Raw genomic sequence first — 144179 nt, 5'->3', positions numbered from 1 at the left:
ATGAGACCCAGGAAGGCTGAGACTTGACAAGGAGAGGTTGAGAAAGCAGGAGTTACAGGGGACTGTGGTGTCAAATGAGCTTGAAGGCATGAGGGGGATTCTCAGAAAACGAAAAATTTCTGAATGTGACTTCTGATGGCAGGAGTTTTGACCATGCCCCGAAGAAGGCATGATGATTAAAATAGGTACAAGACTCTACTACTCTGAGGGTTGCCAGCTCAGTTTGGGGACCTTAGGATAAGAGCTACATGATCTATTGTACCTCTGAGCATTGTGTGTAGTTGTCCAGTCCCAGAAATAAGACCAGATGATGTGGTAAAAACCTTGGAAGTTGAATTTGGGTTCTGTTTTGATCCCAAAAGAGAATGGCAATGAAAGGGCTCCAGCCCTTACTCCAGTTCAAAAATAGAAAGAAAATGCTGATATTCTTGCCAGATCTGTACAAGGTTATGATCTCGGTCTTGCCTTCCTGTCTCAGGCAAGGTTGAGGAATACCAGCTGCTTTGACAACCTCTGCTCCTTCTTTCAGGACAACTTCCTTGCCATGGGGACCCCACCTGAAGAAGAGCTTTCAGCACAGTGCACAAATGCACCTTTTTTGTGCAATTTGTACTGTTTCTCACATCTTCTGGCTGATACAACCTCACTGGCCCTTATCCTGCTCCACAGAAAGCCAAAGAGAAAAGCAGTACTGGCAGGCAGGGAGGATGCTGCACACCCAAGCTGTGAGATCCTCATGAGAAAAGCTTATATGCACAAATAAAGTATGTTAGAGAAAGTGTAAGTGGATAAGGCAGGTGTGTGTGGGCTGAAATGGAAAGCCAGGGTCTGGTGTGATAGATTTATGACAAGACTGGAGGAGAGGCTGAGGAGATCTACTTATTATAGTTTAAAAAATGGTCCCATCAGAAGACTGTCAAGAGTGCTCCACTCTGCAAATTTATGACATGCAGTGGGAGTGATCATGTCTTCTGTACAAGCTGACTAGAAAAAAAAACCCATCTTTTTGTCATGAATATTATTCACAAAGGTACAATAGAATTTTTTTTCCTGGAGGATGTTTTTTGCATATGGAGAGGGGGGAGCTCATAAGTTATTGATAACTGAAAAATTACTTGGATTTTTTTTGCAGCTGCATGTTGGAATTCCAATGTTTGTTTGAAAATTTTTTCAATTCCAGTTTTTAATTTTAAAGCAAGCATTTTTTTCAGAAATGCATATAAACCTTGAAACCTGTTTTTTTCTTCTTGAAAATATTTTGCAGTGAGGTATGTCAGCTTTTCTTCATAACCATTATTGCCACCTGCCTACAAAAGTAGTTCCCATACAATGCCAGATAAGGTGAATAATATATGATTTAGTCATAAGAAATAAATATTTCAGAGTTCTGCATGTAAACAATTCTTCATTTTAGGCAAATTGAGGATGTGAAGCTTTCTGGTAGATACTTTAAGAGTATGACCATGGAGTATTCTGCAGGTAAGTATCCTCAGTGCCATCAGTGAGGGACCATGGCCAGAGAACTTGCTGTATGAGAGACTAATGAGCATGGAGTCTTTTTGTCTGGAAAAGAGATTTTTTTGGGGAAACCTCATGGCAACCTGCTGGTGTTTACCAGAGGAGGCAGAGCTAGGCTCTTTTCGGAGGTGTACAGCAGCAAGAGAAACAGTGGCCATAAAATATTCCTAAGAGGTTCAAATATGATATGGAGAAGAGTTTTCCACCATAAGGACAGTGGAGCACTGGAGCAGGTTGTCCAGAGAGGTTGTGCAGTCTGCTGGGCTGGCCTGTGTGCAAGTGAGAAACTTTCCAGCTAAGGATTATTTACTGAGAAGAAGCTGAGTTGCATGTTCTGCAATAATGAGTTTTTAGAAGAGAAATATCAAAAGGCAGTAGTAAGAGTCCCACACAAATGCCAGTGGTTTTGCAGTTGGGCATTTCTCTGTAGCATTACATCCCACCAGGAAGGAAAAGGATTTGTACATCTGACAACAAGATAAATGTCTCTACAACTGAAAAAAAAAGGATAAGTTCAAGGACACCACTGTTATCTCATGTATCTTAGAATGAATGCATTGAAATGACTGAAACTTCATGTTAGGGGACAAATTTACTGTTTCACAAAATTTCTCATGTCTCTGTCTTCCCCTTTTCATCAGGTGACAAGATCAGATGGTGATTTTTCCTTTATTTGATTAGGAATAACCATTCTTCTCATAAAGGTTAATAGTGAATTCTAAATCTGTGGGCATAGAGTGATACAATATTAAGATAGAGAAGAGTTTATTCCTAAGAAGCCTTATTGATGGTGGGGGTTCACAAATAGAAAGCCAGCTCTTAGCCTCTGAGTGGACTTGCTCCTCTAAATGTAGCACTTTTTTTCCTGTAAGCCAAAGAAACATTATATATACAATAGTGGGATCATATTATCTTTTGCACTAGTGGCAATTATATGCTGTTTTTTCAAGGTTGGATTTTATATATGAGAGGTACAGAATATTCATAACATTTTACAAAAACTGTCCTCCCTTAACCCTCCACAGGAGTAGAAATTTTGAAATTTTCATTTGTACATGTTTTTCTTTGTGAGTCTTTGATTATCATTTTGTGAGTGTCCATCACCTTAAATGTTTCTTCAAATCCTCAAGCACAAAGCTGGAGAACAATGACCAGATCTTTGCAGCTATTTTCACATTCTTTTATTGTCTACTGTAAGGAATAACTTCCCCTACATGTTGAGATGCCAAACTGAAAAATCTCTACAAGATTTCAAAGAACCCCCCGATACCAAGAAATGGGCAGTAATAAATTGTCTTATGTTTTTCTTCTGCAGCCCGTGAGGACAGAAGAAGTTCAAGGACCCTTTGCATAACTAACTTTGAGATTAGAAGCATTCCTGCACTTTAGAGGCACCTGGCATTTGAGGTTGCTGTGGGGTAACAGGGTCAAATAGCAAATAGTTTAATAAATTCCCTGAAATTTATAAACCTGCAAGTTAGGCTGGAGAATTTGCTGTCATGCTTCAGAGCATCTGCTGCTTCTAAGGAAGGCAGGCAAGAATTTTTCCCTTCTTTTTTTTTTCATTTCAGTTGCAGGGACTAGGTTAGGCTTTAAGGAGCTGCACTATTTCTTGGTGTCTGGTTTGGATTTAACTGACTAATGACCATACTGGAGATACTGACTCTTCTGATTTTCAGTATCTAATGTTGATCATGCTGTGGCTGAGAGAGAACTGGCCCTTGGGAGTGGCCCCAGCTTGCGTGACTGCGAGTGGATTCAATTTATGCTGCACAAAGAATAAACAGAAGTATTTCCCTTGCCAAGGCTGTCAGTATTCAAAGGGGTGAATTTTGATGAGTCAAGGAAACCAATAAAGTCATCTGTCCTGAGGAGCTCAGAGCCCAGAGACTGGAAAATATGGATTTTTTTCAGGCACAGCTACTAAAACTATCCAGAAATGGTATTCCAAAGAAGAAAATGTGAAGGAAAGGGCAAAGCTAAGGTAAGCAGACAACTAACGAGGCTTAATAAAAAAAAAGAAAATAAAAGATGACAAATAGATATAGCTGTGTCAGAGCTAGGAAAAGGGAAATGTAAAATGAGAACTGCTGAGTTGAGAGATGAGTTAGACGTGACAGATATGAAGTAGCAAAATGTTCTTTGCCCGTATGAATAGAACAAGAAGAAGGGAAAAAGTGAGGACCAAATACAGACTAAGGATGCTCTGGAATAAAGATCCACACTTGATCACCTAATGCAGGACTTAAGCATAATTTAAATCCCCAAATCAGCTGCCTCCTCTCCTGTAATGGCCTGGTTGTAGTTCAGGAGTGCTATTCTGTTTGCCTGTGCCCATGCTGCCTTCCCTGCATGCTCTTACTTGCAAGCAGCTGTGCAAATCACCATTTAGAACGGATTTGTGAGGTGCACATTATATGTGGTAGGCAGGTTTGCTCAAGATGGCACTGGACAGCATAGTAACAAGAAAAAGTAATGCACCTCTGTCCTTACAGTGGAAAAACAAGGGGTGAGTGTGCAGACAAGGCAATGAAAGTACAGGGGGATGAATCAGATAATACCAGCATAACCACACAGGCTGCACATGAGGTCAAGACCACAGAAATGAGGGTGGGGAGAGGAGAGCTGCTATTTAGACTAAGAGGAGCTGAGTTTTTAGCAAATGTAGTACAGCCAGGAGTTAAAGGTCTTCTCAAAGGCTGGTTTGGGAAAACCCCATTACTGTGATTGGCTAAATCTGCCCCACTCACTCGCTTCCAGATGTTACAGTATAAACCTCACTCTTACCATTTTAGGGCATTTACTAAATAGCTTTCCCATTGTGATGTGCAGACAAAACGTCCTGCTTCCATTACCCTTACCAGTTCTGTCCCCTTTTATTCTGGTAGACAACGGTCTGGAGGTGAATCAGAGTTTGGAGAGATCCGATTTCCAGTGTTTAACTTCATAATAAGATAGAGACAGTGAGGTATATTGATCCAGAGCTACCTGTCACGGTGTCACATCTGCTCTGCTGTTCCTAAGGGCTTGGTCATAAGTAGAGCTCACACTTTTATTGGGGTTGATGTGTTAGGGAAAAGAGTGGTTACACAAATAAGACTGAATTTGGATTGAGATGATCTGAAATCCGTTCTCAATTCAACTAAGATTTTACTTGTCTAAATGAAAAGAAAAAGCCAAAACCCTCCAAGACATTCATTTACTGTATAGCATCCAGAGAGAGGAAATGTATAAAATATTTTGTGAACTAGCAAGACCTGCTAGGAAACTGTATTATGTTCCTGTCTGCTCAACAGGCTGGAAAGCCTTAATGTTTCCTGTCATCTTAAACTTCCTCTTCACTTTATAAATAATTCCTGGATGCAAAACATTTTCTAGTGCCTTGGCCTTGCACTCAGGAATGCGTGCTGAGACAATCTCCCTGAGACATAAAACACTCAAACAATTGTCCTTTTGGTCCATTGCCAAGAGATGTAGATTTTCAAATAGGTCCTGCATTTTGAAATGCAGCTATGCAGATCACCATCACCTGGAAAAAGGGAAAATTACTTTACAGGAGGGAGGGTTTGCAAAAGTGGTGAAAATAATTTTCTGTGTCTCATGCTGGTTTGAACTGAGATCCTGAGCCAAATTGCTGTTTGACTCTGCTCAGGGCAGAAAATCTGGAAAAGCACAGAATAGTGCAGAATATCTTCTCTCATAGTCCCAGTGTTAGGGAAAGTTCACTCCTGGATCTTCCCAGAGAGCATCCAGGACCCAGTGCTGGGGACAAAGAAGGAAAGATATTTCAATTCCTTCCTCATTCCATGCTCTGCTCCTTGAGCAAACCCCACCAAGAGGTGGATGAAGCTGCTGGCACCTGATGTGAGGTGCCCAGATCAGCAGAACTTTCAGGAGCTTTCTCCTGGTATTTGCTCCAGGGTATTGCACCTCTGCTCATTCAGTGTGGGCAAGGCTGGGACACCACAGCTGAATCAATCAAAACCAAGCTAAATGTGCTCACTGCAGCAATCCTGCTGCTATTTCATCAGGTCGATATGCAATTGTTTCTGTTGCTGGAAGGCTCCATCACCTCCTTCATTAAAATGCAGATTTCACATTAATTAAAAATGCTGGGAGCATTTGCACAATTTATGACCAAATCTTAGAGTCCAGAAACCCCCACGCTGGGGAGGGGCAGCAAGACAGTTTTGAAACTGCTGAAATAAATCCTTCTCTCAGAACACTTGAGATGTTTTAGCTGATAAAGGAGGGAGGTTCTTCTTGGACTTTTAAAATTAATTTGCTCTCCTTAGATCAGGAAACAGACAAAGCAGAAGGAGTTTGAGCAGAATTATATTCCTACAGATAAATGTACCATCTAAAACTATTCAGACACAAGAGAAAGGAAGAAGTAAGATCCCAGATTATGCTCTGATGCAGCAGTAAGTGATATTATTTCTGCTCAACCTTCTTTTCCTAACTGGAATTTTTACATATCCCCCTGTATAGCTGATCTACTCTTACAGCACTGGGAACTTGCCTGCTGGGATCCCTCAGTTTAATTGGTGTAAATTGCATCTGCTCCTGACTTGTTACTAATGGTAAAATTTTTCCTGTTATGTGCTGGGGTGAACAGGGAGTTGCTCCTCAGTGACACGTAACAGGCCAGCAAGAAGAGACCCTCAAGCTGTGGCTGCCTGATTTTCATGTGTTGAGCTGGGACCTTTCTACCTACTCTCTCCTCTGAGGTGAGGAGCTGGAGAGGTGCTGGGAGAGTCTGGGCTCACTGGTGCTCTGCACTTTACTCTCTTACGGGTGCAGTGGGGTCCATGTTTGGCAGCAGGGAAGATGGGAATGGTTGGGGTGTGAAACCCTCCATGTGATCTCGTGACACGTTCCCAGCATGTGAAACCACCCTTGGCCTCTTGGCAGTGACTGGAGCCCTTTCACTCTGTTCAAGGGGGGGAAGGTGTGTGATCTTTCTGCTGGGAAGTGCCTGGGGTAAAGGATCAAGCTGTAGGAAGTCTATGGCTGGAGGCTCCACCTCCTACCTGGATTCAGCTAGCCCAGTTTTAATTTCCAGTGCTTTCACCTTTCCTGAATGCCAGGCAGCCACAGCCTGAGGGTCTCATCTTGCTGGCCTGGTACGTGCCTCTGAGATGTAGTCTTTCCTCTTATTTTCCTTAAGCATCTAGCAATTCCCAGCTGGTTTACATCCTTCTGCCTCGGGGGAAAACCTGTGGCAAACCTGGTCCTTACTTCTTCTGGGCACAAGCGAATCACAGTGTGTCACTGGGGAAAAAACCAACCCCACAGCTGCAAAAATAAACCTGATATGAAAACACCTTCTGCCTCGGAAGTGAAATAAATGGCAGTGGAGTGTGGCAGGTCTGTGCACGCCCCGGCTGCCTTGCAGGAGCAGAAGAAGCAGCAGTGTGACCAGTGTCCAATGCCTGTGCCTGCTCAGCACGCCCAGGCTGTGCGGGGAGAGCCAGGTGGGCTGGCACAGGAATCTCTCCCAACCCGCCATTGGAAGTGTCTGCTTCTGCTGCCTCTCACGCCTGTGTTCAAGGTTCCTGTTTCTGTTCTTCATCTCCTGGAAAGGGTAAACACATGCACCCAGCCCCAGTAATGCTTGTCCAGAGCCTGTTTCTGGCACATGTATAAATCATCAGCAATTTCTACCAAGGTAAATTTTGTTACTCATTGTGAAATTGGTGTAAGTTAGGTCAGAACCCAGCCTCCCAAGGGCCTGTTAATGGGCCCTGGAGAGTCTGGATATGTGTGTGTACGTGCATGCTTACGTGAGCAAGAGGAAGGCAGGCAGGAACTCAAACTACTGCTGTCATTCTTATTGCAATGCCCTGTCTGGGATGAGATGGGCTCCTCTACTGCCAAGCTCTCTACAAGCCAGGAATAAAGCAAAGGTTCCTTCTGCAGAGAGCCCACTCTCTGGTTCACTGACAGATGTTAACAGGTGAATGACATGAAAATGAGGGAGTGTGGAAGGACAGGGTAATTAACAGACACTTGCCTTTGCCCGGCTTCACTGTGGCCACAACAACACTGCCAGTCCTAGACCACACGTGCCTTTCTGTGGATTAGATTAGTGATTGCAGATTGGCGAATTCCTGCCAATTTAGGACACTGACAGGTCTAGTCTGTTATTTATGCAGACCAAACACAGGCATTAATTTCTGTAAGGCAAGATGCTTTAGGGCTCCCTATGGATCATATAGTGGATACTGAATTGCTGTCCTTCTGGTCCTAGATAAATTTTCTATGAGAATTCAGTAACATCTGAGACTACATTATTGGGATCGTTTACACATTCTCAGCCCTGGTAGTTAAACACAGTAAATAAAGAAATGAAAGATGATTGGGTTTTCATCCAGTTGAACTATTCCAAGATTTCAGGGATAAAAATAAAAAATCATCCTGATAGGTCCAGAGTTATAAATAGCAACACTGCATGTACTGGGGAAAATGCTGCATTCCCCCAGATACTCGTAAGAAAAAGTATCAAGAGAATGTGAAGCCCGTAAAATTTATGGTGGTCCTTGGCCAGATGTGATGTGTCAGTGGATGCAAGGCACATACCAAACATGAAGTCAAGCAGTCACTGAAGATTTATATCTCCCGGCATCTCTGTCCCAATAGCACCATATGTTTATATGTACTGTACATTTATTATTGGAAATTGAAGGTCTGCCTCATCACTTCTTACTGGAATCTCATAGATGTTTTTTTTCTGAAGGACACTTAGAGTAATTCATGCTCCCACTTATATCCTGGGTTTATTTTGGTTTAAAGTAAAATCTAAAATATGCATTCCTTTTTCCTAGCAAGAAACAGGATTCCTGAAATTAGAAAAGGGGAGCAGGCAGCAGCCAGACACCTCATTTCCATGTTTCTTTTTGTAAAACCTTGTCTTCATATGTAAGGATTTTACAAAAATTTACATTTTCCTGGTACTGTGCACATATCCCATCATTCGATCCGGGTGTAAAACAACTCCCCCGACTGAAGAGCTGCCAGAAATATAGGATCATCCCTGGTCTGCAGCAGGAATGGTCCTGGAAATCTGTCAAAGCAGAGGAAGTGAGAGATGGGTCTGGGCCTCTCGTGCTTCCCCAGCAGCCTGGGAGCCCAGGCCAGGCTGAAGCCCAGTGCCCCAGTGCCCTGGTTTGCCCCATCGGTAGCAGGGACACGAGGATGGGGCAGAGCTGCTGCTGGCAGGGCCTGATGTGGTGGCACCAGGCTGCTGAGAAGGACACACATGAGAAGAGCAATGGACAAGAGAAGGTTTGAATGTGCTGTGGGACAGGAGGGGCGGGAGTGGCTCTGTGAGGGCTGCCCCCGACAGAGGCACAACGCAGCTCAAAGCCCTCCCCTGAGCACCCACACGCTGCTGTTTTGGCTACCTGTCCTGGGCAGCTGGAGGGATGAGAGCCATAATATCCTTGAGGAAACCAAGCTGTTTTCCCAGGCACTCATTCCCAGGACTGGTGGCAGGTGGGGATGCCCCCAGGACAGCAGCACCCCCACCAGGGATGGGAGGGTCCCTTGCATCCTCTGCTGAGACTAAGAACTTGCCAGTAGCAGGAAATGATACTTGATACAAGCACACCCTTGGGTAATTGTGGTAACTAAAATAATATTCTGTGCTCCATGGAGATGGGATTGTTGTGGTTAACTGATGTGTAACTCACATTGTGAGGCAGTTCCTGCTCACAGTGAGAGCTACATTATATTTAATGTCATTTTATGTTCCTATATCTAAGGTGTTGCTTTTTTTTCTAGTCTAACCCAGGCCCATATGAATTTTTCCGTTCTTCTGCCCTGCTGGGCTGCTCTCAGGTCACAGCTATCCCAAGGACAGACACACAAATTTACAGGGTATATCCTCACTGGGGAATTTAAGCAGCCAAGACCTGTTCCCCTGCCTTAGACAGGTGTTCTACCCATTAGTGCCACCTCCACATCTCCAGTCAGGCTGTCCACATCCAAACAGACAGCTGGGAACAGCCTTTGTTCCCTATAAAATCCTGAACTGTCCCCTGAGGCTGCAAGGGCATTGCTGGTGGCCCAGACCTAAACTGAGCTATGTCAGTGCTGCCAACTTAACAGTATGTGTGGTAAAGTTTTGGAACTTAAACCTGAAAACCTTGACCTTCAGGACGAGTTTACTAGTATGGATGCAACCCTTGTTTTCATGATGGGGAAGGAGAAGAAACAGGAAAAACTTCTCTCTTATTTACATAAACTATTATGCTGCTTACCAAAAATGCTGCCTACTAACACATTAACTTGGCTGGAATCTGTTTAGGTTTTGATTTCACAAGAGATAAGAGACTCTGTACATCACCACTGCTGTGAAAGGACATGCAAAAGGCAGTAGAAGGCCACAGGTATCACCCTGGTTATACAGACCTGGGCTGTAGGTGCAGACATGGTACTTTTAAGGAGGGCAGCACTGCCTGCAGCATGGTCTGGGCCAAAAACAACATCCCACCAATTTGATGACATTCATTGCTTAGCTTTCTAGCTGAGATGGAACCAGTGACACCTGATTTTGAGCTAAGTGGTGTGACATGCTTAAAAGTTACCTGTCTGACCCCAGGCACAGCAGTGTCAGTAGGGCTGAGGGGGTCTTGCCCCTTTGTGGATCTGGCCATCAGAAATACACCTGAGATAATGAATGATCATGATATGAAATATCAGGAAGAAGCAGGGGTGGAAGCAGGGCCCACCCCAGCCTTGTTCAAATAAATCCAATCTCTCATTCACTTTCCTAATTTTGTTTTTGTGCTGCAAAGACCCAAACCTCATCCTGATAGAAAATGAAGAGGCAGAGAGAGTCACTCCTTAAAGTGATGTTTATTCTCCAGCTTGGCAGCATTTCAGCCCTTGGACCAGTCTTCTAAGACAAGAATTGCCCAACTAGCTGAAGACTGGCTTCTGTTTCTGGATTAATGTGTTTGGTTTCTGTTGATTTATGGAAGCTGTGACTTCATGACCCCAACACGTGCTCTGAAGAAAGTGAGTTTGTGTCAGAAACCAAGAGTTACCCACTGAAAAACAAAACAAAGGGTGATGGATTCAGACTGTAACTGTGCACCGTGCCTGGGGCTCAGGTGCCCTGTGCGATCACCATTACAGAGAATCTGTGGCTGCTCAGCTGGGAGGAGAGAGAGAGAGAGAGGGATGACACTTACCATTCCCTTCCTGAAGTGCTCAGTGCTTTCATCCCCCCATAACCCCACTGGCTACATGTCCTTAGCTGTTCCCAGCATCCTCAGGGAGTTCTTGGGGTGGCTGATCCCCTCTGGGCACTGGCTCCCTGGCCAGCCCAGCACAAAGGATACTGTGCCTCCCAGTTCAGCCTGAATAAAGTGAGGGACCATGAGAATACGACTTGATTAGAGTTATATCATGGTCCGATCACAGACACTCTGTCTGATGTATTTTCCTTATCTGAGAGGAAAAAGCACCAGCTGCAACTCTGCCCCAGTGTAAAGGTAACCCGATTAATCCAGTGTGTCTGCAGTAGGCAAGTCCTCACAGGCTTTCAGCAGTGGTAGAAGGAAGAAAGACAGACCAGCCATAACAGAGGGACAGCTTTCCACACACACCGAGCTGGCAAGGACACAAAGGACACAGACAGAGGATTCAATTTTTTTTCCTAATTTCATCTGACATTTAGCAATCGTAACTTTTCATTCCAGTAATAAATGGGTTTGTCCTTTCCAGCAAAACTGCTGTGGACATATTATTCCCTTTATGGTGTGTTTTGCTGAATTCCAGATGTTGCTGTTTATTCAAGTCAAAGTTCAACCAAAGAAGGGTCAAGGAAAAAAAAAAGCAGCTTTGCTGAAAGCAAAAAAAGAAAATGAAAGATTTTGAAAGCTGTTAGTTTGTACAAGTATTACTGTTATATGGAGCTTTACACTGAGCTGAGTTACAGCAGTGCCGTGAATCATTCCAGGGGAGTGAAAATGACTGTCAGTGCTTGCTTCTCCCATTAACCTTTTTTAATGTGAACTTGTAAAATAATATGTGGTCTGGGAGATGAGGAACAAATGACTACTCATTGAGCTGGCCTCCACAGGAGAAATTATCATCTTTCTTGATATAACAATGAAAGAAATAACCCTTTGCTTATCCAGACTACTCTTATATTAAGTGCCTCTCTCTACAGGTAGAGATGGAGCAACCAGAGGAAACACACAATTAAAGGTGGTGCTTATTGGGGTTATGCCCAGTTTTTTTGGTCTCAGATGAGATCCCATGTGCTAGGTGCTGTACAAAAACAAAACCTGATCCTCACTAAAGCACTGATAGGCTAAAACAAGACACCAATAGTCCTTTCTCAGAGATAAGAAGATGAAACATTCTTCAGTTGCTTTCTCAATAATTGAGAAATCATCACTTACATTTTAACTAGTTTTTAATCTTTGGAACCAATCCTTCTGGGATGAGCCCAGGTGACGGTAGAGCAGCCTTGAGGTGGTTCTGAATAACTAACCTCTGACTATACTCTTGATTCTGCAGTAAGAAGATGACATAAAGCTGAATTTATTCTCTCTACATAACTAAATTGACTCTATGAATTAGCCTCCGATTTTGGTAGATTTCATCCACGTTGCAAAGGAAAATAAGAAGAGCAAGAGGTTTGTTTTAGTTGCATGCAAGAGTGGCTTGCTACCTGCTGTTGCTAGCTGAAGGCTGCTGAAATATTTAGCAGCCTATTTAAACTGACTGCATTCCATGGAACTGCATTTTAAGATCCCAATTCAGCCTTTCATCCCTGTCAAGTGGGATGAAACCACCCCTGATGGGTAACCAACCCCCGCATGAGGAGGTTTCGATGTGTAAGTTCGTCCTGCCTGCTCATCCGCCACTGGGTTGCTTCGCTGAGGAACAGGGATGGAGAGAGAGTGTTCTCTGTGACCAATGGGCATGAGGGAGAGGTTTTCTGGAGCCTTTGAGAGCTGGGAACTGCCTCCTCAGGAGGCCAAGAGGCTGATATCTCCCCAGTCCTAGGGGTGGAAATAGAGGTGTGTGGCATCAGGTCTGAAGAGACCTTATGGTGAGATGGAAATGAGCAGCAGTTCAAAATCAACACAAAAGCACAAAAGTAGCTTTTCCCCATCCAGCTTTAATGTTTGGCAATTTGCTGAGCAACCTTTCCCTTCAGTAACCCTTAGAACACTCCAGGAGCTTTTCAGGTTCTTAGAGTGGAGCTTGCCCTGTGCAGACACGAGGGTTCAGTCACAGAAACATGTGCTGAGGGCCTGCCTGTGCCACCTGTCAACTCACACCTCTGTCTCCACCCTGCAGCAATCCTAGAATCATAGAATCATTTAGGCTGGAAAAGACCTCTAAGATCACCGAGTACAACCATTAATCCAGCACTGCCAGGTCCCCCACTAAACCATGTCCCTAACTGCCACATCTACACATCTTTTAAATACCTCCAGGGATGGTAACTCAACTACTTCCCTGGGCAGCCTGTTCCAGTGCTTCACTACCCTTTCTGCGAAGAAACTTTTCCTAACAGCCAACCTAAACCTCCCCTGCTGCAACTTGAGGCTTCTGCAATCTGTCTTGTGATGGATTTGGAGTGGCCTTGGTGTGGGTTTCTGGGTGCTGGCAAGAGACTGACACACAGCCAGAAATGCTGGTGATGCCAAGTGAAGGACTCCTTCCAGGCTGAATCTGGGCCTGTGTCTTCATCTTCATGTGAGACATCATAGGGAGAGGGGAAGGACATGTCAGTGCTGGCAGCAGTTGCCTAGAAGCAGCAGACCTGAAGGCAAAACCCAGAGACTAAAATGTGAAATGCTTGTGCTCAGACAGATTTTTTTTTTGAGTACCTTTGCCCCTGGTCATGAAGAGGTTTGATCTTATTTCCCTCAGGAGCACTTTTTCCCTGCTCAGAAGGAGCAGAGATACTAATGGGTGGTTGTCCTTATGAACCTTTGTGTCTCCCTGCCACAAAACTACCAAGTCACTTGAGAGCTCCCCAGGGCTTCTATTTCCCTCAGGCTTGGTACCTCCTTAATTAAAAACTTACATGTTATCAAAGAGGTTTTTTTTTTATTTGATTTGGCTGCCTTTGGGGAGGGGAATGGGAAATAACCTCTCCTCTACTTCCTAGCAGGAATATTTGCCTATGGACACAGCCTAATCTAACTTTTAAGCAAACAGATCAATATTTGCTTTTCACTACATCAAACTTGCTGTTAGCATTCCTGGAACAGAAATTAATACATGTTGATGTTAGTTAGGGACCAGTGATTTGGCTGGTGTATGTAGGTATGGTCTGCTTCAATTTAGCAGAGTCAATACATTCCAGCAGAGAAGTTGTCCTCATACATTTCACAGTTGTATCAAGTTTTGTTTCCAAAATGAAGTTGCAATCAAGACAGAAAAGAAATGATGAATGGAAAATTACCTGCATGAGATCAAACAGGAATCAGCATGGGCACTTGGTGGGGTGGAGGAGAGACTAATTTTAAGGAGGGGAGTGCTGTTGCAGGTTGGGTTACTGCTATCTCCTGCCTGACTGCCTAGACCTATGTATCTCATTTCCCAGGTCACAAGATATTAATTTTTGCTTACATTCTAACCTCTGCTAGGGGCATTAGTCAGCCTGCAGTCTATACAGACAAGGTAAGTAGAAAGTGGGAGATAAGACTATTGTTATGCTTATTTATGAGCTGGGAAGATTTAGGGAAGGAGATTAAGGGACATGCCTGTGGCAGTCTGTGGCAGATGGAACAGTTACAGACTGGTCTCCCAAGATCCCTATTAGTGTCCTCCTTGTATGACTCTTTTCCCTGAGAACAGCCGTGTTTCATTGGGACAAAAGAAATTTGAGCTATGTCAACTAGCCGTCTAACAGGACCTTTCCAAAGCAGGAACGTATTTTGCAAATAGATGTATTTTTAATTTGCAATTTAGTAATAAGCACCCAACAGATCTACCACAGGTATCAGTGCTGCCTTTGGCTTACTGGGCATATGGGAGCCAGCAGAGCTGGACCAGGCTCCATCCCCGGTGGTGCCTGAGGAGGTGAAATAGGGTGAAGTGCCCTTTCTGTATCATCAAGCCAGGAGAGTGAAAATTAACCATGTCCACATGTTTTGGTTTGTGTTCACTCTCCTGAACACAAACCATCTCCCCCTGCATAGCAGTCTGCAATAGAGGAAAAGCACAGTCTGCTGACACATCCCAGACATGATGTTGGCAGGTCAATCTCAATATCAGTTCGTGGATATACATGTTTCTAATGACTTTCCCTCTCTTTCATACAGCTCTAAACTCCAGTAATAACTAATGTCTACCTCTGATAATATTAGTACCAGTATCCTCCATGGTGCTTTGAAAGCAGCTGCTAGTGAATGTTGTCTTGGGCAAGGACAGGTGCTGGACTATCTTCCCTCGGCCTGTAAACAGCTCAGAGTGTAATATGATGTCCTTGCATCATCAGATGTTATCTGTGACACATAAACAGTGTGTTGTCCCCTGCCTTATTGTTTCCTGGTGTATCTCTGTGCATTAATGTCAACATGTCTCATGCTGCTATACATCAATGGCTGTGTGGGAATGTGACTTGAACAGACTGTGGGTTGGCCATAGATGCTCCTAGAAATAGGAGCACAGAGCTATGTACATGCCTAGTGCAAACCAGGAGGCCAGGGTTCCCACAGCAGGTCACCTTTGAAATCCATTTTGCTGCTGTCCCTGAACGACCATCCCACATGGTGACTTTTGATTTAGCCCATCATTAGGAGGCATTTTAATACCATGGTATCACCAGCTTAACCAGTCAGAGAGGGATGTCCTTCCCTTATTCCCAAAATTGCACTTCAGTTCCCAAAATTATCCTGTCATGCCAGTGAAAGGCAGAGGGTCCAAGCTGTGCGTTTCCCATGGCTGAAGCAGAGGGTGAAGCAGAGGGAAGCTCCTTCACACCCTGCCTGGAGTCACAGACCTGGTGAGGAGTGGTGGTATGGAGGGACATGGGTTTAATCACCAAACAGAGCACTCAGGAGCTAGAACACGTGCCCTGCACAGTGGTATGATCTGAGAAGCCATTTAAAGTCTCAGCTGGAAAACAAACACAGAAGAGATAACCACGGATTACAGGGCTATTTGAGATCTACATACATACACTGTTTTGACAGCATAAATTATAAACAGCTCATTTTTGTTGACCTGTGCCCTACAATCTGTTTGAAAGCAATTCCTGCTTTTTATCTGAGAAACCGATGGTGGAAAACATTGCTTGCATGGAAAATATTGTCTCGGTCATCTCTTGCCCAATGGTTTGTTTCCTAACTCTGATTAACCAAGCTTTGGCAGTACCTGAGTGTGAGTCCCCAAGGAGCTGTCATCGACTGTTTGGATGGGTCTGCGCTGATGAGTCAGAGTCGACCTGTCTGTGATGGACTGATAAAAGGAGGACGACACTTGAGGCAGCAGAAGCCATGAGAGAGTCCCACATATCAGCTTTTTTCACAATACTTTCACCGGTGATGGAGGAGAAAAGTGGAAAAGGAAGATACAGGAAGAAGAAAGGCAATAGGAGGAAAAACAGGGCATGAATCAGACAGGACACAGAAAAAAATATTTCCAAAGCAGAGAAAAGTGGCACCCACACAGAAATCTGCTCTGCTTTGTCCTGCTTACTTAACAGAAGTGCTGCAGGCTTCCCACACCTCTCTTTTTATTACTGATGACTGTGTGAGAGATCCAGGTTGTTTCAGCATGTTGTTCCTCCTCACTATTGGACTCAACCTGCTGCTTGATATTCCCTTCCTGGGAGAGTGACAAGGTGGAGGCAGGGGACTGGGGGTCCAGGACATCTTTCCTGCAAGGTGAGGGAAGGCCAGCAAGATTGTGTGCATATAGGAAGGGACAGGCTTGACCAAACTGTTGTTGCTCTGTTACTGCCAGAGTCTGATGCTATGAGCAAGGCAGGATCTGTAAGGGGAGGAAGGAAAGTCTCTCAGACTGCTAGAAGCAGATCCTGCTGTTTAAGCTGGTTTCACTCTCTGAAGTGTGTAGGCAGAAGTCAGTGGTACCTGTGTGGGAGGAAGAGCATTGCTGCACTTGTGATGGGTAGAGGATTTTGCTCAATTAGTCTAAGAGATTAGATCTCTCTTTACAAACCTGTCTGGAAAAGGACAATAGCAACTCATTTCACACACTTAAGTGCGTTTCTCTGGGGCTGAGGTCCAGCAGGCTCCAAGAAACCCCTCATTAGAGAGAAAGCTTTTGCTAGTCTGTGTCTCCCCAGCTGTTGCTCAGCCCAGTTAGCCCCAAAAACTCATGGAACTATCATTGCAGACCATTTGCTGGTCTGGATCAATGCCTGCTTCTTGCATATATATTTGTCCTTTGATCCATCCCTAGCACCATTGCTGCCCGGACCATAACTGGACTTTCTCCGTTGTTGCAGTTACAGAAGTGATTAAAGCTGCAGAGGATGCAGAGCTAGAGCCAGGCCAGGCTGTTTCTCCCCTGAGACTGGTTTTTATCTGCATGTTATTATTTAGAAATCTGCATTCAGGAATATATTCTTGGTTGGCTCTGCTCTGCCTACCTGCTGCTGGCCAGACATATTGCTCCCAGGACATGACAGCTAAATGGGTGCCAATTCCATTCTGCTTCTTTCATTTCTAAAGCACTGATGTTGGCCAGCTCTGACACAATCAGTTGTCATCCTCACCTCCCCAGCTTCGTGCCATTGCTGCTGCCCTACGCAGGTTCACAAGCTCTGATCCACTCTCCAGACAGGTGTGCTCTCAACTTCATTATGCACAGCAGGACATCATGAGGCCACCTGCCCTAGAATGGCTCACCCATCACAGCTGCACTCTTGTCCTAAAAACAGGGTAGAAACACAGAAAGTGCTTGGTGGGGACAGTCCTTAGTTCATGCCCTATTCAGCAATTGTTTGTGAGAGTGTTATATGGTTTTAAGACAAAAACCATGCTGGCAATGGAACAAATATTCTATTGATATGGCCTGTGCCCTGGTCCTATTTATTTGCTAAATCAGACATGAACATGACCCAAATTATCTAACTTCATTAAGCTATGTAGGGAAAATATCAGGCCAAGTCATTGTAGAAGAGAGACCCTCACTCTGGGAGTGTTGTAGATCCTACCCAAGGCTCACTAAAAAGCCTTGGGTCTCTTGATAGTGGAGGGAAGACAACAGGCTGCATTCCCTGCCCAGCTCTGTGCCCACACCAAGTGTTTGCATCCACTGGGCAGCATTTGTGCTGCTACCTCTATGGTCTCTTGCTCCCAGATATTTCACAGACACATCAGTTTACAATTAAGCAGTCACATTTTTACCAGGGCATCTTCTGTCTCACTGGTTCTTACAGAGCAGGATCTGGGCAGGAAACATCTGCTTCAGTGACTGAGGCAAAACAGGGAGTAAACACAGCCGTGCATAACAAAGTGGTGTCCAGCAACAACTTTTTCTATCAGAAAGAATTGAATCTACTCTCGTTTCCCTGAATCCTGTCTGTTTCTCAGTTAAACCCCAACAATTTCAAGCATTCCTGGCATGCAAGGAAACACTGATGACGTCAGGCAGCCAGAGGCCGGGAAGGGGGGATGGAGCTCAGGAAGTCTGGGCCCCTGACAATGAAATGTATACTATGTGGAGAGTATATTCTGCATCATAAAAGGGTTTCCCTGGTGCTCAAGCTGTGTGAGACAATTTTCTATTTTAAGTCCCCAGCTGCAGCCTGAGGAAGGGGCAGCAGAGCACCAAGTGACTCATCCATCCTGTCCAAGAGAATCCCGAGGTGGGCGATTTCCTGACTTTGGAAAAAAAACAAGACACACAGTCTCTACTGTTGCCAGGGGGGAATCCAACACCATCTGACAGGGACCTCAGTGAGGTCATTCAGTAACCCAGACGTAATGTTCATCTGCCATTGGTGCCTCGTGCTCAGAAAAACATGGGCTGCGGGCTCTCTCACTGATGGGTCCATTGTGCTGGAATAGGTCCACAAAACGGGTGCAGGTTGCCCCACCACAAAGACCAGTTGCAGTCAGGTTGTGCCAGTGGAGGAAGTGGTTCACAGTCACTGGCACCACGCTTTTCCTGGCTGCTGGAAGCAAAGGGAGCCTCCCATCCCAGCTCTGCCACTCCTGAAGGCAGACTCTGGTCAAGGCGATCAAGTCCATCCCTGCACTGGTTCACAAGCTGCATAGTATGTCAGTATCTGCTCGCCTCACAGAGAGAGTTCTACAGCAAATTATTCAGCAGAGGAAAGTTCAAAGTTACAAAACACCATCATTCACTGAATCAACGTTGAATCATGTCCATACTCAGCACAAAGGCAGACTTTAGCCACAGGAACGCTTAAACTGCTGACTGTGATGAGCAAAGGTGTGAAGGTGATAAAATATAGGAAAGCATTAGCTTAGCTACCTCTATTTAAACCCAGTTATCAACAGCATTCAAGTTTTACATTTGTACTTCAGCCTAAACTTAATGTCATTTTGTATATTTAAAATGGGATTAAGGAAGGCATTTTCCAAATTTTTTGGGTCTCATTTCCCCTTCATTGAACCATTCAGTGTTTCAATGGGAGCATCCCAGAGAGCACAGAAAAACAGTAAGTCCATATCTTACCAAAATCACTGCAGTCAGACACACAAAATGCTGACCTGGTAAAAATTCAGTGCTCTGATTCAATCACACTCACATCATATTAATAACTTAACTTTTTACAGGAAGGTTTCATATTGGATCAGACAGTTTTTATTGTGTCACTTCAGTTTCATGTCAGATGGAAAAGATGCAGTAGGTCACCTCATCTGTCAAAAAGAGACAATACAGTTTTTGAGAACTTGATCTACTTCCTAGTGAGTAACATTTGCAACCATTTTCTGTAGCAGATTATGCTAACCTAAAAACCATTTCCATTTATTTGACTAGCTTTGCATTAACTCTGAATTAAGCATTGTATTTAACTATTCATTCCACAACAAGTCCTCTTTTTTATTTTATTCATTAGAGAAGTAAATTTCTACTTGAAATATTTGGTAAACAAATAAGGTAAAGTACCTTTGTCTGCAAGTGTGCAGGAGATGCATTCCTTACTAATGGTGTCTTTATGGAAGAAGTTTGTAAATGTTTGACAGAAGAGGTGGGATTTGTCCACCCGACTCCAGATGTTCACACTGTAAATTTCTGCCTATGAACAAGGAGTCTAGACTTTTTATAGTCAATGGAGATATACAGGCATTTCAGGATGCATTTTCCCTTAACCTAATGTCTGCAATGGCTCTGATATTGAACCCTGAAAGTGCCTGTTTCTTTCCCCTGGCTGTATAGGGAACCTGAAGTGACTGATGCAGGTGTTCAGCCTATGTCTGCACTAGAAAGTTAAAATGCCAGGGATCATTCTTTGACATTGAAGATGAGAGGCAAGGAATGGCACTAAATGCTCTTGCCCTCAGAAGTAGTGAGGTAGCTCCAAAGTGACTGCTACTGGCCTGACCTGAACCTATCAGGCCTTTGGGAGAGCATTAGGTGGCCCACACTGAAATAGTGCTGGGGACTGTTCAAGCAGCTGGGATGACGCAGCACTGTGGATACTCACAGGAGAAAACCACGGTAGCTGGCCCAGGAATAGACATTTATATTGTACACATGCCAAGTAATAGAATTGAATCCTACCAAATGTCTTGGAGGTGTTCAGATCCTCCTCTGCTGCCTTTACAGCCTGTAATTGTGAATAATTTGGTTGCTGCTTGGATGCTATTGGTGTTTCTTCCTCACAGACTATGGTTACTAGTTAATATTGTCTGCTATTGGTGTTTCTTCCTCACAGACTATGGTTACTAGTTAATATTTGTCTGCTTTGACCTTTCCTCTTATTATTCCTGAAGCATAAAGGTATTTTTTGTCAGTGCCTCCACCTCTTTTCACAAACCATGCAGGAAGAGGATTGCTCATTTACGTCCATAGAGATTTCCCTAAATGGATTTCCCACTAGCGTATTTGTGCTGCTGGAAGGATTAAGCTTTTCACTTACTACGTGATGATTACTAAAATAATTGGGGATAGGATTGCAAGATCAAGCAATCCTTTTGCTAAACCCAAAGGACTTCCTGAGTGAACTTTTGCTGCTCCTTTGATGTCAGCACATGGCTCTTCTCACCCACACCAGAGTCAATAGCCAACTGCACCCACCAAAGCACCAGCATCCTTTTGTAAACCCTCAATCTGGTTGGAACATTAGTTACCAATATAGTGGAAAAATCTAATCCTTTTTTTCTTCTAGATTTTATAGTGGAAGCACACTGTTTTATGTTTACTTTTCACACAGTAAAAATGGCTTATTTGTAAACTGTTTCATTATTTTGATGTAAAATTTCTCATTTTTCATCTTTCAGTAGCCCTCTCTTGTGTCTGCAAGACAGAAATGTCACTGTCACAAAGAGCTATTGCTATGGGTTTGTACCATGTATGCTAAATCTATCAAAGACAGATTCAGACCACAGTTTTAGCAGTGCAAGAATAATATGACCATGACCAGAGTCTGTCTGCTGGGGAAATAACACCTGAATTAATTTCATACAGCTGGGGCACCTGACTCTTCACATTTTTTGGCTTTATCTCAGCGGTTTCAGTGAGACTTCTCCACACAGCAGCATAAATGAGAGGTAAGTCTGACCCCAGACACTGAGGACAGACAGAAATGAAAAATAGAACTCAAAACCAAGGAATTGATGTTTCAGTTCAACTGCAACATAAAAAGTAATAGAAATGAGATGTGAGAATCTGAGGGGAATCTAGAAATCCTGACATGGCATTGCAACTGCTTCTTTTTAGCCTGAAGTCTCGTTCTTTGATGATGCATTACTGAGTAATTTTATCTATATGCCTTCTCTCCCATGTAAAAATATCTGTATTCAATTAAGGAAGCTTATTTTTATGGTGAGTGGTTAGATTTTATTCCTGAAGCTTTAAAACAGAAGAAAAAATATTGATAGGAAGAGTGCTCATATATATCACAGACAAAATTCCTAAAGACAAGGATTTCTTGAAAATTGGTCTGCAGACCAATTTTTTCACAAATGAGAAGTGCCATGAAAAATGATAATCCATATTAATTAAATCTTTTGGTGTTAGAGAACAAATGGAGACACATGTGAAAGCTGAAGGTATTTGTAATGTGACTCAGACTTTTTGCCTGTAGGTCACAGCTTCAGAGTTCGTGTAGGCTAGTAGCAACTGAAAGTCATTATTCTCTGACAGCTGTTTGGAGACCTCTGGGAAATGAGTTTGTGTTATCCTGCTAGCAGTGGTACTGACTGATGCAGCATCAAGTAATCTATCCTCCCTGTAGGGGGTAATTGATATTTTCCTCCATGGTAGCAAACAGAGAGTCTTTAGCTAATACAGGCATAAAGCAAAATTACCATCCTCTCATTGTACCACCAGCATCAGCCACATTATTGTTTTCAGTCCCCAAAGTGCTAATGCTGTGTGCACCCTGTCACCATGGGATCTGGACACCGAACACAGGCACCACCAGCAGGATGCTCCTGTGCCCCAAGGGGTCTGGTATCGCTTTCCTTATTGGTAGTGCTCCCACAGAAGGAAGAGCCGTGGAGGGGAAGGGATATGAATCTCTCCAACCCTCCCTAGGTTCTCTCATTACTCCATCCCACACTTGAAGCCTGTGATGGCACAGCTTCTGTTCATTTCTGTATATGGAACATGGGCACAAAACACTGTAAATGACCTGCTGGTCAGCTTCCTCCTGCTCACCGCCTGACTCCCCTGCCAGTCACTCCTGCTGTCCTGATATTTTGGCTTGGTTTCTTGACTGGCAGCATCAGCTTGTGGGCAGCTGGCTCTGGTGCACATCTGAGCACACAATCATGTTAACCAGAGTGCCCAAGGTAGCTTTAGATGGATTGCTGAAGTTAAATATCAACAAACTTTGGATGAGGAAAAGCTGGCAGAAAGCATTTGGGCCTTGTTGGCATTTTACATTTTTGTAACTATTTTGCAATTTTTTTATTTGCAAAAATTTGCTAAGAACACATTTCCATCACATGTTTTGGTCCAGTACAAACACTCCCCAAATCCAGGTTTCCTGTCCCATTGAGCTTCAATTTTAGAGACACTGACTCACATTACAGTTGAAGCTACCTCAGTTTACTGTGAACATGTACAAAAAGTTGCGGTCCAACCTCCACTGAGGTCTTCTGGTGGAGGCTGACTGATGAGGGGATGTGCACCCAGAGAAACTTTCCTGGCAGACTTTTCTTCCAATGTTTTTTCCATCTGCCTCTCTGTGCTCTCACACTCACTCTGTTCTGTGACTGACATAGTCTTCTGCAGACAGTGGTTCACTTAATTCAAAAACAAAGGTTCAAGCCAGATGCATTGCCCTCTGGAGAGGCCTGTCTCACCCCACTGACTGCAAGCTGCTTGGAATGATGTGGATCTTTGAGGTGCCTAATAGAAGGAGACCGGCATCTTAGCATGTGCATTTCTAGAGAGAGTTGACAAAATGGAGCTAATATTCAGAAGAAGGAAAAAAAAATACTTTGAGGACCTGGAAAAATATATTAAAAGAGTTAAAGTGATCAGTTTGATTTATAAAGGGAAAGAAGATTTAGTGGCAACTCAAGTTGCAGTCAATAAAAAGGTTACAATGTTAAAGAGCTTTTTAAATCTAATGGAGAAGGACATGACAAGAAGCAGCGGCTGCAAACTGAAGCCAGACAAATTCAAGTGCAGTCTCATAAACTGTAACTCCTATAAAGCACTATGCAACCAAGGGGAAATTAAGTTTAATGATGATCCTGACTCAGAGTAGATCATTACTGGGAGGTGACAGCTGTGCCACCATCTGCAACAAACGTTTAAGCATTGGGACTATCTGGATGTTATGATCAGACTCAAAGGGTGGTCAATTGGCCAATGCACGGTCTGAGCAGCCACAGTCCAAACCTGGGATCCAGTTGCATATTGATAGGTACCTCATGTCATTTGAGGAATTCTGGGCAGTCAGATATACACACGGGACTGACCAGACATGACACATGGCCTACAGAAGATCGTTTAGGAGTAGAAACTAGAACATTGGAAGGATACATTATTAAATCTGCAAGGATTCTGGACTATGAAAAGGACGTGGCTGAATCTAGTCCCAGTTGAATAGAATCCTCTTACAGACAGAGGTGAGCTCTAAGTAGGATGTCCAAAAATGGGGGTCTGAAATAAATCTGATGAACCATAACAAGAAAACACCTATTTATCTCCATACATTGCAAAATGAGAGCACGGAATTTGGGTCAGATGTTGATATCTTGCTGTAAGCATCTAATGCAGTATGAGGTTAGTCTAGCATTCACAACAATGTCTTCAGATATCTTGGATTCTAAATTGCAAGATTTTAGCCTTTTCATTTGAATTTTGGACGGTAATAAACAACCAAAGGCCAGAAATTAAATGTTTTACTTTAGGTCAAACTAAACAAATAAGCTAGATAACAAAAGCTATTCCAGTATTCTCAATAAAAAAAAAAAAACAACAAAACACCATACACCCATTGAAATCAGAAGTGCTCATTTTTCTCCCAGAAACACCCTAAAACTTGTGGAGTTTGATGAATAACTACTGATGTGATATGTATTGCTACTCCTCAGAAATCTCTTTGCTTGAATATAGATTCCCAGCAGTTCGATGACAATCCCATGCCAACGTGTATGCAGTTGTGCAATGTCCAAGCACAAGACTCTGAAAGTTACTCAGCAATACTCAGCAATGCAATCAGGAAAGAAAAGGGGAGGAAGAAATAAACCAACGCACAGTAAGGGAAAGATCAGAAGATCATTTGCTCCAGTGGCCTTTGCCATTGTGTTACCACTGTAGCTAAGGCAACAATAACCTTAGCTACACCTTAGCCCTCTGCTTGGACTCTCCAGCTGTAATAGACAATCATCTCCTTCGAATAACAGCACTTTCAAACACTCCTGCACAAGATTAGTGCCTAGCCTGAAACTGAATCACGAAGAAAAGCACAGAGAAGTGGAAGCAAAAACAAACATCATCACCAAGGCTGGCAGAGGTGCAGGACAGTGAAGCCAGCTGGGTCTGGGAAAGCAGTACTTTGCCCCGTACACACCCAGCGCTGTCGAAGAGCTGTGTGGTACCACACCCTGCAAACACAGTGCTGCAGGAGTTAGAGCTGGGAGTTTGCAGAGGTACACAGAGGTCAAGATTATTTTTAGAGGCCTAAAATTAGTGGCCTTCTTTCCTGAGTCACTGTTTGTTTAGGGGTGGTTTCTGCTAAGAAGTGCCCAACACCTTTAAAGGTGTGTTTACTTGCTGTACGTGCTGGTTGGGCTTCAGAAGGCAGACAAAGAAAAGGCAATATCTGAATCAGTCACATTGTCTTTTAGGACAAGCAGATTATCACATTAAATTGGCCAAGTGCTGGAGTCCAAGATGTCCCTATTGTCTACAAAGGAAAGTGGGCCATGGTCTGGTCCATGCCATGGCATCTCCTCTTGAAGTGGTGGTGAGGAAGGGTTTGGGTAAGATTCCAAAGTTCATACTAGAGACAAGGGGAAGATGCAGTGTAGACTCTGACTGTAAACAGCAGTATCAGGCCTTTGACCTGGGCACTGTAACTGCACAAGCTGCACTTTCAAATTTCTAAAAAGTGCTGGTTTAGGTTTATTTGAGGGTAACCTGTCCTTTTCAAACAACTCTCAGCACCTCAGATTCACCAGGAGCCTAGGACCATACCCTTCTTTTTTGAAGGACGGTGGGACTAGGTGGTCTGGACATAACCAGACTGTGACAGCTGTCCTCAGGAACAGAAAATGTGCTCTAGATTGGTGTGTTTGCCCTTTAGATGAAACTGTGATGTCTGAACAGCACGAATGAGACTCACAAAAGTTTGTCAGTCAAAGCTCTGAGGAATTATGTGTGGTTTTAAGGTGTCAGCAAAGCCTGTCATTGTGTTAGCAGGTGTTGCCTACAACTCCCCTCTCCCTCACAGGCTTCCCATAAACTGATTAACTATTTTAAACCAATGTTACCTATCCTAGGATTTTAATATTTCATCATAACAGCTGGAGTGTCCCTGGAAATTGAAATATCTCCCAGTCAGAAAGAGATGCTCTCCTGACCCTAACCTCAGAGGGGATGGAGGGACAGGTGGCAGTGTGAGGTGGTTCAAGACACTCCACTGGAGCGCTGCAGAGTGGACTTAAATCCTTGGAACACAGCATCTGGGTCAAGTGCTCCTCATGTGCTTTCACCTGAGCTGGTCCCAAGCTGAGCTTTTTATGGAGAGAGTGCAATTGTACTTGGGTTTGGTTACTGAATACTCAGGGTTCTTGTGAAATCCCATGGCATCCAGAGTCTTGACAGAGTCAAGAAGATGGATGTGTAACTCGTGCCTTAGCCCCAGGACCTGGAGCCTCCATGAGTGCTCCCAGACTCTGGAAATAAGGTAGGAGTTACAAATCCATCCACTTGACTCTGTCAATATCAGAGCATTGAGTCAGCTCCCATTTAGATACTGCAGAAACTCAGAAGCTAAAACACAAGTGGAGTTTAAACAACCTAGGTTGAGGCAGGATAAGAGGCTGAAGTTCTGGATCTAAAAATTCCCCACTTTTGGTGAACTTTGGGTTGCATCTGCCCTTGTCAAAGTCGGTGCACTGCAGAGTATCCTTTAGCTAATGCCACAGCACCTCATCATGCCAAAGTCCACACCTGAGCCCTGTGACTGAGTATTCATCCTTTGCCTCGTGATAATTGGAGGGAGGGCTGCTGTCTGGATCCTGCCCAGCTAAGGATAGAGATCCTGGCTGGGGCACATGCCCAAGCACTGGGAGGAGAAGCATCTCGCACAGGCTCTCATCCAACTTTTCAAAACAATAGGGCCAAGGGACTCATGTGAAACCTAAGCACTGAGTCATCATTTAAAGGGCTTCAGTACTTAAATCATTGGCAGTCATTGTTTAAAGTAAAAAATTAATTGACCCTGCTAATAGCTACCTGATGCACTCCACCAAAAATGTGCTGCTTGCCTTTTTTTTTTTTTGGTTATCTTCTTAGGTAAAAATTTAGGAAGAAAATGTCCACAAACAGCCTAATCCAGCAGAATGAAATGACAATTACAGTATAGTCAGACAGCATGGGGCCTGTGCTTTTAATACAATTAATTTTCTCATTGCTTAATAAATTCATTACACTGGTGTAGTGGAGACTGAAGAAGCACAATAATGAGGTTTCTTTTGTTTTTAGATATATAAGCATTCAGATCCTTAAAGGGAAATTTTACCTCCTCTGAGGTCTTGGCTGCTGCATTATTGAAGTAAAGCACCTACAAAAATATGTTTCTTTTCTGACATGATATTTTTGGTTTTTTCGCTTCACATATGCCTCACAAAATTAGACTGATTTGTAAAAAATGTAAATGAAATTACCTGGACCTTTAGATACCGAAGTCCTCTGAAAAAAAAGGGAAATCTGCTTTGCTGTGCCTCTGTGTGTCAGAAGAGCAGGGCTTTTGTAGGTCTTCACCACACCTTAAAGAAGCGAAGGAGACACTTGTATCCCTTGTACAAATGTGCTCCCCATTTTTCAATACAGGATGATGTGTCAAAGGGTTCAGAGAAGAGAGCAGGCAGTTTGGGCGAGAAACACTCAAATCACAAAAAATTTAGTCAGCATTAAGATACAGTCATTATGAAAGAGTGGCAGGCAATTCTCACTTTCCCTCCTCTGGCTCTGGCTACTCATTCCCATTAGGTTACCTGTGACACTTCAGGCCCCATGCAGTTGTACCATCAGGGAAAAGAAAAAAAAGTTCCCTGCTGGTGGATTCAGTTCCATGAACTGACTTAGTGCACACTTTTTCTCTTTTAAATTCCTCTAACATGAATCATTTTTTGGTGGCATGGATTTCTCTTCATTAGTCAATACTACATGGGCTTCTCTTCAGTAGTCAGTGCTAGCATGTCCAGCAAATAACTCTTCCTTTTGTTTTGGAGCAGAATGGGAGTACCAAGGCAGAGAGGCAGAGTGACATTCCAGGGTCCCCGAGAACCAGTCTGTGCTTCTCAGCCTTGTACTGGGTATGAGAGCTTGGCTCATTCTTAAGGGACTTGTAAAGACTTTGCAGAGTGAGCTGTTTAGAATATTCCTTGCCCGCACAGTCTCAGTCCAATGTAACATCTGCAAAATTGATAAAAGCCTCTTGAAACCCAGCTTCTTGTGGCTGAGGCACAATCTCAGATGCTTCAGTGCTCATTTTAATTTGTTAACTCTGAACAGCTAATGAGCAAGGTGAGGGATGTGCCAGCAGCGGCAGCCAATGGATCCACACAACAACTGTATTTGTGACTCTCATGCTGAGGGTATTTATTCACACCTGCAGTGCTGGTGAGCGTGCAGGCAGCATGTTCCTTCTTTATGATGGTGACAACTTTGAACTGTGTGATCCCTCAGCCACCTTGTTTTTCAAGGACTGATCTCAATGACAGCTGGAGCACTGGTATTTATCAGGATTTGGCTGGGACCTCATACGCAGTTTGGCCACTGCACTTGCAGAAGGAGAAGCTGGAGGTGCTTGAGAAGGGAGCAGCATGAATGATTTAAGGTCTAGAAGACAAGGTTTGTGGATTCAAAGGACTTGGAGAACATCAGTCTGGGGGACAGGTGACTGCCAGGGAAAGACAAATGTTTGAAACAAGGCAAAGATGCCCTCAGAAAGGAAGGGAATAATCTGCCTTTGTGCCTGGAAAAGGGTTAGAGATTGTGAACATGAACTGCAACAAAAGAATTTCTGTTAGAAATTATGAAAAACTTTCTCAACCTAAAATAACGAAGCACAGAGTTGGATGCCCAAGGCAAGCTGTGAAGTCTTCACACCACAGTCTTGTTTTTTCAACGACAGATTAGAGAAGCACCTATCAGGATTAGTTTCAGTGCTGTCAAACCTGTCTTGGGGCAAGGGATCTGCACAGTGACCTCTCGAATTCCCTTTCAGTCTGATTTTCTCTGATGCTATTAACCCGTGGAACTTTGTCACAGAAAGCCATTTCTCCATGTCAAGTGAGATGCAGCCACAGGGTATTTCTGGTTGTGATGTGGCACCTTCACAGTGGACAGCCGTGCTGGGAAGCTGCTCAAAGCAGGAATGCAGAGCCCACGGACACAGAAAAAAACGCAAAGCTGGAATGTGAACGAGAGCCTTTAATTAATGGCGCAGCTCTTGAGAGAGGTGTCCTGCAATTCCTAAGGACACTTAATGGTCAAGACCTCAGTTTAAGTGCCTGATCTGAAAGGGGGAGGGGGTATGTGTATTGATTTCTGCAGGGAAACAAGTTACGTGTGAGTCGTGCATTTCCCCTAAAGCTCAAAGCCATTACAGACTCCCAAAGGACCATAAACTGTGTGCCTTGATAATTCATTTCTGTACAAAGAAGACTTGCTCCCTAACAAGACAGTGGAAACTTGTCCACCTCAAATGTGTACCCGAGCAGTCACCAGCAAATGTAGTTTTGCTCAGTGAACCTTGATCCATGATGTCTGTAACAGTTTTGGAACTCTAAAACCAAATGCATTATCTGGCAAATGGCTTTTCTTATTTGGATTCCATGGAAATGCATACCCTTTATTGGGGTCCTGCACTTCATTTGCCATCTCTAGAGTGATAGATCCTGTCTAGGTAATTTGAAAAGAGCATGCCAGGAGTTTTCTCATTGTAAACGCATTAGGAGCTGAGATAAATCTTGGACAAGCTGAGCTCACAGCAAATGAAACATAGTAGGAACAATGCAAAGTTTTCTAGTCCCACAGAGGCAGTGGAGCTGACTCTTCTTTTCAAATACATATGGAAAGATTTCCATCTGTACAGGTATACACAGAAAATTAGACCATTTTAGTTTGGTATCAGAAGACTCCCCAGTGCAAAAGTGATCTGGGTTTATATGTACATTTTTCAAGGGGCGCTAACCTGGCAGACAAAAAAGGGACATATCAGAACCCTGAACTCTCAAAATCACACCAACTGCTTTCCCTCTGTGCTCAGTGATGCACTGCCAATCTTCCTTCATTCTCACCTTGAGAGCCACAGCTGGTCCTGCACATACAGCTACTGCTACAGGCTCCATGTTTCAATGAGCCCCTGCTTCACAGAGCAGCTTTAGAGAGGCCCTGGGTAAGCCCGGGTGTTTTGGGGTACCTCTGAGAATCAAAAGTAATAAAACTTCCCTTTATATCATCTGTCACACCACTTAAATGTTAGCAATTGGTATGTGCCTCTGCCACAAACAATTCCTGTAGAGTAGGAGAACTAACCAAACCCCAGCGGCATTTTCACCAAATAATTTTCACTAATATTTCTCTGGTTTTGGGGCAGTAAACAAAGCCGTTTATATGGCAAAAAGCTGAGGGAAGAAAGGCCGTATTTCCAACCAGCCAAGACTGACATCATCATTTCCAAGAACTTCTTCTATGGAGGGAGCACAGAGAAGCCTCTCTTTGGAAAGTCAACAGGGTTACTTAAACTTGGGTAGTTTTACACAGCTGGGCAAATGAATCTGGCAAAACTGAGGTGGCAGAAATCTCTGTCATTGAGACTAGAAGGGATGAGAGGTCAGAATAACTGTCTGGAGCTACAAAATACTGCTAACAGAGTGTTCCCAGTTGAAATAGCTGGTCTGATGGTGTCTTTTCCAACGAAGATGTCTGCAGCCTCTGTCATCCATTACTCACTTTGGGTGGGAGTATATACCTGACCAAAAGGCTACCCAAACCCGGTCCCTCCTATTTGTACCATACACTGGGGAATAAGACCAGGAAAGCCTTAGGAGTCATTCCTGAACTGCAGCATGCCATGGGAGCTCTTCCAGTTAGCAAAGGTGGTATCAGAGTGCTCATCCTGAAAGGAAATCGCTGGATGCTGGGCAGGGAGAGGGTGCCGTGGGAGGATTGTGCCCGCTGCAGGAGCAGGGTCTGGTTGCACATTCCTGAGCCCTGAGTCACGAGGGGCTGCCTGCTGACCCCTAACCCCACTCCAGCTCCAGGCACAATTTTCCTGCCCTGCTTCTGTGGGAGAGTGCCTTCTCAAAGAGGAGTGATGAAAAGCAACCACTGAAGTCTATAAAACACTGCTTCTCTGAGGCGACACTGTGCTGGGAGGATTCAGTTGGAGGGGGCTCACAAAGAGGCTTTTCTCCTTTCCCCCCTGGTGTGGGGGGGTGGATAGTGGCCCAAAAAGCTTGTTAATTTTGCAGGACATGTGAATGGCATGATGCAGCGATGGCAGACATCTGCAGAGTATGCAATGAGAGGTTTCAATCCTCATAGTTCATCAGGGGCTAGTGAATGATCAATAGATGATCATTAGCCAGATGCTTCTCTAGCTACTGGTCCTAGACTAGCAGCTTGGTATTTTGGAGGCTGCTACAAGCCCAAGAACGCCTCACTGAAATGTTTCTAGCAAAAGTTTCTGTGGGTAGAAAATGAGGTGCAATGTTGACAGTAGCTTCATGCCAGTTCAATCCATATGTCTGATGAGACTGCTAGTTGCAGAGAGAGAGAGCACATATGAAAGGAGTTTCCAGCCTCAACAAGGTGATGAAGGAAAGGCCAAGACCCAACTCCTGGTTGCAAATCCTGGAGCTATTTTTGGTATCTTCCACCTAAGTTAAATGTTGTGACCTCCCCTGCAAAGTGAATTCCGTCAGGAGGGGCTGGTCTAAAAAGTTGTGTACACTGAGCTGTGTGGGGTTTCCTTGACAGTCAGCGGACAGACCCAGACTTCCCAGGGATGATACAGTGTTTAGAGCACCCAGAGCCTTGTCCCACCATGCCACTAATCACAGCAGATGCTACAGCACAGCAACACATAAGGCCAGGAGGGGAGGGATGCCTTTCACCTAATTCTTGATGCCTACTCCATCTGAACTAGGAACCATAAATTCCCCTTCTGGTTCTTACACAGAATAAGACACTTTTAAGATTTGGTTCATTTTCCAATAGAAGTGTAAAATGAGAGAAAAAAATTGCTCTCCCAGAGCCCTGCAGCTGACCCCCGGGAGCAGAACAGGTCCATAAAACCATTCTCTATTTTCCTATCTCTCATCTGAAAAACTTCTTGTTTTGGATATTTTTATTAAAATTAAAAAAACAAACAAACAAACTCAAACCAAAACAAACAGAAAAAAGGAAAAATACTCTTTTGCATTCTTGTTTAAACAAGTAGTAACGGAAGTAAAGAGAGCCAAAAATTACCAGATTGGCTGTCCTGCTTCAGGTATATGAGTAGTTAGTCTTGTATAAAAGGAGCAGATGTTGCTTATTTCCAAATGACTCTGCCTGGGCTCAGGTGCAAATATAACATTGTGCAGTGATGGTGACAGGGAGGTGATAGCAGCAGGGTTGTATATGTGCAGGACATATAGATACCTGCTTAAAATGCTCCAGCAGCCTGCAATCCCAACTGACAGGTGAATGAATTGGAGTAAAAAAGAAGAAAATTTAGACCGTGTTTTTCCAGAGAAGGGGAGTTTTATTCTTCATCCTTCTCTTACTGGCCTAAAAGGATATAATTGTCTCAAAAGACGAGCAAACCATATTCCAGATGTCCAAAGTATTTTAAAAAGGATGTTTATGAACGACCTGGGAACTGAAGATAAACAGGCTGCACAAAAATAAGCCCCAAGACACAATGGTGGAATTAACCTCTGCATGCCAGAGGCCTGGGTATCCTGGAGAGCAGGCAAACAGGGGTGCACAGGCTTTGGAGTCAGCTTTAGGTGTCTATAAGTAGAGCTTCTACTTACAGGTGGTAACAAATTGCAGTTCTGCAGAGGATGAATGCAGATATGCTGGAGAAGTGTCTTCTGTTATTGTCTGCTTACATGATCAATTATAACGAGAGAAAATTCTGGCCTCATCGCTCATGTCAAAAGGGGCAGCCAATCCATCTTTGTGTAGCAAACACTGCCACTAGAACAAAGAAAGGTTTTACTAGTCCTTCCTTTTGGACACACACAATTTATAAACCCGCAGCAATATTTTTGCTGGAACAACACCCATGTGAAAGCAGCAATCACAATAAAAGAAATCCTCTTTACTCAGCTTCATATCCCCTCATCTAACACATAAAACCTCTCTGCTCAAGATCAATAATACATGTTCTGAGCAGGCTGAGATCCAGCTTCCCCCTTCCGCAGACTCATATTCCCGTAGGGAAAGGCCAAAAGACTCGAATTCCACTTCTGAACTACATTGCACACCCTGAAACTCAGTGAGTCTGGGCTCCGTGATAACCACAGAGGAGAGATACTCGTGTCAAGGACACTCTGCTAAATGTCCTTCCTGCCAGCCCAGATTAAGCAGTGTCAGTCCCAGCTGACTACACATATCACAGGTCTGTGCAGGAAAAGCCCAGCAACATCCACCTGCCCTTTTGGGGTGGATTTACTCCATCTGTTCGATGGCTCAGTTGGTGCCCAATGTCCAGGGACAGAGCAGTAAATTGCCTCTACTTAAAAAATTGTCTCTAACTCAAGAAGGTTTATGTAAATAAATAAATAAACTTATATAATACAATCTATTAAAAATATATAATATTAGAAATATGTAATTAAAAAATACAAACATTTATGTAACATAAATAAAGCCTAAATAAACTCACAACCACAAGGCAGTGTGTTTAAAACACACTGATAGCCAGGTGTTGTCCTTCACTGGAACACTACAGCTGAGTGATTGCTAAGACTTGGGGCGATTAGCTAGGCGTGGAATAGGCTCCCATTTGGCTCCCCCTGCTTTGATGTGCCTGGCTTTAGTCAAAGTCTGCACTGCTATGGGTTATGTGCAAGGCACTCTGATGTGTGAGGGCTCAGGACTGGAAACAAACCCCTACTATCACCTCTGAGGACCTCCCATCCTAGCCAAGCTCCCTGTATCAACCTGGTCCCAGCCTATATCTCCTGCCAACCTCAGTCCCAACAGCTAATCTCCTCATTTGTTCTATTCTCCTACACTGGCCTTTGACATCTCCCTTTCTTATCCATTACTCACACTCAGCAACTGATATTTTGGATATGTGGATCAGGGCCGGAGAGACTTCTTGCTTGACCTTGCCTAAGCCACTGAATTTCTTTGTATCAGTTTGTAAGATGCAAAATTGAGTCATAATCCCTGTGCCAAACTGTGCATCATCTATTTAGGCTTCAGGGAAGGTCCTTAAATCTCTCTAGTATACAACTCGAGAACACAGTTTCCAAGTAACATGGAAGACCTGGGCCAAAGCTCTTTTCTTACTACATATGGATGTACAAATCTCTGGGGTATGTACAAAACTTTGTGAACCTTGGTCTTAGCTGAGACCTATGCCAAGCGCTAATAACGGTTGTACAAACCAGGAATCCAATGGAGATGTGTCAAAACATTCATCCTGCCCACCCATAAGCAACTTCTCTGGCTTATTCCCATGTTCTCCTGTTAGAAAAGGGTTAATATGACCTTTGTGTTCCAGACATGCTGATAGTAAGATCTAGGACTTTTCAATATATATTAGAAAAATAAAGGTCAGGTAAAAATAAACCGATGGAAATGCTTTGCACATGGCAAAGTACAATGGAATGACCCACTGGGGAAAACTGCATATTTGACCTCTTCAAAAACATATGAAAAATACTTCCCTGACTCATCAACTCTTTGTCTCATTTACCTGCTGTGTGCAGTTCTTCCCAGGCTAACAGGAGTCAGCTGGAATTTGGCTGCATTTGCAAAGCTGCTGCTGACAACTAACCTAATAACTCATCATTTCTGCCAGTGCCTTTATCTCATCCAGGAGAAACAATTTCACATTTAGCTGGAGTAAGGGCCTGTTGATTCAGAAAAGCCCAGTTTACCCAGTCTGTTTGTGCATTGCCAGTGGAAGGTCCCCTCAGCAAACATGCCACAGTGTCTGCAGTCTGCTCAGTGTTTACGCAGCCCATTTCTAGGGCTCTCCCCAGAGGAAGCACCAGGCATTATCATCAGTTGACGCTAGTTAACTCTTCTGCTCAGTGCATCCCCACAAGAGATATTGCAAACACACACATATCAGCTGGCTTTAAGCTGCAAAATAACTCAGGCCCCCATTACAAGCCATGTCCAGCTACATTCATGCTTTACTGTGGTTGCTACCTTGAGGTCAAAAGTTGAAATAAAAAAGTCTTCTTAGTACTGTATTTATAATGTTCTTATTGGCAATGAGCTAAGCTGGCTGGATCATTGAACTAATCCTTGTATTCACTGAGTGGAAACTCCAAAATGTTGACAAAGTGCTGCTATTTAATCTCCAGGAATGCTTTTTGTTCTAAACCAGAGGCGCCTAAGACATTACAAATGATACCAAGGGGCTTTGAGCTTATCACAGCATCCTGATGTTTGGAAGAGAGAGGATCTAAAGTGGAGCTATTTGAAAATGTTTCACCTCCTGGTTTTTAACCATTGCATATCACCTTTTTGAAATAGAAGCTTTAATAGAAGTATTAGTTTTGGTTAAATACGGATTTGTAGCTCCACAGTAGGCTCAGTAGTCAGTCAGTCCGGAATGAATACACTGTTCAGTCAGAAAACTAGCTGTTGGGTTAAGATCTCTATTTCTCTTATTCAGAGCAAAGATTAACCTGGTTCAAGCAAGTGTTTCACTAACTACTAGCACAGGCTGTTTTGATCTGCCTTTCTCTTTTAAAATCTCAAAAGATATCACCAAACAGCAAATGATCTTCTTCTCCGTACACTGGATATCAGGCAAGCCAAAGGATTTCCCTTTCCATCCAGGATGTCACTCAAGACCAAGTTCCCAGTACCCAGGAAGGTGGCTTGGCAGGCTCCTTTCACAGGGCTGTCTTCTCCTTCTATCTGGTTAGTGCTGAAGAGGATGGATGAAGAGGAAGGCCTAAGTCCTAAAGCAACAGAGGAGCAGCCTGGAGTGAGTCCATCCTGTCTGCAGGGAAATAATTTGCTTGGTTCATCAGTGGCTACCAACATCATCCCCCACTTCAGGCCGCCAAGCAATCTGCCAAGTGTTAGTTACCATTTCCTTGTGGTCAGAACCCAGGTGAGGTACCACTGCATAGTGCAGCGACCACCATCCTTTCCAGGTTCACGACCAACGTGCTTCTGATGGGATACACCATCCTAATAACCATAGAATCATAGAATCAGCCAGGTTGGAAAGGACCTCCGAGATCATCAAGTCCAACCCTTGATTCACTACGCTATGGCAAACAGTGTTTTTGGGGATTCTGATCAAGAGCTGAGGTATCAAGAGGGAGCAGTGCTCAGACAGACTCACTGTGCTATCACCCAAGGAAGCACTCAAGCACCTGGCCAAGAGCACGAACTCACTTATACGAAGGAAGCCCCAGATGCATGTCTACTCTGTCCCTGGCTTTGCTGAAACCAGCCAGAACAATTCAAATTTGGGGATTTTACGTTCCTTGTGGGCTTCCATTTTCCTTCTCGTAATCAGTGTTGTGTGAAAACGAGTATCATTGTTTTGAGGAGCCTGTAAAACTGCCACTGGGGACCTGGTTGTCCTTGGAAACAGATTGTGATCTCTACGTATTTCCAAATGAACAAGAAATGTCTGGAGACTGAACTGAATTTGTGGGACAGAAAGAAAAGCCACTAGCCCTGTACTTTAAAGCTGCCGAGGAAGATTCAGTTTCATGAGAAAGCTAAGGAAAAAGCCTTTCTGATGAAACAAAGAAACCCAGCCAAGAACATTTGCAACCTCCCCAAAAGGATATGAGCTGCTTTGTAATTAAGTCCTTTCTGGATGCTTAAAGATGTGCAAAGTAAGAGGGTCCCTGGCATGACAGTAGCAATGCATTTTGTTTGGCAAAATGCCACCTTCAGTGTATTTCAGCTCATAAGTGATTATTTTCCCTGCAGGCGTCTTTGAGCCTTGATACAGCAACCTTCAGCACACAGAAAAGGGGGCACCTTTCCTCTGAGCAGATTAGCAGTTAGGAAGGAAACACAATGAGTTCGTTGAACAAATATTTTCAGCTCATGGCTGGTTTCTGGAACCTAAACAGTCCTCTGGAAGGGGAGCACAGCAAGGCTGGCTGTGTTTACAATCCAGATTTAAATATACTGACATACTGCCAGGTTTGGAGCTGTGTATCAGGAAAAGGTCAGTGAAAGCTCAAACTCCTTCTGACAGGTTATTTTGAGCTTAAATAAATTCAGATAAATCATACAATGAGTTTATCTGTAGCTTTCAAAAGACTGACGTTCACCATAACAAGGCTGCAGGCTGTCAGCCAGCTGGTATAGATGGTGGTCAGCACAGCTCACGACAGAGCTCTCTTATCAGAGTACAAGTACCTGTAATGAGTATCTTTCCCAAAGAGAGGAAGGCTCATGATAAGGAAAAGTGCTGGAATATTGATGATATTATTTACACTTGTAACATAAGGCCTGCGAGTGCTTCCAAGTTCTGTCCAAAGGAGCCCAAATATGGCCATATTTTCTCAAATTATTTTCTGTCAATGGCTGGCAGAGCCTGCAGAGGAAATGGTGCTCTGCTCAGCCTCTGCATTTGGTGATCAGGCTCATTCAGCCCCACGACCCCATGTCTGCTCCTGCAGAGCACCAAGGTACTCTGCCTCTTTGAAGCCCATGCACAGAGCATGGCTGCACAGCTCAGCCATTTGCATGCTTTTCACTCAAAAAATGAAAGGACTTAATGCACCAAACCTACTCCCTGATAGTGGTGTGCAGTTTCAGTGGCACCAAAGAGGCCAGTGTCCAGATTAGAGCTGTTTATGCTTTGGTCAACAACCACCCAGAGACCTCCCTCCACCAAACACACACACACATGCAAGGAGCAAATCATGTTTACAAGGGATTTGTTAAATTATAGTTCTGCATTATCAGGTTTATTAACTGAGATGACTACTCCAGTGTAGCAAATGATAACATTAATTATTCATCTTTTCACTCCCCCCTCTCTGCTTCTTTCATTTCGACCTGTGTCTTTCTTTGTCTCCTCGATTGCTTCAATATCAGCAACATAATCTTCCCCCTGTTTTGCAATCCTTTGTAATTACAGTTTTACCATCGTGACCCCATGAAAATCCTTCCACTGTGAGCAAAAGGAGTCCGTGATAACAGGGTTATATATTAAGCAGAGAGAAAATCTTCATTTACTTGTGTCTTAAGAATAACACTCATCAGAAGATAGGTAGACATCAGAACTGTTATTTATCAGAACTTCCCTTCTATTTCAGGGAAACAATGATGAAGTAGTAGGAATAAACTGGAGAAAAACCCAGCAAGGATCACACATTTGTTGCAGTAGAAGCAGGGATGTTGTGTCAGTGACGTTCAGCTCACTCATTTTTAATTTCTACTCGTTGATTTACAGAATTAATTTATACTGCCATTAATCAGGAGTAAGCTGTTGCTTTACAATTACATGACAGGATTACTATTACTCCTGGGAATCAAAGGCTGCCTCTGCCTGCCCTGCAGAACAGACCTTGGTAAAATACCTGGGAATCTGGTCTGGAAGAGTAGGTGCAATGTCCAGCAGCACTGGCACACCACTTTGAATCGTAGAACACTAGAATCTTTAAGTTTGGTAAAAGTCTTCTAAGATCGTTGAGTCCAACCATTAATCCAGCACCACCATGTTCACCACTAAGCCATATCCCCAAGTGCCACATCCACGCACACGCCTTTTGAACACTTCCAGGGATGGTGATTTCACCGCTTCCCTGGGCAGCATGTTTCAAGGCTTAACCACTTCTCCAGTAATGAAATTTTTCCTAATATCTAATCTAAACCTCTCCTGGTCCAACTTGAGGACATTTCCTCTCATCCTGTCAAACTTGTGCCCTTGGTTTGGACACAAATCTACCTGTACGGAGAGGGAGTCCTGTTGGGATAGAAAATGAACCCCCAAACCTCCTTGGGCATTGCTTCCCCTCGGGAGGTGTGTCCTGCTTTTCCCCAAACCCCAACACTGGCAAAGCAACAGCAATTCTCAAACCCATCTGCTTTTCTAGGCACTGACAGGGTTAGCTGCAATGAAGGCTATCTCTCTTTGGAAGACATGATTTGGTGTGGATTTTGTAGTGTGGATTTTCACCATCCCTGGTACCTCTCATCAGATTAAGCCACGTTAAAGCATGTGCTTCTCAACACCAGAAAATTACCTGGAGAAAGCCCAACCTGCTGAGAAAGGCGTGAAAAAATTAATCCTTTTCCTCTAATGGGTTCAGAAAATGTCCTGAAGCTGTGGGATTAAAGAGGGGTGACCAAACAGTCCTGGCCTTGCCCATGAGCAGTTGGGATCGCTCAGAGGCAACCAGCCTTTCAGAAGGGAAAACGGGCAGCTTTTACAATGGCTGCCTTGGGCACTTAAATCTGATATCTATGTTCAGTCACATTTCCCAATGGGACAAAGAAACCACCCCAGAATGGTTCTAAAAAATTACAGCTTTTTTCACATGTTGACATTTTGAAACAATAGAGTCAGAAAGCTGGGAGGGAACGTTCTTCCGAAGGTGAAATGTAAGACCGGCTAATCAAAACACCAGGCCCTATCATGAGGCTTTTTTAATGACTTAGCACTGTTCCTTTAAGTCAAACATGTTTCAGTTCACAGCACTAATAACGAATTGCATTGATGTTTAAAACTGTACCAGTCAGTGTAATTACTCCATCATCCCTTGTGGCTAAGTCCTCCTCCTGACTTTTTATGAGCCATCCATAAATACAAAATGATTTATCCAAGTACCACCATGTTGTAAACTTGGTCATGTGGAACTGTTGATGAGGGACATCCGTAAAGTTTAATTATGCCATTGATTCTTGCTAAAATATTAACTTGAAGCTGGCTATAGGGTACTCCAATCACTTGAAATCAAATGGAAGTATAAAATGTCCTGTACTTTAAAGATGTGCAGCATGTACTTTTCAGGTAGTGATCTACAGGGAAAATCTTTCATTGCCTGCTATAAAGATAACCTCTTGTATTAGGATTTAATGTGAAGAGTTATAAAAATCAGAGCCAGAAAGGATCTATTAATTCACATCCTGTTTCTCTGCCAACATAAGTTTGTTCCAAAAAAATGTATTATTGAGTGTTATTGGTATAGTAAAGCTTTCAAAAGGGCCAACTAATGGGAATTCCGTAACTCTCTTTGGACAATGTCCCTCAGACTAATAGACCTCTGCTTTGGAAAAAGCAGTTCTGACATTTAATCTGCAGCTTCTCTTTTTCAGTTTCACCTCACTGCTTCCAGCTGTACCTGCTTGAATCAGCTTGAATTTTGGCTCTCCAATGCTGCTGTTACACAGCCTCCAACACAGAGCCTTTCTGCTGTTCTCTGAACAGCCTGGATGCTGGATCAGTTTTTCAAAGCAGGCTCAGAAATTCGGCCACAGCTGTAATGGAGAAAAACTGGAACAGACTAGAAGATTCAGCCTTATAATTTTTCACTTATTTTTGTGGGAGTCATACAGTTGCCACCCAAAATTAGCTTTGAAAACCTCAGCCGTTCAGGTTCTTCCTGTCATTCCACAGAGTGGACATCCCTCCCAGTCTCCAACTTGATTTTCCTAAGGTTTTTTGACTCCCCTCCAATGTTTAAGTATTTCTTTAACATTGCTGTCAATTCAATGACTAGGCCAGCTTCCAAATGACTTAATTTTGACTCTTAATGTATTGTGCAGTGTGCATAAGTACTTGTATGCACAGACATATATGTAGACAAATCCATACATCTACCAGCACAAACCTGTGGGGTTGGTCTTGTTTGCGTCTACAAGCAGTTAAATTTCTTTGGACTGACATTTTATGGAGGGATCTCTTCAATTCCACAAAATGACTGGGTTTTTTTTTTCAATTGCAGAGTGTAGCAGACACTCAACAGGCTATGATGAAGTATCAAAATAGTAAGCCAACAACACTGAAATGGTGATATTTCTGCCTGTTTTGCTTATGAAAAAGCCCCACAAAGACAGATTGGCCATTGCTCCTTGAAGCAGATCAGCTTTGCTTCTGGTTAGTTGCTTTGCTTCTGGTTAGTTGCTTTCCTTTAATGTCAGTCTGTCTTCATTTGTAGGCTGTTTTGGAAGAGCCATGACTGTCTTAACAGTGAAAGAAACAGATTGGTTGGAGGAACACAGAGAGATGATGAGCAGCACCCAAATGCTGACTCAGGTCTCACCTGATCCTAGGGGATAAGCTTTGTCTTTCAGTACAGATGACTCTATTACTTTGGAAAGCAGCAGAATAGTCATAAAGAGCTAAAAAGTCTCTAACAAATCAGGATTTTTTTTTGGCTCAGGAGTTCACATCCCTGCATCAAAACAGTAAGACTTTAAATTACAGATTTGTGTTCCTTTACCAACTATGAGAAGAGTGCTGAGATTCAAGGAAGTAAATCGTGTGGAGTAAAGTAACTTCCAGAGGTAGTTCAAAGCAACCTGAACTCAGAGTTGAGCTTGTCCATCTGAATACACAATTAATTTATCAGGTAGTCACAAGCAAGGTCATAAGCTGTCATTTCTAATTCCTCCCTCATAGTACCATCGAATTTGATCACATGTGTTCAGTGATGAACTTGATGCATCCCAGGCAGCTGGACAGCCAGCCAGCTGTGGCTTAGAGATGAAAAGCACCTCTTCTCTCTGATGCAGCAACATGATCAACAGAGGTAAGTCCCACAGCAAGCAACAAGACAAAAAATGGGAATTTGGTGCTCCTGAAGATTTATCGTGTGTGACATGTATATGAAACTCAGCTGTATTAATCTTGCTATAGACTGTAACAGCACATCTGTGCTGTCGGGAGATTCCAATACCGCAGTAAAACATCACAGACATAATTCTGATCTGTTTAGACTTGTATTCTTGAGTTTCACCTCAAGACCTTCATACTGCATCTGCAATGATTTCCAGCAACCAGGGAGGATGCACTGCAAACATGAGCTGTTTGAATAAGTCCTCAGCAGCTCCTGCTTTAATGACTTATTCATGAAAATAAATTGGCAGATGACAGGCCCCCATCTCTGGAACAGAAAGGTTGCAACATTAATTAAACTTTTTAATTGCCATGGCCATCTCCTCCCACCCAGAGCAGACACTGAACAAACATAGAATGCCACTGCATCCTTCTTATGTAGAGACATGAAGCCATTTCAGAAAATCAATGACAATGATTAAGAGAGCTCTCATCTCTTGCTCCTACCTACATTTTACTTTCCACACGAAGTGTATTGACTAAATGTCTCCTCCCAGAAGGTTATGTATACAGGCTTTCAACAGAGAGCACCAGCAAAGTTTCTTGTTAGAGGCAGGCAATATTGCTCCAATTCCTAGCAAGCACCTTTCTCTGCTTTTGCAGTACAGGTTCTGTGGGGTCTGGGCACTGTAGGAGCCCAGCAAGAGATACTCTGTCCACAGAGATCCTCTGGTCTCTTAGTCAGACAAAAAGTGGTCAGGGATGAAGAAGCAATGGAAACTTTTCCTGCACAGGGAGCCAGGCAGTAGGAGAGGGCATATGACTCCCGGTTGAAGACGGAAACCCCCTGGTAGAGTCTCCCTTCATTATCATGTAAGCAGAAAACTTCCTTCTCTGGGAGGTCAGGCCAACCACTGCACCATCTCACAGCTCAGCCATTTCGGTGTTTAGGAGGCTGTGGCTGCGGTGTCTGAAAAGTAACCATAAGAAACCCCATGCAAATGTGTCAAACTCTTAAGAATTGTTGAAGGCTTGTTGGCCCAGCCTTCCCTGTCTACTCCAGCTGCTCTGCGTTGTCCCGGTGATGTTCAGATCTGGTCTTGAGTCTCAGCATGATACAAAGCAGATGGAGCTCAGTGGTGAGTCTGGTTCCCAATACCCCACTGCTACAGAGCAACCTTCTTGAAAAAGCTTTTTCCTTTTTTGTTTTAAATCACTAGTTGACGCAGACTAGGAGATTTTACCACCAGCAACAGTGCTTTATGCATTACTGCCATATTACTCAAACATATTCTTTTAATATCTTAAAAAAGTTTTATTTATTCATCAAAGTTTTAGGCCCCCAAAGGCCTAGGGAGAGGCGTCACAAGAATTGCTGGTGAAATATGCTCCAGCAAGTGGCAGAACATGCCTATATCTTGTTTTCTTACACGGGTTTGTATCTATATCAGGTCAAGTTAACCAGACCTTCACCTCCTCTCTTCATCACTCCAGTGAACACAGACCACTGTAGTTGAGCCTACTTACATGCAAGGCTCAGAAACCTGATCAGCTTATGATGGCTCCAGGGTTGCTGTGTACCAGCTGAGCCACAGTGACTGTGTTATTGTAATCCAAGTGTGCCTTTCCAGCCCATTCAGGGCCATCTTCAGTTCTGGTTTAGAACTGCTTTGTTGCTTCTCTGGGCAACAAATTGTGGCAGCAAAGCAAAACTTGCTTTAATACAAGATGTGTGGCCACTTCAATCCCTTCCACCCCTGTGGACAGGACAATGACTCTGCCTCTCTGCTGCCCTCCAGTGAAGGGGACAACTTCTTTTGTGATGTAGACACACTGCTGAAGTAATCTGCTCAACAAATATGAAAGCTCTCACCCCCAGAGCCACCAAAGTATTTAGGAGCCTTTATGCTTTTGAAATCCATCACGCCTAAAAGACCTTTGCAGTTGTGGAGCCTGTTTGTAAAGCTCCAATCATTGTAGCCTGAACTTCCTATGTTCTTAAGCACATTTTTCCTTACAGTGGCCCAGGATATAGGAAAAAAAACTTTAATTGTCTGTCCCTGTCTGAGACACAGTAGGGACAGGGACAACAACTTGCTTCACCTGAGCCCCAGACCTGAAACATTGGTTTGTTTCCCTCTCTACTCCAGTATGATGTGGTGCAAATTGGCAGCTTTAATGAAAGTGAAGTTAGGACATGCACATGGCTTCAAACTACAAATATTAGAAATGGATTCAAGCTCTTGGGTCCAAATATGCAAACTCTGCAGCTGGTGCCTAAGAGATGGGAGGGATTTGTAAATTGTGTCTCAGGAGACATCTCAGAGCTACTGACACTCCTACAGGAGGATTTGAATGGTGCTGCTGATTTTGTCATCAGGTCATGACTAAATAACAGATAAAAACGAAACTATTCAATGTTTTGACTGTTGCATATGGGGGCTGAATGACTTGGCCAAAAGGCAAGTGTCTGAAAAAGCCCTGAAACAAAGCAGCTGCTGTACTTCTGCCTTTCCTCCTCCTCTTCCTCCTCCACAACAGTTGGGGCTTCTCAACTGCTCCCCAAATCCCTGAGAGACATTTCCCACTGTGAGAGCACAGGAGGTATTGCGGGGCAAAATAATTCAGTTTTGCTGCCTTTTGACACGTAAATACCCTTCTCTCACTTCTCTCACCACATGGATATCTGTTTCCTATCCAGCTGCAGGCTTCGTGTGCTGTATATAAACGGAATCATAGAATCAGAGAATAGTTTGGGTTGAAAGGGACTTTTTAACTATTTTGTAATGAGCAGGGACATCTTATGTCATGGAAACAGTGAGGGCGGGTACAACACCTCTGGGCTACATTAGAGAGAGGATATGTCCATGGATGCATCCATAGAGGCTGGATGAGTTAGAGTTAGATTGTGCTGGACAACATATAAATGCAGTCCTATTCAGACAAGGTCTGGGGACAGTTGAGCTCTGATGGATAGGAATTGGACTACTCTGCAACAGAGACTTCTGTCTAGCAAATGTAGAGCTCCTACCACAGATTTCCTTTTCTTAATTAGTTTTTGCATAACTGCTTACTAGTAGCCCAGAAACCTTCCACGATCTGTAGACCACAGTTTGAAAAGTAGCGGTTTAATAAACAAAACACTACTAATAGTTGAGACAAGCAAGCATGGAAAAAGCAAAAAGAAGTAAATTGGCTCCTCAGAGTTATTAGCCAGAGCAATTACCACAATTTCTTACTTTCTAAACTGTCCTCAGGTGGCAGTTTATTACACAGGACAGGAAACCTCTTTTTTTTAATTTACATTTCTTGATTTTTTACATGTTTTCATTTTTAATAAAGTGTGTGAGGCCAAGTCTCTCAGGAAGCAACAAGCTAAAGCAGCAGTACAGGGGCAAGCACAGCATTTGGCACTTATGCCTATTGTAAGGCTGGTTTCCATTAGAGCCCTGCCTCATCTGACATACACAGGGATGTGGTCAATGAAAGAGCTTGATAGAGGGTGGGAACAATTAGGCCCAACATCACTTCTGGTGGCCACTATTGTCAGACTTTCCTATGAATTATTTAGAAAGAGAAGAAGCTGGAATGGAGGCCTTTGTGGGTCAGTGGGGTTAGTCTCTGCTGTCACAAGCCACCGTGTCACACATATTTCCAGGCATGTAGCCATTACCTCCCAAACAAAGTTTCACTCTTGCCTCCAGTCTTCCTCCTGCACAGTTGCATCCGAAGCACTCTCCTCCGGAGATTAAAAACCTACTTTTTATTTCAAGCCCAAAGTTATCTGTGGCTGGCTGACGTACATTTTCACTGGTGCCAACAGTGGCCTATAGCTTACATGGTTTGTTTTTTTTTCTTTCTCTGGTGTTTATCTCCTTCATATATTAATAGACAGCACAAGTAAAGCACAAGTGAATTGCTTCTTAGCTTTTGTTTTGTCAGACTAAACTGGCCAAATTCATTCAATTCCTTCTCACTGGACAGGTTTGCTGTTCCCTTCAACATTTCTTTGCATGTCAAACAGTTGGGACTCTGGGCTTAGGGGAGGCCACGTTTAAACACTTTTTTATTTTCAGAAAAGGTTGTAAAGGAGCAACAGGATGCCTTCAGAAGCCTCTTTCCTGATGCGAGCTGTGGCTGTGTTTGCTGTCTCATCCAAGAGCGCCACAGAGATGCTCACATTTTGTGTTTGGTCAGCACACTCTACAGCAAAACACTGCAATTTCTTAGGCCACATTTATGGCAAGCCAGTACAGTGAGCCAGGGCCTGGCAGCATGGCATGGCTCGCATCCATGACTCTCCTAATCTCCAAACCAGAGTGACCTCATCCCAACAGCATGTTGGAAGCAGTCCCTGGCCGGGCGCTAATCCCCAAACCATGCCTGGGCATTGTCTAGCAGGGAGTTGGTTGGCCCCGCTCAAACGGTGCCAGGAAGCACATAAACATTTATCCTCCATGATGGTCACAGGACAGTTCATAAACCTGCCCTGACTCGATTTAATTAATTAGTGCAGAGGGAGCCTCAGTGCATGACGGGGACTTTGAACTCTTTGCTCCAGGTCAGTTGTTCCAGCTCCCAAACCCAGCATGTTTTTCCTTTATGTTATTCCCAAATCACCGATGCCTCCCAACTGTGTATTGTATGCAAATATCATTAATTTTTCTTATTTTTTGTTCCAGAAGAAAACTATCTAAAACTGGCTCCAAGGAATTTCATCCATTATGTCCCTCTGCTCCTATCATTTTCCTTTCAGAAGAACCTGCTGTGTTTGTTCTTGGCTATTTCCTGACAGACCTTCAGCTCAAATACCACTCCTTGCTTCTTCCAACACAAACAATAATTTCCCATGTGGCTCTTTTATCAAAAGTGTTGCTGAAGTCCAGACAGATTAGATCTAAACCATTTCCTTTGTCTAAAAAAGCCCATGGAGAACTTTGTTTGCTTTTTTTTTTCTTTTCTTAACAAGTTAGTCTGACTCAAGTGACCTTGGTAAATCCTGGATTTATTTTTATCATATTTTGTCCTTTACTTCCATGTCTTCAGTCCTTCCTTCAAAATTAGTTTACATGTTATCCTAACATCCAAACAACATATCCATATTCATCCCTTTTTCTCTGAATTCATGTGAATCCAGTCCCCAACTACTCTGTGTCACTTACATATTCCAGCCTCAGGAAGTCCGAAATTCTCCCTGCTACATGAGAACCCTCAAGAAATGGGTTTATTTTAGGAAGTCTATGGTAGGCAGAAAGAAAAGTCAAAGCTGGAGCTAAATTAGGCCTATTGGTGCTGAAGCTGCTCATTACTTCTGTGGAAAAGCCCCAAATTTCAGTGGGAGCAAATGAGCTGTGGAACATCCCCTTGTTCCATTTGCTCACATGGCATGGCAGTGCACATGCAAAACAGCAAGCACATGGCACAAGTGTTGCCCACTCACCATGACTTTACCCTGCCCGTGTCAGTCTACAGCACTACAGTGTAGTGTGGGAACGCTCAGCCCCACTCGTATTGAGCTAAAAGGTCCAGTGGAGGCAGAAAAAAAATCACTTGCGGGCTAATCGCCTTTGTATTTAACATTTAGGCAAATGCCTCCTTGTTTCTCCCTGGGAGGTTTGCATCACATCCTGAGTCCTCAGCTGCTGTGCCTGCTTTGCTGACCAGTCTGGCCATGCTTTGCAGTACCAGTCCACACGCATCCCCCCCATCCCAGACACCAACGGGTTTGCAAAGATGGATGTGTGAGCACATGCAGGGCCAGCACTGACACTGCTTAGCAAAAGGCAGGGAAAAGGACAGTGCCAGATAATTTGATGTGAGTTTTCTGGGACACTCATCTGGAAATAGTCTCTTTGGTCGGGACTTGTGGTCACTTTTCAAGGGATTTGGTTGCTATATCTGGGGGCTCTGTGAAGTGCTGCAAAGGCTCCTGTTTGATTTATTTCAAGTCCTCTTTACTCAGGTTTCACCTCCTTTGCTGGCAAACCTGTCCCTCAACCATCACCATTCCACAGCCTCTTTCTGTGTATACATATATATAAAAATATATATGTATGTATGCATACATACATGTATATGTATATAAAATCAATTTATTTCAAGCAATCCCCTGTCTCCCTTTCTGCCCAGCCCAACACACATGCAACAGCAATACAAAAATCCCAGCAGCTGCAGACAAGCTCCTTCCCCACAGTCTCCATCAGGCTCTGATCCAAAAGTCTGCTGGTCTTAATCTGGGACAAAGGAGCTCTTTCCCTATTTAGCTGGAGGGTAGCTATGGCAACATGGCACAAAGACATCTCAATAGCTGGCTAAGGCCAGACCAGCCCCCTGTCTAGCAGACAGACACTGTTTGCTGGTACTTTAACTCTGCTTTTCTTTGACAAAGGGGATGTTTATTACCAAAAACTGGGCCCCTGGCTCAGAATGTCCAGTAGCTAGAAGTGAAAGCAAGCGCTGCAACCCCCTCGACAAATGGGACATTTCAGGGGATGTCCATGAATAGGTCTTGCAGTGGATAATGAAAGAAGCAGCGGAGAGGGAGGGGAGGAAATGAATGAGCCGAGATTGCAGCAGCTAAAGGGAAGCTCGATGCAGGAGACGACGAAAGGGCATTCTGAGTTATGGTTTGTCTGTCTGGGAAAGTTACACTGATACAGCTTTCCTTTTTGTCTCAAATGAGCTGCCTTGTGGCCACATACAAACTGTCTCACATGCTTTCGTCCTGTCTTTCAATAGAAATGCTGCATTTTTGTTTTCTGTGCAAGGGCTGTTTCCCTCCTTTGCGTTGTAAAGACAAGGGTGCAGGTACAGCAAATCACTCTGTCCGGTACCTACCAGACTGCACATGTGGCCATCGCTGGCCTTGGGGCTTATCAGAGGCACGTTTAGTAAATCTTTTGGGACAAAATGCCTATGAACACCTCACATATAGCACTGCACAAGGAGGGTCTTCTAGGGAACATGAGCATTGTCACAAAGGAGCTGCATTTTTGTGCCCCCACATAAAGCTCCACTTCTGCAATAGCACCCCATGACATTTTATCTTCTCTCCTATTTTTAACTTCTGCAGCATTTTGGGGGATGATCCTGGCAAAATTAGACACTATTTTGACCTCTAGGCAGTGGTAGCACAAAATGCACTTGACTACTGTCTGCTCTTGCCATAGCTCTGGCTGGAATGATCCCAAACATACCAGTCCAGAAGACCAAAGGCAAAGGGTGATGCAGATGCCTGCCTTCCCAGCCATATGGTGTCAGATGTAGAGGCCTAAACCAGCAAGCAATTCTTTCTTCTCCTTCTAGCCACTGGCAGCTTTTCTCCCTCCAAAATCCTGCTGTGCCCTGGACTAGGAAGCTGCCTTGGCTTCCACGTGTGGGTTTGGCCATGCAGTGTGGGGGCATGGCCATGACATGTGCCCTGTGGTGCCCTGTTGCCCTGACCTCATCCAGCATGTGCTTCAGGCAATCCCACACATTTGTTTAGGAGAGCTTGGGGAATCTTCTGCTCCGTCCTGCTCCAAAGTGTTGGCAGTGGTGGCAGAGCCACAGGGAGGCTTATTTCAGCAGCCATCGTTGCTGGCAGGTGGCATTAGGGTTGTGGCATCACTGCCAGTACACACAGGCACTTTCCTCATCAATTAGTTCCCTTAAAAGCACCACGGAGGCTGCAGAGCCACCAGCCCCTGCACAGGGCCATCTGTCTGGCGTTTCTGGCCCTGTCACCTCCTGATGACAAGTACCTCAAGAGTGGCAGGACAGCTGGTGCACAGTGGTCACTGCACTGACAGTGAGGACGTCCTTGGGCACTCTGCATGCTCCCTGCCTCCACCTGCTCTCCCTGGTCACACATGTTAATCATAAGCCCTGAAGGTGGGAGTTGGCTATGCTGCAGGATGAGCCTCACCTCCCCATGCCCCAGCCCAGCCGGAGGCTGGAAGCACCAGGCAGGGAGTCAGGGAGCTGCCACATGGCCCTCGTGCCATGCCAAGGTGGGCAGCATCAGCTGGCAACCAGCCTTTGCTGCTTATGTCCATGCACCAAGCAGCACATCCATGGCATGCAGAACCCTCTCTGCTCACTGGAAGGGGAGCTGGAGGCTTCAGAAGATGGCCATCACCTCACGAAGCCACTAGTTCAACTCAGCCTCCTGCGGGTATGAAGGTGATACACGGCTTGCTCCACATCACCGGGGAACCACACAGGGGTGCAGGAGGCGCAAAACAGCCTGAACATGGTGTCAGCAAATAGCTCGTGTTGTATGTTTACTGCTGCAGAAGGCTGATGTAGCAGCAAGATGTTTGTGAGGGTATGACCATTCATCACTCAAAAATATGTTAATGTATTAGATTGGGTTGTTTATACTTCATCTATGCTCCTCTGTATTTCCGTGTGTAGCATCTCTCTTTGAGCCCAACAGACTGCAGCCTTATCTGAAGTAAGAAATCAAATTAACTCACTTAAAGTGGAAAATTGGCTGCTGCAAAATGTCTAACACCTTGTTTGGTTCCACTTGGCTAGCAGCACTGGTTTTGGGACCAATGAGGATGCTTGTATACACCCATGTGAGAGCTGCTGGCACTCCTGCATCTTACAGTTGCTGTGGTGGTTCCCCAACCCTTTAATTACTGGTTCTCTGGGCCTACCCTCTGCTGTACCCCAATAACTCAGCACCATCTGCTCCCATAGACCCACACTCCAGCTTTCACCACAGCCTGCTTGAGCCATTTCGGAGTGCTAATGCCATTGCAAGATATTCATTTGCTTTGCTGGATGAGGGTGTTGAGCATCCTGATGTGCCTCAGAGCTGGGTGAAGTCAGGGAGAGGAAAGGGAGAAGGACACCTGTGAGACCCACTCAGGCTGCCATGAACCAGTCTGCAGTTGTATGAGAGAGGCTGAAGTTCAGCACTGACTTCACCTCTTCTGGCTCCTCAACTTTCTGCTTTGCCCCAGGCACATTCCTGCCTGCCATATAGGTGAGGATATTTTTTTTTCTGGACAGGGGCAACATACCTGTTATGTTTTTTCTCTTGCTCCCTATGGGACCAGGACCTACATTTTTTGAGACCTTTGCCCAGCACTTTCAGCCACATTTGATGCGGAGGCACCGAAGGTGCTAACTTCCAACAAACTCCATGATTGCAAAGCAGCATAAGTGACGGAGAGCAACCTTCTGGAGAGAAAGACTGTGGGAGTTTAAGGTTGAAGGCATACCAGAGGGCAGGATGGAGTCCAGGATGCTGACCCACAGCACAGGTGTGTATGTGTGTGTTTGGGGTGTCTGGCATCCAATGAAATCCTACAGCCATGCTGCATAAAGGAGGATATGTACCTTTGCTGCAGGTTTCTGGTCTCACGGGATGCCGGCACGGATGTCCACAATAATTATCCCAGGTGCCTGATGGGATGGCAAAGAGACACCTACATGCTGCTTTTTCAATGACCAAATGTGTTTCCCACCCCTTCCCGGCAGATAGGATTTCCAGCCTCCTGGAACCCTTCAGCTGAGCCTCCCAGGGTGCCCAGGGTGCCCAGGGACCATGGACACTCACACTTTCAGCTTTATGCACCAGATACCCAAGTGATGACATCAGTGTGACTTTGTGCAGATGGGATGGGGGCTCACTCCCACCCTCCACATCGCTGTTGGTGAAGAAGCCCAGCACACTGGGGAAGTGAAGCCTTAAGCTGCAGCTCGTTCCCAGCTCGGGCACGTCTGGAGCACAGACCTTTTCCTTTCTGGTGGCCAAAAGTGGGGAAGGCTGCTCTTATCTAAAGGTCAGCAAGGAGACAGCTGACAAATACCACTGTCTCCGGTCTGTCACTGTGCACATCACACAGATGCTGAAATAAGGCTGACTGGGGGTCAGCTGGGGGGGTTTGGAGGGGCTCTGATTTGTTCTACAGAGACATGCATTAGCTTGTGCTAAATCCTGAAGTTGTTACAGCCTTTTCCTCTGCTGGTTAGATGAAAGGGGAGGGGAGAAGGAGGTCTGGAACTTGTAGCCCCAAATAACTTAATGGTCATGGTCTGTATTTTGAAGCAAGATAATAAAAGACATCTTTTTATGATATTCATTTCAGGAGCCTTTACTCTTCAGCCAGGATTTTTCTGCCTGCTGAGAAGGGCCTGATGGAAAAAGTTTTAAAACCTTCAGAAATCCTGTCTGAGACTTTTACTTTGTTCTCTACCTCTGAGGTTTATGTAGCATTTCAATGGCCTTATCTGTCAGACAGGACAATAAACATCAAGAAACTTCAGGTCACACAGGGACCAAGTTGCCAACTCAGAGCTCAGCTGATCTCTCATAAGTCCCAGATGTTGCACCAGAGCAGTTTAAACACCAGAGTGTTCTGGAACGCCATGGAAAACTTATCTTTCAGGTTCTGCCTAACTCCTGAAGGTGCCAAAACCTGATAGGAAGGACCAGATTGAGCATCCAACAACAGGCCTTATGTTGGGCTGCTCATCACTGCTGCCACCTGCTGCAACATCTGATGGTGAGTTCTGGAAGAGATCTAGGGACCTTACACATATGTGGGAGAGCTGAGTCCTAAATTGGGGTTTGAAGCAGCCTGCATGCCCAAGAAACACTAAAATGAGACATTGTCAGGAATTGTCTTTTAGGTATCAAAGACGGGCACGCTGCTGCTTCCTTTGAGAACACAAGCAGGATCACTCTCGAGGAGAAAAGACAATGCAGAAAGGACTGTGCCTTGCAGAATACACCACCTAAAGAGTCTTTCTGCTGTGCCTTTTGCAATCGGACATGTCTATCTCGTACTGGCCTTATTAGCCACCAGAGTGCTTGTAACAAATGTGGATAGAGCCTTTCCCAAATCTTCGTTCGCGAAGCCTGACCATGATATGATGATCAAAGAAGGGCAACATGATCACAAGGTAATTATCAGCTATGCCAGCAACCCCCAGCACCCTGAGACAGTCAGGGAGGGCAGGGTCACACAAACACGTTTGAGTGTAAGGTGGACTGAACCCAGCTAAATTCACGTATCTAGGCACTTCACGAAAAAGTTCTGGTTCTTCAGGAAATCTGAGGTAAAATCCTGAGTTGCCCATGCAGTGAAGGAACCTCCACAGACAGGCAGCATCTGTGGATGTCTGCAGATCTGCAGGTCTAAGCTTGACTAAGACTGAAACCCCACATCTGGACTTCTACACCTTTTACTGGGTTTTTCTCTCATTTCATTAGTCAGTTGGAGGCTAAATGCAGACCCTCTCAGCTCTCTTCCAGACATACCACTATAATAAGCTGTTCAATTTTTAATGAAGCCAAGAGACTGCTTTTCTAAAGACCTTCTGAAAATCAATAGTGCTCTTTACAACGACACAACTTTACAATGGTAGGTCAATAAGGAAGGAAAATGCAAAGCCTCTAGGGGCAAGGCTGCCTTCTTACCTGAATTGATGAATTTTACATGACAAATTTCAGTTACATGTATGAATGATTTGAGGAACATCACTTGTTCTTTAGGGTTGTTGTTAACAATTCATTATTCAGAGGCCAGTTTAGTATTTTAGAATATACAGTTTAGATTTTAGAATTTTACCACAAGAGCATTACTAGTCTGGATTTCTTATAACACTTCCTAAACTGTTGGAGTTTATTATTATTATTATTATTATTATTATTATTATTATTATTATTATTTTTCTGCTTAAGGGTAAAAAAACAATTGCTGAATGGGAACCCTAAGGCATCCTTTAGGTAACCTGTTATTTAACCTGACTATCAATATTCAGACTTGTCATGTCTGAATAAGTAATCATCTGGAAAAAAAAAAGTGAAACTGTCTGGTAAATTCATAGTAGTAATTAATTTTTTTGTTGATTGATTCAGAAATGCTTTGTTTGGGAATTCATATAAAAGTCTTACCACATATGTCTGCTTTCTTTGACTTCAGTGAGATTGAAAGAAATGCCCAGGATTTTTCGTAAATTTGGATACTTTCCCAAGCTGAATTATGTATGTGTGAGCTGTCGTTCACTCTGGCCACCCTCTGCTAGGTGTAGGAAGGAAAAGCAAAGAGGAGAAGCACATTTGTGCTGCCAGTGTTTGGACACGTCTGCTAGAAGCGATTTCCTGGTATTCCCCACACCTTTAATGGGGAGAGCTGGGAGCTGTTGAGCAAGGATGCGGAAAGCCTGGATCTGCCTTCTGGTACTGGTGAGCCTCCCTTCTCCATCCCTTCCCAACATATTTCTGCAAGCTTTGGGATTTTCTCCACTGCTGCTATTGAACAGCCTTGGCAACTCTTGGCGCCTTTGAGTCATCTGTGTTTACTTGGTCTGTCCCCAGTGTGGGGGGACGTGTGACCTTGGAAAAATAATCTGCTGGACCTCTCCCCATCCCACCCCCACTTCCCTTTGCACTCTTGGACGGATGCTGTCTGCACTTAATGCCTTGTCAATAACAAGAGGCTTGAAGTCTTCACAACCTATTTTTGGACTTATCTTGCAGACTTCCTTATTTTCCTGCATTTCTCTCTCTAGACGTCTTATCATCAATTTAGGTAAAAGTCTGTCCTTCTGAGATATAAAACCAGAAAAACAATGGCCCAATAACTCTGTTATAACATTATTTTCAGTTTATATTTTCCCCTATATCATTCCTGCAAGGAAAAATCACTTTTCCTCTGTTAGTGACATTAATCATAAGCTTTCATATCTTTTTGGTTAATCCTGCTGTCCTGGGACACTGGCTTTTATTTTTGTCATTTTTCTTTGTCTGCATTTTGTAACTTTGTTCTAGTTTTATTCCCCTTTCACCTTTCTCCAAAGTTTTTAGGCAAAAATAGGTCTCACACACTCGTGGGTTACCCTGGAAACTGAAATGACAAGGCATTAGAAGCTGAATTGAAGGATAACACTGGATTTGGGTGCTTTGGATTTTTACCCAGTTGTAGCAGAGTGGGATCGATAGCCAGGAGCAAATCACTCAACAAATCCATCTTGTTTCAGCTGTCTTTGAAATGGGAAGAATTTTTGCCAATTTCTTATTGCAGTTTGTTTCAAACGTGACACCTCGGTCAGCCTTGGGTGAAGGGCACTGGAGAGGTCTCAGCTGAAAATGTAGCCAGGCCCAGGTAAAACACTGTGTAGAGAAGAGACAGTGAGATGTACAATGAGCAGGACCACGGGACCTCTCAGCAGAAGGCCCAAAGGAAATCTATGTTAGCACAGCTCATGGGCACAGATGTGGCAGATACATCACAAGTCATCACAGGGGCAATAATGAGATGAACAAAAGTAAATTGGAACTTCTGGGGTGCATTTGCTTTACACCAAAATAATCAGGTCCTCTTTTGATGACATTAATATGGAATTTTCTTACCTTAACACAAAACCCACAAAACAATTTACAATTCAGCTGGTATCTTCATCCACTCCAAACTTCAAAAAAGCAATGTTTTCTTTAAAAAGATCCCTATTTGGCCTTTTTTTTTTTCACTGAACTTGAGACCAGGTTCCTAGAGATAAAATACTCACAATGGATATGCAGCCACATCTGAGACAGGGATTAAGCGTTGCAAGCCTTCCCACAGCACTACGGTAGGGCATAAAGAGGGAAGATAAAGGATTCTATATCCAGGAGAAATCACATTTATCTTGAAGTGACTAGCAAGAGTGAGAACAATACTTTGTATTTTATCCAGCAGCAATCCTTTCTCATCTCCTTTGCAAAATACTTTCAGTGACCAACTGGGCTGTGTCCTGGAAAACCATATTAGAGATTAATTAGTGATGGATTTTTAACAATAGTGTAGAAGATAGGCACAGGAGAGAAAGATCAGGCAGTTGAATTGAATTATTATACTTCCATAGGTTTTCAGATTGACTACTTTATGCTCTTGATTAAATTATTATAATTTATGGGCTTTACAAGTAGCAATCTTCTCCAAGAGATTATTGTCTCTTGACCCATCTCCATATAAAATTATTTCCATGGCAACAGTTTGAGTGATTTGAGAAACAAAATTATGAACTTTTATTACTATTGGGTTAAAAAACTAGCACTACTTAAAACCAAAAATACAGCAGATTTTGGCTTTATAAAAGATAAAGTGTAGCATTTGAAGGAGTCACAGTTTTATAAAGAGGAAATTCAAAGTTGATCTTTCTTTTTTTTTTTTTGTAGCAAAAATGTTATCTTCAAACAGGGTTATAAACATACCATTATCATTAGACCAAATAAATCTAATGTTTATCTGCATTTGAAAGTATCTTTGAAGTAATGGGACATAAAAGATCCATTACTTCTCCTGAGTCAGCAGACCAATAAATCAATGCATAAAAACCATTATTTGGTATTTCCCTGCTATTTTCTCAGTGTTGAAATGTTGAAATTGGTTAAAAGTTTTAAATGTAAGGCAGAAATTTATGAGATTAGATAAGCCATAAGGGACAGATGACAATCACCTAAGGGTAAGTGAGGGATCAGCTGAAGCACTGCTTGAAACATTAGCAATTATCTTTGAGTGCCCAACGAGGGTGGAAGACGAGATCCCAACAGGCTGGAGAACAGCAAACAATAGAAGGAAAGGAAGAAAGTTGTGGATGGAGAGAAGAGAGATCAGTCAGACTTGCTTTGGTACCTGGAAGATTCTGTATGAATTATTTACAGCTTTATAAGCACCAGCAGAATAAAATGCAAATATATCAGAAGTAGATTTTTCAGAAACAAGTTACATGAGTCCAGCCTGACTCCTTTCTTTGACAGGATAAGTTGTCCCAAGAATAGGGGAAAAGCAGCTGATGTGTTGCATCTTGACTTCAGAAATGCTTTTGTTCTGGCCAGATGACGTTCTTACATACAATCTAAGAGAGTGTGAAAGAGATTAAATCATAACAAGGTGAGTGCTGAACTGCTTGGCATATGATACCCAAAGACAATAGTTCACTCCCTAGTGAATTTGCAGACTTTTTCACTTCGAGTTCAGATGATGGACTAAAGGATGCACTTTCATCTGTGGAGGGATAAAGCCTCTCGAGGGAGGTTTTCAAACCTGCTTGAGGGATGCAGTAGGGCTCAGAGCAATCTGCAAGTCAAGGGAAAAGCACAACCAGCAAAGTTGAATGAAATAAATCGTTATTGATCAAGCATGAACTAGGCAATTGCACCAGCCAGTTGTGCTACAGCCTGAGGTGTCACGTGTCCATCCCCAGCATCAGAAAGGGCTCCAGGCAGCTGGCCTAAGTGCCACCACCTCCACGAGGCCCAGGAACAGGCCCAGCCATGTCCTGGAGATGAGGAGCTGGAAGCTCAGATGTCCATCTCAAACTGGTCTTGATCTGTCATGGCCTCCTCTTCACTCTCATTCTGCTCCTAGAGCTCCTCCAGCTTGATAAGGAGCTGAAGAGGAAATAAAATGTTGAATTTGGGAAGGGGAGTTCAAATGTGCAAATATAAAGGAGGCAGAAAAACAACACCCCCTAACCCCCCCCCCCCCCGAAAAACCCCAAACAAACCCATGATTTTGTATTAGATAGAAGATGAAATGTTAAAAAAAGGGAAAATGCATTCTGGGTTGTATTGGTAATAACGTCACAGGCTGTGAGTTTATGCTGCTCTTTGTTGATGGATCTTGGCCTTGTGCATTAAATCCAGTTTAAGAAAGGTTGGCTACTGCCCAGGATGGGCAGCTGTGACAGAGGTTTAAGAAATATGGGTCCGGAGGATTGGCAGACAAGTTCATCTGGAGGAGAGGACAGAGGGGAGTGTGCAGTGGTCTCTCTGAAAGTGGCAGGGAGGACAGCAAGCAGCTTTTCTGTCTCGCTGGTAGCACTGGGCAAAACATATTTGATGGAAGCTACCACAAACAACATTTGTATGAGATAGAAGGAATATATTTCTAACTGTAAAGTGGTGAAGCTGTGGAATGAGTGGCCTAGAGAGTTCCTGAACATCTTGCTCTGGGGATCATACAGAGCAGGTCAGACAAGTCTTCACTAGGGATGGTCTAGATATGCTTGTTCCTGCCTTGAAACTGGCTGAGAGATAAGTGCTGTTACTGTCACCTGTGTTGGATGGTGCCTGCATGGGAGATCACCATGGGAAGGTACAGTTCTCCACTTCTGCTTGAAAGTTTTCTTCATACTCAGTGGAGGCTTTTCTGTCCAACACTCAGATGTCAGCAGAAGGGATCTGGAAGCAGAATAGGTAGCAGGAGCATGTTTTAAACCCCAGGTTCACAGGCTTGCCCTGGTGAAGTCGTCTTGATGCGAACTCCCTGACTACATCATCAAAGAGCATCTGTGCCTCTCACAGCTCTTTAGAGCTCAGCTCCTGCACCCACAGTACATCATCCATCCTGGGCACCAGCCAGACTGATACCTCAAAAAACCTAAAAAGTCCCTTTTAATTTTCCAAGCCGTTATTACCTGCCTGCTTCAAGTATATATTTACATACTCCTATGCTTTGATGTGCAGAGCCCAGAGGAAGAAAAGTAATGCCAGGAGCAGAGTCAAATTTACCTGAAGACTTCCTGAGGCATTTTTCAGGATTTGCCTGGAGTTTCATTAGCAAAAACACCTCCTTCACCCAGGCAGGCTCTAAGCCTCTAATCTGAACCCATCAATAAACTACAGACTCAGCTATCAAGAATCCTGTATCATGATGCTGTAATTGCTTATTCTTATGCATTTTTACACTTCCACTGTGCCCCTTGGGCAGAGCTACTGCTGAGGTGAGCAGACTTTCCTGCTGTAAGGTAATCAAAGTTTATGCAAAGGGATCTGCTGGGAACATGTGCCCTGTGTAATCCCTGATGTTAAGCGACAGAAAACAGGACTTCCTGCAGAGCCCATTTAATCCAGGCAGATGATATTAATTTTGAATGGTTTATCTTTCTCAAATAAAAATGAGTAAAGGAGGAAATGTTTTATCAGGTTGTGGAGAACATCACTCTCTTCTACAATTTTTAGAAACAGACACTGCCATGTTCACAATGGATCTTTTCCTTCTAACATGTTTCTTCCTTTTTTTGTAAATTTTCAGGCTTGTCTAGGAACTCTTTTTAAATTCTAATCCTTTAATCTCAGTGTGATAGAGTCTTTCTTAAAAGCTAGCATTGGAAGTGCTCTTAAAAGTTGTTTGGAACGCACATAGGTTTTCAGAATTAAAAACTCATGCCTTCTTCTCACTAATTTAGATCATGTTGTCTATGCAAGGAGGCCACAGCCAGGATGGTTATATGTGAATCAGGGAAGCTTATTCTAACCACTGTTAAACTCTCCTGTTTTGTGATAATAGGAAACCGAGGTCTAAATGCTTTTTTGGGGAAAAAAAAAGTTGAGTATGTGGCAGAAATGTGGACCAGACTGGTTTTAATAACAAGACCTTGAATTCATACATTATTTTGCACTCTTCAAGGTACAGGAAATCCATTAATAGGCTACTTCCCATCGCCAGCAGGATGCAGTTCTGGTTTCATCAAAGTTTGGTACTGGCTGAGTTCAACCAAAGCTCAATGGCTTTGAAAACTAAAATAACATTCTCCAGGGATGTGGCTGCCCTGGCTGCTGCCTGCTCTGGGTCAGCGTGTGCTACTCTTTCCCACAGGGAGTTATTAGGGACAACGCTCAGTGCCAGAATCTTGGGGAACAGGACACCTCCCACTCTGGGCTGCTCAGGCACATAACTTCTTACCCAGATGTTTCCTTGGCTAAGGAGATTAAGCACTTCAAAAAGGGCCTCTGGGGAGTGGTGGGTGCCTATCACTGGGATGCACAAGCACCAGGATGTTTGCTGGTGGGAGTCCAGGCATTGCTCACAGGCCAACAGCATCAGTGGGCTTTGGTACCCAGGCATTTCCCTGCTGGTGGGACACTTGCCACTCCAGCCTGCTGTTGGAGGCTGATCATCTCATGAAAAGTCCATTTTCATTAAATGAAAAGAGCCTACTTCAGCCCAGGATAATTTTTTGATTCTCAGCAATGATTTTACCTTCATTGGATTAACTTCACAGCACAAAGCCTTAGATCTAGTCTTGATAGATGGATACTTTCACTGGACAGAAAACCAAGTTCAAGATGAATCAGCCTCTCTTGAGCTTGCAGCTGAAGGACCAGCATGAAAACCAGGGAGCACCTGCTTCTCTCTTCCCTTCCACACTATTTTTAAAAGTCAACTGGCTGCCAAGGCATCAGCTACCACTGCAGACGTGGATATGTGGCACTCCCTGACATCAGCCTCTGAGGCCATTACTGGGACTTGCTCCTGCCTAGTGCTGCAGTGCAAAGGGAGGTGAGAGCCTGGTTCTCTCCCTGTCCCAGCTATCCCTTGTGTCTCTGTCCCTGCAGGTGTGGCCTCCTTGGGGAGACTGTAAATCCCTGCTGCTCCCAGCATCAGCAGCAGGAATACCCTTGCCTCTCTGCTCCAGCCATGCTCAGCAAGGTTTGCCCAGTTCCTCCTGACCTTTAATTTTGTTCTCTCTTGCTACAAGGCTTGACCTCTTTAAGAGCCAAAAGATTTCCAGGCCTTTCTCTGACTTATGTATTTGTAGGCTTTAAAGTTCAGCAGTGATCCTTCCTTCCTCCTCATGTCTGAGTTCTGCCCTGCTGGGATAAGAGGGAAAGCCTGTGCTTCCTTCGACTTTGGTCATCGTCTCCTAGTTTTTGAGGATAACAGTCTCATAAACAACATTAGATTCTTATGTTTCAATTTTACAGGGAAGATTAGTTTTTGTGCTGCAACAGCTAAAGACTGAAGGTAGAAGGTGTTCACAATCAATTCACCAATTTGAAATTGCTTTTACCCATCTTCCCTTTGTTTGCAATACTTACTTAGGCATATTAATAACTGAATAGAAATCAAACTGCTCTCAGACAGACTGGGACAGTAGTTCAATGACAACAAAGTATTTAATTAAAAAGAGCTCAGTAAGATGAAAACACTTCAAAACCAGCTTAGAAGAAAAAGGGCAACAAAATTTTATCCACACCGATTGCAAACCGGAAATAATCAGCGTTTGCAGAGATAGTCATTTAATCACTAATTGAAAGGACTATTGTTCTACAAACCTCCAGGCAGGAGCTGTGTTTGCTGTTGTGGGATCCAGTCCCACCACAAGGGCTGATGCTGTAACTTCCCAGCACCACAAGCTCCACTCCTGGCGTGTGGTCTGCAAGCAAGGGGGACACGTGGGTCCTTCTTGGAATGAGAGGTGTCACACCTTCCTCCTGTGCCTCCCTGAGTCCAGAAAGTAAAATACCCATGTTCACAGGCCATTTAGCAGGGTGAGAGGCAGCCCTGCCATCTGCATTCATGAGCACTGTGTCTGGCACACCTCATTCTGGGGATAAGTGGATTTCTGTCCACTGGGTTTTGGGACGATGCTTTGAGTTGAGAGGCCTTTTCCATAAATAGTCACGGTCAATTCAGCCCTTCCAGACCATTTTTGGTAAATGGGATGCCTGGTTTCACATATTCTGAGGGGGTAACTGGAGCGTCACACGGGAAAATGCCAGGCACCCCTGTGTCTTTGTGCCACTTGTGCTGGTTTCAGCAGTGTCCATCTGGATTTAAATGGGAGCCTTTCAAAGGCAGAATTTAAATGGAACATTTATGGGTGCTTTGTCCTGGAATGGTAAATGTCAGGGACTGTAAGTTCATTGCAGCAGCCTGGCTCAGCTGACGGGTTTTCTTTGTGCAGCCCAGATTTATGTGACCTTGTGTCCTGAGATCTTCTATCCGTGGCCAATGTTTGTGTGTCCCCTGGGACACGGAAAGGCAATACTGCAACGAGACTGTGCATCCGGAGGTGGCAGCTGGCTCTTTGAGGACTGACAGTGGGATTTTGGTCACTGATTTAGCTTCAATGCTACCTAAAACTGCCTGTTGGATGTTCTGTAAAGCTGCCTCAAGTAGAATCCTGCACAGTAATTAAATAAGTAGGTAAGGCTGTGCCCTCTTGGGACACATTTTATTTTTACCCGAGATAACTGAGGTTAAACTGCAAATTGCCTTACCAGGAGAGACATCCCTGCTGTTGGCCAGTCTGCCCTTATCCCCACAGACCACAGAGGGACAACACAACTCATTAAGGCAACAGAAAAAGGGTCTCAACCCCCAGCATTGACAAGGCAGGTGTTTTCTCATTTTTCTCTCTCCAAACTCAGGGAGTTGAAGGTCTCTATCATTCACAAGCCTAGAGCCTTGTCTCCCAATCTGATATCCCCATGGGAACCATGGGGAGGTTTTTCACCTGAAATATCATCATACTCTTAAGGGTTAAAGCATTCCTGCATACAGGAGCTGTGGGTGCAGGTTTTGTGGAGTAGGGGCCAAAGGAAGAAAAGAAAACAGGATTTTTTCCCGAGTGAAAGCTCTGACTGCTCTCATGTAGAAGATGAATAGTAGCTTTACTGGTATGCTCCTGAACATAGACATTGCACCACAAACACTGCTGACAGCAACACACTTGTTTTGTGCCAAGCATGCCCAGGTGGCTGCTGCTGAGGCCTTCGATGCAGGAGGACATGGAGCAGTGTCAGCAGCCAGGGTATTATGTGTCACCTGGACAAGTAGTCTGGTACCTACAACTGATTATTCTATGAATTTAAGCCCAAAACTCAGTGTAAATTGCACTTTAGTTGCATTAATGACATTCTACTTACGCCTCTTCCCAGAGTTCTCACTTTTCCAAACTGGAAATTGTATTTCCAGATATTAAAACACCCCTTTATATGCTTTCCCTTAGTGTAAATTACCTGTGAAATGAAGTTATTTAACTGGTCTGGAATAATGCCGGCTGTTTGCTTACATTTCGGAGACTACAAGCAAAGATAACAGTGGTTTGTTCATCAGGTGCTGGCACTTCTGAAAATGGTTGGCAGTGCTTGCTCAGAAATTGGGAAGGGATCTAACGATCCAGAACTAATCTAATTTGCAAGGATATTTTACCTTAAATGCCACCTTGAACAAAATTACAATTCTGCAGAAGTATTTAGGAAGGTAGATGAGACTGAGAAAACGGAGACAAACAGAAAACAATACATATCTTAAGAAGGTTGAATTAACCTCTGGAAGTTATGGGCTCTGCCTGTGGATTCTACAGAGAGTCTGATAGTGTTCAGGTAACCAGCTATGACTGTATAACTATTTTTAGCACCTGATGTGTCAAGAGTGCTTCTTTCTGAGCATGAGTGTCAATTGCTCTTGAACCCAGTGTCTGATGGTGATGTGCTGAGAGCAAGGCCATCCTTTAGTTCTGCTGCTGTGTGATCTCAATAAAGGCTAGGTTTAACAGGTCCCTGCTCAAAGTTTGAACAGTTCAAGGTGTGGAAATGAGGGCCATTTGAAGGCAGGCAGCATACTGGAAAAGTCACAGCAACAGCAGAAACTTATAGGAGGTAAAAAGGAATCAAAATAGAGGATAAAGCGTGTTGAAGTAGAGGGTTAGGCAAGGTGAAGGCAGTGAAACTGCAGCCTGCCTGCTGAAAAGAGGCGATTCAGTTCCTCTTAGAGAAGAAGGATTAGAGAAGAGTTATTTCTGCCACTGCTTTTTGAATTGGTTGCAAAGTAAGCTGTTACTTGCTTTCAGGAAGGAATGGGACTTGGCTGAACTCCTGTGGAGAATCAGGAGGGATGAAGCATAATAGAGGGGATATTGCAGCTTTGCTGAGACTCTCAGGCTACCAGGCACTGGGGTGACTGCAGATGCATGTCTGCTAACAGGTCTGCTTCACGTTGTCTTCAGAGAGGTGATACCCCACTGTTGCAGCAGCATTGTGCTTCAGAAGGGGCTGTGTGACCAGACTGCTCCTTCAGCTCCCGGGCCCAGGTCTGCACAGTTCTCCCACAAATGTTGGAAAAACATAGTTCCCTCTCTGGCCTCAGCAATTACCTGAGTGGGGCGTGATGATGCAGAGGAGGAAGGCTTCAGTACCCTCCACCTACATAGCCTCTGCAGGAGGGTTGTGTGTTTGCTCAAACAACAGTGTGGACTCGGCTGCTGAGGAACAGTTAGCATTTAAACTCTTTGTCTCAGTATTTCAGAAAGAATCCATTGTTGTGTTTCCTCCTCTTCCTAATTTAGATGACTGGAGGGTGCTTAAGAGCAGCTTATTGGTGTCCCTGCAGCTCAGCAGCTCCAGTCTGCCCAGCATCCTGAGCTTTTGAGCTTCAGGCACTGGCATGAATGTAAGATCTATCAATCACCACAGTGCTGCAGAAAACAAAGGAGATCTCAGCAGAGCAGGAGCCAAAGATGCCGGAAAAACAGTTGGTCCTTGTTCAAACATGCAGGCTTCATCCATGCAAGAAGTCAAGACAGCCAAGAATAAAGTCTTGAGAAAGGGGAAGGATCTGCATTAATCTTCTTCTGATAAAGAGAGTGCCTGCTTTCTTACAAGCTGAAATTTAGCATTAATTAAATTACCTTCCTCCAGAGAAAATAAGTACACTGATACACAGTGTGGGATTTGAATGCAAGTTGTCAGGCCATGGTGGCTTAAGTGAAGAAGTCTGTGATAACAGGCAGCCTCTCAATCCAGAACAAAGCTGTGGGTAACACAAGCAGTGGAGAGCCACGGTGACCAAAACAATGTGTAAACCCCAGCTTTTCTCCTGTCCCTGGTCCTCTTGACTCCACAGAAATGCTGGGGGAGCTGGCAGGGTGCTGCCATAGTTGCTGCGAGGAGGGGTAGCTGCAAGGGAAACTCTCCAGCACACGGGAGAGGGTGGAGCCAGTGAGCTGGGCTGCAGCATCAAGGGAAGGCTGACCACAGGGTCTGGTGGGCACTGAGTCTTCTGGGAATTCATCACTCTTGTTCTGGCTCTGAAGCTGGGTTGATAAGATATTACTTTCACCAGAGGCCATCAAAATACCTCAATATGTGACTATCCTGCTGCTGTGGGCTAAGGATGGAGACACCATAACTTCCCTGGGCAACCTGTGCCAGTCAACCTTACAGTGAAAAAGTGTTTCTTAATATTCAGAGAGAATCTTCTGTGTTTCAGTTTGTACCCATTGCCTCTTGTCCTGTCACTGGGCACCACCAAAAAGAACCTGGCTCTTACTTCTTTGCAGCCTACCTTAAGGTATTTATATGCATTGACAAGATTCCCCTTGAGCCTTCTCTACATAATGAAAAGTCCCAGCTCTCTTAGCATTTTCTCATAGGAGAGATACTCCAGATCCTTAATCTTTTTCATGAGCTTTTGTTGGAATCTCTCCAGTATGTCCATGACTCTCTTGTACTGGGAAGGCTACAACTGGACCCAACACTTCAGTTGTGACCTCACGAGTGCTGAGTAGAGTGGAAGGATCTTGACCTGCTGGTAATATGTTGTCTAATGCAGCCCATGGCTCCTGTTCAACTTAGTGTCCACCAGGACCCCCAGATCCTTTTCTGCCAAGCTGATTTCCAATGGAGTGGCCCCCAGCATATCTTGGTGCATGGGTCTGTCCCTCCCCAGGTGCAGGACTTCACACTTCTCCTTGTTGAACTTTATGAGGTTCCTGTTGGTCCATTTCTCCAGCCTGTTGAGGTCTCTGGATGGCAGCATGACCCTCTGGCACATCAGCCTCTCCTCACAGCTTTGTGTCATCTGCAAACTTGCTGAAGGTACACACTTCCCCCTCATCCAGACCATTAATGAAGATGTCAAATGGGACTGGATCCAGTATAGACCCTGCACTGCCAGTCACTATCTTCCAACTAAACTTTGTGTTACCCACCACCACCCTCTGGGTCCAGCCATTCAGCCTGTTCTCAATCGCCTTCACTGTCTGCTCAACTAACCCACACATCGATGGGGATCTAATGTAAGACAGTGTTGAAGTCCTCACAGATGTCCAGGTAGAAACTATCCACTTCTCTTCGCTCATCTCCAGGCCAGTCACTTCTTCATATGAGTTTGTCAAGTCGGTCAAGTATGGCTTCCCCTTAATGAACCTGTGCTGGCTGCTTCTGGCGACTTTCCTGTCATGCATGCACCTGGAAATGGTTTCCAGGGATAAAGTTGAGGCTGGACAGCCTGTAGTTCCTTGGGTCCTCCTTCTTGTCCTTCCTGAAGATAGGAGCAACATTTGCTTTTCTCCGGGCTTTGGGCACTTACTCCTCTTATTTTATCAGAAAATATGTCAGTCCTTAAAATCTGCAGTAAAACAGCATCATCTCTGAAGAGACTGCATGTAAGAGAGGGTTTTTCTGGCCCGGCTGTACTGGCAAACGCTTCAGAGATAAAGAGGGCCTCGAAAACCAGAGGATTAGTTTGACTCTAACCTTCTGTGTTTCAATTCCACCCATGGATTCACAAATAACATCTGGCATGCCTCTGCTTAGGCGATCTTGTGGGCTATAAAAAAGTTGTGAGTGCAAAGACAGGGAAACAGAAGTTCAAGTCCCTGTGGGCATCTCTCCCTAGCAATTCACTCGTGGCATGACATGGAGCTTGCAGCACTCTCAATGACTGGACTGTGCTCAAGGGTCCCAGCTCTGCAGTGAACTGTGTCAACCATTCCCCACTTGGCAGAGGAAATGCCTTAATACTCATCCACACAGCAAAGGAAGTAAGAACATCAACAACAAAAAGATAATTAGGGAAAGATATCCAATAGAGATGCAAATTAACCTCCCTCCACAAAGCCCTTTATAGATCCTGGGATTTTGTGTACTTATTACTTCTATTAAATGTGACATATTTAAAGCTTCCCTTTGCCAAAAGTGCTTTTTCGCTCTTTCTCTCTGACCTCACTTAGCTAGTTCATGAACAAAAAAACAGATTAAAGGGGAGATAAAAACAATCTATTAAACACTTGGGACCACTGGAAAAAATGCCATGTATAAAATCTTCATGAAACATACAATATTTTAAGACATTTTATTTTGCTGAAGGTTTTGAACTATTAATTACCAGTAACATTCCAAAATTCAGTGTTTGTCTATCAACCATTCCCTTGCTTGCTAGGAGCTTAACCAGCTCCCTCCACACCACCCCTGCTGCTTCTCCTGTTTCCTCTTTGCATCCAAGCTTGTAGAAACCACTGTTTGACCTAGGTGGAAAAAAACCCCCACATTAAGTGTACTGGCTCTAGATCATGGCTCAGCAAAGAAGGGCTGTTTCTTGAAAGAGGACGGTGTGCTTGCCTAACGTGGAAGGTTCCTGGCAGGCCATCTCAGAGCCAGTGCAGCTTTTTGGTCTGCAATCCCAACATGCAAGGTGAGGCTCTGGGTTGTCAGGGGCTGGGTCAGTTACTGGGAAGCAGGTTTTGCAGAGTTGAAATGATGGGTTAAGCCCACAGGACAGCAGCTGATTTCCGACTGATTTCAAACAGGCAGCTGCAACCACTTCACTCCACAGCCCATCTGTGGCTTTGGTCTCATCTCCAAAAGTTGTCATTTGTTGCTGCAGGGCCCTTGGGTTTCAACAGGAACACCTTGTCCTTATACACACCTGGGAGTGGATGATGATTCTGGTGGTGCAGATCTCTGAGGAGGCAGTGCCACCACACGGTGCAGCATCAGAGGGTGCACAGCAATCCCACGTGCCATCCCATGTGTCAGCTAGCTCTTTCCAGCTGCAATGGCTGGAGACCAACATCCTCAGAGGGCATGGAGTTACTGACACAGCTAAATGCCACAAGACCTTGGTGAGAACTTGGCCAGTGCAAGGCTCCAGGTGTATCCACGGCAGGACGTGGAGCTTGGCTGGATCCAGCATTGCTGGATGAGAGCAGAGACAACATCCTAAAATAGCAAGGGGCAATGATGAGAGCATGGGGAGCATCTTTAGGCATGGAAGGCATATTCTGCACGGTAGATGGTCAGACACGTTTGTTCCCATGTGTAGTGGTTGCGTGGACCAACATTTCAGCCCTCAGGAGATATGAGGCAATTCAGTGCAGCTGTGTCCTCTCTCACTGCAAGCTAAATGATGTCATACCTAACTTCTGCTGCCAGAGGCTCAGATCAGGCACTTGCTGCTGCTGAGGAGCTGTGTGATAACCTGCCAATCTGCAATCATGTGTCTGAGCCTCTTAATGGGTGCAAATCAGGAGCAACTCCATAAAAGTCAATTACACTGGTGCAAAACATGGGCAACGAGCCTTCTGTGCACTTATCAGCGAGGCTGGGCCTGTTAGTCATGAATTACTCAAAACTGCACAGAAAAAAACAAATGCCTAGCTGGCACTACTGAAACAACTGCTTCAAGCTAAGATTTATGGGAAATGGGCTGTGTAATGGGAAACAGCTCTTTCCTTCTGTGTTCACGTGCCACTGCATAGTTTACTATCTTCCACATGTCCTTGCCAGTCATCTTTTGTCATGTTGAGCTTTTAATAACATCCTTTGGGAAGTAATGGAATTAGGAATTTTTTAATTTAGAAAACATCTTCCTTGAAAAAAGCTCATGTAGCATAGCAAGAAAAAAGGCAGTTCTGAGAACTGCTGTGCTCTTGCTTCACGTTGTGACTTCTAGTAAATGCCCCTGCAAAACTGCAGTCCCAGTGCTTGGGTTGGACCCTTGGGAAAAGTCAACTGCCCCAGCCCTGGGCTCCAGGCACCAGAAGGACTTTGCCTATGAAGCTGTTATGAGGTTCTTGTGAGTAGATCCCTTGGGACACATTGGAGTGAAAAGACAATGAATAACTGGTGTATGTGGCAGATTTATTTTAGAGCAACTTCGTTGCAATGGAAAGGAGGTATGTAGCTGTTTTGGTTATTATCTATAGAAATATCATAATATAAAAATATCATTTCAGAAAATATATAAGCTCCCTAAGCAAAAAGTTCAGTGGGTTAATGTACATTCAGGTCCACATGGGAATGCCCAGGTACCTCCCCTAGGGTGGGAGTTTTACACTGTCTGATGCAAGATTGTGGATCATACTCATCCACTGGTGGAAGGCCCCAGAAATGAGTCTAGGGGCACTTTGGGGGTCCTTGATGTTTTATAACCCCTTCTAAGACCTCACATCTGAGTAGCTGAGCCAGTTATGCCTTATCAGAAGGGATAAATACCTTCAGGCTGATGTGTGAATGTCCCGATACCACCCCAAGGGGGGAGTTTTACACGTGAGCCTTATTGGGAGGGAAGACACTGGCTAGATAAACATCCCACGTCACAGGATCTGCTTCCTATTGGCCTTCTCCCTTATCTGGTTCAAAAAACAACTTGTTGCTAAACAAAAGGTTGGTTTGTCATGGTCATCCTCCAGTGGTGGGTGTTCATCCCCTCTGCACCTGAGCTGTTCTTTTGCAGATCAGAGGTTTCACCACCGAAAAACTCTCCTCTTCCCCTTGATTGGGAGGTGCAAACCTGACCTCAGCAAAGCACCTTCTGCTTTTGCAAATGGCTGATTGTTTGAGCCACTAACCCTTAACATTTCGGTCTCTCACAGATGCTGAGGGGGTTGGTGGTCCCCAGCACACACTGGCCCTGATGGTGTCCCCAGGTCTGGGAGCCAGCTCACACCATGGACCACTTCTACAATAACCTGATCCCCCTATGCCAACTGGTCTCAGTGCTGGAGGTCCTGCAGGGAATCTTCTGCCAGTAGGATTGTAAGCTGCTTTTTAATAACCACCTGAGCATGTCCTGGGCCAGCAGAGAAAGGATGTGAGCAGTCTGTGGCAAGAAGTTAGGCAGCACTGCTAGGGGTTGAGAAAGAGTGTTCCTCTCATGGCAGGAGGTACTTTTCAGATGTCTGAGCCTTACAGTTCTGTGTCAGGCTTTCCTCAACAGAGGCTGAGATTTCACTGTCCCAGGTGGGAGTCCTGGAGAATGTATTCTTGAAATGATGTTTCCTGGGAGAGGGCAACCAGACCTGCTAAGGAACATGGCCATGAAAAAGTGGCAGGAAGCACCAGCCAAAGCAGGGGTGTTAAAGGAGAAAACTCTTCTGTACTGGTTCCTCCACCATATTAGGTGGTGATTAAGTGCTGCCACCCTCAGCACCAGCACCTCTGCTGGGACACTCAGTGCCATGGTCCCCACGATATGGCAGCAGGGGCATTTGCTCTCCCAGGGATGTGCTGATGTGCCCTGGCTGTTCACTGCTCCCCCAGCTCTTAGCTGATGTGTGGTCCCAGGCCAGACGTGGAGCCGAGGGTTTTGTAGCTTCAGGAGAGAACATGTTCATCTCAGCCTGACCTTTCCCTTTCAAATCCCAGTGGTAGAGGAGTTACTCAGATTAGGGACAAAATTGGCAGAACGCAGCAAAGATTTCTGAAAGGTTTCAGTATCAACAGAAATTTCAGCTTATTGAAGCAATTTCCTGAGTCTTTTAACCTAACTCTAAGCCCAGCAGTTTTATTCTGAAGGGCAAGGAAACATTTGGAAACCTATTAAGCTCTCTACTGTTAGCTGTACCTATGGGAAAATGGAAGTTGGCTATAGAAACAAATGAACAATAGTAATACCCTGCAAGTCATTCCCTGCCACTTTTATTGCATAACAGTACAGATCACACAAGTATTGTGTCTGACCACGTGGAGGTGGGGCGGATGGACTTTGGCATTCCCCCAGCCCCTGTAATGAGAAATATCTCAACATTCCCAAATACTTAAATTAAATTAAAAGCCAGTCCTTCCTAAATGACATGAAGGCAATGCCAAATAATCACTTGACACACAAAAGCCCCAGAGAAGTAATCCCTTTAGGTCAAAATATCTGTGGAAATTTTTTTCAAAAGCAGTCACAGGTTTTAGGTTCCCTTGACACTTCTGCTCCCATTTGCTGGGTTTATTTTGTTGGGGGTGTCAGGCTGGTGTCAGAAGGGTGGTAGCCAAGTATTGGTGCAGCAGCTCATATTCACATGTGTTGAACTGGAGAGGGAAAGAAGGTCCTGATGCCCACAGCACCGCATCACCTCCACAGCCACATGGCCACGTCTGCCCCACAAACCACACCAGCAGCTGCTTGTCACTGATTGTGCTTAAAACATGTCTGAGGAGGATGTGTCAAGACCTGTGTTTTATGCTCTAGGTCACTGGTTAGGAAGCTGCTGGGGGAAACGTGCACAGCTATGCCTCCCTTAGGGGAGACAGACCTGTGCCTCCTTCCAATAGGTAGATGCTCTAAGTGTCCAGCCAGCAGACACTTTGGACAAGGACACAATAAGTTTTCCTTGTGAAAGGTGTTTTATTTTGTATTCACTGGGAAAAAAAGGGTGTGAATGCTGGGTACCACCTAGGAGTAGAGAGACCTGCTATCAACCCCCACTTCAGGGGATAGCTTGTGTAAAATTACACATCCTTCCTTTCATCTTAGAGGGGCACTAAAATCAGATACATACCCCCATATCTATACTATGGAGACATGCTTATTTATGTGCACTCGATGGACTAGAGAACAATCACTCTTCCTATGCATGCAAAAAAGATGAAATAATGTAAATTTGCTCCCTCATCACCATGTTCATGAGCACGCTGTCCCCAAGTAGGTAATGACAGTGGCAGTCACTAAAACCAGGCAAATAAATAAGGAACTAGTGATTGCTGTCACAGATGAGCAAGTTGACAAAGCAATGCCTATGGCTTCCTACTCCTAAAAGCCATGGGGAGAAACAGCTTGGATTGTTGCTAACAGTGGTTCAGCCTTTTTATAGCAAAATTGAGCACTGTTATTTTCCACCTCTGTCTCTCCCATGGTGGCACTGTGTTCGTGTTCACAGCAGATTAATCTTTAAAATGTTATCTATCTCATTCCATATACAAAGAAAACACCCAGTCCTTAGAATCTGCATCCACTGGAACCAGCAAAGGAAACATGGGTGCATATACCTGAGTGCTTTGCCTTGGATGAAGTGTGAACTTTTGAAGTTCCCTACCTACTGCTTCAGTTCACATCAGGGAAAGGTCTCATCCCACAGGTCAGCTGCAGGTACAGTTCTCTTTCATTATTCCTGAAATATTTATCACTCAGGCTTTCCAAAATACCCCACTAATTCAATGGATTGCAGGAGACCAGAAGGTGGCTTTCTCCTTCAGTGTTCCCTCCCTGTGGGTTTTATAATATTCTTCACTTTGAGTTTGAAAGGAACTTGTAGTAAATACAAACTGTGCACAAGAGTAGGGTGACAACCCTCTGCAAAGGTTTTCCAATCGCCTTCATGCAAGCCTGAAAAATTGTAAAGCAACAAGAGCTTTCCACCACACAACTTGGATGTTTCTCCTCTGTGTGCCACTGCCTTATCACATCTCCACTCCCAAACACACAGACACCCTCTCCCCTTGCCTGGGGTAAAATGGTACAAGAGGAAACACACTTGGGTTTGGGTTCATCCCTGGCACAGCACTTTCATGATGGGCAATAATCTGCTGACATCATACCACAGACTGGTCGCCACATGATGGGCAAATATTTAAAGGCTTCACAGCCAGAGAATATAATTTTCTTTTCTGCTGAGAGGAGGTTTCAGAGCCCTCTGCTCTTCTGCTTAGGGAGGCCGCTCTTCACACGAGTCGCCATTCTTGAGGAGATGACACTTGGCTCCCTTCCTCCTCCCAAAGGGTGATTTAGATCACTTAAAGAATCACCATGAAATGTACTAGCAGAAGTGGTTTTAATATAATGCTGTAAAAAAGCAACTTAACAAAGTTTGATGGCAAGGTTCACTCTATTACTGCCCGGCACAATCATTTAAGCAATTGTTTAAAACTACCAAGGCACAAACTGAAGTTACCACGACAAAATTAAAGTAACCAAGTGTATTTGTGCTTAATTAGATGCTGCTATTTTTTGGCCTGTGGTTGGCCCAGTGTCTGGGCCCTAGAGCTAAGAAAGTGGTAACCCCGAGGGGGTGGTGACCCTTTGGGGTCAAGCCAATGAACGTTCCTGCAAAATATAAAGATATCACTAAGACTGGAAGAGAAGGGTTGTAGTTGGGGTTGTTGTTGTAGTTGGAGAGGTGGCCATGTTGTGAGCCACGAGGAAGGGGCAGGAGCCCCTCTGGGGGGCCACAGCCCCCCAGCCCCCGGTTGGGGGGCTACAGGGACTTGGAACAGTGTTAAAACTGGACTAAGTATCTGTAGCTAAAAAGCTGAGTTTTCCTCCACCATGGACAACAGGAGCAGCAGTGGCAAAAGCAGCAGTGAACAGAGAAGTGGTGGCAGAGAGCCAGCAGTAGATAAGGAGCAGCAAAACAAGCATGCAGTTAAGCAGAGAGACACAGAGTTGTCTGAAGGATGAGAGAGCTGGCAACACAGCAGAACTAAGTTCTACAGAGAGAGAATTTGGGGTAAGGACTTCAACCAATCCCCCAAACTCCTTTGAGATCCCTTCTAAAATGGAGGGAGATGGACTCTTGCTTGAGAAGAGTCTTAGAGTGCAGCAGCACTGCTGAGAGAGGAGCTAAGAAGCTCAGGCGTCCTGGAAAGCGGGACCAGGATGGCCGATGGAATGTGGAGGGGGTGACCTTGGGCCCCCCCTTGCTGCAGCTACAAAGAAGCTATAGCAGCCTGAGATCAGAGCATGGAAGCTCTGATAGAACTCTCGAGGAAAAGGCCTTCAACTGAAAGCTGCCCGAGGCGTTCTGACTCAGGGGTGAATCCCCTGAGGAAGGGACCTTCATGGGGGTCTTACACCCCATGATATGACATGGTGAAGCGAGTCTTGTCCCTGCTACACAGTCCATGGAAGAGAAGACCCTCGTTTGGAGATGAAGGGCCGAGGGGCTTGGATATCCCCTCGTGTGTACTGGCAGAGATCCAGCTACAGCTGCTGCATGGAAGACAGAGAGAAACTGCTGCCTTAGAGGGACTACTGCTCTGAGAGTGGGAAGGATCTTTTCCTTCTTCCCTCCTGGACTTTTATTTGGAAGGGAGAAGAGATTTGATCCATTGTAAATACTGTTTTGTCATGGTAGAGATAGTTGAGATTGTGTATGTAATGTATTATAATATTTATTTTGTACAGTGTATTGTAATATATCCCTTTCCCCCCATTTTGAGTCTTGTGTGGTGTCTAGAAAACCCATCTCACACTGGGTTGAGATGTGAGAGGGGGGCTAGAAATAGGGAATTGGATTTTAGGGCTCTCAAACCATGACACCCAGCCACCTGTGAGAGTCTATTCTTCTCTCGCCAAGTTATGAGAAAACAAGCACTGATAAATGAGAAGTTGAAGGAAGCAGCTTGTATAAACTATAATTAGTTGGTACCTCACTATTGGCCGACGGCCCTTCAAGGGCATTTGAATAAGAAAGTGAAGAGGAGGGTGATGAAGTAAGCCCCCAGACCCATTTAGGAAAGACCCCTCGAGGTGCAGCACGCAGGCACGGGGAAATTCCAGAGTACCCACGCATGTGCAGAAGAGATGCCACTTGCATAACGGAGGGAGGGACCAAAGGCCTCTAGCTGGGCGGTGCTGGCCACACCTGCCCAGGTAGACATCAGCAATTAATTGTATAAAAAGCAGAGAGCTTCTGCTGGGAGTGGAACCCAAGCTTCACATCAAAGGACAACGTTGCCTTTTGCGAGGACACCCGCTATCTTGTGAGTCTGCCGACACTCCAAGAAAGCAGCTTCTGCAATGGGTAATTCTAGGCATTCTGGGTCGGTAAGATAACTTCGTAAGCAACATCTGAGTGAGAGGGGGAGTCGTACTGAGGGCTTATTTTCCTCCCCTTTCCTCTTTCTTGGGTTCTCGTTTCGTTGGCCACCTCTTGGTAATAAATATTGGTTTTGTTGAGCTTTCAACAGTGTACTGGTTTCAATTTCAGCATCCTTCCCCGCTACACCAAGGCACAAATCAAAGTTACCATACTACAAGGTTATGTGTGATCCTGGTCACTTACTGAAGATCTGCCATTGGTAAAATGTCTCTCTGCCTTGAGGATTAACCTTGAGAGGTGTCCCAGCTCAAGGGGAGATCACCACCATGCAGCCAGGCTGCCTGGCCAGAAGACCCCAAAGGTTTCCTTAGGATGTCCTATTTATGGCATAAAGTGGTTGGCTCATAGTCAAATTGCATATGACAGGAAAAGTATGCATGAGACTCCTTATATCCACAACCTTCTTTGTTCCTTGATAAATGTATCTTGGAAAAGGCACTGGCTATTCACATGTTAATGGCATGATCAGTGTGCCAAGCTCATATGCATTGGTGCTCCCTGTGTCACTCTGCTCCTTTGTGGGTTTTCAGAGAACAGATTGAAATTAGAGAAGTTCTTGGCCCAGTCGTGTCTCAGACCTTTTTCTTCTTTTTAGCCTGCACCAAACCACTGCTAGTTTGGTTAAGGGGTGCATCCATCACAGGTTAGCAGTCATATCTCTCCAAGGATGCAGTGGCACAGCCCAGCTGAGGTCTGTAGTAGGGCAGAAAAAACCTTCCATTTTACACCCCAAACTGAAATTCTATTGAAATAGGGCAGTGTCTTTCTGAATGAACTTCTGGTTTTCAGAATTTTAATTTTATTTTAAAAAGCTGTGGATGTCACAGACATCTACATATCTCATCCCTGTGTTTTGGTTCAAATTTAAAATTAAATTATAATTTTATAGTTTTAGGGGGAAGATGATATGCCGAATGAAAACCTACTTCGATTGATTCTGGTTCTTTCTTGTATGGTTTTTCTTAGAAGGTTTTGTTGGTCTGTTTGAGATTCTGCCTTTGTGGAGTGATTTGAAACTGAGATTTCTGAGGTTTCTGAAACCTTCTTATTTCCCTACAAATAGACTCACCACCACAACACTTCCAGCTACAGCTCTGCCAGGATTAACATGTACAAATCAATTTTTTTAAAGAGTCCCTGTGAAAATGCACTTTTGCCACAAGGCCAGCCCATGGCAGAGAGGGACAGACCTCTGTTCATCCATGGAAGATGGCCCTTCATGGCTTGAGAGGAGACAAGTCCCACGTGGGACAAGCCATCCCCTCTCCACTTTCCCTGGGCTGGCTGACATGAACTGCCTCATGTACCCACTGCCAGTGCCTCTTTTGGCTGCCTTGTCTGATAACAAATGACCCAAAGCACATGTGCAGAAACAGGGCCAAAATAACGCTCATGGCATGATTCCAGCCAGCAGGTCCCAGCCTGGAATAGCCTCCCAGCAGCTGGTGGGCGGCAGTGGCTGCCTCCTCCACTTACAGCTCCAGGGAGACCCAGCTTGACTTTTGGGGAGAAGGGCTGCTGGGGCAGGATCCCTTTCACCTAAGTTTAGATGCTTACAGCCTGCAGCTGAGGCACTTCCAGAGGGCATGTCACCTCACCCCAAGTTAGGATGAAGCAGCCTGGAAACACCAGTTGTTTCACTGACTATAAAAGGGTTCTCAGTTGCCAGTTCTGGGATAGGATACACCATCCTTGAGGTTTGGTCCTTTGTCTGAGCGCAGATGTCCAATATCTGCTTCACCTGCAGCTGCTGACCCCCAAAGTCTTCCTTGTCCCCAGCTTCAGGCTGATCACTTGTCAGGTGCCACAGTTCCTTCAGAGCGGGACACTGGCAGTCGGGAGATGTGCTTGCAGGGCAAGTCTTGCTCAGCCTCCTCCTGCACTGGGCTTTGGGAGGAGACATATGTCCAGTATACAGTTTTCAAAAAAAATAAATTGTTTTTTCTTTCTTTCTTCCTTTTATTGTACAGATAAATTTGGGAAAGTTTAGGCTTTATTTGTCTGCTTCTAATTAATAAACCAAAAGGCACAACTCTTGAAAGTCAAGTGATTCCCAAACCCTTCTTTCAAGATATGAGACCATAAAGCCTTCTCATCCACACAGTTTTGAGAAAAAATATACAGGCTAAAAGAACTTTCTACAACTTCTTCATCCAAAGAGTACTGAACTGTTTGAGCTGAAACTTTCTTAGTATCTCTGCAGGAGCCAAATAATAGAACATGTGAAACATTACCCTGTACAGTTAAAACCTGGCAAAGTTTAAGGAGCTAAAATCAGGAAATAGAAACATAAAGGAAATGGCTAGATATATTTATTTGCAGCAGGAATAACTTGCCACTTAATACTAATAACCATCATGTTCATATTGGTTTAACCAGGTGCCAAATGGGATTGTTGTCTCATTTGCGATTTATAATCAATAGGGAAAGAACAGCAGGAAGTCTCCAACCATTAGCAACAACTCAGATCCCAGGAAACTATGCTTTTATTCATACTCCAAAATCTCACTTCTCACTCTGCCTGCAAGCTCCCTGCCCCCCCCAAACATGTAACAAGGTGCAGAGGTGGCAGAAAAACCTCCTGTCACAGTGACCCAAAAGCTTCTGGGTTCAATCCCTGCCCTTGCTTTCCCTTTTAGAGAAGTGCACAGTCACACTCCTACGCAATGGCTCGTTAGTCAGCGTTCCTCAGGCTGTGAGAATTTCCGTAGCTGTGTTTCTAAGGAGCAGGGCTGTCGTCAGCGTGGTGCTTTCAGGCTACAACCCAACACTCCGCTCAGCCATTTCCATTTCAGGCATGGCTACACCCCTGCCTGTGCTGGAGGGGCAGCAGCCTTTCTCTGTTTTGTTCAGAGAGCAGCCTGGGAAACTGAAAAACCTCAAATAAAAAAAAAAAAAAGGCCTGTCCCATATTTATATCCAGTACCTATTTTTCTAGGAAACCACAAAGTCTATAGTCCTAGCGCTTAATCCTGGGGAAAGCCACAGAGGCAGTTTTCTAGTGTTTATGCCTCTCAAGGCATCTGTGGGTTTTGCTGCGACAAGTTGACTATGATTTAAAAAAAGTTTATCTAAAAAGTTTTGCCCCAAATCTAGTAAATGCTTTATTCACTCCAATTCTGAGCAGTCTGTGGTGACTGAACGGTGACTGGAGACTGAAGGGGAAGAGAAAGGTGATTTTTGAAGGAATTTCCAATTTGGGCCTATTTTGTTGACCTAATAAAGAAAACACTTAAGCCTTTCCTCTTTTATTTTTAAAAGTCAGTCATTTCCTTCTTATATTTTTTCAGGAAAAAATAGGAGGAAACCCATATTCTCACACCCTTAGTATTGGGAAAACTCATTAGCAGACCTAACAAACATTGTTTTTATCTCAAATACTGTTCAAATATTGTTTGTCATTTTAAAATGAAACAGGAATTCAACTGGAAAAGAAATTAAAATTTGTAATACCAAAACAGATCGTTTTCCCTCCCTTTCATCTGTTGCAAAGTCACCAGCTTACTGGCTATCCAGCAGCCAAAGCATCTTCATGAATTTCTAACAAAGCAGGAAAAGCAGGCAAAAAATTTTTAGAGGAAGAATATTTTGAGTCATCCTTATGCACATCACAAAAATGCAAAAACAAATCTGAAAATCCCTTACCCAAAAGATTGTTTGGTTTATATTTTTAGTTCAGCCTTGAGGTTCATGGCCAAGATAGGAAACCAGACAAAACTTTTGCTGGCTCTGCTACAAGTCCCTCTTTAACTGTGGGAAGATTAATGAACCTCTCTGATTTTTCCATGTTCTCATATGTACTATATACATACATATTATCAGACAGAGAGAAACACGGAGCCTATAAATGACTCCAAAGTCTTAAATCCCAGTCTCTACTGAAGCGCCTAAAATAACTGAATGTTGTTTTCATGAAGTGGCTGTTATTAAAATAGCCACAGGAAAGAAAAGGAGGGCAGCAGACAGTGCATCCCCTGGGCAGGAACACAGTGCTGTGCTCCCTCTGTCACCCTTTGGTCACCCTTACCCAGCACCTTTTGAAATATCCCTGCCAAACAGCACAGTCTTCACAGCAAGGCAAGACAGCAGACAACAGCGATACCTAATATCCCAGGATCTCTTACTGGATCTCTTACTGCTGTCCTGTGAAACTCCCTGTGTGGATCTCTGGAAGAATTAAATGGAATTCGTTATTGAAACATGGCTCAAGGAAAACTTTTTTTTTCCACTAAAGTCTCCGTTTTTCTCTTTTTCCTCTTATCATACGGCTGAACCATAGAAACACCATGATTTTCTTTTACAAAGCTGGTAAGCCTGAAAAAAAAAGAAAACAAAAACAATTAGCAACTGAAATGGAAAAAAGCTGTGCTAAATGAAGACATTACAGATTTCATCCACAGCAATTACAGGATGAGCCACTGCAGGCCAGTACTTTGAAGGGGAAGGCAGTCAATCCGCTAATTACTGCATAAACAGAAATGGGTCAGCTCATGGCTACTCTACAAAGCCAGTCTTTATGCACAAACTTGCAAATACCAGACTGGAGCTGGTACATCTAGCAAGTGCAACATTATTCAGGACAGCCTTTGCTTGTCAGTCTCAGCCAAAAGCACACCTCTGGGCAGAGCCGTCCCGACCCCCTGACACCCCATCCAGCCTGGCTTTGTGGTGCCAGCTGGAAATGGGAGAAAGCAACGACATCTCACAGTGACCCCCAGTGACTACTTTTTTGAGCCAGGCTTGGGATTGAGTCTCCTGTCTTGTTACTTAAGGAAATCTTTATTTCTTCTAACTTTTTCCCTGGTGCACTGTCCAAAGTACTCACCCAGGAGGGGAGAAATGTGAGCCTTTTGCCTTTCGCCTTTCGCAGCCACAGGGACTTTCGAACCTCCATCTCCCATTTCTCCAGGAAATATGAAACAAGACAGTGCCAAAATCATACATTACCTTCCCAGCCAAAACTGGAAAGAAACGGGATTCCTAAAAGAAGAAACAGGGATTTTATAACAAGTAGGACATCTACTTGGGAGTAGGAGGTGTGGGAATTTGTTTTCTCTCCTGCCATCCTCACACAATACAGTTTTTTTTCCTTTAGTTGAACCAACATTTGCTTAATACAAAACTTATGAACAGCCGGAGAGCAGAGACAGATGAGCAGAGACCAAGCGGTTATAGGAAGGGGACCTGGCTGGGTATTGTGAAACCCATTCCAGCACCTGCTGACCAGGGAACTAGGTAGCTTTGATTCTCAACATTCAAGGTAAAGAAATGTTTGATTTTATTCACAGTAAGAACTTGTTAACATCCCCAGACATTACCAAACGGACTATTTCTTCTGAGGTAAAATCAGTGTCCTTAAATTATTAATGCCAACAAAGTAATTTGAGAATTTTGTGATCACATGCACAAATTCGCTGGGTGAACTTAAAAAGCAGATAAATTAGCAGAGAAGTAAGAAAAGTGCTCAGTAAATACCTCAGGAATTTTGTAATTTTATTTTGTTTGCTTATATGTTCATCTGAAAACCCCTGGAGCTCCTCTTGCCAAAGAACCACTAAATCAACTGTTGATTTCAGCCTCACAGTCGTACTATTTCAGGGGAAGTGAAAGGCTCTGGAGCTGTGTGTATAAATCAGGCAGATGCCTTCTTTCATTCTGTCCTGTCACTCCTGTTTCTCAGTGGTGCTCTCCAAGTTGATCACGCTTGACAGTGGTGTCACATCCTATTCCTTTGCCTTCTCTCTCCAGCATCAGCATCACCAGGCTTCTACTGATCTGCATGGGATTCTGACAGCTTAGATTGACTGCATGATCCTCCCGGCAGCCACAGGAAACAACGCTTCGATGACATCAATGGCACAGAAACATTGCCCTCGGCAGAAAATAGCTAAATCATATTTTGAGTGTACTTAATGAGTTCAAGGAGAGACTGGTTTGCACCTTCTTTTTACCAAAATCCAACAAAATGATGGTTTTCATACATGGTTGTGATTTGTCAGGGTGACTGGAAGTCCCCCATTGGGAGGTCACACTGATCACAATGCTTCCCCACAGCTTTAACAGCTCCAGACCTCCAAATCTGATACTGTGATTCCTCGGTACTGGTTAATAAAAACAATATATCTGGGTAACAAATTACGGTGCCTGTTGATGCAGCAGGGGCCTAAGAGTGGGCTATTAGGTCTTTCTGTATTTGGTGATGACTTCAAACTCTGAGGTTCCTCAGCACCTCACTGAAAAAGATAATGACGTAGCAGCAGATGGTCTGTTTAGGGGTTAGTCCACTGCAATTTGCTGGGTGTTGTGATGATGCCATTTGTTGCCTGGTTACCTTTGGTAAATCTCCTCCATCTGACATCCCAGGCAATTTGCAGTATCTACTAACCTTATCATTCAGGGTGGGATCATAGAATCACATAATAGTTTAGGTTGGAAGGACCCTAAAGACTATTTAGTCCCAACCCTCCTGATATGGGCAGAGACACCTCCCACTAGACCCGGTTGCTCAAAGCCTTGAACACTGCCAGGGATAGGGAATCCACAGCTTCTCTGGGCAACCTGTTCCAGTGCCTCACCACCCTCAGAGTAAAGAATTTCTTCCTAATATCTAATCTCAACTCTCTTTCAGCTTGAAGCCATTTCCCCTTGTCCTGTCATTACAGCTCAAGCCCCTTTCTGGCTTCCTTGTAGGCCTCCTTCCCATACTGGAATGTTGCTATGAGGTCTTCACGCAACCTTCTCTTCTTCAGGTTGATCAGTCCCAACTTTCTCGGCCTGTCTTCATAGGAGAAGTGCTCTAGTCCCCTTATCAACTTCATGGCCTCCTCTGGACTTGCTCCAACAGTTCCATGTACTTCTTATGTTGGGGACACCACAACTGTAAGCAGTATTCCAGGTGGGGTCTCAGAGCAGAGGATCTGGATGTGGAAGAGCATGCATTAACAGTTGAAATCTCCCTCTGATATCATCAGGACTTTTACTGCTCACTACATGTCAAAAGTGACTTTTGAAAAAGGTATATATTGCAAATCAAAATTTCCACTGACTTCAGGAATCTTTCCTGAGCAAATAGGAGAAACGGCTTTGTTGTTACAAGGATCTTAGGGAGCATGCTGGGAAGCAGGATGATAAAGCACTGATGTTCTGTTCTTTCAGTCACCAAATTCTCCCTGAGTAACTCATTTGGTGTGAGCTTTGGGTTAGCCCAGAACAGAATTCCTCACAACAGCCCAAAGCAGATCACTATAGAGAAATACCATAACACTTACTTGTTGAGTATTCTCCTTGTTCCCAGCAACTTGTAGCTCAAGGACTTCTCAAGCTCTAAGTGGCATAACCACTGATTGATTTCTCTTCCATGAGTCTAACCTTGAGTCTGTATAAATATTAAGTATCCATAACATCTTGGTATGAATAAAACTTAGTCCCTAAATATCTATGACTAATCAATCCTTTAAGCAGCTTCATTGACTTCTGAACTCCCGCAGCAGCACTTAATTTGACTATTAATTTAATTTACCACCTTTCACTGCTAGTATTTTAACTCAAAGCAGTGCACATGATTTTCCCATCACTTGAATTCATTAGGTTCAATGCATGACATGAAATACCAGTATGCAGGAGGCCATAAAGGAAGATCAGTTATATGGTGAGGCCTGAAAAAATTGGGTCAGAAGGGTTTAAAGATGAATCAAGGAAGGAATGGGTGCAATACAGAAAGCAACTGAGTGACTTTATTCAGTCCTGTTGTTCATGTTGAGATGAAAAGTTAGAATACAGATATAAGAAGAATATAGATAAAAACTCAGAGTAAAAGCCTTCTCTCCTCTTGACTTAGAAAGGTTTAAACAAATGTGTGATCACATTGATCGATATGAAATGTGGTTGATGCATACACACACACAGATTCGAGAATCTTTGGTGACGTTAGTGACAGTCATGTGTTTAAGTGAAATATCAGTGCTTTCTGGTACTCCATATTAAATCTAAAAACCTCAGGGTTTGCCCATTCACAGTAGGTAATGCCATGAGCGTGCTGGATTTTCATGACCTTAAATCACAGGCTGACTTATGTATTCTGCTGTAGCAAGCTCAGCTTTGCAGAAGCTAACATCTGGGTGAAACTTAGCAGAAATATCAGTTTCAATTAATATATTTTTTTTAGAACTCAACCCAAATTGTCACTGACAGAACTAGGCCTTAGGTGCTATGTGGGAATTAGCTTTCCTAAAAATTCAGCAACTGAACAGACCTGAGCAGATGACCCACAAGCCATCTGTGAAATATTCAGCTTGGTGAAGTAATTTGTTTAACTGTGACCTGAATAATGAAGTATACAGTGTTATTTGTCAATTAGTGCTGTACCAAGCAAGCTGTGCAAGCAGAAGGTTATGCAAAACAAGAAGCTGCTTGTAAAGCAATAGAGATACCTCTTATGAGTGCTAATCACTAAAACTCCCATCTTTTCAAATCTTCTGATGAGCTGTATTACTAATGTTGGAAGGTGATGCCTGTCAGCCAAGAACAACATTAGAGACCATAATTGAATTTCAAGAGTTGTCAAGAGCAGGCTAATCAAATAGCTGCTACTAGAAGTGATATATGAAAGAAAAAAAGAAAGTTCTAGTCTGGTAGGATGCAAAGTATGTCGTATGGCTTCCCTATGGCATTTCAAATAATATGTTCAATTTCTCTGGGCTACATTTGTCTGACATTCTTCTCTTGTATAATAATGATTCATTATATATAATTTATTCAAGGACTGTAACTCACCTCTAAGTGCTCACAAATATTACTGTAGCTAGATATTTGCATTGTAAAACAAATGCACAACACCAGGGTTTATGAAGGATCCTTTTATATTAGTTCCCTGACAGGAATGACAGATTTTTGGAAGCAAAACATTGACCTTAAAATAATCTTAAAAATTTAGCACAGGAAGCAATTAACAGCTCTTCCTTCCCTCTGTTTAGGTAATTTGAAAATTTTAGGGAGGCCCCGGTGGCAAAGTATTCCTTGGCCATTTAGAATGGATACAACTGTAAGGCTGTTATATCAGTACTACCAGGAATGTTCCTACGATTATGAGGGTAATATAAAATACACACCCTCCCACTGCTCTGCAAAAGCACGAGCCATTTCAGAGTGGAGCTTTAGAGGTGGTGGAAGGCAGACAGAGGACATTGCTCTGAGTGAAACAGTGAAAGAAAAACAGCCCCAGCTGGAACAAAGGCTGTGCATTGTGTCACTGCACTGAGCGGTTTTAATGACAGTGTGTGGGATACTGGCATCCTTTACTGCCCCTGGTATACTGGTATGTGGATATGTAATAATTCTTCAAAAAACAGGGGAGAAATCCAGTGCAAGAGCACAATACTCATCCAGGGCACATCAGGTTGTGAGAAGCTGATACCACAGTGATGTCCTGACCCCTCTTGCTGCCACCCTCACTGTACAGAGTTGTTCAGTCTGGAAAAGAGACTGAAAGGAATATACTTTTCTTTCTTTCTGTGGTGATAAGAATTAGAGGTAACATGATTAGCTGCAGGAAGGAACAGTTACGTCAAACAGTAGCAAATCATTTCTAATAGGATGGCAAAGAATTGTAATGGCACACTCAGGGAGGCTATGACATCTCCAGTGCTGCTCTCCAGACAGGCAAACTTTTAAGGGCAGGTTAAAAAAACGTCTATGAGAGATAGTACCAGCATAATTACTGCCACTGCAGGAATAATTCAGTGCCCATGTTCAGGTATGTCTCCAGCCTAACTGTGCTCAGCCACCATGTCCTGCTCTGGCACCTACCTATTCTTCCAGTTGTGGTCTCACATCAGAAACACATTATCCCAGCCAGTAAGACCTGCCACCAGCAGGACACAGGACAGATATTCCCACTCAGGACAGGATAGTGGACAAACTGGTCCAGCTCTGTTCTTGATTGATTTCTCTAATGCACTTCAAGAAATCTTAATCCTTTTCCCTTGTTGATCCCTCACAGAGGTTGAAGATCTGCACTCAAGTTCACTGATCATTAATGGCCTGCAGTGTGGTGATTTTAGCAGTGTTCAGGCTGTGTGATGGGCTGTAGGCCAAAAATACAGGAATGCAAGCAGTGTCCCCACATAGTGCCAAATAAAATGGAGATGATGATTCCTCAGCCCTCAGTTAAATACACAGTGGCTGTTCATGACAGCAGGTACTGCAACAGGAAGGCTGCCCTGAATTAATTTCTCCTGCCTGCTGCTCCCTGCCTGCTCTCTGGCAAGTCATTTATTTTCTCCCCGCTGCTCCTGTTCCCCTTTTGCAGGCTAGGATAAATAGGATTCCTAATTGCACCAGAACACTGTGGGAACAGACAGGATCAGGTACTACCTTTGCCCATACATAGTTCTACCTTTAACTGCTCTCAAAGGAAATATGAGTGCAGCTACACTCTTGGTTTCATACCTATTTACACTTTAATACTATGTAACACTCCTCATGGGTTAAATGGAATCCATCCTTTAACTCTGATTTGTTGCTGATGTACAATCGAGAGAACAACAACAATAACACCTGTGGGTTACCAAAATGCTTTATTATAGTAAAACATAATAGACATAGACAAAAGCCAATGGTTATATTTTATCTGTCCCATCAAACCAAAATACCTTCATAATATTTTCCATTGGCTTAAAAAGGAAATACTAATAGAAATAATTTCATTATTAAAAATATATATAATGTTTTCTATTAATTCTGCTCTATATTAGAAAGGCAAATATTACGATAGTGATATGGCTTAAACATATTAAAATTTTTCCTCTGGGAAGCTGGTCTTCACCTCTGGCTAGACCACACGTGGAGCGAGTTCAGGAATCTCTTTCTGCATGATGGCAAATATCAACCCACATTAGATGCAAATTCAGTATGTTCAACCAGAGTGGCTGAGCCAGACAAGAAGAGGGGTAGTCTGTGATGCCTATTCTACCATGGTTTTCTTTTCCTGCATATTAAAAGTTCTTCAGTATATTTTCTTTTTATTATTTTTCCTCTGGATAATCCCAAGTTTGTCCTGCCTCTTTTTATCCATTGCATAGTAAGGAACAGACTGCTGTTTTATCACAAAAACTCATTTTACCTTAGTAGAATTAACCACCATGGCTGGTTCTTTAAGTTCTGGGTAAATTGAAGGAATAGGAGAGAAACAGTGACTCCAGAGAGCAATTCGGAGTTCTTCCATTAAGACACCTGCACTGAATCACTTCCTGGAGAAATCTCTGTCTCTCCGCTAACTACGCTGTAAGCCCAGGAAGACTTGGTTGGAAAAAATTAGCCCTTGTGAATCTGGAGTTCACAGGATTTCTACAGCATCCAAACATCCCACGTACTGCAAGCTCTGTATATGTCTGGAGCTGTGCTCTTACCCATCTTCAGTCATTTGCAGTTCTACCCAGGGATCAGAGATGCACGGTCTGGTGTTCGCAGGCCTAAAGTTCTCTTACAAGTTGGCACTTGTGCAGCAACTAAGGCAGCAGGCAGTCAGGCTTAGCTGGGCTTTCAGTGCTTCTCTGAAATACTGAGGAACTATTACCTATACTCAACAGTTCCTGTTATAAACTACTGAAATACCAGCCAGGCAGGAAAAGGCTGCTACAAAAATGCACTGGAGAAAAGGAAAATGGCCTTTCCAGTGAGCTGAAATACACTGTCTAAAAATTACAGGAACAGCATCCTATCCTGCTTCAGACCATTTGTTGGACATTATTCACAGCTGCCATATGTACAACATTCTTACCATTTTCAATCAACTGGCCAAAACTGCAATATGTTGAAACTAAAACAGCAGTAGACAATCTGTAGTGCTACTTCCTTGTCCACATTCCCTGTAAACCCTTGAAAAACTAAGGCAACATTATACCACAGCTGCACTGTTTTGAAAACCTCATGTTGAGGTTCTTCTGCTTCAACTTGCTGCTCTCTATGTCCTGGGACACAAATAAGCACTGTGACAGTAAAAACACCTGGTCAGTTTTTGCTTCTGTCACTAGAGCTCACCAGGAGTTACGGCCAAGAAGGCATCATTACATTTTAAAAATACCTATGTTCAAAAAAGACTGGTATCTTCGTTGTTCATATTTTCCTGGATATACTGGAGAATGTCCACTTCATTCATTGTCTGAATCCTGCTTTCATTTGGCTTTGCCAGTGAAGATGAATTGGTGCTCCTGGGGGCAACTGCTGGCTTCTGAGGCAGCGGTGGTTTTGGTGGTACCTTAGGTTTTGGTTTGGAGGTAACTTCCAAGAGTTTCTCAAAATCATCTGCAACTCTGGAATGAAAAGAAAATATCCCTAAAATCTTGGGAATTTCTGAATTGCTTTTTGTTTTGTAAGAAAATGCAATCTTTCAAAATATAACTTTCTGCAGGAAAGAATCTACTTTGATGAATTTCTCTTTCCACAGAACTTTCCATAAGAACTGTCTTTTATAATGTGGCTTCTCAGTTCATTGTATAAGTTAATTAATTTTACAGCATGTTTTCAAATGTCTAAATTAAAAGCAATTTGCAATTATCAAATGAAAAAGAACTTTATTTTAGTTTGGGAAACAAACATTTTTAATTTGTGACAGGATGATTTGCTTCCCATACATTTTCATGGGAAACTAAAATTTTTCACATTCAGCTCTGCTTCCTCTTCATTCCCATCACCCAAAACTGAGATTGAGCTCAATCTTGAGAAACTGGAAACACTAATGGATTTAAAAATACCGTGTTCACATTTGCTTCCGGGAAACTGAAGAAGTTTTGCAATCTGTGATCATATACAACAACTCTTTTTTGTGATAATTTCCCTCTATTTCCTAGTGAAATAACCCAGAGCACTTGATATGGTTTGAAGCTGGCTCCCTGCCAAGTCTCCAAACCTTATCACAAGACTCCCCCTCCCCAAACCCAGGGAGAAGAGGGAAAAAAAAACCCCAAGAGAACCAAAACGAGAGAGAGGCAGCTAAAGCAATATATATATAAAAATATATTTACGCTTATATTACAGTTATATACAATTGAAATATATGTACAATTTCACAAGGAAAAAGGAAAGGGAAGGGGAAAGGGAAAAAGGGAACAAACACAAAACCAAAATAAAATATACACAATCAATAGCCCAAGATCTAGCAACTAAAAGAATTAGCAAAAGAATATCTTATTACTCTCCTGGGACAACAGAAAGTCGTGCTGGAACGACTGCCGGCAACCTCCGTCTCCCAAGGTCGGCAAGGCCGTACCAGGCCTCACTCCCCAACACGACAGACTCAACAGCAGGGAAACCTGCACCTCCAAAGCCGCTGGAAGGAAAGAGGGGCAAAGGCCTCTCCTCCTCTCTTCTTATACCCCGGCTTACGTAAAAATCGTAGGGAATACCAGGTAAATCTGGGCACTTCCTTGGTTACAAACTGGTCACCAAGGAAGGCCTAGACTAAACTACCACAGCACTTCAAACAGTTCAGGATATTTTCTACCTGCATTGTTTGACCTTATCAGAGATGCAGCAGGCTGTGTGTGCCAAACTCTGTTCCCACATGAGCTGTTAAAGATTTTGAGAGAGCCCCTATAATAGACTGTCTTGTAACTCCAAGGGCTGTCTGCCTTTGAAAAGTGAATATGTGGAGGAAAAGAAAAGAAGGATGCTCCCCAGCAGCTCCACTCACTGGAACAGGATAACACAAAGGAGTCTAAGGAACATGCCTTTTTAGTTTCCCCTTCCACATGCCCCATGGGTAGGCAGTCCCTCTAGCATGAATGAGTCATTTCATGTCAGGTATTTTTTGGTTCTTCCACTCTTTGCCTTTCGTAATTAGAATCATAGAATATCCTGAGTTGGAAGGGATCCACAAAGATCACTGAGTCCCACTCCTGGCCGTGCACAGGACACCCCAATAGTCACACCATGTGCCTGAGGGCATTGTCCAAAACGCATCTTGAACTCTGTGAGGCTTGGGGCTGTGACTACGGTCCTCAGGAGCCTGTTCCAGTGCTCAACCACCCTCTAGATGAAGAACCTTTTCCTGGTATCCAGTTAATATCTTCCTCACTACCAGGCAATAAGGTCATCTTAGGGGAGGTATTACCCATATCCCTGTGAAACCACTGGGATAACTTCTGTTGACTAAATGGGACACTGATTCCTCCCTTTCTCTCTTTATTTGCTAGTAGCCTTAGGAGAAATACTGTAAATGCCTCTGGCACACGGCAGAACAATTGGTAGGGCTTTCTGCAGACAATTAAAGCAAAGCTGAGCTTTTCCATAATTTGGGAAGCAACTGATGAGGGCAACTGTCCAGGACCATGGGAAACATGATCAACAGAAGAAGCAACCTCACAGAGACACTTTACTCCTCCATCTCCAGTGAATATTGTTTGAATGTAAAAACCACAGGTACTTCAAGAGCTCCAGACCCCTCAGCTAAGGATCTCACTATTACTAAGACAAACTGCATGATTTCAAGGGTTTCTTTTTTGTGTTGACTCGCATTAAAAGTTCTGAGGAACTTACAACTGTTCTGACCAGGCTGAGACAAACTACACTAACCATGAATTGGCCACAAAGTCAACATGGATCAGCCTAAATTTTCTGCTGTACAGATAGTCAGAACCTTTTAAGGTAAAACCATTCCTGAACTCAGACAGGTCTTTCTGTGACTCCCAAAAGGAATCTAAAAAGAATCAGTTTTAACCAAGGCTACTCTTTTAAAATTAATTGCCTGAACACTGATATCTAAAACTGGGAAATACCTAAACAGATCAACTGATGAACAGAGCAGTCCACTGCCCCAGAGCTCTGCACCTTGAACTCTACCTGTGGTATTCCAGCAGGCAGCTCCTCAAATTTCATCCTCCAAATAACTCTGGAGATTATATTTTCCTTTATTTAGATAAGATTTCTGATGTCTTTTAGTTTTCATGATTCCCTGTGGGTGACACATCCCACTTAACTTACAAAACACACTCTATGTATTTCTGAATTTCTCATAGAAGAAATTAATTTCATTTAAGACCAGGCCTTTCTGTTTGCTGCAAACTCTGATATCCCAGAGATATCACACCTGTGATCACATTGCCAAGACACGTTCTTGTTCTCTTTGGTCTGTAATAAACAAAACATGTTAGGGCTGGTATTTCTGAAGTCTCACTTGCTTTAACTGATCTGATGCCTCCTTTACTGGCATAAACAAATACTGAATGATTCAGTGTCCATGTCATGAAGTTCCGGTCATAAATAACAGAAACCATAATAACCAGAGAACAATACACAATATACATACAGACCCTATGGAGGAAGCATGATTTTGAAGTAGGTGCACTGCCCAGAAGGAGCAGCAGTAAATCCAGCTCGTTACCTGATCACATGATACAGATTCCTGAATTCTCTACTCCTGTGTGGCTCTATACTAATTTCTGTACCACAGCAACAAAACTACTCAGCAAGCCAAAATTATCCTCAAAAGGTCCAGTCCAGTAGGTTGTTGGGTTTTTTAGGGAGTGGGGGGTTGGTACAGTGCTTTTAAGCCAAAGATTCTGCAGGGGATGATTTTTCAAAGTCTGGAATCTGTTCATGTAATTTCCTTTGTCCTGGATTTTTTCAAGATGGGTTAGACAGAAGTCTCTTACAGAGAACACAGATAATATGTGGTCTTTGTCTCAAAACCTGCTTTTCAGTGCTGCAGTGGCAGGCAAACTGTTTGATCCACTGCTGTTTGATCATGTGAGACATAACTGTCTTTGCAAAACTAAAGAGGTAAAATGCAAAATGCCTCAGGCAGAGATAGAAACAAGGACTACTATTTCTTGAGAAGCAAATGAGTTGTTACAGTGCATAACTACTACCATATTTAACTCCAGGCCAGGAGGAGGAAGAAAAAAATCAAGCAACTATTCTGAAACAAGATTAAAGGAAGAACCTTCCCATTCCCATCTTTTTATAGACCACCAGGCACACAATCCGTGTAATTAATCATTCTTTAATTAGTCTCTCTCATTTTCTGTAATGGAAAAGCAGTGCCACATTGTTTAAAATTCCTGCCATACTGTTGTGCTGATTCACAGACTCTATTGGTGCAAATTCTCTTTGTTTCCAGACACAGAAAGCAATCAAAACCCTCACTGAAGAAAGGCTGTCACAAAGCTCTACAAAATGACTGATGGCATGTGGACTTCAGGAGAGTAAACGAGTTCTGACTTGGAGACAGACACAGTCACCATCCAAACATCAACATTTTAGATGCCACTTCTCTGAACTCTGTCTTGTCTCTCTGGACAAAATCTTTGGGACAGGAATGACTATGTGCATGTACAGCATGATGGGAACAGTGTACTCTGCTTGCTGGGAATGCTCTAATGAGAAGAATCAGTAATGAAAGCAAGAGACAAAGGCTCCCATAATTTCCTAAAGTATCCAAAAAGGCTCATGCTTGAAGCTCTGTTGTGCAACTAACAGCAGTTCTTGCAGAACAGACTTTTATCTTTCCCTATCTTATTATCTTTATTTTGTCTGGTGTTAATTACATGCACAAGAGAAACCTTAGTGAAGCCTTGGGGAGTGGTGTAATATCGCATCTATAACTTTAGCAAAGATTTGGGCCCAAAAATAGGCAGGAGGCTTCAAAGTATCTCTGAACCATCACTGCTACCATGGTCACTGGAGACAGTGTGATGTCTAGCAAGGCCCAGGGAAACACACAGGCTGGAGTTAACCACAGGAATGCCAAGCACTGGGGGCCATGTAGAAGGTATCTCCCTTCCTGCTTCAGCTTTCCCCTGCAATCCACTACAGGTAAATTCATAGTGGTATTTTAACCAGGACCAGGAAATATGTCTGGACACTAGAACATGCGAATTTGTACTGCTGAAATGCTACAAGAACCACTGGCACGGCTTTAGTCTGGGACAGATCAGCCCTCCTCCAAAAAACTCTCCAGCACAACTCGGAGCTGGTGCAGGACAGGGACCATTCGCAGGAGGCAGTTGTATACACTCACCTTGTTCTGAAGCTGGAGAGAGTCCCAACAGCATGGATGCAGACCCTGGTGCTGCCTGGCCAAGAGCCAGAGAACGGGCTCATTAGCACAGGTAAGTCCTACACACATATGCCCACAAGCCCTCTGAGGAAAACAGCCTGCTGGTTACATCACCCACCCAGGAAATGAGACAAGTCAGTTTTTCCAGTCTGAAGAAGTTCAAACCTCTGTCTCCTGCTTCTCTAGAAAGTTCCCTAATCACCAGACAAAGACGCAGCTGGGGCACGAGAAAGCAGGCAGCTTTTGCCCCCTGAGCTGACAATGTCTGTCAAAAATGCAAACAGTCCAGGGCAAGATCCTTGAAACGTGGTGAGTCTCAAGTCCAGCAAAAACATATCTTGCTACACTAGGAGAGGTCAGGACTTCAGGCCACCTCTCTGCATTATTCTGTACAACCTATACATATTCCTAAGGGTGGGGCAAGGATTAATGTTTCCTGTCTGGCAAAAGCCTTTTTATTCTGTTGGCCAAGTTTATTTTATAGCTGTTCCAGTGTTTGTAAACAGCAACCATATACATCACATGAAGAAGTAAGTGAAGAAAGTAAATGCTTGAAAACCATCACAGAAGAATGCATTTGTTTATTGCAACCTAAATCAAAGACCTTTCCCCACAGTTAGGTCACAGCAAGTGAGAGAAACTGCCCTGGAGTGGTCAGGAGCTTTCTGACTCAGTTACTGCAATCTCCTCTACCACCTGCCCATTGCCCAAACAACCCTCTGCCCAAAGGATCTATATTAAAACCCTCTGGATTTTCTCAAAGCTCTTTTTCCAGCTATAGTGCTGTTCTCATACCCCCAGGACGAGGCGAAAGCGTTGGTGCTGGAGATGGTGCCCTACATGACTTCTGGCTAGTCTGAAGATGTAAGTATTGTTCTCTGAATTCAGCATCTGCTAATGCCTGCTCAGAGATGATCACACAAACTTTTTCTGCCTCAGGGGTGGCAACAGCTCCTTGGCAAACCTGAAGCTGACAAACCTCTAGTCACACAATCACAGAATCTTCTGAGTTGGAAGGGACCACCTTCCAACAAGGACCACCAGGTCCAAATCTTCAGTCAACGGCCCACATGGAGATCAAGCCCATGACCTTGGCATTATTAACACTATGCTCTAATCAACAGAGATAACTTCAGGGTTTGTATGGACTAAATGGTTAGAAATGGGCAGTGTTAGGATGTGGTTTCACAAACAGCTTCAGCCTCTAACACTGTAATGCTCCTGAAAGGGTCACCAGTGTAATCCTAAGAAAGAACACACCAGGTCTGCCATCTCAGGGCAGCAAAACTGCGATCCTGCTGCTGACACGTTTTTAAGCACTGGAAAAAGACAAATGTTGTGCTGACAGCTGCTTCCTTCCATCTCAGCTCCCTATTCATTATCAAAGGTGAAGCTAATTAAATCTCTCCTAAAAAGCTGCTCAGACAACTGCGATAATTACTTCAGGCTAGGACGTGCGATAATTTATGTAATTCTGTGGGCCCGCAGAGCTGCTGCAACATTCACAGGATCAATTCTAGCATTGGTTTTCCAAAAAAACCTGATCCATCACACCAGACAGGCATGATTCAGATTAATGAGGTAGAAGAGCGCATGCCTGCAGGGCTATGATCTCACTGGCATAATGGAGACATGGTGGGAAGGCTCCTATGACTGGAGTGTTGGAATGGAAGGATACAGGCCCTTTAGGAAGGACAGGCAGGGGACACAAGGAGGGACTGTCACCCCCTATGTCAATGACCACCTGGAGTGCACGGAGCTCAGCCTGCGGATGGATGAGGAGCCATCTAGGAACTTATGGGGCAGGATTAAAGCAAGGGCAGGGACGGGTGACATTATAGTGGGGGTCTGCTACAGACCACCTGGCCAGGAAGACTGACTGGGTAAGGTCCTCTATAGACAGCATCAGACTCATGTTCACAAACCTTGGTCCTCAAAGAGGACTTCCACCACCCCAATATTTGTTGGAAGGACAACCAGCAGGCCATAAGCAATCTAGGAGGTTCCCGGAATGTGTTGAGGTCAAATTACTTCTCCAAGTGATAGAGAAGCCAACAAGGAGAGGTGCTATGCTGGACCTTATTCTCACCAAAAAGGAGGGGCTGGTGGAGAATATGACGCTCAAGGGCAGCCTTGGCTGCAGTGACCATGAAACGGTGAAGTCTCTCAGGACAGTGAAGAGGGTGCACAGCAAGCTCAGTACTCCGGATTTCAGGAAAGCAGTCTTTGGCCTCTTCAGGGACCTGCTTGGTAGAGTACCATGGGATAAAACCCTGGAGGGAAGAGGGGCCCAAGAAAGCTGGTTAATATTCAAGGATAACCTTCTCCCAGCTCAGGAGCAATGCACTCCAACAAAGAGAAATCAGGCAAAACCACCCGGTTGCCTATCCCTCTCTTTCTCAAAGCACATCCTATGAAGGAAGAGTAAGACATGATCCTGTTTTCCTGAAGGCAACACAATGGGACTTGACCTTGCTGGTTCCTACCACAGCAATTATCTCTTTTCCACAGGTTCTGGAAGGACATGAAGTATAGACAGACACCTTACTGCAGACCTAGTGGTAGGAAACAGTGCCTGCATCTACAAAGCCAGTGGTTAAGGTGAGGTAGCTCAGCAAGATTTCCCATCACCATCACTTAATATCTGTCAGTAGGCCAAGAAATTAGTAACCAGTAAAAGGCTGGTCAATGGACAGGAAGAGGGAAGATATTTGTTTGAACGGACATGGGTATTTTTCCATAAAAAGAAATCCTCCATTACATTTACAGAGAAATTGGTTCTTCTCTATGCTTGTTAATGTAAAGTAGGTGATTGTATTTAAAACAGTAGTTCTCATTTCATATGAGCAGGTATTCAGAGAGAGCAGTCTTCAGTTTGCAATGAGAATATTTATCATATTCTCTTCTACCTCATGTTTTGACAAGCACAGCCCACGTACATTTTGCAGACTCGTTTGTCTCCCTAACAGTCTCTGCCTCAAGATTTAGAGTCACTGCTGAGGATTCACTGCTGTGCTGACAGTGCTGTGGTGTTACTGCTGCTATAACCACCCAGGTACCATAAAGATCACGAAGGATTTGGCTGCTCCTGTGTTCTGCTCTGAACAATATCTTTTTCCCATCTCCCCTTCGGAAGAAGAAGGTTCTGTCTTCCTCTGCCTTGGGCAGTGCTCTCCTAACTCTGCCCATGATTCACAGTGAGTCAGACACTTCTCAGATCTACCACACGCACATGAGCAGACTCTGTAGTACATGTGAATGTTCACTACATGAGTGAGGAGCTCCCACATCTGCATCATTCAGTTAATCCACTGGTGAACATGTCCAGGTTTCTGACCTGGACAGACCTGTTGGAGCATCATAGCTCAGGATGGTCTTAGATCTTAACAAAATTTGTCCAGGCAAACTTTCTGTGTGGTATAACAGAGTATGTCCAACAGACCCAGACGTTTCTGTTTTCCTCTAGCAGCTCATACAGCTCGAGTCCACTAAAGGAATGGGCTGTCACAGCTCCTAATTTGATCTGAGGGCTGGGGAGACATTTCTTCAGTCCCCTTTGGGAAAGGAGAGTACTTGTCAACACCTTCAGGGCAAAGGCAAGACTTGTTCTTAGGTTTCAAAATATGCTCAAACCCCCATGCCGGGGAGATTGCAGGGTTCAGCTCAAGTTGAACATTTCCTTTCACCACAAAGGGTCACTGCCTGGAAAAGAGACCGTGGCACTGCCCTGCAAGAATATGTAAACACCAGTCCGGTGGTAAGGGAAGGTGGGAGATAATTTGAATGCTGCCCCTAAATTTATGAGACCTGACAGTTCTGCTGAGGCTGAACAGAAAAAAAAATGCAATGTGCTCAACCACTTGAGAAAGTTTAGATGTGGGATTTCAGGTGACTGCAAAGAATTGACAGAGAGGCGAGGTGAAGTGTTGGTTAGGTGAAAAGAGCACTGCCACTCCTCCCACCCTGTTAACAGCAGTTTTTCCTTGAGCCCCAACTGCCCTTCATTAAGTCTACCAGCTCTCTATGATGTGCGGATAACACCATGAACTGGAGTTACCAGGGGAATTTCAGAGGGTGTTAGGCACCTGAAGAAGTCAATAGATCCTGACCTATCTGCCTATACCTCTTGGACAGCCAGGAGTTGCCTCTGGATTTCCATAGCAACTTTCCCATTGGACCACTGGCATGATTTTCTGCTTCATTACGTGCATTCATTTCCAACTGGATCTCGATGACTTGTCAACTGTTGAAAGCAGTGGGACAAAAAAGGATAGATGAAAACTACTGGAATTTAAAAGAAATGGAATCTTTTCCCATGGGTTTCCATAACCATCTGGGTGTGCTGCTGTCACTGATGACCCAAAATGATTTAAAACCATAGTCTATTGGTCTCAGAGCAGACTTCAGAGACCCTTCTCTGCCACAGAGGAAAAGAACATACATAATCCAAAACACATTAACATGACAGATGGAAAGGCTCTCTCTAGAGGATGAAAATGCAAGGAGTGCATTGGAACAGGCACTTCTAGCTGTATGAACACTCTGGATCAAGTGCTGTGTGCTGAGATTGCTAAAGCAACATGAAAATATAGCAAGCACATATGTGTCTGCTCCCAGTATACCACTGCACCAAATCAGGTCATGTCCTGCCCCATCAGCTTCTATAAACATCAGGTGGGCTGTCAAAATGTAATGCAAGATGGCACCCAACCCAATTTAACCTTTTTTAAAGTAAGCCAGGTATTGCTGTTAAGGCAAACAGCACTTTTGCATGCATAGAAAGCAATAGCTGCAAAATTACCTGCTTCAGGAGTGGTTGGAAACCACACACAGCTTCTCTCTCCTGGGCTTAGTACCTGCTGTGGAAGTAATACATCCTAACAGGAGCTGGCTGGCACGAATTAGCACTGAAAGCAGGCTGGCCTCATCATTCAGATGCCAGCCTAAGATCCAGAAGGCATGAATTTGACTCATTACTGCAGCACAGATTCCCTGGTGATGCTGGTCTCTCTGAGCATTCGTTCCCTGCTTGATCTCTTGAGGATTATCAGTGCAGGCAAACTAGCCTTGTGAGAGAGATGTCAGGGATAAAACACATTATGTGCTGTTCCAGTGCTACACTATCAAGGGGGAAGCAATACATTATTCCCTCCTATAATTCTGAGCTCCAGTCCTTTCCACTAGATTAAAAATTAAATGCAGGGTGATAAAGATTTTAATGAGAGTCCTTTACTGCTGTGGAGGTATGCATAGGATTCCTCCTGGAAACATGCACAGAGGTCTGTGAACCATCAGCGAAAAACCCTTCCTCCTGTGGCAAGAGCCCCTAATTTCACCTCCCTGAAGCTGAACTGTTCTGTCTCTGGGCTTTGTTCCTCACTTCTCAAAATGGAGGTCAGGTTTCCTGTGGATCATTTGCAGAAAGCACAAGTGTCATGTTAGAAAACAAGAACTAGATAGCACACCTGGGGCCTTCAAGTCATTTCCTTTGGAGTCACAGAATAATACCTTGCACCTTACCTTTCTCAGAGAGTCTTCCTACTTTCCTTTTTAATGTGTTTGATTTCCAAGCTCCATGACACACATCTCACATTTCGCTTGTCAGTACAAGTATTGATTCACAGTTTGCATTTGAAGTATTTAAGCTTTTCCCTCATTCACCCTACATGACAGATTTAAGATGAGTACCTCAGCAGTTCCTCAGTGTCCTCCTCAGGACCCTTGCTCAGCACATGCTTGCTGTTCTCACAGGCATCTGGCAGCAGCAGTGAGTCACCCAGTCTCACCACCCCACCAAGGTCTGGATCTTCAAATAATTTCAGATCTAGAAAGGGGAACCAGAAAATGCTGTAGTTAGATCACGCTATGTAACACGATGCCTGCACTAACACTAGCTAGTAAATATGGCTACTGGGCTAAAAAAACAGATCATGTAGACAATTATGTTTTTAACAAAGACTTCCAATCCACAAAGTGCAGTGATACTCTGCACTCTCAGGACTTGGTAAATCTGCTTTTTCCTTGCACTCAGCGGTAGGTCACATTACTGTTGTTAGCGTGGCATGAGTGACTGTGGGACAGACAGCTCCTACACAGACCTTAATATCCCAGTTCAAAATGTTTACAGTGAACAGCTATGGGACCTGTATAGGTCTTATTCTTTCTGAATGATTCTAAATGATTCTGCTCAGCTGAAGATTTACCTTAATATTCCCAAGTCATTATTTAGCTTGTATATTCTGTACCACCATAACTTAAAAGCTCTATTATACACGTTTTAGATAAAATAATCTGTGTATTTACAAATATAGAACAGACTTACTCTCTTTCATCTTCTTTCTGGGACCAACTGATGAGAAATCTTCTTCTGGACCAAAGAGTCCTTCATCTGGATCCACTTCCTCTTCAAAAAGGGTTAATTTGGGTTTCTCTTCCTTGGTTGGAGGAGCAGGTGCCTTTTTTGCTTTTTTAGTTCTAAAGCACAAGAGGAAAAGAAAGTCAGCTGCAATTCTTCATTTAACAAGGAAGATTTATGTTTAGAAAGTCTCCTATGCTGAAAATACATGGCAGGAGGCTAGGAAAGGTCTATAGAAAGGTGCACAGACACCTCTTAGTCACTGGCAAGAATGGGATACTGAGCCAGAGGGACCGTTGTCTGATGTACTGTACATATACCTATGCTGTGTATTCCCAAGAACTGTCAAGGAGCCCAGTGGGAATGGGAAGAGCAGGGATAACAATGCTGTACTGTCCAAACTGCCACTCAAACCCATTTATTTTAAGCAGTTATACTCCTCCCACACAGAAAGCTTAAAATAAGAAAGAAGGCCAGTTTCAGCAACACTGTCCTAGATGGCCAGAAAGGGATGGTTAGAAAAACAAAGTGCAGGTTGGTCCATTGCATGATCCCTTTGGACATGATTTAAAAAATCTCTTTGGCTCCATTTCCGCACCGGTTCCTGCTGCTGTTTATGATTGCTGCATACTTCCTTCATAAAGGTGTTACACTCCCCTCATCCCCAGAGGAGATGTACTATGACAGTACACCACCTTTAAGCTGAAGCAAGCAGGAACTGGAAGAGACTTGGTGCACAGGCTGCTATTTGCAGAATTTACAAATGTCACCCATACTTTCTTGAACCAAAGACAGGATTAACTTCCTCTAAATTTAGTCCTCTAAAAATCTGACAGTGAGACAAAGTTAATTTTTAGGCTTCTTCTCTACTCAGTGGAAAGAGACACATATCTCCATAGGGCGATGAATCTCACCTATTTTTAACACTGATATCTGGATACAATAAATCTCTCCTCTCCCCCCACTCTGGAGAAAGAAGGTAAAACCTAGTTTGGATTAGAGGCCTCATTTGCACCCGGCTTTAACAAGGAGAGTTGAATGCCCTTCCAAGAGCTGAGTGAAAAGCTCGTGCTGCTTACTTCCACACCCAGGACTCATGTTCCACTGGCTGAAAGTACAAGGCCACTCTCACAAGAAGGCAGCTTGAGTTATAAGCAAACCCCAATCTGTTCCTAAGCCCCCGCTTTCCTTACGCTCATGGGTGTAAAAAAGAAAATTTAGAGAATGGGACAAAACCTTTGGGTGAAAAGTCCAATTCAAACTAAGCTGAAAGAGAAGCATTCCTTAGGACAGCATGTCCTTCCTAAGTAATTGCCACATTTCAGAGACCCTCAGATCCTTACTCTCAGCAGTCTTGGCCTTGCAATTTCTCAGGTAGACCCTTTGGGGCCTCTTACAATAGAAGATCTGATGTTCTCCTTTGCATAGAGCAGGTCAGGTTTCAGCCTAGAGCAAATCCAATTATCAGCACTTATCATGCCACAGTCATCAAAAACTAAGAACAAGGTCCAAAGATTACACATATATTCCAATTACATTAAAGAATCTTGTAAAATCCTCTTCCAATTACAGCTGCACACAAAAGAGTGGAGTCCAGTTACTTTCAGTTATTTTCAAAAGTTTATTATCAACAAGAACTCATGGATGATACTACCTTGCTACCACCACTTTGTCTCAACAATGGCAAATGCAGGATTGGAGGCCCAAGAACAGGCCCCATGGAGAACTTAAACATTGCTTTATTTGGAAATATACCCTATTTGATATAGTAAAGGTATCTGCAGTTGTCAGCAACTAGTTTGCTGTACTATTTATGACATAAACCTTCATTTTAAAGCAGAAGAAACTTCCTTTTTTTTATTTATTTTGCATTCATATTCATTATGGATATGCCTTAAATGACTTCTGAATTTGAGCTACTTTTGAAAGCTCAGCTCCAAGGAACTGCTTCAGACTGAAGCATTTGTAAAAGACTCTTCTTCCAAAACCTGTCAAAATCTAAAGGTATAATATGTACAAATCAGACAGCTTTCACCCAGGATTTCTACACAAACTCAAATTCTTTGCTTTATTAACTGTGGTAAGGAATCTATCACTCAAATGAATCTTAGTATTAAAATAAAAGGTAAAAAATGAGAGCCATTATATTTAACCACAAAATCAGAAGAACAATCAGACTGAGTCTTTCAGAGCTGACAAACTAACTAAAAATAGAATTAGTAGACACAAATAAATCCAACCTACCGGGGAAGAAGCAACCTTTATTTGCATAATTCAAGCCTCATAAAGTAGTCTTTGAGAGGTGAATGACAAAATAAACGTGGATTTGCCAACCTACAGAATGCCAAAAGTCTTTGACAAGATCCCTTGCCCGTTCAGAGGGTTACAACAGCTCCCCTGAGGCATAAGAACCTGTTACGCCACAGATACTTATATCCATGAGCCAGTACATTTCCAAGCAACTCCACCCCAGTGAAGTTAAGAAGGAGTTTACAAGCAGTCAGCTGAAGTATTTGCAGTAAAGTTTACCAGTGTGGTGGGAAATACCAAAGAAAGGGAAGAGAACCATAAAGACTGTCATAAAGAACAGCATGTAAAACAAAAATAATTGAACTGAAAGGTCCTAGTAACAACCCTCTGTTTAGTTCAACCACCAAACCAGCCCACTGACGTGGGCCCACTTTCTGTTTTGCCAGGAGACTCCACTGGCAGTAACAGCACAGGGCCAAACCCCCAGGGTTTGACCTGCTACTGGTAGGAATATAAGGAAGTTGTTTTTCTGCCTTCAAGTTGTTTCCCTTCACTACCCTCCTAAGGAAGTCACAGCTGGACTGCCAAGTAATTCCAGCATATCCATACAGGGACTCTGTTGAGGTCAGGCTCTAACTGGGAAACAGGATTCCCACGGTTCTGCATTTAGCTGTGCCAGTCCAGACTGTGCACTGCTGAGCAGAGGTCAGTGGATGAGAATGGGTGTTAAGAAGTTTCAGAGCCTGTCTGAGTTCTGGTTTCAGAATCAGCTGCAGCTGGCTTGAGTGTGCATCTGCCTGCCCTCTCATCCCCCCTCTACCTATTCCTGCTACCTCCCCATAAGCAGGGACTTAGCTGGAGCTGAGCTGATTGTGAAGCCACACGCTGGTAGCCCTTCAGAGGAGAACCTGCAAGGACATTTCATTTGATGATCATGATGTGCCAGGGTGCAGCAAACTTGTGCAGGGATGCAGAGGCTTTTGGGATGACAGAAATGAAGTAACATTTGGTTTTCCAAAGTATTACTGTACTCAAGCCCTGCACTTCATTAGCACCTTCTTCATACATCACGCTCACAACCTTGGGATCTGACATTTTGAAACTACCAGCATCCAGCTGGTGGAAGATGACCCGTGTCATTGCTATTTCTTTGTTCCTGAAACAAGTGAACCTTCGGAACATCACTCTAGTGAATTATTGAAAATCTCAACGAACACCAAACCAGCCCTAAAGAAGATGTATCCTTTATTCAGTGAAACTACTTACCCAGTTGAGTCGATTGACTTCCATACAGAAAGAACTGTGAGAATCACTGGAATAACACTGCTGTCTCCTGCTCTGACTCCTCCACTGGCTTCCTAACTGACATGGACCAAAACTGGATGACCAAAAATTAGAGTATACGAATCCACCTAGTCAGGCTGCTGGCACACTTGAAAGTCCAGCTGAGACTCCTGGCTCCCAAATGATTCTCAAATCACCCAAGAAAATGCCAACAAAACCCTGCATGCAAAGACACTTTCAAACCTAACCTGTTTTGTGAGCACAATTCTCTTGTTATTGTTTACCAAATACAATGTAGGTCACTCATTTGGCAGCCTCCAGGTCTCGCTGGCACTGCAATCATGCAAATATGCTTTCTGGTCAGCTGCAGAAAACAGCAACGAGGATGACTAAGACACTCCAAAGTCAGAAGATTTCCAGAACCGTATGTGTGATGGCTGTATTATGAAACATTGGATCTCCAGATCTAACATGTGGTGACACGTGGCTTAAATCACAGAGTATTGTGCTCTCTACAGAGGAGTCCCTAACCCATGATCACTGCTGGGTTAAAAGAGTGAGTGTTGTTATCAGAGTATGTGTAATCTCAGCACACTGACAAAAATTTACAGAATTTATTGTTCTGAAAATGTGACCATCTCTTTTTTGTAGAAATAAAATTATGCTCCAGGAAAGAAATGTTACAGTAATATTAAAAAAAAAAAGACTTATTCAGAATATACATACTCCTATTTTAAGTATCCATGGGATTTTACATGGGAAGAGCTCTCTAATATAAATGGACATCCCAACTCCTACAAATCTACGTTCAGGTTTGAACAAAAGAACTACAGCTAAAATAGCAGCAATACTAGCACATCTTCTTGAAAACCATTTCTGAAAAACAAAGAACCTACACACTAGTTCCTGCAGAAAACAAAATGTCATCTGCTGCTTTCTTTTCATTCAACAGTGCTCATTTTCCAAAGCTGCTTGATAATAACAGACAGGACAAAAGGGGTCATTCTCATCCACTTTGGGCAAGGGATGACCAATAGAAATTCTAAGCCCGTCAGCTCAGCACAGCCTGACTGCTAAGCATTAAGCAACCATGACAAGTGTTGGCCACAGGGATACTTTACCTCACACAGTAATCCTTTTCTTGTGGACATCTCAGTGATGCACAGTATTTTAAATGTCTCTGGCATATTCCAAAATAAGATAATGCATAATAGATGGGAAAAATCTCCTGTTAGAAATCATTTGGAAGAAAAGCATTCAATTGCAGGCAAAGTTTCTCTGCTGCAGCCCCAAGATTAGGTCAGTCTTGGACTACTGTTCCAGCAGAGCAACAGATGGAAAGAAAGCCTGAAGGAACAGATTTTCAAGAGTTCAGGTCCCATCTAGGGACCTGCTTTTGTGGAGAGATTTTTCTGAAGGGCTCAGCACTGAAGAGTACCTCTTCTTCCTAAATGAAGCCAAGCTGGTTTTGTAATCTGTCCTTAAGCTTTCTGATTACATTAATTTTCAATTTAATTTGAAAACAGATGAGAAGACCACAGATGGACTTTTGTTTAGTACACAGCTCATTAGCAATAATCATAATACAGAAACATTTCCTAAAATGTTTTCAACTAAATAACTAATAAAGCACACAGGCACTTGTATGGCTGGCAAGGGAACTAGGGTTACAGAGTAGATTGCAAAGAAAGAAAATTAACATACAGGAAATTTATAATTTTCCTCTGATTTTCTAGACTAAACCAGAACATGAGACTTGCTGAAATAAGGACAACAAAAGACAAGTTTCAAAACACAATCATGTCTGAATGAAACCACAGTAGTCCAGAACAAGACAGGCATAATAAAGTTGCCAATAATGATGTGAAAGAGCCAAAAATGCTCACTAGAATTGGGGGGTTCATCTGCAAAGCAGCAGAATGGTACTTTCAGGGTTTCTGCAACAGTGAATTTTTTCTTATCCTAATACTCATAGTAATGATGCACATTTTCAAATATGCAATACCAGACAACACATACTAAAGTGTTTTGGAAAAAATTGGCCAGGTATCTTTGACCACCCTGGATATAACAACTCAAGACATTTGAGAACTCCAGGAAGGTTACAGAGGAATAAAAATGAAGCCATTTCAGAGATCAGAAAAGTTAGAAAAATACAACACAAAGAAGCACAGGCTGGTGAGCATTGCCTTGATGCTTGGTAAGATTATAGAAAGTCAGATAATCAGATGTAATCAGCAAGTAATTAAAAGAGCATTCATTACTAAAATCTGGCTGGAATCATGCTGCTATTTTCTTTTCATGAGCCTACAGTAATGGCATCTTACCCAAGGACTGACACAGCAATCATGAAGTTCCCACTGTTTTCTTCCAAAGCAGAAGCAGGACGATGGAAGCTCCTATCCTCCAGGTGCTGCAGGCAGGGATCCCACTGCAGCATTGAGCTATCTCTGCATTAACTTGGACACATAGATGCCTCAAGGAAGAAGGGATGAAACCAGAACATTTTTTTTGGTTCTTCTTCATGTATTTGGTAGGGCAAGGAAGAGAAAATATTGTCTTTCTGTTCAGTCCATGAATTAGTAAAAGAGCTACAATTCTGCCCAATTCTACTCTGTTTCTCCTTTTCATCCCTCCTCAATAATTTTCCCAAATTTCTGGCCAGTATCAGATATTTTCTTGCTCCACCTCCAGAATCTGCAGTGCTGCCTTATCCTCTAGACTGCTAATTGGGCCTCCTTGTCATCTTCAGCGCTCTTCTTCACATTATGCACCTCTTACCTTCTAGACCTCTGTTCTGGACTCTTTCTGCTTTAACCCTAAAGATTACCATCATGGTCAAACTATGCTTTTGAAAAAGACCACAGACAGTAACTGAAGGACAAACAGTAAGTTTCAAAGGGAAAATGGGAAAATGCAGATGGGAGGGTAAGTTAAAAAAAAAAAAAGTATAAAATCAGCAGAGGCAACAGTAGGCAAGTTAGCAAAGAAAGAGAAAGGGAAGAGGTTGAAAAGGATAAAAAAAAATAACCAGCTATAACTGCCAACCACTGAAAATAAACAACATTTACTAGTCAGTTTTCAAAAAAAAAAGACAAAATTCATGTCAAATCTTAAATAAATGCAAAATCTTTCTGGAAAAAGGAAGCTTTATCGCAAAAAAATTAGGCTGAACAGTTTGAACCTAAAAAATTCTGCAAGAAATTATTCCTTAATTTATTTCCTTTAATGACATTATTCAAACTAATGGAGTTACTTTCAAGAATAGGCCCTAGCTTTATGTTCTAACCCTATAAAAATTACACTCTAAGAAAGAAAATCCATTCTCTTACACTAATTACTGATTGTTACAGGTCTGTAGCTCCAAAACCAACAACTTCTATAGCGAGTACTCTGTTTCATGCCTGTAAAGTGATGCCCACATGCAGTATAACTCAGCAATAAAATGTGCCACATGACAAGAATTTAAATGTACTAAATCAACCTGCCAACATCGCGTCTTTATGAGACATTCTTCACAAAACATCCTGAGCAGCTTCACAACCCAAGTCAACCAAGCTGAAACAAAGAGGGTGTGAAAAAACTTGCTAGTGAGCATGTTAACTGTCACATGCACAACAGATTCAGGACCAAACTCTAAAAAAGAAGGCCTCACAAAGAAGGAACTGAAGGTACTGAAAGTATCCACTGTTGTGGTAAGAATTCTTACAACTAACCAAGTAAAAGCAAAAAATAGCAACCATTCTGGAGAAGCAATTGGTTTCTTCAACACTGAACCACACATATGCATGAACATACCACCTTCTTGTTAGATGTATTTGAATATTTTCTGAAAAAACACTGAACATTAGAATACCTGATGTCTCATTTTCAGAAGTGCTGGGTGCACCTCTGAGTCACAGAACTATAGTGTCACAAAATGGCTTGGGTTGGAAGAAGCCTTAAAGATCACCTAGTCCAACTCCTCTGCTGTGGGCAGGGACACTTTTCACTAGACCAGGTCGCTCAGAGCCCCATCCAGCCTGTCTTTGAACACTTCAAGGGATAGGGCAGCCACAAATTCTCTGGGCAACCTGTGCCAGTGTCTCACCACCCTTACTGTACTTACATCTCATCTAAACCCACCCTCTTTCAGCCTAAAACTAAAAGTTTTAAAGTTGTCCTCTCACTATAGGCCTCGGTAAAGTCAAGTCATCAGGACCTGTAAGTGTTTGATGCCTCCTCCCAAGGACAGGCAGCCTGACTGTTCCACATCTACTTCATACAGTTTTAACTTTGTGTTACCTAATCTTCAGCTCCTCACAACAGAATGCCATCATATCCAGTGGTATCTCCTGCCACCTATGTTTGACAGCCCCTTGGCCTCATGTTGTGCTCCTCAGGAGGAGACCATTTCCCCTGCAGTGCTGCCTCACCTGAATTCCCTCCTCACTGCATCCTAAAGCAGAATGGGTACAGGAGCCCAGACTGCAGGCAAAACTCTAATTTTCGTCTGTCTATGAACAGAAAAGCCTCAGAGATAACAAGAAAGGATGCTTGCATCAAAATAGTCTGGCCTTTTTAACCCCAGATACTCTGTATAAAACTCAGTCTGAAGGGTGCCTTTCCTTTTTTTTGCCTGGTACCAACACAGACTGACCTCAACTTACAGAAAACTCCTAGCAACTTGCACATGATGTTCCAGTCTAAAATTCTGCCTGATATACCTGTCACACCACATCTAGAGAACTTATGAAAAGCCTGAGAAGGGCTGGTTACCAGGGCAGTGAGCAGATTCTGGCAGTAGCCAAGCAGGATTTGGAAGCAGGGGCAGATTGCTTCCAAAGCACAGGGTCTTGACTGCCTGAGGAGGGGCCATAGGGCTGAGCCTGGCTCCCTCACTCACATCTTCCTGTTCACAGAGGTCACTTTTTCCTCTTGACTGTGTCATGGGTAAAACAAACCTATCACCACAACTCAGAGATGGCTCTACAGGAACTACAATAGAAGAGGACACAGTGAGACATTGTCAGAGCTAAATGACACCGCTGTTGCAGACACAGCGCCCTGCTCCCGCTGCTGCCTCTCCTGATGATCATGAGATCAAATCCTCTTCCATAAAAAGAGAACACAGCTTTCCTGCCTAGAGGTTTCATGTGCTGATTTTGTTTTTTAAACAGAGGTAAGATAAAATTGCTCTGGGTGAAATATTCCCCAGGCCATGGATATACCTACTGCACGAAGCAACTCCACTTGTGATGTTGCAGACACTGCTGGAGGTCAGACTGTAGGAACAGCCACGCCAGAGTGCACCACAAACAACAAACTCTCCCTCCTAAGCAAGACACTGAGGCTCTGCAGTGGCAGCTTTTCTGCTGCAAGCAGAAAAACAGATGACATAATTCTGCATTTTTTAAATTGGACTCCTATTTATGTTTTTATCACTAACTGGCCCGACTTCACAGCTCAGAAGCTTCTGCAACATAAGTAATTTCAGGGGCTGAGCACTGAGCTCAGCGTGTCCAACAGCTGGTTGTCAGGATGAAGGGAAGGTCCTGCTGGGGAAGCACCAGGAGCCCTTTGTGGAGCACAGTGGGGCCAGGTACTGAATTACAGAAACCTGCTAAATGCAAGCAAGCCACAACACGTGGTTAAAAGAAGAAGAAATAAGTAGTGTGCACAAGTGTGCAAGTGTTCTGCCTTGTGCACAAGGTCCAGTGCAGTGTTGGTGTTATTTGGCAGACATGATAATATTCTAAAATCATAACCAAAATCATTCCCCTCCTATTGGCAAAAAACCCCTCAGAGCTCAGCCCAGCCAGAGCGACACTTGCTATTCCCACAGCACTCTAAAGAGATGGCAGATGGATGATCTCAGCAAGGCCTCCAACTAGCATCTCATATCCCCAGAGAATTATGACTAGACACAAGTGACACAAGCCTGTAGATCCACACAACTGATTCACTGCAGACCCTCCTCCTCACTCCTGCTCAGCCACCTGATGATCTGCTACTGCCCACCGGCCCCTTGGGGCTGGCCCCATTAAAAATACTGACAATTCCTGTGCTGCAAGGGATGCTGCAGGGAAAATGGATCAGGGAACATAGCCTGTGGTAGAAATGCTGGTATACATCTCAGGCTAACGCACACCAGATGACGTGAGAACTCAGGCTTGCGTGGGGGCAAAAGCACCAAGCGTGTAGTGCTCTTTGAGCACAAGGAGAGCTCCTTCCAGGTTTAGCTGCTGTTGACTCACAGTGTGAGCCTCAGCCAGTAATTTGATCCTTTCGGTCAGCTTGCTGACTCACAATCCTAAATGCCCTCAAAGAACATTAAAGTCATGCCATTTTACAACAGTGAAGAGTCTTGTGCCATCCAGTAAGTTGGAGGCACGTGAGAAATTACCTGAGGTTTGGTAAGGGGGATCTTTGGTTGAATACACAGAAGGGGGGGACAGAAATTATATCACTGATCTGCTTCAGGAGAGGGACTTGTGGAAAAGTGCTGAAATGATGCTGACAACAGCAGGGGAGTAACAATTACAAATAACTGCATGATGTTCTAAGCTTTTACTCCCTGGTGTTACAGTGGGTATGGCAGTGTTGGAGGAAGAATGATGAGTTCAGACAGAAAATAGACCCAGGGCACTTCAAGATTTGGATCCATAAGGCGGAATGCTACAGCAACCTTTCACATGCCATTTAGCTAGGACAGAGAACCAACACCACAGACTCAATGTGGTCATAATGTCCCGCTGTGCTGCTGAGGGGAAGGAGGTAGAGAAAATGGGGAGTGAAGTTGAGCCCAGGAAATGGTGGGGGGAAGGTGTTTTGTAATTCAATTTTATTTCTTATTATCCTACTCTAATTTGATTGTTAATAAATTCAATTCATTTCTCCAAGTGGAGTCTGTTTTGCCCATGACAGTCACTGGTGAGTGATCTCTCCCTGTCCTTATCTTGACCCATGAGTCTTTCATTATAATTTCTCTTCCCTGCCTAGCTGAGGAGGGCAGTGATAGAGCAGCTTTGGTGGACACCTGGTGTCCAGCCAGGGTTAACCCACCACACCTGTCCTCTCCAAGGAAGGGAAGGGTTTTGAGGCTGCTCACCGTCCCACAACTGGCAGAATTCCACAGCAGAGGTGCCATGAGCACAGGAGGCAGCACACATCCACCCACCCTGCTGAACAAGAGGGCTGGGGCAGGACTGTATCCATACTATAAAATACTTGACCTTGGTCTTCCCTTGCTCTATGTCATGTTCTGGAATTATTATTTATTCTGCATCTGATTTTCAGTTCAAGTGCTTGAAAGGACATGAGGGTTGTGCTAGAGCTCTGCAAAGTCACAGCCTGAAACAGTGCTTATGACATGCTTTGGGCACAGAACAAAGGCACATGGGAGTGTTTGAAGAAGCAAAGGTTGGTGAGATACTGCCAGAGGACTGTATATGGAGGCAAGTTTGATGTAGTCTTCTCCATGTCACCTTCTGGAAATGGTCCTTGAGAGAGGCCCCTCCGAGGAAGAACTGATAAGCAAAGAGCTGAAAGGAGACTGTCCTTTGCCATGTTGTGCATTCGGCTGCAGGGTTTAAGGACACCTTGGCATCCTTCAGTATCCATCAGTAGCACAGAACAGCACCATGACTGCATCCCTCCTGTGAGCAATGGTGCTGTGCTGTCAACAGCTGGAAAATGACTGGCAGACCAAGGATGTTCCTCCATGAGAGTAAGGGATACAACAGGCTGGGTAACATCTCCCACCGCCTCCCAAGGGCAGCTAAAACAATGCTTATTGCCAACAAACTGCTATGTTTGCCAACAGACCCCAAACACCTCACAACCCTTCAGAATTCATTCTCTCTGCACCTCTGCATGTCAGGGCATGCCAGTACTGTTCTTTTACAGATCAGGAATAAGATGAGGTCCTGAAAACCAGAAGTGAGCTATCTGCAGCCTAAACAGGATGTCTTTGAAATGAAAAATTGAAAACTAATTCTTCCGAGGCCTTGGCCAGCAGTTCTGGACCACATGCTTCTCCTTCCCATTTCAGCATCCCACATTTTGTGGCACTGCCCTTGTCTCTTGGCAGCACCACTGAACAAATAAAAACGAATAAACAAAAAGTGAGGTCAGGGTTTGCAGTAACAGCCCCTGAGGGAGGAAGAGAGGGTTAGCCCTCAGGAGCCTCCTGAAAATGCATTTGCCTTTTTTCATATTACAGGACAGTAGGGGCTGTGGCTCTGTCATTCATAGCCAGGCAAAGTAAGATGGATGACTTGGGAACAAGCTTCCAGGACAAGAGTGTTATACACAACAACAGCCTATGCTGGCAGATAACACATCACATAGATGAAAAATGAGATGTCTGTTGCAAATGGGTCTAGATAATGTTATAAGTTGGTTTTGAGAGCATGACACTATGTTTTGTGTTTAATGAAGCCTTGAAGTACGCCTCAGATACTATCACAGACAAAAAGCAATAAAGGAAGAAGAAAGCTTGGAAGTCTTCCATCCAAGCCACTCCAACCCATCTGTGCCTCGTGCCAATAAGCAGCAGTTATTACAGAAAATTGTGGTTCAGAGAGCAGACCTCAGAAAACAGCCTATACTAGCAAAAACCCAAGTCAAGACCTTTTTCAAGCCACCACAGCTCACAACCTCATGGCTGAACTCTGTTACAGTTCAAAAGAGGCAGGCTGTACCCACCCAGCCCTGGGTGAGCTCCTGAGCTGTGCCATCATCCAAACGAGTGCCAGCTGAGAGGAACCACTGCAGCCAGCTCCACACTTGCTGCAAAATGCCCTTGGTGGTTTATGATCACAGAGCATCCTCAAGTGCCAGGTGTACACTCATCACTGCCTGCACCAAGAAAAGCCTCTTTACAGGATCCCAATGGCTCCAATCCTGACCCCTAAACATGCACTTTCTTCAGGCTGCCCTGTTGGCAATGAAAAGCCAACACGTATACCAGCAAACAAATTTAGTCAGAGCTTGTGCTGAGATGATGGCACACAGTAACTGCCCTGTGAGTTTCTAGCATGCTTCCTGGCATGAACTTGGCCCAGGCTAATCATTGCTTTCCCAAATGATGCCTGGACATAGTTTAGGGATCATTACAAGCTTAGGGCCTTTCCTGTTTTGGACATGGCCAACTTGCTCTGAGGAGCAGAAGGATTTAGCTGTTGGACAGAAGGTACTTTATTCTAGTTGGCAAAAGCAACACTGCAGTTCCTGTCTGCTTTTATTTACTAGTTTAGCCACAATCAAATCACCTACCACAGCTGTGTATTTTACTGTGATGACAATCTTAGCCCCCTTATGATCTGGACAGAACTGGGCATCTCAGGCAATATGGAAAGAAAGGTTTCAAGTCTTTCCAAAATTTATAGAAGGTACTGAAAAGCATTTCTTTCACTTCAATGATAATGGTCATTAACAGCTATCTGAATGCCACATTTTTGTGCAAAGAAATGAAGATTTTCTTTTCCCCAGGCAGATCTACAAAATCAGTTTTATTCCTTTTACCAAAGGGATAATGGAGAGATCCAACCTTTTAGTATTGTGACATGACCCAAGAAATTCAAGTGCAAAATGAAGAGCTGCTGAGTCCCAGATGTGTGTCTGTCCTTAGGGACATTCCTCCTTTAACTGGCACTTCAGATGATTCCAGACCTGGCCAACTGCTGCAAGGGCAGTAGGAAGAAATGTGATCCCCAGGTGTGTCAATTAGTACCGGTCTATAGTTACAATGGCTAATTCATGCATTTTTGGCAAAGTTTTACAGATTGCTTCCAAAAATGGTTTTCCAAAAGCTGATTCTTTGATCCTTTGAAACAAAGACAGAAGTGTCTGCAGCAGGCCCATGGGGAAAAGGGAACAATGATTTTATTAAGTCTGCTGAATTAGGAACCTGACAGCATCAGATGAAAGGAAAAGCAAGTCTCCCATCTCGATTTAAACTGAGCACACATTCACCCCACAGACAGCTTCTTCTATGGCAAACAATTCTGTTATACTTGTTGAACAGAAAAGCAATAGGGCAGCTCTGATTCCATCCCTCATTAGCAGTCTGCCTCATCTAGGAGCAGTTCCCTGCATCTGTCGATTAAAGATTCCCCCTCGGTGCCTCGGTGAAAGGAGCAGGCTCATCGATGAGGTAATGCTTTTCTATTCTAATTAAGGATTTGAGTCATCCTATTATTGTAAAGTCCATGAAACAAAACATGTTTAAATCTGCCCAATTACATCATGTACAATCCTCTTCCAAAGCAGAGGTAAAAAAAGACACACTTTTGATTCTGTGTAGTCATAAATTTATCCTATGGCCCTTCTAAAGGATCTCCTGCCTCCTACGAACCTGTCTCAGTTAAGTAAGGGATTGCTGAATATGCCTGGAGAACGGCTCCTGCGTGCCTTCAGTGCTGCTTAGTTCTGCTACAAATGCCTGCACATCGCTGTCAAACAGGATGGGGAAACCAAAAGCTGAGAGTTCACTCAGAGGACTATGGGAATTATTTGAAAGCTGGTGCCAGCTAGTGGCAATGGTATTTCATTCCAGTTCCCTGATATTACTTCGCTCTACAGTTCTTCTATATACATAAAAGTGTGTGGTAAGTTTTATTGCTTTAGTACATTGTAAACAATGAACCAGGTCTGTTAAAAATCCTGTGAAATCTTCCTTAAAAGCAGACTATCTACTGTAGCAATCTGGTCAAATTCCAGACTGTATATTTATGTTGATGCAATTCCCTCTGTGTTCCCAGTTGAATTAAGTGTTCTTCACTTACAGTTTGATGCTGCAATGAAGTGTTGCACTAAGCTATTAGGTCCTTGCTGCATTTTACCCCAGGTGTAGTTACATTTGTGTTCTGCTTGAAAACACCACCGGATGGTACACACAGCTGTAACACTACACAAATTGGAGAGCTATTTTCAGCCCTTTGGGTTTAGGATGATGGCATAAACACAAATTAACTATTTATAAAACCCATTAAAGTATATTCTGTGTTCTAATCAGAAAGAAAATGAAGCATATTAAAATAATTACTTAAACTCCTTCCCAAAGGATCCTTGTGTTCCAGCTGTGTATGTACTGGAATCACTCAAGCCAGTCATGACAGGAACTTACCACTGAAGCATAAGCCAGGCAATTGCTTAAAAACCTGGGGAAATAATGACTGCATAATCTCATGGGACCAAAAATCCAACACTAGACAGGAAAATATGAAAGTAGATAAGGACAATGCTGGCACAGGGAAGGACTCTCACAAGTTTTCCTTAGGTCAGGGAAATATTTCCAGAATACAAGAAAACACAGAGCAGACAACTTTAGATCTTTAAGTTATGTATCCAGTCCTCTCCAAACCTCTCCCACAGTGTGAGTTGCCTAGCTCTGATCCCAAGGTACAGTTCTTTCTGATAGCCAGAAGCAGACATAACAGCAATCACCTGTCCAATATGCTCTCTTGAAGGAGTGGTTATGGATATAACACATGGCAACTACAAGCCCAGGAGTACCAGAACACCTCAGTTTTCCTGAGTGCACTTCCATTCAGTTGGCTCTCCCAAAGAACAGCAATGAGAGAAGAGGACCAAGTCTTTCACACATCCAACTTGATTCCCATGGTTGGAAAGTGCAGCTAGGAAAGGTTCTCAGTTCCACCCCTTGCAGTTACACAGGCCTTGGTAGAGTTCTTCCTAGAGAACAGGTTTCTTCTAGTCAGAAGACAACACAGTATGAATATGGATTATTCTGTGAGATCCAGCAGCTAAACATGCTTTCATTTTCCATTGTTTGCTTTCAATCACCCTCAACCTTCCATCTGTGAGGTGACAACAAGATTTCCATTAAAGAAACACACTGGAAGCTGTGCTCAGGAGATGAGATTGGCAGCATAAGAGAAAGGAAAGCCCACTGCATGGGAAAACACCACTCACAAAGCACCTATAAAACATAAAAAAGTTCAGGAGAGATAAACTGGAGGGACTGAACTCCTGCAAGGAGAGCATCGCTGCCATCCTGCTTTACTCTCTAGCCACTCAGTTAAAACACCTTCAAGAAGAGGCTACAAGGTTGCCCCTAAAAAGGGTTGAGAGCAGGCAATTTATGAAAAATAAGTGAGGCTTATCCTTTAACTGTGAGAGTAATAAAGACTTTTTTGCTGTCTTTTCTTCTTTCTCCTCACTTTGACAGGGAAGAACACCATACCAGAGTATGTCCTTGGTTTTCAGAAGAATTTCAGCTGGCAGTAGAGGACCAGCGGGGTTGTTTACTGGATTTTGTGAGTTGCCAATCTGACAGCAGCTGGATTGGAATTGCGACAAATACTTGTGTCACTTGGCAAAGTGATGGTTGAGCATGCCTTGCAACCTAAGCTTGTGACCCAACAACCAACAGAAAATAAAGATCTGCCTGTTCAAGTCTCTGAAGGCTTCGCAGCTGTGAGCGCGCATACACACACTGCTAGGAACACAAAGCTCTTTATTCTCTCGTTCGCTGTTTAAGTGATCTGAATTAAAGAAAAATAACCTGTATCTTTTCTCTTCTCTGATGTTTTGACACTTTCACACTCTCTCAGCTGATCTAGACAAAGAGACTAGTGTTTCTACTGCTGTGTATGAATCCTACTGGATTCAGAGGGGAAGTCACACACATACCTGGCTAGACCAAAAGGCAACTGTGAATTTGTGAGTGGCTGAGGAGTAGGAGGATGCCTGAGGAGTGGCAGAACTACAACCCTGCCAACCAAGGACCAGAAGGCACAGCAGCTGAACACACATTTTTACAAGTTTGCTCCAGACCATCTGTCCAGCAGACAGCAGCTGTGACATGACGCCACTCCAGCCTGCAGAAATTCTCTGCCTTGGAGGTGAAAATCCACCAGCAAGTACATTGCCCTCACCTATTACAGCTTTGGGCACTGCATCAACAAAACCCCTTGGAAAGACGCTAAACACAGGACTCCCCTTAAGCCAATTTCTGCCTCTTCATCAGCCACTCTCAGCGGCACAAGGTTTCTGGCAGAGGAAGCAAGATCAAATGTTGCCACTCATTTCTTCCCCAAAGACAAAAGGCTGAGGCCATCTTGGCTCTTTTGCCACGACAGGGAAGAAAAGGCAAGGGAAGGGAGTACTGAGATGAACAGTCAAACTATAGCCTGGCTACCATTAAGGGGCTGGGAAACACGAAGGTGTAGGATACAACCAGGAACAACTGCTGGCTTGTGTGCCAACCCACCTCCTCCTGCAGCTTGCCTGGCTCTGCAGGGCTCTGGCAAGGCCAGGGCTGGCTCCTGGCTGCTCACTCCCTGCCAATCTGCTGCTCAAAGCCATCACCAAATTCATCTGCAGCCAGAAAAGGCCCTGAGTCCTTTAATAATCTCCTTACCAACTAAACCCAGCAACGGGAAACCTCTGGCACTGGAGGTGCTTGAGCTTGACCCCAGCTACAACTAGCTACAAGGCTTTTAAAAACCTTTGGCAGAAGGCCCTCGAAAGGTCAGCCCTCACCAGCCCCAGCCTTTCCTAACTATTGTCAGGACTTAGCTATATCTGCATTTAAACACAACAGATGCAAAGCTTCAACCCACCCACATGTCTGTCTGTATTCCTCAGGAAAGGGACAAATTTGGATGGGGAGAAGCCACGAGGGGAAATCCTCTGAACAATAGCAAAGGCAGAGAGTCAAGACAGAAACTCCCCAGGACTCACGAGGAGACAGAAAAACTCTTGCCTGGGGAATACCCACCTTTGGACCCTGTGCAGTCTGCCAGGAAAAACCTAAGGCTCAGGAAATATATGCTGTCACTGGAAGATTTAGGGAGGCAAAGGAAAAAGGACGGAAGGGAGGAACCATGTGGGGAGGAGAGGTTCCTGCAAGGGCTCTGGAGGGCTGAAGAAGACAGGAAAGGAAAGCACAGGAAAAGGTGGGTTCTCCCAAAATGGTGAACAAATATTACCTCAGAAGTTAATTGCAGCTGAAGAAATGCATGCACTGAAAGGGCTGCTTCATGTTTTAACCCGTGAGGCAGTCACAGTCCTTCTGCAAAATTGTTGCTGCTTTGTCCAGAGGAGCTGGTTCACAGCCATTTTAATCAGCTGCTGTCTGAGGTTTTTTGGAGTAAACTGAATACAAATACTAAGTTGAGTTGTTTTAACTACAAAGTGAGAGAGATAAAGCTAAAGCTAAACCTCTTGGCTTAAATCTACAAACAATAAAACTGTGTATTTCATCCACAGTGGAAGAAGACAAAACCAAATTCAGTTGCTGTGATGTGTTTTTTAAATTGCTTTAAGATTCAGACCAGAAATACTAACTTGATCCTGTTTGGATCAAGGAAAAAAATCCACAACTGAATTCTCTACATAAAGCAAAACTTTAGGGAACCTTGAGGGCAGACTGGGGCAAACACAGTGGCAGGCAGAAAGCTCTGTGGGCAGAGGAGCTCAGGGCCATACAGTCTTTTCTAGTAATCCCTTCACACCCCGGGCCTGAGCATAGGAGCTCAGTTCAAGAGTTCAGCTGTTCAGTCCCTGGTACCCACCCTGGCATGGGACAACCTGTCTTCTCCTAAGCCATCCTAATCACCAGCAGCCATTTCCAGTGGGGCATTCTGGATGTAGCAATCCACAGGAGGACAGGAGAATGTAATGGTATAGACACAGCCAGACACTGCTCAGTCAGGCCCAGCCAGGGCACCCTGGCACAGCTGAGCTGACTTAGCATTGCTGCTGCTCTGGATTCCTGCTTCACACAGCAATCCTCACTCCCTGCCAATCTCCCCTCAAACCACTGGCAAATTACGCCTCTTCCCACTGCAGAATTTTCAGCAGTACCATCAAGACCACCCTGGCTGCAGGTGAATAGCTCATCTAACTTGTGGCTGTCTTCCTTGCCTTGCCCTTCAGAGCATTAGCCTCTTTCAGATCTAGTGCTCTTGCTTCATTCATCTCTAAAGGCATTCCAGTTGGAGAACCCCCTGCAGTTGTGACTAGACTCACAGTACTACTTTGCAATTTATGAGGAAAATCTTTTAAAACACAGCAGTGTGAAAAGACAGTGCACCTCTAAAAATCCAGATGTATTGCCAAAGCAGCATGGTAGCTTACCAAGGACTTAAAAATATGTATATGCAAATGTTGAGATAGATGGATTTAAAGAAGAGCCATAAAGAGTGGTGAAAAAGATAAGTCACTATACCTAACATTGTCCCTACAATATGGAGTTAAATATATATCTGATTTCCTATTTCTAAAGAGAATTAGAACATTTTAACAGAAATATTATAATGTTTGTGATTTACCAGAAAATAAAATGGAAAAAAAATGCTCACTTAAAAAAAAAAGTTTGCTATGAGAGCTGATCTTTTCTACAAAGGCCCAGGAGAACTTGCAGAGTAACTGGTGATAATACATTGGAATGATAATACTCCAAACTATCAAAAAAGTCAGAGGATGAAGAAGAGAAAACATATTTCAAATTATTTTCAACACTGCACCCCACAAATGTAACATAATTTTGAGCAACCTTTATTCTAGGAAGAACCAGGCCTGGGATAAAAAATATTAAGGAGAAGGGGTGTTAAAAGCTGAGAACTTAACCACAAGCATGTATTATGGTTTTTGATATGTTCCCGATTTGGACAAGAAAAAATCCAGTCTTCTTGTTGTGAAGAATCCCAAGATCCCCTTGCTAACACGGAAAGAAAGCTTTGAAGAATGAGAATCATAGAGCAAAGAAACACAAAGTTTGTAGATCATCATTAATACCCACAAAAGCTTTAGAGCTGAATTGGCAAGTGAGTTGCCCACCTGACATCAAAGAGCAACTCAGACAGCCTTGAATGCTGAATGCGAGGCAGAGCATCAGCACAACTGGGATGTCTCCTCCAGGCAAAAGGAACCAGGCCATTATGAGCTTCCACCTGGATGATCACCAGCAATACAAAACCAGAAAATAAAGGCCCTAGCTTAGCATTTTACCCCTAAGGCCAGTATATTTAACTGGATATCAGGTGGTTCAGCAGCACAGCAGCAGTGCTGGGCTAAATCCAAGTCACAGGCTTCTGGCCCAGGAGGAGAAGTTGTTATCAAATGAAGCGTGCTGACAACATATGGAAGCCTGTGCTACTGGAGCAGTTTCATCCTCATCCAGAAAGCAAAAAACCTATAAGATTATGCCAAACACATGATTCAATTTAGGTCTGAGCTCTGCGGCTCACAGCACTCTGGCCACCAATACTGTATGGGATGGACTGGCTTGTTTCAGTGCTGACTTTACATCTTTTCAAAGGTTTTCAGAGAGAAAAGGCCCATGGATTATTTTTTTTCCTTTTTATCTGGAATTTACTAGGCATTAGAGAGCAGTTTACTACCAAACACATTTATCTGTGTCATCTCCTGTTTTATTCACTTCCATCCCAAAGTAACTTCAAGCACATCTGAAGCACTCAAGCTGTGAGGCCTGCAGCTCCCTCTTCAAAGCATGTAAGCACATAACATTTTAACAGGCATGGAACACAGCCTAAAATGGTCCTCCAAGAAGTGCCCATCCCCTGACAACTAAGCTCCTGCCTTTGGCCTCTTACCTAGACACCTACTGCTAGATGGCACAGAGCTGGGACACAGTACTTATGTACAGTCTGATCTCCATTGATGTCAGCTGAAAATAACTTCCATGGAAGCAAGGTGAGCTACATGAGAACAGAGACAATGTAAAATCAGATCCAGGATTCTCATTTCCACTTTCATGTTTCTGCCTCAACACTGTACATGTGAAATTTACAAAAATAATAACAAATACATATGCAGATTTCTTTTACAGATAGCCAACCACTGGTTTAGACTAAAAAACATCTGACTGCAGAACATGTCACGCTGCAGCTCTGTCCCAGTGAAGACCATACTTCTTATATAAATGAAGTTATTTTGATTCAGCAAGAATTCTGTTCTCAAAAGGAATGGAAGCAATAAACTAAATGAGGATTAAATACCAGATCTTGTCATCCTTCAATGCATTAAAAGACCAAAATAATCAAGATTTTCAAATAGTATGTCAAACTGTTCAGAGCAGAAAAGCAAACTTCTTGCTTGTTTTGGCATAGCAAGTTCTTTATAGCTTCTACTTGTTTTAAGTTGGAAAATATAACATTGCATTTGCTAAACCAATAGATCATTTTCCTATCCAAAAAAGGACAGCTTCTTTTGTAAACTTACCAACTAAGGACCATTTTATGGGAATTACCGCTTTATCTAACTTCTCCCTGTAAATAGTTATTTAAATTTTTAAACTCTTCTTCAACAAAAGAATGATTTTGATGCTGAGTAATTAAGCACATTTTGTCAAAAGAATAATATTCAAAGTTTTCTGGTGATATGCAAATGACTAAATACTTCAAGTAAAAAGGCTTAGAGCCTAGAGTGAATGATCCCCTGGAAATAATTCAATGTAATTGGGAAACACCAAGAGTGGGCTCTGGCTTGTTATTATCAGTTACTGCCTATTGCTATGAAGAAGCACTTTGACAGCACTGTCTGGATCCAAGACAAAGAACATTCAGTAGTGGCTCCTGGCTGAAACAGTTGAGTCAGTCAGTGCTTATCGAAGATCAAGGACAGCTAAGCCTTCTCTACTTGGACATCTAAAGCCTGAGGCACCCTAAAAAAAGTCATCGGTACTCATGATCCCAGCTGCCCAGAAACTAAATGTGCTTCCAGGCTTCAGTAGAAATGGTTTAGGAATTCAGTGAGAAAATCCATCTTGAAGTGAAGAAAATAACTGTCTGAAAATTACTGGACAGGTAAACAAACCCAGACACTAATATCAGGAAGCTTTGATTCGATTACTGTTTCTTAAGCTGTTATTGCTCATGCCTTAGTGGCAAAAAGAATGTGACACCTTCAGACAAGGGAATAAAGAAAGAAATGTCTATTTGTGAATATTTTGATTGAAATGTTGGCTCTTTTGGTCTTTAAGATGCTCTAACTTTACCTCCTTGTAGACACAACTGAGCTCAAAAGCAGTTCCAGACACTGTAAACACCAGTGTACTCCAGAACAGCACATGCAGTAGATGCTGATGCATTGATGCTTTGTGGTAGAGCCCTGCAGTGCCCAGTAAAGTGCCTCCTGTAGCTGGGATTGTAATCAAGGCATTCAGAATGTCCCAGTCACTTGGATTTCCTGAAGAATGCACTGAAGAACAATTACAAAGACTCTTCCCTCTACCAAGGCACTTCCTTTGTGAACTGCAGAGGCCTCTCCTCCTCTGTGAAATTCAGCTGAAAGTGGTCAATGTGATAAAATGTTGGGATCAGGGGACAGTGACACAGAACAGCCTTACTTAGAAAACTAGGCTAAAATCTAAATAAAAAAGGCACTAGCAGCCATACCTGATTATACCAAGGGGGTCTAGAACTTCCTCCTCCTCTTCTTCTTCCTTTTCTTCCCCCTTTTTGACATTCTGCACTAATAAAAGCTGCGAGATTAAGTCAGGTGTCTTCTCCTCTTTGAAAAAATCCATCACCTCATTTTCTTCATCTTCTTTGTCCTTGTCATCAGGCATGTTTTTACCCTTGAAGTCAATGGCACTGGAAGATTTTGTTCCTGCAAGACACAATAACAGATGCAAAACTGAGTACACAGGATAACAACTAGTTTATTTAATACCTTGCACCTGCTCTTGATGGTTTTGTTTGAGGAATGAAGGACATGATCAGCTTTTGTGAAACTCTTGCAACATTCCCACTGTTCCCTTTATCCACTATGTGTCATTATGTGTCTGATCTGTTTACTGATTTAAAGTAGTTAAGTAGACAAAGACAGAGGAAATGAACCTTTATCTGAGACACAGCAGTGCATGTCAAATCTGCTTATTTATGCTCCCTCTATATCCAACAGAAACAACAGATTTTCCATGTGGTTATTCATCCCATCCAAATAAAGTCTTACCAGAAGTTTCTCTCTGAAGTGCCTTTTTCTCTCCACTGGCTACACAGGGGCTGTAAATACTCTGCTTAGATGTAGATAGCCAACTTCCACATAGCTAGTTGAGATGAAATCCACTTTTTGACATTTATTTAATTCATTTGGGCTAAAATTAGAGTACTGGACAGCATGAAAAAGTTTCCACAACAGCTCTTCAATTTACACTCAAAAATGACGCCTGAAGTTCTAACACCCTTCAGAATGCAAGATCCATCCAACTGAGCAAATTCATGCAACTAAAACATGAAACTAAGTCTTCTCACCATATTTGTCATATGCAGAGCCCAGGAGAATGAGGAGAAAACTGTTATTTGCTGTCAAGTCTCTGGATGTCCAGGAAGTAATTTAAAATAATGAGACTAGGTAAAAAAAAGGCTAGTGAAAACCATGATGGATAAAGTTAATGGTTTCATCCTTTTGACTTTTCAACTAACATGGCATGGGAAATTCATCTCACCCAGCTTTTCATGTCTGCATCTGTCAAATCACCCAGGGCAGACTTCACTGACTCAGTGTGGGTGTCCATGCTCATCATGTGGTCTTATGCTCCCCTTATAGGCAAGAGGGCACTGGGCAGGGTAGGCAGGGAATGTTAGGATGCTGCTTATCTTATCTCCACGGTTATCTGCGTTTTACCATGTTGATTCTCCCTAAATATCCCTGACTATATCAACCAAGTCTCCAGAAAAGCGTACACAAGTAGCCTGAGGATCTGCAGTGTACGTACTGAATTCCACCTGCTTTGGTAGGGAGAGACTTACACTATTCTAAGGCAGAGTTCGATGAATGGGTCACATTACCTGCACCCAACCTCTCCAGATATAAAGATAGTCCAGCCTAGCTTACCTGTAGACATGTGTACCACAGTTAGGTTAATCAGCATGCCAAGATCAATCGACATGAATTCCAAATTCTCTGTGCAAGGGGTCTACTTTCAAAAGAACACTGCCAGAGGAAAAAAACTAAACCAAAACCCAAACAAAAACCACTCCAAAACCATATTAGCAAAAGGATTTTACCAAGTATTACACAGCTTTGCCCCCCTTGGCTTTAGGAAGCTGCCAGTCTCACAGAACTTCTAATGAGGCCACACCTGACACTTTTGCAAAATGGGCTGTTCACACTTGTTAGCACCTTGCAACTTCACTTCCTTAAAACTAACACTCCACTAGGAATCCTGCACAGCACTGGGCTGGAGTATTCCCTGCTCAGCAGCTTTCAGCTGAATTAGAAGCAGAGAGCCCATATGTTCTATTCATTCTGTGACTCCCTTCTATCCCCAAGGGACATAAGAAAGAAACTATATGAATCACTGGAAAAGGTAACAAGACAAAAAAACCCAAAACAACAGAGGGCCAGAGAATGTGTTTAGCTAATAAAGAATCTGTCTTTTATTTAAATCTTTCTCAGAGTCAATAATTTGCATGAAAAACAGAAAAAACAGGGAAGAGTTGCTCACTAAGGGAGACCCTGTCCCTTTAGTGTCCGTCTCTCCACTGACAATATATGATTATTTAGCCTTCTAGAGTTACATGTTCTGATTCACAGCAGGAAATCAGAGACAGGACAGCACAGTGCTTTCTTTGAAGGTATCTATCAATACCTCAGAATGAGGCACATGTCCAAACAGAGGAGGGGAAAACACTGGCAAAGAGGACTATGCAGCACTGTAAATGATGCACATGAGGATATTTTCCGTGACAGCCTTTATTCTGGCATTCTCTAGTTTTTGACTACCTGAGACAAACGCCTTCATCAAGCACATTCATGGGAGAGGGGACACTCACATCTTTTAGTTACCTAAAAATTCCAGTAACTCAGGACTCGTTGCTAGATCCGCGTCTTTGGAGATGGATTTCATGATATCATTGAACATAGCTCGTCGTTCACAGATGTCAGATTCCCCCACGAAGAGAACTTTTCTAGGCAAGAGTGGAAGAGAAGCCTGTGGATATCGTGCTGTCAGCCTCTGGTAGAGCTCCTCTATCTCGCTGTACTTCTTGGAAACCTGCAATGAAATGTGCTGCCTGGGTATGTTTCCTTACAGGGGAGACAGGAGCAGCAAAGCAGCAGTTTAAGTGCTGTGAAACATTAACCACGGAAACTGAAGTGGAAAAACACGTATTAGCAAGGATCTTTCCATACAGCCCAGTCAGAGCCTGTTATGTACCCAGTGAATCCCCAAGCATTGTTGCTGGTCTTCTAGTTCTGTTATTAAAATCTACTGCCTAATGGAACGGGAGTTCATTGCCAGATACCCAGCATGCATTTGTCTGACTCATCAATGAAATACTGGGGGGGTCACTGCTCCAGATACTCTTCTGACAGCAGAAATCCTTGTCCACTAAAAGTGATGCTCAGTCCTGAGAGACAGGAAAAGCCCTGCCAGGTAGGTATGTGATGGAGAAAGCTACCTGAACCTTTCCACCATTAAGCCAGACGTCCCATTTCTCATTCCTTGTGGCTACAGTGCCCTTTGGCTGTTTAGGCCTAAAAAAATGGAACATTTACTGCCCTGCAGAGCACATAACACAGAAACCTAAGGGCAAAGACCTCAGCTGATCCCTGACTATTCAGTTTATTCATGAGAAAATAAAACCTGGCCACGACCTACAGGTTCTCATACAAGGAGAAGATGCCAAGAGTGAATGGAGTCATTCCTCCTGCACACAAAGACAGGAAGCCTGAGGAGAAATAAGGCTCAAGATACTACAAGGAAAGCAACAACTATGTTCCCTATGTTGGGTTAGAAAAGGTGTGGCTACTATGTCACATTAGGTTTTAAATTCAGTACCTTAAAAAAAACAATACACAAAACTCACACACAAACAAAACACTATCTCTAAGTGATGTTACAGATGCAAAGGAGACTGACTCTCATGCCGTGCAGTATTACACAGATAATATATTCATCAAGGCCTTCTTTGCTCCCATAATCTATGAATGTGTTTTAATGAATACAGACATGAAAATAAACAATCCAAAAACCTAGTGCTAGTAGAGTGCATACAGCCCAGGTCCTCTGCTAGGGCCCAGCTCTTACTCTCCTGTAACACGTTGGTGAACTCTAGTGAAGTGAATCCTCATTAATACTGCAATGTGTGCAGTATTGCATATAGTGAGATGGATATAGAGAGACTCAAGCACCACATTTTGGGATGGAAGAAGGCAGAGTTCTTCCACCAGATGATAAAAGAAAGTGATAAAAGAAAGTCAACCTAACAAAAGCACAGAAGTAGAAGGGAAATTAAATATAGATTAATGCAGAATCCCTAAACTGCATCTATACCAGCAAACTAAATAGGAGCAGGCATATTCTCAGGCACTGGAACCTGAGAGTGTCTACTAGAAACCTTAATAGTGTCTACGGGAACCTGACAATGCCTGGAATAGGTTAAAGTTAGCACTCCCCCAGATAAGTTGTCAGCCCGAGGCTTGGCCTGGTGCAGGGACTCACAGGAACCAGTTTGGGTACTGACACCCCCTGCAGATGGGTAAGAGTTTCATACCACAGATGAGCCAGACTGTGAGAGCTGCCCTCCAGGCCAGAGAACAGGCCCTGACATTACCAGACACACCTCGACTAGTTTACTAAATCAGATTTAGGCATAAAGAGCAATAACCACCTCAGCTTTCACACTTCCCTGCCTTTCACAGTAATTATCAACCAAGCTGGTTGATTTGAAAAGTGTTTGTGTTTCAGCTGTACAATGTTCACTGTGGGTTCAGTGTCCAGCCACCAAAGGCAGGCAGCCCTGTAACAAAGATCTGAAGCAGAAAACCCAACCTGAGCCCTCAGGAGAGTGAAAAACAAGTATTTTAGACTTGTCTCCTGAAAGCAGTGAAGGTGTCAGTACCACTGTGCTCCATATGCAGGCTCTGAAATGCAATTCACCAGCCAAGCACTAAAGTGAGGGCAATAAAGGATGTTCCAGAATACAGCAATCCTCCCTTCAAAAGATACCCCAAAAAGAGAGGGGAAAACAATTCCAGAATTCTGAACTGCTGTACATTTCTAGTTTGCTACGTCCCAGTAGCACTCTGAAGAGGGTATGACACCAGAGCCCCTCCCAACAATACCATATAAGCACAAATGAAAGGGCAGTGAGGAATTTATTAGTACTTTTTCAGAAGAATAAACACTATTACCCTGCACCCAGGAAAAAAAATTGAGTCGGATTTGTGACAAACATTTAACATCTAATTAATTTCAATAATAAATACCAAATTAATGCCTGAAAGTATTACAAGACAGCAGCCAATCAAGATTATGCCAAAACAGTTTTAAAATACTCTTAGCACTGAGCTGAGATACACAAACTTATTTCTTTCTCCATTTAATTTTCATTCCTCCTCTATTAAACTCTGTAAATTATTCATAAATCTCAATTTACGTCTAATTACACCACTGAACCTAAAGCAAATGCACACCCTAATTGAGCCTTTGTGGGTCTGCGTGGGCTTTGAACAACACCAGCAACCGTACACGCGACACAGCATACCAAGTGTGACAGCACTATATCCAAAGCATACTAATGTGCTTCCCCAAAGCCTGCACCACACCATGCAGACCAATATCCGGCAGTGCCGGGATGCCCTCTGCTGGAATAACCCACAGTACCAGTGAGATGCCAAAACTCCAGCCGAAACCACTCCCCGCTTACCCAAGCCCAGTGCTGGCCCCTGCAAGCCCTGCCAGCTGAGGCTCCTTGCCCGCTGCTCCTGTGCCTCAAACCCCAGCAGTGACTGGCTCCTCAACACCTTTGCTCAACACTGCTGTCAGCTTTTCCTTGGGTTTGGTGCTGGAAATGCAGCAGTAAGGCTGGCTGAGCCCAACAACCTCAGACTGATGCATTTAGAATCACAGAATAATTTGGGTCCTAAAGATCATCTAGTTCCATGGGCAGGGATGCCTTCCACTAGACCAGGTTGCTCAGAGCCCCATCCAGCCTGGCCTTGAACACTTCCAAAAATGGGGCATTCACAGCTTCTCTGGGCAACCTGTGCCAGTGCCTCACCACCTTCACAGTAAAGAATTTTTTCCTTTTATCTAATCTAAACCTTCCCTCTTTCAGCTTAAGTTCATTCCCCCCTGTCCTATAACTCCAAGCCCTTGCAGAAGTCCCTCTCCATCTCTCTTGTAGCACCCTTAGGTACTGGAAGGGGCTCTAAGGTGTCCCCAGAACCTTCTCTTCTCCAGGTTGAACAATCCCAGCTCTCTCAGCCTCTGTCCACAAGAGAGGTGTCCCAGCCCTATGACCACTTTCATACCCATCCTCTGGATCTGATCCAACAGGTCTTTCCTGTCCTCAGCACCCCAGGCCTGGATGCAGCAGCACAGAGGCAATGCAGGGGCCTTCTAAAGTGCTGGTCAAGTTCCATGGGGTGTATTTTCTCAGGTCAAGTCTCAGAGCATTCTCACACCTTTCCAGTCAGGCATTACTGCTCTGCCATGACAATTTTGTACCCTTTGAATTTGACATCCTCTGCCAATTTTACAGGAGAAAGGCATATCAGCACATCAACAAAATCAAATCTTGCTTTTTCTGGTTATCACTCACAACCCTTTGAAAATAATTCATGGATCATATGGCCCAAAATGTCAGGATAAAAAATAAACACTGCTCTAAACCCCATTTTATCAATCCAATTAAGTAAACAAAGTCCCATTTGATTAATATTAAAATATTTTGCTTCCGTTGCCTGTAAATCCTCCAGGTTATGATCCTGCAGTTATCCTCCCCCCCTCCATGCCTCTAATTGAACTCTGTGAAAACTGTGGAGCTAAACCCCCACCACCTGTAAGTCAGTCTGAATGTACACACTTCAAGGAGTTCTGTCAAGTCACAGTATCAAAGGCTCAATCTACTTCACTTCAAAAGAGTTAATCATGCAAATACAGCAAAGCATGTGCCTATTTGCCAGGTCAAGACCCTATTTGCCTGTAACAATTAACATCCAACACAGAACTTAAAGAGAGACAGCGATGGGTTGAATATTTTTTTTTTTCACCAGGAACAAATAAAGTTGAATGTGATCAAATATAGCTGGAAGGTTAAGAAAACCACCGGGAAGTTCAAAGTGAAAGCCTGAAGTCTGCTGCTAATCCCTCAAATGTCATGCATGTGCCTTGTCCCCCTTCTTCACAAGAACCTCACGCATGAAAGTACACACACCGGAACGCCTGTAGGACACAAGCCCAGGACTCTCAGTTGTGCGTAGAATTTGATCCCACTCAGTATTAATGGGATTTCATGCGCCCTTTCCCTTCAAAGCTCCTTTTAATGCCCCATTTCTGACCTCAAGCTTTTCTTCATATGCTTTGTATCTACTGCAAAAGTTTCAACAAAACGGAGATTTCAGAGCTAACTCAAACCCTTTGCCAGCCAATGCAACTCAGCCAAGAGCACTCTTGATTTGACAGTACTTCATGAAAAACATGGCTACTGTGACATTCTTTTTACAAAGCCCACTTCTTAACACTGTCAGAAAATGGAGATCCATTAAAACAACCACTAGCTTTGGTTACAGGAATCAAAAGCGTCCCTTCTCCCAGACAGCACAACCCAAGCTTTCACTTGGACACTCTCAATTCAAGCCATACCAGAATTAATGTTGCTTGGTGACCCCGTGGGTATGCATTACAGTAGATTTTAATTACATGACCACATGCTGTTCTCCCCATCTGTTTTGCCCAGCAGAAGAGCAAGCACTCAAATATTTCTTTTTAATCAACATGAATTCTTAATGGCTCCTGAACCCATCGCAACGCTGAGTATTGATTTTTTTTTTTCAACCCCTCTCACATCATAGAGATTATAAAGTGAAGGAATTTATCTTCACAACACACCTGTATGGTCAGGAAAGAGCAACTCCAGTGCACAGATTTTGAGGCCCACAAAGAGAAGGCCAACATATGCAAACAGGCAATGATGAAAACATAAATGAATACACACCCACGTACTTATACTCCCTCATTTTATGAGAAGAACGACAGTTCTATAGTAAATGCCTTCCTAAATTATGCTGTGCCTGTCAAACACTGGTAGTTATTTGTTCAGCTTTGAAAAAGAAAGAACTTGACTAACAAATGTAACTCGTAAAAAAGAATCAATTAAACAGGGTGCAGATAGAAAGAGAAGGCACTGAAGGCTGGGTGGATATTTAATAAGGCTGGGAAGAGAGAAGTTAATTCCTAAAAAGGTAAGGTGTGGCTAGAAGAAATGTATGTAAGAAAAACGAAACCTTTTCTTCTTCTCACAGAAAATTGCAAATTCACAGGCAGTAATTAAATATCACCCTGGCAGCAGTACCAAAGAGAAAACAAATTTCCCTCTTTCGATAGGGCAAGAGTATTCTGACCTTTGAAAGAAATGCAGCTGACTTGTCCTTCAATTACCAATTATAACCTCAAGGTTAAGCAGTTCTACAACTCATTTGCCCTATTTTACAATTAGCATTCTTTAAAATCAAAAATCTCTCCAGTTTCCAAGAATATAGATCGTAAAGTCATCACAAAAGCTAATTTCCTCTTCTGTTAATGTTTCACAAATGTTTCAATTAGAAATGCTATGGTACTGATTTTGCATAGTCACATAAAGGCTGGAGAACAGGGAACTCTGGATTGTTTAGACCCACAAGTATAGTAAAGGCTCCTCAGGTCAAATCTGGAATATCTATTTGATGTTCATGTGGTTTTGGTCATAGGCCCTTAACATATCTCTATCTTGACAGGACGAGAGGACATAGCTTCAAGCTGCACCAGGGGAGGTCCAGGTCGGACATCAGAAGGAATTTCTTTATGAAAAGGGTTGTTAAACATTGGAATAGACTGTCCACAGGGAGATGGCGGAGTCACCATCCCTGGAGGTGTTCAAGAAATGACTGGATGAGGCACTTACTGACCAAGTGGTGATTGGTCAACGGTTGGACTCGATGACCTTAGAGGTCTTTTCCAGCCTAAATGATTCTGCAATTCGGTCCAGTGTGGCCCAAACAGCATGCCACAGATCACAGCTAGCTTAGAGGGCGCTTGTGCCTTGCTCGCCATCATTTTCCAGGGAAAACAGAAGCGCTGTCGGAGCAGCAAACGCGGGTCTGTCCCTCGCTGCCCGCTCCCTGCTGCCACCTGGCGCCGGACGGGGAGCGAGGCCGGCACTGCCACAGGGAAGGGAGAACCGCCGGACAGGGAAAATCCACTCACCTGGTGCTTCAGGGGGAGGCAGAAGGGGAGGAGGAGCTCTCAAAACATAGGCCTGGCTCCCGAGGTGACCAAAATTGGACTAATGTATGCAGAGCCAGTGAAAATCCTACCACACCTGCCTGTCGTCTCTAACCTACCTGCCACCTCAGCACTGTGAGGCTCCTTCCTCCAACCTTTCATACTTAGCAGCTTCAACAAAAGCAAAAAAAAAAAAAAAAGTCACCTCTCCCATCCTGCTCCAGAGCGCACACACAGTAGTTTCTTTTTGCTCCTTCAGGTGTCTCATCTCACTCTGTTTTCTGATACAAATTTGATATGTTAGATCTGCTGCCCAACGTAACCTCATTCTTCTCTACTGTTCTCCAGCCCCCTGGTTCTCTTACACTTCACCTGCAAGTCTCTGGGAAAGGGTGGTAGTTCTTGTTTGTGCTGGTACAGCATCCAGCAGAGCAGATATCCACTGCACAGACACTGTGGGTGCAACTCACCTCTCCTGGAAGCACAGGGTTGGGACTTGTCTCCAGCTTAAGCAAACTGCCTACACGCAGGAGGTGTCCCAGCCCTCAGACAGATACAGTCCCTACATTTTGGCAATATGTCACTGAAATTCAAGTCACCTGAACACAGGCAGCTAGTGGTACCTTGGATGATGCCCTGTATCTCACCTCACTCTATTCCCCCTGTCACACCTGCCAGCCCTGTGCACACACCTCAGATAATTTAGAGTTTCTCAAATGGTACCAGCCGTGTATGTTATGCAAAGTGAGTTCCTCCACACCACAGATGCTCAGTTAAATCTTTCCCAATAGCACTGCCCTGACTGGGATGGGAGTTTAGAAATCCACCAAATGCAGACACCTAATCACAGAGAGCAGATTTTTCTGCCTAGAGACAGGCATCCCATGGCACCCGAGGGGCTTGTGTGGGGCAGGCAAATAACACACAAGATCTATGGGAGACCCACAACCTTCTGAAGTTCAGGTGGAAAATCCCAGGGCAGCTTTGACTGCACACATGATTTGTGTGCAACTCTACTGACCCTTAAGCATTTCAGCCTGGAGTTTAAGCCCCCTGCTGCAGCTGTCTAAAATGACCCTTTATGGTCAAAGAAGAGAGACATTTCCAGAGGATGAGTCACCTCATTCCCTTTCTCCCCACTGACCATAAAAGCAAGGACAGTCTCAGATTAAAATATCCAACTTAGAGAGATAAGTCAGGACAGGTGAATCCCCCTGTTCCTTCCAGTAATACATACAGACAAAACTCATTGGAATGAATTGATGCAAAGCATCCATCCTCCAACCTCCCAGCTCATGGTTTTAAATTACTCTCACAAAACAAACTGTATAATATATCAGATTCAGTCAGCTGAAAAAAATGTAACTGCTGAGATAAATGTTATTCCTGCCAGGTTCCACCAGTTTTCTTCTTCATGAAGAATGAAATATCAGGAGGTCTAACCAGAGGAAAAATCAGAAAGGTTCATTTCACTTGAGTGCTAAAAATCCTCCTAGAGAGAGCAGACATGGGAACAGACAATTCCAGCAAGCAAGGGGGCCACAGTAGAAAGTTTGTTTATCCTCTTTATAGACAATCTGATTTTATCAACTTATTCTTAAGTGAAGCAAAATGAATTTAGATGACAATAGCCCAATTTAACACCTCAGGATTAGTCAGATCCTTTTTTGCACAGAGCTGTGTGGGAATATTACATAATATAAACAGGCATTGCTGCACAAAAAAAAGCAACTGCACATCCCCTTCTCCCATCTGCCCATGTCTGGCCCTTCCCCTGTCTTAAAACAAACTTTAATGGGGCTGTGCAACTCACAGGCTCAAGAAATATGTGTAACTCAGTACTGAATAACAACCCCCCAAACACCCATTTTTAGCCAGGACCAGTTCCTCAGCTGACGTTATGGAACAGCCACATGACACTGGCACACAAAAGGAAACACTGAGGGAGTGAGAACAAGCAGTCAGGGACCAGGAGGGAGAACAGAACAGACTCTTACGCCAGCACTGCTGCTCTTACCATAAAGTTATATATAGCATAAGGTGTGGAATAAATGAATGAGCTCTCCTCATCATGCATCTCTTTACAACACTGACAGATGTTTATCTGCAAATCATACTGTGTAAATAACCCTTTATCAACTATCTTCTATGGAGTGTGAGTTACGCTACAGGTAATGGTCTACCAGGTAACCACACACTCACATCACTGTGACGTTACAGTTATTGCCAAAACATCTGAAAAGAGCACATGTTCACAGCATGCAGCAGAATGGGTCCCTTTATAGTCAATGGACAGAGAAATGCACTTCTTGGGAGCGGTTCAGGAGGCCACTAAAGAAGACCAAATAAAACATACCCTAAATGCACCTTTTTCCATCAACTCAATAGACAGTCCCAGGTGAAACAGTTTAAGTGGATGTGCATATCTTATTAATTTCACCTAGTTTAAGTCATGTGCTGTGTTTTCAAACCTCTACTCTGAAGGTATAATGAAAAAGACAATCCAACTCAATAACGTTTTATATGGACACTTCCTTGTAAAACTCTCTTACTAAGGATTTTAAAAGCCATGCCAAGGCTAATATATCCATTCAAATAAGCTATTATATATTTATTTCAAGTTTATGTACCAAGTCCAAGAGCTTGGAAGAAGCTAATTTTGTGGCAGGACTTATAAAAAGCTTAATTGGTTTCTGTTTGTTGACCCATAATGCCAAATGCCTTTAAGGCAACAACAGTCATTATTGCTTTGAGCTCCAGGAGTAGAGTTCAACTAATAATGTAGAATACTCCTATTGCAGAAATAATACAGACTGTGTTGTGCTACCAAGGACCTTGACCCAGAGAGGCTGTGATTGATGACAAAGTATCTGCTACATCAGGACAAAAACAATCAAAGCTGATTAAGAAAGTGGTCATCAACACAGCTCTGATTAAATGCTTACCATAAACTGAACTACATCTTCAGGCTTGTGCTTTGCTGATTTGAAGGCAGCCAGTCGTGTGACGACGACAATGTGATACTCCACATGGCCAGACATCATCTTCCCACGGATTTCCTGGTATTCTGGCACTGACAAATCCAGCCCCGTGTGCGTATTCTGAATTTGCCTAAGGGAAGAAAATACAAGCAGAGTTCAGGCATTGGCACAAAGACTTTTAACTGACCCTCTCCAAGGATCCAGTTCAAAGCACAAGAAAGTCAGTGCAAAGACTCCCACCGCAACAGGACATCAGACAGACCCTGCCCCAACACTGCTCCTACTCTGCATCAGGACAAATTTAGACATGGCTTGCTTCCTATCCATGACTTTCCATCTCAAAGCACCTGCCACTGGTCACTGCAGGCAAAATGTCAGGAGCACAGCATTTCTGTGAAGAGAAGATGTGGATTTCTTCAGAACAGGACTTCACTCACAGGAGTTGAAAGTGCTCTTACTCAGCAGGGCAGGTGAGAAGATCCCATGATCTCTCATCACAGTTTGTTTTGAGGCAAAGGTCTCTTCACCACAACTCATGCCAAGCCCTATCCAACTCTCTTCTGTCTAAGGACATTCCCAGGAATGGCAGCAACAATAAGCTAAAAGGGGCCACAAAAGGAAGAAGGAGCTTGCTGGAGCACAGGAACAATTTGAGGTTTGTGAAGAGCCAACAGGGGAACTAGATAAAAGCCTGGAACACAAAGGAAGCTGCTGGAGCAGACTGATGGGCCAACCACAGTTTCCATCTGCGAAGGTCATTGACGAAAATTAGACAAACACCTATCAGGACTGAGCAAATTAAAGGAGGACATGATCCCTTGGAGCTGCCTTCTGGTTTTGACTGACTGACATAGTCTTGTTGCCAAACACCTAAGGGTGCACCAGCTAAAACATCTCAGCTTTCCCACAGAAAATCCTACTGGAAACAAAACTACCTGTCCTTTCATACCCAGTTAAATAGACAATCACAGCATTAACCTCTGAATGTTGCCAACAGTCAGAACCACTCAGAAAGTTAGAACATCTCCTTTTGGAGGAAAATGCAACAGGGGAGCTGCTGCAGCAGTTTACTCAATGCATTTTCTTCTCCTGCCACCTTAAGACCCACGGAACAGGGTGTCACCTTTCCCTAGATTCCCATCCGAGGAATTATTTATGGTATTTTTGCAAGAGGAATGCCAGAATTGTATTATATTTCTCACTTATCAGAAGTAAGACCAAGCAGTTGCTGTTGGGGCACAAAACAGTGCATTTAAGGAAATACACAGTCTGTTTCAATAGACTGGAAACCAAAACTGATCAGTGATTCCTTCCCCAAAGTTACCCTATGCCAACCCACACTTGTTACAGCTGTCACTGAAATCAAGTAGTCTGTCAGAATCAGAAAGTAGTTTATCATCCAGAGGATTGAACACCCTCTGATCACATCTCCGAGTGCATCCTTCCCATGTGTGAATGCTTTTTAGTGAAATCAGAAGGGACCATTAAAAAAAAAACAAACTACAAGCATTAAACATTTTTCTGCCTTTTTTAACCTTAACTATATGGGGAATATCAAGTCCCATCTTCCATGGACTTCTGTTGATTGCAGAGGTGTCTTATGGAATTTACTTCTTTCTTTAGGAAGTTTAGATTCCTTAACACAGGCACCTTTCACCTAAGGATACATGATGCATAGAACTTAAAATACAGTTTCAAGAGGTTTAAACAATCTAGTTTCAAACAAAGTTTCAAAAAACTCCTCTCATCATGTTAAAACTTGACCAGTTCTTTTGAAACTTGAGCTTTCCCAAGAAGGCAACCTCTGAATCTCCAATACAAAATTTTAATAAAAAGTACTTTAAAGAGAGTATCTTGAGAGTTCTTGAGAAATAGGACAACAACCAACAAGGGCACAGTCACAAATTTTGTACCCAATCCTCTCTGCAAGACACGTTTAAAACATTAGGGTTTTAACAACAGCTCTACCATCACCAATATTTTATAGTATTTACCTCAATCCTATTCTGTCTGCTCTGATTCTGTTCTCATTTTCTGCCAAAATGCTGACTCAAAGGGCACCTGCCAGTAAAATAAGCTGGATATGGAGTTTTTTAGAATAGACCTGCAGCAGAGGAAATGCTCTCCAGATGTGTGGTCAATCAGAAGTTGTGCCTGCAGCTTAGGCAGCAAAAGGTTTGTCAGCTGGTACTCAAGAATAACACAGGGAAGAGCTTGAGTCACCAGTCCTGAAGATATTTAAAGGTCATGTAGATTTGGCACTTGGGGACATGGTTTAGTAGTGGATGAAGCAGTGCTGGGTTAATGGATGGACTTGATGATCTTAAAGGTCTTTTCCAAACTAAATGACTATGATTCTACCTCTGTTAACACAGAGTATAAATAGCAAATTAATCTGCTTTTCTCCTGATGAAATTAAACAAATAACCAGCAGTGAACCATCCTCCCTGAGTGGTTCTCACTCAGCTGAAAACATACAGATATTCCAAGATGACACAACAACTTCACCTTAAGAGCTGTTGCCTCAGAGAGTCCTAAAAATGTCATGAACCTAATAAATACTTTATCTATACCCAGGGGTTTTCTTTTAAAGTTGTTAAAAGTCTGACATAAAGTGACTGCAATGGGAAGCAATTAGAAGGAGGGGCAATAGCTGCATTTTTGTTTGTTTGCTTTAGGCCTTGTGATCACTTTCATTACCATCTCTTACATGAAACTCACCTCTATTACCTCTTCAACAGCAACAGGATTTTTTTTAAATATAAAAATGATTCTAAACAAATAGAAATCAACAGGGAGGCTGTGACTCTCCAAAGTGCTCACTGGTTTTTGTAACGCCTTCATTTCAAAATAAGCGGCCTCAGTGTTTTAATTTATTAAATACTGCTATTGTTGTTCAAAAAGAAGCAGCACCTGCAAATCCCAAGACAGAATATAGTTTCATTGCATTTTTCACATCAAACACAATTATTTTTACACTTGTTCCTTTAAAAAAAAAAAGCAACAAAAGGAGAAAGATGGTTGTTTAAATTGGGGACACAAGTTTATTGCTTCTACTCCTTATTTAAATCTAGCTTGTTTATCCCCAAGTTACACTTTTGTCTACAATACCAATGGTTCAGGGGAGACCTGGGCACATGGCTAACCTTCCTAAGACAAATCACTTCACCTGAATACAAGGAGACCATTCATACCAGTAACACTGTGCTTGCACAATCAGATCATGAGGGGTTGGCAAGGGACAGAGGAAGTGGAACTTATGTAAGGGTCAGCTGAACAGAGCAGCTTCCACAGTTCATGGAAGACACAGTTTTTCGTTCCTGTCTTTTGATTTGCATGTAATAATTAAATTGTACTTTAATTAATCTCCTTTCTGTGCTGAAAGGCTAAGATGGGGAGTGGGGAATACCCACTGCAGGCAAGAAAGCAAAGTAAAAGATAAAGTGCTATGACCAGAAAAACTTTATTCCAGCGTCTGTGCACCCAGGAGAGTGGACTCAGCTCTTCCTGCATCTATACTGTCAGCCCTGCCAGCAGCACTCAGCTCCAACAATCTCTGCCTTAAGGGGGCCAAAACATGGTGTTCCAGGTCATAACAAAAGGAAAAAAACTTGTACAGCTAGTCTATTCATTAAGTGAAGGCAAAATATCTGACACAAATTACCCCCAAAACATTTTATTCCTCTGTATAGTCTAAGCACAAGTATACAGATTACAGGTTCCCCAGGGCAGTGGTCACCAAGCCTGTCTGAGCTCAAGAAGTGTTAGGACATTTTCAGGCACATGGTGTGATTTTTGAGGTGTCCTGTGCAGAGCCAGGAGTTGCATTCAATGATCCTGATGGGTCCCTTCCAACTCAGCATATTCTAAGATTCTATGATTTTTATTACCATAGCAACTAGGAGTCCCATTCTCAAAACCAGTATGTATAAAGAGTGGAAAAGGTCACAACTATAGAGCTATTTTACCTCACAAGATAAAAAATATGTTTATTTGCTAAAGCCTTAATTCCACACATACCTATATATCTGATTTTATCACTGAAAGTATTCCAGTATCAATGGGACAATTTGCAAGTGTGTCTTTTACAGTCTATAGACTGTAAAATGAGTCCAGGCATTCAGATTTCCATTTCCAAGGCTAAACCTAGTATCAAGTCAGTCCTACAAAATATCTATTAGTCAAGTCAGATACATTTGAAGGTTCAAGGCCACTGCTCCAAAGGAAGCCAGATATTAAGGGATTAATATAACAGCTTTGAAGTTAATGAGACTGAAATAACTGTTATTTATGTCCTAGGAGATAAGGACTTTGCTGAATCAACACTTCTTCTCATGACTCATCTGACAGGAAACCGCTTTCATGTGGTCTCAAATATTTTGTGGGGATAAAAGAAAAAAAAAAGAGAGAGATCTCTTATCATTTTTCTATAAAGATTGCCAGAAGCATTTTCTTCTTGAGGCATTTCTCGTGAGGGTTCCTTTATCACATCTAAGAAAACGCAGGTTTTAAAAGTTTAATGCGACGGAAAACAGCGCCTCTGCACCCACCTGGGACAGGTTTTCAAGAAGGTGGGAAAAGAGAAAAAAATCCATTTAGCCCATCACTGGGCGTCCAGCCAGAGGGGCTCCCGGTGGGCACGGGGATCGGGATGCAGGGCACGGCAGCGGGGAATGGGCATCAGCCAAACCACCGAGGAAGCCAAAGCTTCAGGATAAATTCTAATTCCTTCTGACCGAGCTCGGAATCACGACAAGGAAAAGGCGTTTCCGGAGGGCGGGAGCACACGCTGCGTCAGCGGGGAAGGGAAGCGACCCCAAGTTACCACAGGAGGAAAGGGCCAGAGAGGGATTTCTCCCGGCTGTGAAACGTCAGAAAACTCGAGGATCCGCACGTATCCCAAATGTCCCGGGGCAAACCCACGCAGCAGCCACCCGGCTTCCCCTCAGCTCCGCCACCCCGCGCTCCTTCCCTTCCTTCCCTCCCTCCCTTCGCTTTCCCGGGACGGCTCCCGCCACCAGCGCAGCCGAGGCACAGCTGGCCCGGCAGGGACATCCCCAGCGTCGCCAGGGGCATCCCCAGCCCCGCCGGGGCCGATCCGGGCGGCAGGGCCGGTGTCCCCGGTACCTGGTGGTGACCAGCACGGCGGGTGCCGGGCCGCGCTGCTCCATGGCCGCGGGAGGAGGTCCCGCCTCCCTTCCCGGGGCTGGCCCTGCCGGATATCGGGCGGTGGCGGCGGCTCCGGTGCAAATCGAGCGGGGGGGAGGGAAGAAAATGTCCGGAACGCGGAGAAAAAAGTAGCGGCCCGGCTCGTAGTCGGCAGGATTCGAACCTGCGCGGGGAGACCCCAATGGATTTCTAGTCCATCGCCTTAACCACTCGGCCACGACTACACCGACGGACGGAAAGTTTTCCACGGGAACCCCACTAAGTCATCCTCTTCCCCACGGGACCAAAACATGCCCCGAGCTTCGGTGCATCCCCGCGCTCTCCTCTTCCTCCTCCTCACTGGAAACAGCTCGCACGCGTCTCTGCCTTAAAACAATGGGCACGGCGCTGCTCCAGGGCGCTGGCCTTACCCAGCCCCATCCCGAGGCACCGCCAGCCGGGAGCAGGACACGGCCACACACCTCGGCTGTGTGCTCCGAAATTTATTTTGGGAAGGAAGAAGGAAGCAGCTGGTCCCGCTGCTGCCCCTCACGGCACCCGCGGCCGGTCTGGGCAGACCGGGTTGGTTTGCGGGTTCCTGGGCTCTCGGTTATCCCAGCGCTTTCTCTGCACTGGTGCCCAGGGCTTCTGCAGGGAAGCAGCGTGGGGAAAAGCTTCGCACCGGGGGCTGCTTTCTGCAGTTATGAGTTATAGAGTCGTTATGGTTGGAACAGACCTCTAAGATCATCGAATTCAACCCTTAACCCAGCCACCATGCTCAGCACTGCACGGTATCCCCAAGTGCCACATCCACTGAGGTTTTTTGAGCACCTCAGGGGCAGCAATTCCACCACTTCCCCGGGCAGCCTGTTCCAATGCCTGACCACCCTTTAAGTGAACAATTTTTTTTTTAATACTCAATCTAAACCTCCCTTGGTGCAACCCGAGGCCATTTCCTCTCACTTGGGAGAAGTGACCAACCTGCAAATGTCGATAAGGTCCTCCCTGAGACTTCTTGAGGCTAAACACCTCCGGCTCCTACTCCTCATCACACTGTGTTTCAGACCCTTCACCAGCTCTGTTGCCTTCTCTGGACAGACAGATTCCCACTAATATGCAAGGGATTATTAGAAAAGCAACAGAATCCAGACTCTGAGACTGCATCAATGCAGCCAAATGAGGTCTGCACAGCAGTGGGTATGCAACAGGGTCCAGGGATGTCCCCAGAGAGGAGCAGCCTCTGAAAGAAGACCGAGTGGATTAGGACTTTTCACCCCTGAAAGGAACAGCTGGAGGAGTTTAGGATGTGATGGAAATCTGTAAAATAAAGAGAGGTCCAAAGTGGCATACATAGAACAGTCTTTTTTGATGCTTGTCGTGAAACAAGAAATCTGGAGCATGGAAGTCAAAACGAAAAGGGGAGACTTCATAGGTGAGCTTTTTTTCTAAATCCCAGTTGTTTTCTCTCCCTGCCACTAAAAACCTTTTGTTAAGCAGAGTGTAAACACCATCCCCCAGCTGCAGCCTTTCTGGCACAGGAGTCCTGGTTGCCAGAACTGCTGCAAGCCACCAGAAAGTGTTTTTGGAAGGTGAATTGTTCTCATGTGGCCTCTGACGGATTAAACAGCTCTGGGCTGGAGCTCCTGAAAGCATTGGTATATCATGAATAGTTTTATGTCTAAATGAATTGCTTCTCTAATGGCATTTTTATCCCCATTTGGCTTCCTGGATAATCCAATTTATTCAGATAGTAACAAGGAGTAAGCAGCTGGCAGTTAGCTGCCTGAGACAGCAAAAATAGAGCAGGACCTGAGCCATGAATTCCCACTGAGGCTTGTCATGCTCACTGAACGCTGTCCTCCCAAATATTGCCAGGTGCCTGTGAAGATGCTTCAAAAACTGAGGCTTTTCTCCCTAAACAGAAGTGTCTGCTTGGCCCCTATATGCTGCCCCTCTTTGTCCTGGAGAGGCTGTGTGCACTATATCAGTATACTCATGAAGAAGTCCAAGGGCTGCCTGTTTATCTGATTTCCTAAGAAGTCTTATCCTATATGGCATTTTTATAACTCCACAGCCCGTATCATTGTAATAAACGAATAAAACAAATGCCTCAGTGGTGCTAAACTCTGAGGTTGTGGAAATAATCAGCTGACTTTCCTGTGAGGTTAGGGGAGGGTCTCTCATCAGATGGTGACTGTGAAGAGTGAATCTCAGCATAAAAGGTGCTGACAGGAGAAGACCATAATGTGCCGATAGAGCTGCCTGCTGGAGCTGAGCAACAATCTTTCCTTTTTCAGAAACAACTTCCCAGAATACTTGAAGTTTGAATCTCATGTTACTTTGGATGCAACAGAGAAAAGTTCTTCCACTGAACCATTTCTTTTTTTTTTGTTGCAGAAATGAGCCCATCGATGAGCATTGGCCAGACCCTGCACCTTGGCCATCAGTCACGGTGGCACTGGGACTTGTTTAGTGTAGCTGGTTGTCAACTGGAAACCTGCAGGGGAAGGCTTATGGGAGAATGTGCAGAGAATCTGAGAAGCAATACCACTAAATGTCATCACTAATAGAGTTATGATTTCCTACCAATACTTGGGGTACCCTCAGCTGCTCCTCTCACCTTCGTGGGTCTCCTTTGCCTCAGTTTAGTTGTGTATGAGTGAAGGAAAGATGAGTAAACTCTCTGAAGTTTCAAGGCTATTTTCTTTGGGATTTTTTTCCTTTTTTCCTTCCTCTTAACTCTCCAGTGCTGACTGGTTTGGTAGGTTGCTTCATTTATTTTTACTAATTCTTTTTCCTTTTTTTTTTTCTCCTCCCTCCTCCCCGCCCTCCTTCTTTCTGGACCCTCAACAAAATGAATCAACATATTTGTGCAGTCAGTATTCAGCAGCCTAACATGCATAGCTGCAGCATCTCTGTAACAAAACTGTTAATGAATTTGCACAGAATAACTGCCCACATACAAACCCACGTTCTTTTGCTGCATGTATGTGGTAGAACCTCAGTGGTTTCTGACTAGATGAGGCAAGGTCAAAGATGACTGCTCCAAGTGAAAGAAGATGCTCAAAGAAAAGGATGCAGTCGGATTTCAGTCAGAGGCCTCTAGAAAGTGAAGGGAAAGCATGAATAGGAGACAAGTAATTAAGCTTAATAAAAGGTTGAAAGAGTTTTATTTGTGTTCAGGATGTCTGAGCATTGGGAAGTGTCCATATAAGAGTAGCTCTTGATGAAAGACAGTGTCATCCTGGCAACCTAAGATAATAGCTCCCACAACACAGAGGTAATGGAGAAGTCAGACTTTAAAGAGTTTAAGGAGAGATGCATATAACCTCTGTAGCTAGTGTAACTATTTCACGAGTCAAGTGTCTGTTTCTGGTTTCAATATGACCATCATAAAAATCTTTTAGCTGTCACTTCACAGAAATAAAAGAAAAATGCGATTAGTTATTCTCAGAATTCAAACCTCAGATCTCATGATTTTCGAGCACCTTTTGAACATTTGGGTTCAGTAATATGGTTCTGCTTATCTGGGAGCACCCACTACATAATGACTTTATGGTCTGTGTCCTGAGCTGACTTCCATAATAACCTTCTTGTCACACTGAAGTAGTTTGCTTCCACTATATCCAGTGGGTTATCACTTTGTGCTATGAAACAAGAGCTATTTTCCCTCAGAGTGTTTATGTTCAGCACTAGCAGGGCTCTCAGAGCAGAGGGCTCCTGGAGGCTCATCAGTGGCTGGTAAATGAGTTGATATAATTTTCCCCCACTTGCTTATAAAATCCCACAACCAGTGGGACAGTTTCTACTGTCCTTCCACAGTACCTCTGTGCTCTTCTACCCACTGACTGCACATGCAGCAACAGGTCCTTCAGGTGTTTCCTGAAGGAGAAGCACTGAAAAGCTGTGTAAATGGGAAGGGATTGGGATGTTACCTGTGCTCTGTGAGTCAGCTCTTACCAGACAAGGTGTGTATCCTCTGCCACCCTGCACTGCTCCTGCATCAAACCTCTGCCCTGCCGCCTCACGAATCAGAAAGACTCAGCTTTGAACTGCCCTCCCAAACCCTGCATCCAGACACAGCACAGGCTGTGGTGTGTGGATATTACAGATCCAATGCCTGACACCCAGGTGAGGGTGACTGAAGCTCGGAGAGAGCCTCATCAGCTGTGTTCACCTCTGGACTTGCTTTTCTGTCCACTAGAGAGCACTCAAGTACAACCTATAGACCCGGGATGGGCTGCTGATGCTGACTGCAGTCCTCAGCTGTGTCTCACTCTGCTGGTTTTGGCTGGGGTAAAGTTAATTTTCTTCCTAGTAGCTAGAAAACCATGACACTCACTCACCTTTTGGGATTCAATGCCCAGCTCCTGTCTGGCACCGTTCACTTGCACACCCAATCCCACTAACTCCAGTCTAACCCTCAGCTCATGCTTAAAACCTGACTCTGGGACCAGATACACTGGGATTTGCTACAGAGCTGAAGTCAGTCAGTGATATGACCACGTTTGCAGTCAAGACTGATGTTTGTATTTATTTTTGATACAGTTTTATGCCCAATAGCTAAACTTTCACTGACACATAGCCCAGAGAAGTTTTCTCAACCACCTGCCTCAGCATGAAGAGGGTTGTAGGGGACCAAGTGGGAGTGGAATGAAAAAGGGGGAGAAGAAAAAAATGAAAAAGATTGGAAATCAGCAGCCTACAGCTCCTATTGTCTGTGAGCTCTCCCAGCATTAGCACAGCACTTTTCTGCCAGAGAGTAGATAATTCTCCATCCACCAGCCTATGGCAGGGCAGACAAGAAAATACAGATAGACATGATGGAGATGCAGCAACCACCCCCCTCCTCAGAAAGGGACACAAACACATTTGCTCTCCTACACCAGATGTGGCTCAAAAGTTCTCCCCTTGGCCCTCCTTGTGGCAACCTAAAAAGCATGTGAAAGAATTTTGCAAGGACTGGGACAAGCCCTGATGGTCTGGGGGCTGGCAGGTGACTGCAGAGCTTGTGATCTGACACCTGTTGGGTATCCAGGTCCTCTGCAGGGCTTATGCTCTGATGCCTGTGAAATAGCTGACAACCGGGTCCTGGCCTCCTTGGGGAGCAGCTTGATGTCAAATTGGGGAACTGTTTGGTGAGTGGGCAAAGGGAAACGCTGTCAGTGAGGAGTGTGTTGGAGGGCAGTTGTAGTGGAGATCCCGGACCTGAGAGGTGAAGGGGATGGTCCTCCCTCTCCTTCAACCCCGACTGGGACATGGAAAAAGTAGGTTTACACCAGGTAGCCTTTCACCACCTGTACTGGAGGACTGCCCACCGTCCATCTTCTGCAGGCACTGAGGTCCCACAAAGGGTTAAAGTGAAGAAGGAGAACCTCTCAAAGCCTGTTAAAATATGGAGTGATTTGTGGCTGGGGTCTGTTCATTCCGTCCATGCAAATGGACTGCAGCCCTACAGTTTAATCCCTCCCTGTTCCTCACAGGGGCATGGGGGGACGAGGGGTCTCCGTCAGGGTCAAGGTGTGACCCCATGAACTCATCTCAGGGTCACGTCTGTCTCCTGTACACTGAGCAGGGACCGGCTCTTGCAGCACTGCGTCCCTGCCTGGGTGTGATTCTTGGCAGCTCGTGGATTCGCTTTTCATCTCCCCCAAAGCAGAAGGAGAACAACAGTGAGTTTATAAGCCCAGGGGGTATTGTCCACCAATTTTTGAATCCCTGGCAGAGGACTCTGCCTGTAATCATGGCAGGATGAGGGGAAATCAGAGCCCTGCTTAGAGTATAGTAAATAAAATGAGAGGGGAAAAGCAAGGGCAGAGGAACATATTTAAAAACAAAATAAATCAGCTATGGAAACACAGTTTAAAAGTTGAACATAAAACTTTTTTTCAGCCTTGATTCATATGGGGAGAAATACAATATCATTTCATTACTGAAAAAGGCTGCACTAGGATTCCAGTGAGATGACCACTCACTTATCACTCCTAACACTCTTTTCAAATGACAATTACAAAACCCAGATGTGAACCACTAGGAGATTTTATATTAGGACTGGGCTTCTCAGTGAGTTTCAAAGGTAGCCAAAATGGTAGATTTAAAGTTCACTCTTGTTATATGATGTGGTAAGTTTGTTGATAGCTTGTCAGGACAGTCTTTTAATCTACGCACCTCCTAAACTCAGTATGGATTTATTCTGGGGAGAAGGGAGGAGAGTTATATAGCTGTTATTCATTATACCTCATGCTTTCCTCCCCCCTTTAAACATTTAACCTGTAATATGATGAGCCACATGTCAGGAATAATCTAGTAGAAACCATAGGTAATCCCCGCTGAAAGATAAACCTGGCTCTTGACCTGCTGCAGCCCTGGAATTCAAATTCCACCTCTCTTAAGTTTGGGGACCCTAGGTAAATCGTGGATGCATTTCATCGTAGCCAGTGAGGAAGAAAAGATGAGATTTCCTGGTTTGCCCCAGTTTAATAAAACCAAGCCCTAAAGTACAGAAAATTGTCTATATTATTCAAAAATCACATCTACAGTAAATAGATAGAGTAGAATCTTTTTTTTTTCCCCAAAGGAACCGTAGTTTTTGGGTAGTTGACTCTTTACATAGGTTCAATGAAAAGCGTTTCCCCAGATCCAGGAAAGGTGAAGGAACAGTCAATAACTGCACAAATTTCCAGGTAGACTCCCAAATATGCTGCCAAGTTTTTCAAGTCCATCTTCACCACATGCCTGACCAAAGCTGTTGTCCAAGTACTTTGCCTTGGTTTCCCTCACTCCCACCAAATAAGCTCTGGAGGTGTTCATGTCCATACTAAGTCATTTGGTTGGAGATGAGCAAGAGCCCAAGGCCTGCCTGGCTTTGGTGCTGGCTCCTGGTCGCTCATTACCTGCATGAAGCATAGAGGTGACTCCTTTTTTTGAAGATTCCTGCCTGCAGAAGTAAAGGCTGAGACTCATGGAGACCCAGACTTCTCTGCTGAACTACCCACCACAGCACAGTGCAGCCAGTCAGGTTAGAGCTGGCCAGATTTTTTTCCTGGATTTCTTTATAAAATTAGGAAACCTTTCTGGGACATTGTTGGAACAATTCCTCCATTTTTATGAGTGATGCTGGACCTGACTGAAATTCTCCCAAATGGAAAAATTTCAACTCTCTGAATTAGCAAAAAACTGAGAAGGGACTGGGAGGAGAGATGGTGTTTTTCTTCATCATGTCTTCCTAAATAGAAAGTGTATGCAATTGCTCTGTCTGTTGCTCCATGTATCTGCCATCTAGCTGTCTGCTCCCCACTTAATAACGTTGCAATAACCCAATGACCAATTTTAATCAAATACAACAGAAGAGAAGATGGCTGGACAACTTTCAGCTCCTCCAATTATTGTAAAAACCTGGCAGCTCAATAGCTGAGAGGCCTGGATTTGTGTCCCTCTAAGGGAAAGGCTGAGGCATAGACTTAAGCAGATACCTGTTTGATTTGGCTCACCAATAAGCCAGTCACTTCTAGTGTACCTCCAGTGTGTGATGGAAATAAAAGGGAAGTAAAATGCAGGGGTTTTGGTAAACTGAGTTGCATTAGTTCTGCTGCACTCTTTTCAGTCCAAGATAACTGATTTGGCAGATGCCATGAGAGAGATTGCAATTGCCCAACCATTTCTTGGTGATAGCAAGCCAGGATAGAGTTGCCCAGTTGTGCAGGGAGATCTGTAAGTGTGCATCTGTCTCATAGCACAGTACAACCCATCTCATCAACCAATCACTCATTGACAGCTGTAGTAGGAAGATGAATATCTTTCCAGGTCAATACTGTTTCTTCCAGTAGCAGAGTTTTGCTCACAGACATTTTACAACAACATTTTAAGTCAAATGCTCTGATTCTTACTTAGAAAGTGGCTGACAGTCAGACTCTGGGTTTCACCAGGCCATGAACATAGGTTTCTACATCCATGTTTTTAATGAAGATATTAGTATTGCAGTTGTAAAGGTGTTATAAAGCAGTAACAATTTGCCTATCCAGCTTCACGGAGAG

At 43.8% G+C, this 144179-nt stretch overlaps 1 protein-coding gene and 1 non-coding gene across 3 annotated transcripts; both read right to left on the bottom strand.

Annotated features, from left to right (window-relative positions):
• Positions 1 to 84452: 84452 nt before the first annotated feature.
• On the bottom strand, positions 84453 to 136248 carry HS1BP3 (HCLS1 binding protein 3). 2 transcript variants are annotated; one of them, XM_027690332.1, is made up of 7 exons: positions 136126 to 136248; positions 130963 to 131128; positions 121597 to 121819; positions 119202 to 119415; positions 97264 to 97415; positions 96630 to 96765; positions 84453 to 86196 (listed from the first exon to the last, which is right to left on the bottom strand). In XM_027690332.1, exons 1-7 carry the CDS (start codon positions 136167 to 136169, stop codon positions 85974 to 85976), a joined length of 1158 nt encoding a protein of 385 aa, XP_027546133.1. In that variant the 5' UTR covers positions 136170 to 136248; the 3' UTR covers positions 84453 to 85973. The 2 variants fall into 2 exon arrangements, with proteins under 2 accessions (XP_027546133.1, XP_027546134.1); XM_027690333.1 differs by having other exon boundaries at positions 121597 to 121804; positions 136126 to 136247.
• Positions 136249 to 136309: 61 nt separating this feature from the next.
• On the bottom strand, positions 136310 to 136391 carry TRNAS-AGA. Its single transcript has one exon. It is a non-coding gene; the product is annotated as a tRNA-Ser (tRNA).
• Between the last annotated feature and the right edge of the window lie 7788 nt (positions 136392 to 144179).

Source organism: Neopelma chrysocephalum, unplaced genomic scaffold, assembly GCF_003984885.1.
Source record: "Neopelma chrysocephalum unplaced genomic scaffold, ASM398488v2 Primary Assembly neopelma1_80b, whole genome shotgun sequence".
NCBI classification, from domain to species: domain Eukaryota; kingdom Metazoa; phylum Chordata; class Aves; order Passeriformes; family Pipridae; genus Neopelma; species Neopelma chrysocephalum.
This window is presented reverse-complemented; position numbering and strand designations above follow the sequence as displayed.

Bases quoted from the DNA above. Each gene is read 5' to 3' on its own strand.
- HS1BP3 (XM_027690332.1), bottom strand. From the start codon at position 136,169: ATGGAGCAGCGCGGCCCGGCACCCGCCGTGCTGGTCACCACCAG. The intron at 131,129-136,125 runs GTACCGGGGACA...TTCTTCCCTTAG, and splicing joins GCCGTGCTGGTCACCACCAG to GCAAATTCAGAATACGCACA. The intron at 97,416-119,201 runs GTATGGCTGCTA...CTTGTGCTTTAG, and splicing joins GACCCCCTTGGTATAATCAG to AACTAAAAAAGCAAAAAAGG.